We start from the raw sequence: 141,946 nt of genomic DNA on the forward strand, positions 1-141,946 counted from the left end.
CAGTTTCTGATGTACCGGCATCAAATGTGCATGCAAAAAGCTTGCTAAGGCACATGATCAAAGCTGCATGTCACCGGCTGGTCACCGCCAGGGTGCTAGCAGAGCTGGCTTGCGTTGCAATTTCAAAGGCCGCCAAGAGGGCTGTGTGCACACCCCACACGACACACATGTGGGGCTTTATGGGATGGGGGACCGGGGGAACATTCGTTGTTCCCAAGACCAGGGAACCAGTACTTACAATTGCTGTCTCTCCTCCTCCGTGATGGGGGAAGGGGATTCCTCCAGTATCTGCTTCTGTTCTGCCTTCTCAGGAATTTATCACAAGACCACCCATCCGTCACCATCCCCAACAGCACACACCTGGAACGACTGCCGAATGCTGGCTTTGGATTCACTGATGCAGACGAGAATCTAGGGGTGGGTAGGTTGCTTGGGAGCCTCCGGTAGTTCTCCACGAGATGATTTGTAGTAGATGGACAAGGTGTTCTGACTTTCAGTGGCAAGAATTAGAGCTCCTCTGCATGCAATTTGGGTGACGAAATGAAGACAGTGTGGTGGGGCGAAACAAGGGGTTGGATCCCGTTTTATGCTGGATAAACTGTGCTGACGGAAGCAGTCTTCCCTGCCCCCCTCCTTTCCTGTCCCTCCACCTGATTGCAGGGGATCCCCTTCGCCCCACACACACCACAGCTCACCCCATTCAACATCTCCTGACTCTCTGTGTAGCATTTTCAAGGGGCTGGAAGGGGCTGCTGTGGGAAGGAGGGGGTGCAGTTGATTCAATGCAAATCTGGATCCAAACCAAGATATTTTTCATCACAATGAAATTTTGTTTGAAACTATTTCCAACTAAGGGCTACTTATCCCTGTTGTGCAATATTGTACCTGGTTCCAGAAGGACAATTATAGAAGAACCTTGGCCGATCATATTGCTTTGTTTGCAAATTCTGACCTTGGTTTATTATTTTTAAAAGACAAGGATGGGGAGAATTGATCTGAAAACACACTACATACCTTCTCTTAATTCCTGAGAACTGGAAGCAGCGGAACGGGTGAAACCAGCTCCTGTCTGCTGCCTACCTTGTGGCCCAGCGAGATCAAAACATGCTGGACACGCAAAAGGAAGCACATATTTGCACAATACGGAATTAACACGTGGAATTCATGTCCACTGTGGAACTCACGGCGACCATTTATAAAACGCTGCATTGAAGCAAATTCACTCAGGGATTAGCCACGGCAGCTGAATACATCCCCCTTATACAGAGGCAGTATATCAGGAGAGGACGGCCTCCAGTCCTTGGAGGTGCCTGATACGGCCCGCGAAGGGCTGGGCATACCGATCAGAGATAACCAAGGGAATCTCCTTTGCTCCAGTTGCCTTTCCAAGGAGGAATTTCCATGCTATCTCCAGCCAGAGATAACATGGGTATTCCATGGACTCTGGCAGGGTTTCGGGTTCCCCAGTTGGCATCATCAATCCATCTCCCCGGCCAAAACAGTTTGCCTGCCACTGCAGCATACCTTTCATTTCCAGTTGTAAGGGGGCAACCAAGACAGGCTGGCCAGCCCCTTTGCACCCTGGTTGTGCTTCCTAGAGGCATCTGGGTGACCCGCAAGACGATGGACTTGAGTCTGATGATCCAGCTGAGCAGTTCCTTAGCTCCTAAACAGCATGGAAAACTGGGTTTCCTGCTACTGTCCCCTTAACCTCACCATCACAGTGACGCAGATGTACTGGGCTCCTTACCACCCCCATGACCCCCACCCAAAAACACATGGGCGCGCACACAAGCACAGAGCCAGCCCAGCGGCAGCAGGGGAAAGACCTCTATGTTCCGACCGTGCTCCTCTTAGCACCGATTAAGAGCTTCGGTGATTGAGCAGTATAGAAATGAAATAAATAAAATGGTGGGAGGCCTCAGGACCTCTACCTGGGAAGGCTCAGGGAAGTTTGAAAGGGTGCCAGGGAGGGGGAGGAGGTGAGATGGGAGACCATGTCCATCAGCTGCGCCAAGCTCTTTGGAGCAGGAGAAGGCTGCAAGTCACATTTTGACACCCAGGAGCGCAAACGAGGCCTCAGCCACATTTTGTACAGATGCGACACGGATGGCCACAAAACCACAGAAGCAAACTAGTCTTGGGAACAAAATGTCCACGAGTGCTGGTGTTGCAGTGAGCGCCTCCTGTTCTCCACTTGCTGCCCATGGAGGCAGTTGTAAAGGGCGGCAGGGTGGGGGATAGAATCCTAGAGTTGGAGGGTACTTTGAAGGCCATCTAGTCCACCCCCTGCTGGATGCAGGGAATCCAGAGTGAGAGCATTCACAAATGATGGCATTCCAGCCTCTGCTTGAAGACCTCCAGTGAACAGCAGTCTCCCCACCCCACCCGGCAGTTGTCAAGACATGGCCAAACTGCTCTTACTGTTAAGACTTCACCGAATGTTCAGCTGAACTCCACTCTCCTGTAACTGAAGTCCATGAGATCTAGTCCTGCCTTCTGTGTGATGGCAGCCCTTCAGGTTAAAGCGCTATCTTGTCCCCACTCCATCTTCTCTTCACCAAGCTAAACATTCCCAGCTTCTTCAACCTCATGGGACTTGTTTTCCATACTCCTGACCATCTTTGTCGCTCTCCTAATCTGAACCTTTTCCAATCTGTCTACAATCACAGAATAGTAGGGTTGAAAGGGGCCTACAAAATCATCGAGTCCAACCCCCTGCTCAGTGCAGCCTTCCGCAACCTGGTGCCCTTCAGAATGTTATGATTGTCAGTTCCCATCAGCCCCGGTCAGCATGGCCACTGACCAGGAATCCTTGCAGTTGTGGTGCAGAACATCTGGGTGGTGAATGCTGCTCTATGCCCTCCATAAAGTGTGGCGTCCAGAACTTCAAGAGAAGCGAAGAAGTAACACACCCGTTATAAACACAAATGAGTAAGTGTCTCAGTCAACCCCTGAGTGTTTTGTGCGCTCTTGTAATGGTGTGCAAAAGGGAGGAGTGGGGACCAAAATTTTAATTTGTCCAAAGCAGGGGTGCAGAAACTCTGGCTCGGCAGACCAAATTCAGCCCACCCCATTTTGCTCAACCACTGATGGTTGGGTGGTTCCTGGGGTTTGTGCAGCTTTTCCCCATCTTAAGCGGCTGGGATGCCTCTCCTAAGGCTGGGGTACTGGCAGGAAGGGCTATTTTAGCTTCACCCCATTGCCTTTGGCCCCAGCCCTTTTGCCTTTGGCCCGACCCACCAGGGGCACGTGGCCCCCCGAAGCGCCTCCAAAACGGAATTCAGCCCTCAAGCTGAAAGAGGGTCCGCACCCCTGGCCCAGAGCAACAGAACACCCCCAAAGACATCTTGGGCTGGCCCCATACACACAGAGACACAGACGCTTCTGCAAGAAAGGCACAGAGGCAAACCGCATGATTGGTCTGTTTTTACTGTCAGGGTTTAGAGAGCTTGCAGGTCAGTTCAATCGGCTACATTCTTGGGGTCGGATGGCCGGCGCTCTACGGGAGGCAGCACTTGGGAAAAGAGAGGAACAGACTCTCCGTATTACTTACATAAATATGCATAGATTATTAAAAACACCTACAGTACGTCAGGGTGGAAATGGAGGGGGGGGGGAGTAGGGTTGAGTGTACTTGAACAGCCTGGATCCCAGGAAACCAAGAGGGTCCCACTGAAGAGAAATTCATGTGCAATACTTCAGTATCGCCCTCCCCGCTGCCCTTTCCAAACGCACAGCTTGTTCAAAGCAGAATCCCCTAAAATAGGCGTTTTAAGAAACACCGTCAGCTTGCATAGCAGGAGTCAGTCACACCATACCGCCTCCCCCCACCCTCCCACTGCCCCAATATGTGAACACTCCCCCCCACCATCTATCACAATTCTCAGGACTCCAAGGATCTCCAGCGTCCGCCCAGATGGGGTTTTGTTGCTAGGCCTTCTTGTCCAAACATCCCCAAAGGAGGCCGAGGTGTAGGTCAGAGAGGTTCAGAGATCAAAAGTGCTACGGAGTTCTTCGGAAGGCCAATGAAAATGAAAGTGATCAGACTCAACACAAAGTATTGCAACGGGAGGCCGAGGGCGTGAATATCCACCCCGAAGGCTTAGAGGCCTCCCTGTGGGTCTCCAGTGCTCGAGGACTTCTCCTGAAAGCATTTCACAAAAAAGGAACTGCCACCAAAGCAGCCTTCCCCAACCCGGTGCCCTCCAAATGTGTTGGACTGCAATTCCCATCATCCCCGGGTGCTGGCTGGAAATGATGGAAGCTATGGCCCAGCACGTCTGGCGGGCACTGGGTTGCAGGAGGAGACTGCACTCAAGCCATGCCACCCTCCAGCCTCAGCTAAAGAATAAAATAAAAACGAAGTTCAGCCTTCAAAAAACCACAGGCTTCCCACAAAACACCCACACCCAAAACAAATCCTTTCGAAACAGCAGCAAATCTCAGGGTCACAAAGGGAATATTTGTCCCCAGGCAGCAGCAGGGAGTAGGCAGTGGCGCAACAGATGGAAGCAGCTGCAGCTGGCGGGGGGGAGGGGACGGGCGATGTCCCCCAGCGCCACCTAGGCCCAAGTGCCCTCGTCGGCCGCCCCCATCTCCACCGGGCCCCGGGGAGGCTCCCCGAAGGAGGAGAAGACGCTGTGCAGGGCCGCCCAGGGCCTGTGCTCCGAGGGGCGCTTGGACGGGCTGTCTTTGGGCGAGGCGCCCCCTGCTGGGGACTTGCTGGCCCCCGCGTAGCTGAGGGGAGTGGGGATCTTCGAGGGGCCTTTGTCTGGCTGGGAGTCGGTGCGGGGCTTGATCTTGGGGCGCAGCTTGAGCTTGTAGATGGAAGGCACGCGGTCGGGTTTCTTCAGGGATGACTTTGGCCGGAGAACGACCCCCTCGGGGGCTTCCAGGGAGCTGTCAGGGGGCTCTGTGAGGGGTTCCCCAGCCACCGTGCAGGGCAAAGACTCCGGGTGCCCGTCGGAGGCCAACAGTTCCACGGTGGCCCACGGACTGTCCACCAGGGGCTCGGGAATCTCAAGGCCCTCCTGGACCTCTTGCAGGTCGTTCAGGCCCGCGTAGTAGTTGCTTTCGTCCGAAGAGCTGGACAGGGCCGGTTTCCGCCAGCGCACGGCCCGCTCGAGGGGTCCAGGCGAGTCCCAGAGGTCAGAGGTGTCGGTGGCACCATTGGGGAAGTCGGCCTGGGCAGAGGGGCCCGCCTCGGAGGCCCAGAGCCTCTGGGAGGCGGCATTCCTCCTGGGCTCGTCCTTGGGCTCTGGCTGGAGGCCGTACTTGCTGAAGAAGTTGAGGGAGGAGGAGGAGGAGCTGGAGGAGCAGTAGGCGGAGTCGGCGGCCCCTTGGTCAGGGGTGGTCTGCAGCAGCCGAGGGCCCTCGCAGACCCGGCCCGAGGGCTCCGCCGGCTCCTGTTCTCCATCCTCCTCCATGCCCATCATCTGGGAGTTCGCCAGGAACTCCTCCTCCAGCCGCCGGAACAGCTGCTGCTCCTGGCTCGGGTCCAGGCACAGTGGGGTCCGGAAGGTGTGGGCCAGCTCCTCCAGCTCCTGCCCCAGACTCTCCGAGGACTGCCAGCTCTCCCTGGGCCGGGGCTGCCAGACAGGCCCGCGCGGGGGCGTCGAACTCGGTGGCCGTGGCTTCTGAGAGCCCAGAGCGAGCGGAGGCATCCGGGCCGAGGGATCGGCCACTTTCGGGGTGGGAAGTGACTCCCTGCGGCGGCTGAGTGCTGGGCTCCTGGAGCCCGCTGCGGTGAAGTGGCCCCTGGCGGGGCTCTTGGTCCTGGGGGTGGCTCTTCCGGAGCACCCCGCGTTCTCCTTGGGCCTCTCGGCTCGTGTCCACGAGTGCTGCCCATCCTTCCCTCGGCTGATAAGGAGCACAGGCTCTCCGGCGGGTCTCCCCTGGCTGCGGGCCCGGGGGCGGGGGCTCTGGGCGACAGGCTTGCTGCGCCCATTTGGCATCCGGGGACGTCCCCGCTCCTCCGCCTCGGTCCGCCAGGCCCCCGGGGACGGCCTCGGCAGGCCCCCCCGGTCCCGTGACTGGCTGCGGCTGGCCGGCTGCCTCTTTGGACTGGCGTGGGCCTGCAGGCCGGCCCCTTCGGAGATCCGTCTCCCGGGCTCCTTCCTGAGCGCCAGGCCACTGCCTTCGTCATTCCGCCTTCTTCCCAGGGTGCCACTGTGCACAGACGATGCGGAGGAGTCGCTGTCTCCAGAAAGACGCCGGGCTCTCGGGGACCTGGAGCAGGAGAGAGGCAGAGCACAGATCGATATCGATTGCTTTTGTCAGGCCGCTCTGCATTTATGCAGCGTTTTTCCAAAGTGCCAGAAATGTGTATCACATACATATATTCTCTCAAGGCATATGGAACAACCCCCCTGTAGGGCAGTCCAGTAATATCATCTCCATATTGCAAGCTGGGGGAAGGGAGGTCTGAGAGAGTGCAGCCCCACACTCAGATTCTAGCTTGAGGAAGATTTGCACTCGGGACATCCTGGCTCACAACTCACCGCCACAATACAACACCCGTTCCCTCCTGCCCCTTTTGTGGCCGTTTGTTTTCATCTCCGTGTTAGGACAATGGCCAATCTTGTCCCTTTCGGTAGGGACTTCCCCTAAACCTCAGCTTTTAGGGACAATCCTATAATTGCGGCAATTCTTTTTCCAATAGCTAAACCATAGGTGGGCAACCGCATGCCAAAGATCGCATGTGGCCCTTCAAGGCCTTGAGTGCAGTCTGCCACAGGTGCCCAAATCCCCAAATTCCCCCCCCCCCGGTCCTCTGCTCAGCAATTCCACCAGCCCTGCTAAACAATGACTTTATTTTCCCCCCTCTTCCCTCCTCATCCCCTTTTCCTTGTGTGTCGTGTCTTTTCAGGTTGCAAGTCTGTGGGCAGGCACTGTCTTGTTTTACTGGCTGCACGTAAAACAATCCAGGAGCTTTTTGGGAGGAGGAGAGTGATAAAAATATTATGAAGAAAGAAAGAATAGATCTGCACACATGTACTTTGTTGCTGAACTACACCCGGAAACTGGCAAGACTGAAAATGCCCATGTGCCAAGATTATGAAGTCACAGGTCTGCTGCCTGAGAAAATCCCACCCCATTTGTGTTTAAAGAAAAATCCCCCACTATTTGAGGTGTACCAGCATTTTTTTTCTCCCTTGGGAGAAAAGACTTGAGAGTCACCTTGAGAAATGAACTCAAGAAGTCGCCTTAGTGGTAAGAATTAGGCAGAACTGGCTCCTGTAGAGGGCAGCACTGTCTATTTCGGAGGCAGGGTATGGATTTAAAACAAAGCTGCATTTCCCACCTGCACCGGTCGAAACACCCAGGGGAAGCACCACAGAAGAATAGTTAGAATAGTTGCAAAAACTATTTAGAATAGTTGCAAAAACTAAAAAATAGTTTAGAATAGTTAGAATAGTTGCAAAAACTAAAAAATAGTTGCAAAAACTAAACTGCAACAGAATAGTTGCAAAAATAGTGCAACTATTTTTAAAAGGCGTGGTGGGTTTCCTTTTATGCAAGTTAAGTTCCCATCCTTATGACAGCAAAGCAAGGGAGCATTTATGGCAGGGACCCCATGAAGGGTGTGTTTTTGCCTAGACTGGCAATTGCCCCCCTGTCCTCGTCATACCGTCCTCTTTTTCTCCTCCCTGCACTTTCGTTTCCAAACTGGAAACTCAACATTGTCTGTTCTGAGCGGAAGCAACTCCCTAGGGCCTCAGGGGGAGAAAGGTTTTTCACAGTCTTGAGATCCTTTTAACCAAAGGTACTGAGAACTGAGACCTTCTGCATGCAAAGCAGGCAAAGCTGGTGTTCTAACCGCCTGTCAGTGCTGACAGGAATCTTATGCAGCCACCCCATTGGCTTTTGAGATTTCAAGAAGCATAGTCCACATGGTATCTTCACCGTCATAAGGGCTAGAAACTTGCTTTTGTAGATGAAGGAGAGGAAAGAAAGAAATGCTGAAATTCTCAGGGAGCTGGATTTGGTAACATCTGCACCTAGCATAATGTTCACTGCTCCCATGGAATCATGGCATAACACACATAGATGCTTTTAAGATGTTAAGGGCCATGCAGGCTGTTAATCTGGTACTAAAAAGGGTTAACAAAGAGTAAAGATGGCTGATTTAATCTGGGAGAGGCCTACAAGAAGAGCCCCTAGAACGACCCCAGACTCGTAACCAGCTTTATGTTCCAGACTCTTGACCCCTGGGCGAGAAGATGGCGAAGCTTGATTCTATACTAAATGATGTTATTTCACTAACTGAGACTCTAACCAAGATTTTGCAGGACTGTCTTTGAAGAAGGGGGAAAAATGCAGCTGTCTTTACAAGCGGCTTCACAGAGCTTGCTCAAGGCCACGACGTGCTGGAAGGGTGTCCAAGTGAGATGAACAGCAGAGCTGAGCATGCTCAGATGCCTACTGAGAGGAGGAAAAGCACGGTTTTGACTTCTCATGGTGTACACCTGCTGAGAAGAGAATGTCCCAGCTCGATGCGAGTTGGGCGGGGAAGTGTAGCCCTGAGCACGAGCGACAACTAGGAGGAGGCGTTTGGGCGGATATGACCAAAAATGGCCAAGGATGACCGGGAGTTCAAAGAAGATGTATCACAGAGAAAGGTGTCAATCAAGATAGCATGCCCAGATGGTAGACTTTGGGTCATATGTTGGGACATTTCAAAGTAGCCCATTCGTAATGGTGCCAGACACGTTCCCCAGACACATGAAATTATGGGAAATAGATGGGACACCTTGTTTCTGATTGGTGAGCAAATGCTCTACCCACGTGCACCACGTTTCCTATTGGAGGCTGATTGTCTCATTGCTCTTAGGTCCCACCTTTGACCAGAGCAGGGGTATAAAAGCCCAGGGAATGGGAGCTCCGGGGGGGTGCTTTTGTTTCTGCTCCTGCTCTTCCCTCTTTCTGCCATGCCACCAGGCCCACGGATTTAGGTAACTATGGACCTCTTTAGACTCTTAGACTTTGGGACTTGGAGTGATTTCTGGGTTTGGGACTTGGAGTGATTTCTGGGTTTGGGACTTGGAGTGATTTCTGGGTTAGAATCATAGAATAGTAGGGTTGGAAGGGGCCTACAAGGCCATCGAGTCCAACCCCCTGCTCAATGCAGGAATCCAAGTCAGAGCATCCCTGACAGATGGCTGTCCAGCCTCGTCTTGAACGCCTCCAGTGTGGGAGAGCCCACCACCGCCCTAGGTAATTGGTTCCATTGTCATATTGCTCTTACAGTCAGGAAGTTTCTCCTGATGTTCAGCCGGAATCTGGCTTCCTGTCACTTGAGCCCATTATTCCGTGTCCTGCACTCTGGGATGATCGAGAAGAGATCCTGGCCTTTTTCTCTGTGACAACCTTTCAAGGACTTGAAGAGTGCTATCATATCTCCCCTCAGTCTTCTCTTCTCAAGGCTAAACATGCCCAGTTCTTTCAGTCTCTCTTCATAGGGCTTTGTTTCCAGTCCCCTGATCATCTTTGTTGCCCGCCTCTGAACTCTCTCCAGTTTGTCTGCATCCTTCTTAAAGTGCAGTGCCCAGAACTGGACACAGTACTCCAGATGAGGCCTAACCAGTGCTGAGTAGAGGGGAACTAGTACTTCCCGGGATTTGGAAGCTATGCTTCTATTAATGCAGCCCAAAATAGCATTTGCCTTTTCTGCAGCCACATCACATTGTTGGCTCATATTCAGCTTGTGATAGACAACAATTCCAAGATCTTTCTCGCTTGTAGTGTTGTTGAGCCACGTATCCCCCATCTTGTAACTGTGCCTTTGGTTTCTTTTTCCTAGGTGCAGAACTTGGCATTTATCCGTATTAAATGTCATTCTGTTGTTTTCTGCTGGTTTGGGACTTGGAGGTTATAGTTTGAGGAGGGGATTTGGAATCCCATCTTCAGAGGTGACATCTGGAATTATTCCCAAGTCTTGAGTTTTCTGTTCACTCCAACTCCTTTCTCTATTCTTCCCATGCCTAGAGGAACTTAGTAATCCTTCAGCATAAGTGTTGTATTCAAGTAAGAAGCAGGAGGTGGCCACGGGAGGGTTAACACAGAGGTTGAATTTTTTCGTTTAGCTTGGAAGCGCAAGTAGGAAAGAGGAGCCATCACAATGTTAGATGCTCAAGCCGTTATCTTATTGGTCAAGTTCATAGCACCTGCTTTGGCAATCACAATTCTTTTGATTTATCTTTTGCTTATGTTGCATTCTCTTTCCTTGTAACTGGAGAGACAGTTTCTAATGCTCATATAACCACCATGCCATTTTCGTTGTTTTGTATTTTCCCCTGACTTTTCTGCAATAAAGCCATAAACATGGTTTCAAGTTACAATCTCGTCGGTAGTGATGTTCTGTGGTGATGTTTACCTGCTGGGACTAGCTTGGTTACCCACTGGGGTGCTTTGGACCCATTTGGTGCAGGTTAAACAGGACCGATTTCACACAGGCAATACCGTGAATAGTCTCAGATTTAGTTCCAACAGTTAATCCAAGGGGAGCCAAGCCAAACATGGTGCTTTGTTTAAAGCTCTATGAAAAGGGTGAGAGGACGTGAAGGGACTTTGTGATTAAAGACAGTCAACATGTCTGTAGCTAGGGAAGGGCCTGAGATTCTCCAGAAGCTGGATTTGGTAACATTTGCACCCAGCACAAAGTTCCTTGCTCCCATGGAGTCACGGCATGACACACAAAGACACATGCACACACAGACACACCCACGCCAATGTAACTAGGCAGCTAGATAAACGTTGCGTACACAGTGTGCAACTACAATGGAAAACAGGAAGCAGGAAGGCTGAAACCACCCCAAAGGCAGAAACTGATAATGCAGCCTAAAATATATATGGCCAATTGAAGTGGATCCATGCATTACACCAAAAATGGGCCTTGTTCCAGCTCTGACCGACAGCCAAGCCATTTCCTGCCTTGGATGTCCTCCTGAGCTCAGGTTAACAAGCAGGCTGCTTCCCTCGTGGTCTCCTCGTCCTCCTCCGTGCGTTTCTCCCCCATCAACGTTTCTCCCCTCAGCACAGAGAAGCTGGAGACCCCCAAACGGAGCACAGTGCAGGGATCCTAGGGCAACCTCTGGTGCTCCAGAGGTTGCTGGACCGCAACTCCCATCAGCCCAAGCCAGCACCCCTAATAGCGAGGGATGATGGAAGCGGCAGTCGAACAATATCTGGAGGACCACAAGCGCCCACCCTGCCACAGCGACGGAGAGGGGGAAAACTACGGTACAGCCCTCTCGGAAGTGTACCACTTCAGGATGCCGGGAGAGGGGATCCCATCTTGGACCGCTGCCCTGTGCCACCGGAGGGGTTCAGGTCCCGGGGGCAGAGCGCCGGCTTTGCCTACAAGCGGCCCCAGGCTCACGCCCTGTCATCGCCCGTGACAGGGCTGGGAACAGACCCGAAGAGCTGCTGCCAACCGGAGTGAATTGTACTGCGATGGAATCGGCCAATGGCCCGGCTCCGTATTAAGCTGGCCCCACATGCGGCTTTTAGGGGAGGAGCCATGGCTCAGAGGCGGCACTCGTGCGTCGCATGCAGGAGGCCCTGGGTTCAATCCCCGGCATTCCCAGTCAAAACGCTCTTGGGTCAGTGGAGGCCGGTGGCTCCGATGTCTGAGGGGCGGAGAATCTGCTCCGGGTTTCAGTTGGAACCAGGCAGAACTCTAAAGGAGCTTTCCAATGTGTTCCTCCTCCTCTCCATTTTATCCTCACAACAACCCTGTGAGGTAGGTTACGCTGAGTCGGCAACTGCCAAAAAGTCACCCAGTGAGCTTCCTAGTCGAGTGGGGGCTAGAACCCAGCTCTCCTGAGTCCCAGTCCAACACTCTCACCACTACACCACACTGGCTCTCTTGTTGCAGTGGCTGGATCTGGGTGACTGATGCCCCTCCCTCTCTGCGATGTTTTCCTAGTGCAAGTGTGCAGTCGGTCACCATAAGAACAGGGCACCCGCCCCCCGCGGCTTCCGTTCTGGTGGGTGAGTCAGTTTTAGCTAATCCGATGGGGTGGGGGGGGTGCTTTTGTTTCTATCATCCCAGAGGGCCCCCAACACGGAGAGGGGAAAGATTTCTCACCCCTCCCCATGTCTCACAAGCTGCTATTAAGTCAACTCTCGGTTTTCATCTATTCTGGCCGCAGGTTTCAGCACCTGGCACCCTGATCATCCCAGCCGTCATAAACAAAATTAAAGAAACCGTTGAAGCGCAAGACACTGAAAATTAAGGCCGAAACCTTTAATCCATCAGATCGATGGAATGAAAAAACTTGTCTGATCTACTAAAAGCAGGCTTTGCTAAACAAACAGAGGGCATTTCTGGAGATGTTTTTTCCTTGTTGTTTTTAATGCAAGTGCTTAATTGCTGAGGCCAAGCACCATCTTAATTTTATTTATTATTAACATTTATATACTGCCTTGTTTGCTAAAAAAAAATAAAAAAATAGGGTGGCGTAGCGATGAGAGTGCCGGACTGGGACCCAGGAGACCCAAGGTCAAGTCCCCGCGCAGCCATGAAGCTCACTGGGTGACTTTGGGCCAGTGGCTGACCCTTAGCCTAGCCTACCTCACAAGGCTGTTGTGAGGATAAAATGGAGAGGAGGTGAGGTGGATCATATAAGCCACCTTGGATTCCTTGCAAGAGGAAAAAAGGCAGTATATAAATGTAAAAATAAATAAATAAATAAGACATCCACCTTTTAAAAGGCCTACACTTCCCATCCTATGGGAAGGATGGCTTCTTCTAATCATAGAGTTCCCTGATAGATAAGTGTGTTCCACGTCTTTAAGGTGCTGTAGGGCTTCCTGTTTTGTTCTATAGGTACTCCCTGCCAAAAGGCCCTTTTCTGTAGCCATGCCAAGGGAGGCTCAATTGTTGCTTCCCTTAATGTCATTTCCAGGCCAGGCAAAAACCCTTTCCAGGCTTTTAAATCTAGTCGTTTTTATCTCAGCTGCTCTCTTTAGATTTGCTGCTTTTAATATATTGTTAGTATGTTTTCGATGGATTTAACGGCAATTAATGTTTTTTTTTTTGTAAATCTCCCTAGGATTTGTCTGAAGGGTGAAGGGAGAAATCCTCACAATCTATAACATTAATAATAACAGAGGATGTCTGTCTGTCTGTCCATCCATCCCTCTGCATCATTGCTCCAAGACCGTGAAACCGAGACACCTGAAACTTGACATGCGTACTAAGGGGACTCTATGTGTGTGTACATCAGGGTTATTTTGCTTTTCAAACAAGTTAATTATTTTAAATTAATTTAAATGTGTCCATGTGGTTGAAGACTGCAGTAACATTTTCAGTCCCTAGGGGCAGACGTCCCTAAGCAGTGCATAGCTTTGCGGTCCATACGCTTTGAAGCCAGGGGAGATCAGTAAGCCAAGGGCCAGAGTCAGATGCCTGCCCCCTCCCTGCCTGCCATGGGGCAGCCCCCTTCCATGAAATGAGGTGCAAGACCCTTCCCTTATGGGGCTACAGGGGTGCACCTGGCAGGGGCTGTGCCCAGGAGTGGCAGCGGACATGGCTTTACTAAGACAGGGCAGGCAAAACGTGTCCAACCCTGACAGCTGATAGGTTTACTTGAAAGCTTTACAGTATCTAACGAAGGGCCATGTGAATCCAGGTTCCTTTGCTAGTACATAAATAAAAGTAAATATATTTATTGTTTCAGCTTTAGTGACAACCACCGGCCAGGGTCATCGACCAAAAAGCAAGCGGCAAACCCATCCTGGGACATTTTACCTGAGGGTGTTCAGCACGCGGGAATCGCAGGTGTCCCGGTGAGCCTGGCCTGTGGACCCCCTCGAGGGACTGGCGGCGCTCTGGCTGGTCGAACCAGGCCTCGCAGGGAGGCCATCATGCCTCACCACCGATGGGGTGCCAGACATTTGTCTCGGAGGGGTGGAGTCTCCCTTCATCGGGTGGCTGGGACGGTTCCCCTTAGCGTGACTCGAGTCCCCTCCAGCCGAGAGCCGCTTGTCCCCCACACGGAGGGGTTCAGAGAACTTGTGCAGGCTCAGAGCTTCCGCCCGGCGTTGGGTGCTGGGGCTGCCCGCTTGGGGGCTGCCCGGGTTGGCCATCTTCTGGGGGGAGAAACCAAGCCCCCGCGTCTGTGTCAGACGGTGGGCTGCAAAAGATAAAGAACAGCAAAACAAGTGAGCTGGCATAGGAAGGGGTGTGCGGGGAGACAAAGCAAACCAAACAAACCTGTGTTTCAACCTCAAGAAAGACAAATGGGTAAGCATCCACAAATCCAGCAGTCAGCTCGCCAAGGGCGAGTGCAGCCAGCCCTCTGGCGAGCAAGACGCCTGGCACCCCATGGATCGGCGTCATTTTCACTGCTGTTTTCGGGTGGATAAACAGCAGGAGTCCTACCTGAGCAGCAGGAGAGACCCCACCACCATTTCTTATCTTCTCCCTGCCCACCAGAAGACCCTGCATGCCAGAAGACACAGGGGAAGGGACTGAGGGCAATCACAGATAACAGCCAGCCAATAAGCCATGTCAACATCTGCAGACCTTTGTTAATAGGCAACGGCTTCTTTCCAACTGAACCTCCAAAGTCAGGCCTGAAAACAGACACTCCTGGTCTTTGGCAGCAAGCAAGGATCTCTTCCCGGGCCTTATGCACACCAACGTGGTTCTCTGTTTTGTGAAGGTCAGAAATGACCTACTGCAGGAGTGTTGCTCGATGCAGGAGTGTGCTAAGAGAACTGGAGTCCAGGGACATAGGATGCAAAACTGATGCGTATGCTAATTTAAATCTTTATATGAAAATTTAGAAATAGTTACTAGGATTTCTTTAAATTTCACAAGAGGCACTGCCAGCCCATTTGGATGATTCTCATCCAAATAATCTCAAATAAAATACATTCTTCCATTCATTTGCACCCTGGCTCAGATCATTCCAAACCAATGGGAAAAGCTGTTTTCTAAGCCTAATTACCATGCAGGGGAAGATTGGGGGGGGGGGGGATATTACAGCAAGTAGGAAAAGTTAACCCTTCCCTCTCCACCTGAAAACTCCTTTGAAAATTGCCCACTGCAAGGCAGTTAAGCTGAGAAAAATCCTTCCATTAGCACCAATCCCCACTCAGGGCCCCGTGGAATAGATTCAGGGCCCTGAGAAATAGATTTGGGGCAGGGCCCCATAGGCCCAGTAGATTCATCCTTATGGACTAGTAACTTTTTGCAAAGTTATTTGCCAGCCTGTCCTACCCCATCTCAATCTGGTGGGACAGACTGGGAGTCACTAATGCCCTCAGGAGGCTTACAGATGCTTTGGATGGGATGGCATTGCACAGTGAACAAGAAGCACAACCGTCTCATGTGTATTGTTCCTCCGTCTTGTCTTGTACTATTGTCTTGTACCCACATCACAGGTTTTGCACCGATGCTGTCTGGGAGATAGAAAATCTATTCCTATATCAGGAACCTGTTCCATCTCCTAGGCACAAAAGATGGCTATGGTGTCTCAGTTTATTTCTTGTCTTGCCTTGTTCAGAAAGCCCTTTGGGTTGCAAAAATTGGTGTTGTCATGTGTGGGCAATGCCAAACAGCAGACAATGGAAACGATGCTCTGACTTGGATTCCTGCATTGAGCAGGGGGTTGGACTCGATGGCCTTGTAGGCCCCTTCCAACCCTACTATTCCATGATTCTATGAAACGGCAACTCTGGCCACATGGAAGTCATATTGGTGCAAAGAATGAACATCATGTGGAAGGAGACCATGACTCCCACAAGCCACAAGGGGGTGCTGTTGTAATGCGACAAATCCCCCCCCAGGCCAGGATTTTGTTTCAGTTGCCATCGGAACATGCCCCGTTCACAAGCCCAAAAGTTCACACATTCCAAACTTGAGATCGCATTCAAAAAATGCATATCAATCCATGCACAGTTTCTGCTCAAAAGGTGCACTTTTCCTGTTCGGATGAGCCAAAAAACAGATTGCAAATGGGAACAGGACCAAGCCGAACCAAGCTTCAAAGTGAAGTTTGGAGACTTTTGGTGAGCTCGAACATCCCTGGTTCTCCCATCCTCATTCAGAAATCCCTGAAGCTTGAAAGCTGGCACTGTTACATACTTAATAGTTCAGGCTAACGTGGCGTCATGCTCCCCGCTTTCCTAAACGATTGGCAGTCTCCAAGTCAGTTGCAACAGGGTCAGTTTCCCTGGGAAGATACAGTTCTGAAGACATGCAGTATCCATGCTGAGCAGGCCGGGGACGGAGGTGTAGAGAGCAGGAAAGCACTCAGACAGTGCTGCCCTGTAAAGACGTGGCAGTTCCCCAAAAGCAGACAATATGCCCCTGGAGCTTCCCAAAGTTTCTTCTTGTCACCCAATCACATACACACACACACAAATCAATTTTCTATCTCTTTTCCCAACAATGTTCCAGCTCCCAAACTGGAACAGTGTTTGCTGTAACAACACATGCACATAGGACTGCACTCTGGTTTCAGGCCCCATTCTGGCTGGCAGGTGCGTCCAGCAGCTAGCAGCCACCAGCCATCAAAAGCCATTGAGCAAGGACCTCTTAACCACTGGTGCCCATTAAAGAACCATTTTAAGCTATTAGCCAAATGAAAGATGAAACCACATGGCATCTTCACAGTTGACAGCTGGAAAAGTAGGAACATTTGCAGAGGCCTAGATTTACCCACAAAGCCTCTCACAGCCGAAACACAGGAGATCTGTGAAAACAAGGGCAGCGAGCTTCTTCTCCGATGAGCAGAGATCGTTGTGCATTCAGGCTGCCTCCAAAATCCTCTAGTGGCGTGGTGCTAGACCCCATGGAAACATGGGTGATTCACTCCACTTGCTCTCAACTCCACACCGAGGCAGCAACCCGCTCAACACCCACTGCCCCAGCACGACATCCCAGGCCCACGTACTCACAGAAAGAGGTACATCGGCACGGATCGTGCTTGTCCAGGTAGTGTTCCAGTGTGTCCCAGCCACCGCCTACGCGTACCATCACGTGGCTCCTCAACACCTGCGTGGGCAGAGAAGCAAGCTCAGCATCAGGCCGGCAGATTTTGCCTCCGGGATACGGTGGGTTTTCACACGGAAAAGGCAGTGCAGAGCATGCTGGGTGGAAAGCAGGGGGACATGGCAGCTCCGGTTCTCATATTTGACCTGTGCCAGGGAGATCTGGGTTCAGATCCCTGCTCAGCCATGAAGCTCCCTGAGCAATTTTGGACCAGTCGCTGCCTCTCGGCGCCACCCAGGGCTCTCCATACTGGGTGATCCTGCAGAAGTGCAAGAAAACTGCAGGATATTGTACTGACCAGGTTCACACGTAACAACCAACCATGGGTTGATTGGTTCCTTGGTTGTGTGCTGTGAAGTCTAAACCCAGCACTGGGTTGTTGAGGGTTAAACAACCCAGAGTTTTAGCCCATGGTTTATTGTTGGGTTAAAACTCTGGGTTGCTTCTCCCTCAACAACCCAGAGTGCCAGGTTCAGACATCACAGCAAACAACCCAGGATCGGGTTCTTTGCTAAACCAGATGCAAAGCAAAAGCAGTGAGGCAGCAGGGGGCAGCTCACTCGCAGCCCCACCCCACCCCATGGTTTGATATATGTAAGTGGCATGAAGGCATGAAGTCCTAGCCAAGCCTACCTTGCAAGATCGTAGTGAGGGTAAAATGGGATAACCCTATCTATGCTACTCAGAATTCCATGGAACAAAGGCAGGACGCAAAATGTAACTAGCAATTGAATGAGACAACTGCCTCAGGAGACAAATTTGGGGCAAAATTAAAGGACAGCAGATTGTCTGTTATTTAGGGCGCAGCCCTGTGCATGTTTAGACAGAAAAAAGTCCTGCAGCTCCCAACATGCCCCAGCTGGGAGTTGTAGGAGTTTTTCCTGTCTAAATATGCATAGGATTGCACCCACACTGTATAACTTTTATTTTTACCCTGGGGGTTTTCCAGACGGTTTGCGAAAACATTTGGGGGCAGCCTTGCAGCCTCATTTAAAACAGTGGAGTCAGGGGCCCTGGGCTAGGGTGAAGACAGAAAATGTGACTTTTCATGACTTGGTGGCGGATGCTCCTCTATTATCGTGATCTTACATAACGCCAAAAAAGAGGCAATGCATCGCCCCGAGAGAGGACAAAAGAGCACACAGCACTGCATAAATTGTACATCTGCTCATTCAGGTGTAGATGCAAATTTAGAAATAATGACCATCGTGTAAATTGAAATATAGAGTGAGGGGAGACTTGATCGAGGCGTACAAGATTATGCATGGTGTGGAGAATGTGGAGAGGGAGACATTTTTTCTCCCTCCCTCTCTCTCATAATACTAGGACCCAATGGGCTAGGACCCAGATAAAAGGAAGGGTTTCTTCACACCGCGCAGAGCTGAACTATGGAATTTGCTACCTTGAGGTGTAGTGATGGCCAGTGTAACATGTACCTGTTCTATTAATGTATGTGTTTACATTGTTAAATGTGACCCAGGTAAGACAGGGTTGATATAGAGCGCTGGGGAGTGAGTGAAGGGTGGGAGGGCTGGTGGGTGTGTGGGAGGATGTTGAGGTTATAAAGGGGGTGAACTGACAGTTGGAAGTCAGACAGGGCCTTAGGGATTGAGGACGCGACATCTAGCAAGCGAGGTTTAGGGAACAGGATTTAGAAGGGGTAGAGAAGGTTGGTAGGTTAGGACCAAGCATAGATTGATTAATAATAGTATATATAACTCCTTTTGTGTTTAAATATGTTTTTATTTGTTTTATTGTAACTACAAAATCAAAAAATGTTGGCTTATTGGCTAACGTTAGAAAAACGTGTTTGCTTGTTACTTATCCTGTATTGGATAGAGGGAACGCCTACTGGGTGTCTCTTTAACCCAGAGAATAAAAGGGGCTGACGCTGTGTGAGTCAGGGAGGACAACTGACCCAGTGGAGGCAAGGGTCTTCTCGGTTTCATCAGGCGGAAGCTGGAGAAGGTAGCACCCAGGGCAGGAGTGTCACACCCACCACTTTGGATGGCTTTAAAGGGAGGTGGACAAATGCCTGGAGGAGAAGGCTGTCAGTGGCTACTAGCCCTGACGGCTATATGCTCCCTCCAGGCTCAGAGGCGGTATGCCTAGGTACACCAGTTGCTGGGGAACATGGGTGGGAGGTTCTGTATCTTTAAAGCAGACATGGACTGGACTGCCCTTCCAACACAGGACTGTTCTCTATGAAGCAGGACACATTGCCAAGCTCTCCTCTCCTCTACCCTTCTCATCTCTGCTATGCAACACTGATCTTAAAAAGAAAACATCAAAAAGGGGCCATGGAGAGAACTGTAGTAAGTGATAAAATGCGCAACTGAGGAAATCCAAACCATGGGGCTGTCCATGTGGCACTGTTTAAAGAGTTGATGAAAAACAAAACAAAACAGAACTGTGCGTGATTCCCAGCCAGCAAAACAGCAGCTTTAAAAGATCATCCAGTGACTCTATCGATCCAAAGCAGCCTCACCCAATCTGGCGCCCTCCAGATGTGTTGGACTGCAACATCCAGCCGAGGGCTTATGGGAGTTGTAGTCCAACACATTTGGAGGGCGCCAGGTTGGGGGAGGCTGAGTGAAAACCAAGGTGAAGACCTTCACAAGAGAGGCAGATGATACCTGGGCCACCCAGTAGTAGAACACATGCTCTGGAGAAGGTCGCTGGTTCAATCCCAGGCACCTCCAGATAGGACCAGGAACATCTCCTGCCTGAGACCCTGGAAAGCCTCTGCCAGTCATATAGAGACAATCCTCAGCTAGTGGGGCTGGTGGTCTAGTGTGGCAGAGGGCAGCTTCCTAGGTTCCTAGCCTGCCTCCTTTACCCAACCCAGTGGCGGTGATGTGGGGCAGATTTTTTCCCCCCACTACTACGTTTTTTTGCAGAAGATTTTCCATTTCTAAAAATGCATCGTTCCATAAACGTAGCCTTCAATCTCATGCACACTTACCTAGGTGGAAGCCCCACTGGACACAGTGTGATTTACTTGTGAGTAAACATGCACGGGATTGCTTGGTTATATAAGTAGTAACATAATGAATGGTCACGAGTCCAGTCAAATTGGGCAGCAGTTTCAAAGCTGCACTTAACCATCTTCAAATTGCTAGCCCTACAAAACATTTATCTTGTCCAGGTCTTTGGGCATGCTAAAATTAGCACGTCAACAGTTTCCCATTGCCTTTGTTGTTGTTTTCGTAAAATTTAAGCACTGTAAGGGAAATACATGCTGTTGTGTTTTCATGTCTTAAGATATTTAGACAAATTTCAATAAAAATAATTCCCGCCCCCCCAAAGGCTTTGAATTTGTTTGAAAATAACGCTCAAGCCACATTAAGGCTGCAATCCTACACATGAGCTTAATAGCACTTACTTCAGAGTAAACTTGAATGGAACTGTGCTCTAGCGTGCTTACTGATTTCCCCCCTAATCAAATATTTCAGCTCAACTACTTTGGACTATTGGAAAAACACTTGAGATATTCACACAGCATGCACACTCAACGTTTTCCACAGAGGTGAGTGTCTTAGGGTGCAATCCTATGCATGTTTAGACAGAAAAAAGTCTTACACCTCCCAGCATTCCCCAGCCAGCGCTGGCTGGGGTATGCTGGGAGGTGTAGGACGTTTTTCTGTCTAAACATGCATAGGATTGCGCCCTTAGTCTGTTGCAGCAAAAAATTAAAACAAAAGCAGTCATGAGGCACCTTAAAGACTAACCAATATATTACAGCCATGGAAGCATATGTTATAATGAATTCATCCGTCTTTAAGGTCTTTTATGCTATAATGAATTCATTCGTCTTTAAGGTGCCACAGGCCTCTTTACAATGAACATGATGCACTGTGGTTTTGGTTTTTTTTTAAGTTTTGCTCACTAAATATAAGTCAAATAAATACACTAAATGAGATCCGAATTGATTTAGGGCAGTCTTCCCCAACCTGGTGCCCTCAAGATGTGTTGGACTACAGCTCCCATCATTCCCAGCCAGCAGGACTGTTGGGGATGATGGAAGTGGTAGTCCAACACATCTTGAAGGCGCTGGTTTAAGGAAGGCTGATCTAGGGAATCAGAAAAATGTTCCAGATCAAAAATGTTCCAGACAGCCCACATAACTGCCCAGGGCATCTACTGTCTCCTAGATGAGAAGATAATGCTTTGCTCTAGAAAAGGCAGAGGGCCCGATCCTCAAAAGACGGGCAGTGCAGAGTTGCATTGGGGGAGAAGGAAGGGAAGAGGTTCCATGGATCTGTGGGGCTGTGATGCAGCCCATTTCTGAATCTGATCTCATGGAATCAGGAGGGAAAGAGGCGGAAAGGAGGGGATGTATTTGTAGAAGATCTTACTCGAACAAAGATCAGCGCGTTGGAGTCTCCCACTTTATATTTACCCTCTGAGACTTTGACCATGGGGAACTGGGAGGGGCAGGTGCAGTGGCCCAAGATCTCCCTTACCTGCAGGGGGGGGGAGGAGAGGGGAGAATGGGGGGGGGGAGAGAGAGAGAGAGAGAGAAAACACACAAAGGTTATTGTTTAGCAGCAAATTCACAGAAAATAGCCCCGCATGCCTGCGCCTTCCCATCCCATGCAATGAATCCACATCCGTTCTTTAGGAGAAACCTGTGCGAGCCGTGGCAAAATGTTGCAGTGTACCCCCCTACCTCACCCACAACCCAAGAGGACTGCTCCTGTTCAGAGCTCCGGTCAGCCTGGAACAGAAACCTTGTAGTGCTGTTCAGGCCTCTTGGGAGGGGAAGGCCATCTTTTGCTCTTGCCCTCCCCACTGAGGCCTTCTCCTGCTATAATAGCACCAGGGAGCTCAGGTTTGGGGTTAACCATGCTGTGGGGTGGAGAGTGGGAAAGGGAAAAGGTGTCCTTTTCCCTTTCTGTCTTCTTGAAACATCCTGGATCGTGAAAGGAGGGGAGTTTTTTTAACCTCACGGCACACATCCCCCCCCCCCAAATTCCCCCCCTGTAGTGAGCTGGTTAATGAATAAAAAGGTGGACTTCACAGAGTTCTTAGATGCTGGTAGCAGACCTGTGTAATTTAGCTTAACCAGGAGTTTTATGCTTAAGTAAGCAGGCCTTTCACACCAGGCTTTAAGTGGTATTATGTATGTCTGGTTGCCTCACCCTTTTCTCATAAAGAGTGGTGTCTTATCTCTCCCATGAGCTGGGAGGCTTCCAATCCACCTGTCCCCCTCTCTGGAAAGGCAATTAGTATCCCGGGCCGGGATGCTTTGAGCACCTAAGGGGGAAAGACCCCCACGCCCGCCGCCGCCTTCTCCTAAGTGTGTGTGAATCTAGCCTGTCAGCTATTGAACTCAGAGAGAGAAAGCTGTATAAGCTTGTGCTCAGAACAGACCAATTTGGTCTCACTCCAAGGGGCAAAGCACGCAGTCAGCTTGCAGACTTCTTCTGGTCCTGGGGGACAGCCTTGGTCTATCTCGGAGACTCAGATAGACATATCACCTTGTGGCAAAGGTCTGCTTTGTCCACTGAGGGGAGGTGTAAACTTACTTTTTCTTTCTTTCTTTCTTTCTCTTTCTTTCTTTCTTTCTCTCTCTCTTTCTCTCTCTCTCTTTCTTTCTTTCTTTCTTTCTTTCTTTCTTTCTTTCTTTCTTTCTTTCTTTCCTGCATCCATTTTCTAGCGATAAACTGCCATCTTTTGGCAGAAGTGGCTTGTTTCATCTTGATAATCAAGTGATGGCTGGGATCTGACAGAATCAGAACCCCAGATCAATACATTGCCCTTCAGGATACCGAAGTGGGCCAGTGCCCCCAGCCTCCGGCTTCTTCCCCCGCCCCCAGCATTCTGTATGTCCTGGAAAGTCACAGGTCCTTGCCACGTCACTTTGTCTGTTGTTGTTTTAATTCTTTTAGGGCACAGTCCTGTGCACGTTTAGACAGAGAAAAGGCCTAACCTGGGACTTTTCTCTGTCTAAACGTGCATAGGATTGTGCCCTTAATTGGTAAATTCCCATATTATGCAAACCTAGAGACAGGGCCGGCGTTAAGGGTAGGCATGGTCGGGCCCCTGCTTAGGGCCTGCACCTCAGCAGGGGTCCCCTGACAAGAGCCCCCCGGAGTTGCTCCTCCTCTTCCCCAATGCGACCTGCTTGTCCCCCGCCTCTCGCTCTGGCCCAGACAACCGCGGTGGAGAGGAGGAGGAGCAGGAGATGCCGTGGCTTCCTTGCTCCCTGGCAGCCAAGCAAGCAAGTGGGGGCAATGATGAGGAAGAGGAGGAGGAGGAGCTGGTGACAATGGCGGTGAGAAGGCAGACTCACTGAGGGAGGGGGCCCATGGAGGGGGCCTTGCTCAAGGGCCTTCCAAAACCTGGAGCTGGGATTCCCCCGAGTCTGTAGAAAACCTGGAGCTGGGATTCCCCCGAGTCTGTAGAAAACCTGGAGCTGGGATTCCCCAGAGTCTGTAGAAAAGGTGAAGCTGGGATTCCCCAGAGTCTGTAGAAAACCTGGAGCTGGGATTCCCCAGAGTCTGTAGAAAACCTGGAGCTGGGATTCCCCAGAGTCTGTAGAAAAGGTGGAGCTGGGATTCCCCAGAGTCTGTAGAAAACCTGGAGCTGGGATTCCCCAGAGTCTGTAGAAAACCTGGAGCTGGGATTCCCCAGAGTCTGTAGAAAACCTGGAGCTGGGATCCCCCCGAGTCTTTAGAAAACCTGGAGCTGGGATTCCCCAGAGTCTATAGAAAACCTGGAGCTGGGATTCCCCAGAGTCTGTAGGAAACGTGGAGCTGGGATCCCCCCCAAGTCTGTAGAAATTGCGACCTTATTTTGGGGTGGCCCCATTTTGCAGATAGGTGCTCAACCAGCTGAGAATGCTATTAGAGGGAACAAGTTGGATTTGAAGCAAAATGCTGTGGTGCTGTTGTCCTGGGTTCCAGACAGGCAGCGATGCTCTGTTCTAGGCTACTATAAGGTGTCAAGGCCAGAACTGGGGCATTCCACTGTCGGGAATCCCCCTGGTTTTCCATTTCTCTTTTCCAATGAACGCTCAACATTTAGTGGCTACTGAGCATGCTGGCTTGGGGCTGCTGGGAGTTCTGGAGGGTTCAACACATCTGGAGGGTTCCAGGTTGGGGAAGGCTGCATTAGAGCACTTGTTCATGAACGCTAAGCCAGGATCCTGAAACGCTCTGGCGCAGCGTTTGTGCAGATGTGGCCTCTTGTCTCTCTTGGCCTAACCTACCTCGAAGGGTTATCGTGAAGATAAAATGCAAGGGGTGGTGCTGGAGAGCAATGGACGGCTCCTGAAAGGAAACGTGGGTTCAATATGTCATGAGTAAACTCGGCGGCTGACCGTCAATCGAGGGTCAGCAGGCCGCAAACTGAAACGTGGGGGGTGTCTCCACGTCTCACCCTGGCGACCCGTTCAGAACAAGGAAGTGTCCCATCTTCCTCAGCTGCACCTGGAGGAGGGGCTGCTTCAGGCCAAAAGCCACTTCCCGCTCCAGTGTTTTGTGAGCTCTGGGGTCAGGGCAGAAAGCCACGGCCACAAGCCGCTGGAAAAACAGCAGACACAACAGCCGGACAGACACGGTTGTTTTGCTGACACTCAGCTCTTTTCATTGCCTCTCCACACCCCAGGGAGAAGCTGGCTTTGCTTTTCAGCCTGGCGTGTGTGGGAGGTGGCGGCCACCTCCCCTCACCCCAATGCACCCCACTCCACACCTCTGGAATAAGTGGCCATTGGGGGTCCGCCAGGCTCCATCGCTGCAGGCTTGCACGACGGCCTTGAAAACGTACTGTTGTATTTTGGCCCTCCCCTTGATACGTTTGCTGTTGCTGCTGCTTTTATCCCTGTTTTTATTATATTTTATTATTTTATGCCGCTTTGGCACGGCTTCTGTCCTGAAAGGCAGCCAAGAAATGGTGATGCTGCTCATGCTGTCCCTCCACAGCCCCGGTGCTCCAGGAATCGAGCTCACAAGACCTTTGAACAGCGGTGTAAAATGCACTTAAACAAAAACACCAGGCCAAATCAAACCAGCATGAGGAAGACCAAATCTTACAAGCTGTATAAAATTATGCCGATGTGTTCCATCTCCCCTCCCCTCTTTTTCTGGCATTCTTTTTGCTGCAGTCTTTACTATTTTCCATACAGCGAACCATTAGAAATCTCGGGTGATCCAATTGCATGGAGCCCTTACATGCAAGCAGCTTGCGTAGGGGTTCCTTTACAGATGGCTGCACTCAAAATACAGATGTTGCATGGTGGGGCCAGCCCAGGATGCAAGTCCGGGGGAGGGGGGAGCCCCCTTCCTTCTTTACCAAGGGAGAGCCCTACATGCGAGTAACATGTGAACAGGGCTGAATTTAGCTTCCAAACAAGTGGGCTCAGTTTTCTCCGGCTCTCCATAATGTCACATCCTCATTCACAAAACCATGTTGTGGGTTTTCCTTCAGTCGGTTCCTGCAGGATGCTTGCAACAGTTCCTGCTTTTCTGTAGACCCAAGGTCCAAATCCTCCCAGAAGCTTTATGGGACAGACAAATGGATCGCATGGAGGGAGCAGTGGTTGGTTCAAGCAGCAGGCAAGAAAAAATCCTGGGTGGTCCGAGCGGGGTGTGTGTGTGTGATCTCTGAGGAGCTCAGTAGTCACAGTTCAGGAGTGGAGGGCATGCTTTCCAGGCAGAAGGTCCCGGGTTCAAATCCTGCTACCTCTAGTTTTAAAAGAATCAAGTAGCAGAAAGACTCCACTACCAGACAGAGTAGGCCAGGGGTCCCCAACCCATGGGCACATTTGGAAAGTTGAGAAACTACTGTGGGCACCACTACAAAATGGCTCCCATGGAGGGTGTGGCTGGTCAAAAGAGAAAACGTGACGCTAGATGCTGGGAGGGAGGGGGAAATAACACAGCAAAGGGGTAGGGGGAGAAAAAGAGCAAGTCTAGAAGCTAGGAGGGGGATGAACAGTGAGGTAAAGAGGTGGGGGAGAGAAATAGCGAGGCTAGAAGCTGGGAGTTAAGAGGAACAGCACGATAAAGAGGTGAGTGGGAGAGAAAGAGCAAGGCCAGGGGCTAGGAAGGGGGTGAAAAAAGAAGGCCAAGGACGGGGAAGGGAGAGAAATAGCAAGGAAAGGGATTTTGTGGAGAGAAATGGCAAGGCAACGTATAATTGCAAGAGAGTTGTATTTTCATGTATAGGTATTCGTCGCTATGGATATATACAAATCCATGCACGTATATTAAAAAAAGAGAAACTTTTTTAAAAGCTTTGCAGGTGCCCATGGGTGCACCATTGGAGGGCCCTGCAAGTTTTGGGGACCCCCGGAGTAGGCACTACAGAGCTTGCTGGGCCGATGATCTGTCTCCTTCCCTTTCTCGACGGATTTTTCCGGATGAGAGAATCTCTCTCTGGAAACACGGCTGAGGTCTCTTTATCCGAAGCAACATTCAGTATCACAAACAAGCTAGCACCCCATGAAACAAACGCTCCGTGCGCTCCACGCTCCTCTAATATTAATGCCAAGGGCCTTACTCCACGGCAGAACATATCCTCCGTGTGCGGAAGGTCCCAGGTTCGATCCACAGCATCTCCAGGGGAAGACCCAGATGGGCTGTGGCCGGTTCGTGCAGGCCAGGGATGGGGAAGTGCTTTCAGCCCCAGGGCCAAATTCCATTCTGGAGAAGCTTGCACATGGGGGGGGGGAGTAGTGGGAGAGGTGAAAAGCAAAAGAGGCAGGGCCCAAAATGCAAAAAAAACACCCTCCAGTACATTATAGCTCAAAGCTCTGACTGCCAGGAGCTAAGCCTTAGGAGAGGCATTTCAACCTCTTAGAAGGGGGGTAGGGGCAGGGAAAACTGCACAAAAGCTAGAAACCAACCCAGCAATTGGTTTGGGAAAGAGGGGTGAGGGTCGGGGGTGTGGCCATCTGGGAACGGCTGGATTTGGCCCCCAGGCTTGAGGTTCGCCACCACTGGTGTACATAATACTGAGCTAGATGGACCGAAGTCTGCCTTTGCTTAACGTAGCTCCCCATCTTGATACTGATGACTGCTTTCCTTCCAGTCTGCCAGTGCTTGCAGTTAGAACCATCTTCCCAGATCAAAACTGTCCCCCATCCTAGCCACGTACACACACAACGCTGTTTTCCCACTCAAGAGGTTAAAGATACCTGGGGGGTGTCTCCATGAGTGATTTACTCCAAGCTGGCTGCAGTTGGAGGGTGTAGGGATACACAACGTCGTGGCCATCCAGCAGCCACCCCAGAGCTTATCAGGGAAAAAACGGATTTCCTGAGACTGCTTAAAGGCCGATTCTTTTCCTCAAGTCGGGTTCTCCCCGGTATAGTTGCTGTGTGCCTCAACCCCTGCATTGTCCTGGGGTATGCTGGCCCTGCCCAGGGGTGTGCCTTTCACCCTGACCCCAGTCAAGGCGTGTTTCCCGTGTGTTTGCCATCCCTGCGCAAACAAATTAGTGTCTACTCAGAAGTAACTCCCATTGTGCTGAATGAGGCTTGCCCTCTGACTGCCCACATCAGTACTTACAGAGACCCCCCCTCAATTGAAATGGCACAGTTTAAAGCCCAGTTCCCTAAGTGCGGTTAAGCACGATCTTGAGGCTCCAGTTCTCCGTTGTTTGGTTTATTGCCTTAGGAAGTAACTACTTCAAGCCTTCGTTATAGAGATCCTGCAGGTTAAAATGGGGGCTGGTTTCTGTCTTTGTGTTTACTGCTCTCCTTCCCACAACAAACCCATTAGGGTCTCCTCAGAAGTAACTCCTATTGTGCTCAATGAGGGTTGTCCCCTGAATGCCCACATCAGAATGAACAGATATCCCCCCTCAGTTGAAATGACACAGTTTAAAGCCCAATTCCCTGAATGCTGTAAAGCGCGATCTCGAGGCTCCGATTCTCCATGGTTTGTTTTGTTGCCTTAGGAAGTAACTAATTCACAGCTTTGATAGAGATCCTGCACAGCATCGGGTTAGAAAGGGGGCTGGTTTCCCTCCCTGTCTTCCCCCACCCCTCTTTCCCAGCACAAACATATGTATGTCTACTCAGAGGTAACTCCCACTGTGTCAGTTCAGGGGAAAAGAGAAAGGGAGGGGGAGCCTCTCTTATTGGTTGAGCAGCCCCTGCCAATCAGATGACATTCACTCCAACACCCACCACCACCCAGAAGTATGTTCTGTGAAGTAACTTTTACTGGTGCAGAGCACTCGCTCATGGAGCCCTGCATGGACAAAAGCATAGCAAAGCTGATTCCTTTTTAAAAATCCTGTGCTCCTCCATCCGCTTCTTCTTCCATTGCTATGGAAACACCCCCCTGGTCCTGTGTGTGTAGAAAACTAGCAACATGGCCAGAAGAAGAGATATTTAGGAGGAATATACAAACAATGACAGGGCTGAGCTAGGACTGGGGTCCCAGCAGCCTCTGTCAATCGCAGATGCAATGTCTGTCTGCAGAAATTTATAGTAAACATCACCTTCATCCTGAAAAGGATTTCTGGGTGGCATGCATGAAAATCAGATCCCAAACAAAAAATACAATAGAATTGAGAAGCATAACATCTATCACCAAACAGTAAAAAAAAAATCATGTAAAATTCCTGGCAAATCAAAAGGTTTTAACCTGGCGTTGAAAAGAGTACAAGGCTGGTGTCAGGCAAACCTGCTGCGGGAGGGTGTTCCAAAGTTAGGGCGCCACCACAGAGTAGGCCCTCTCCTTTGCAGATGATATATGTACTTCAATTGTAGATGGAATTTGGAGAATGGCATGCAGGTTGATATGGAGGAGGGCCCTCAAATTGGCATTGGCCTCCAGGAAGGCCAATTCAGGGTGGGTGGGTTGGTATCCTCCACAAGCTGAGTGACACTACTTTAGGATGGGGGTGGGCAGAAGTTAGATCTCCAGATGTTTTGGACTTCAACTCCCAGAAGCCTCTGCCAGCATGACCAATAGTCAGGAATGTTGGGAGTTGAAGTCCAGAACACCTGGAGACCTGCTCTCTGCCCACCCCTGCTGTAGGAGAATGGGGTAAACTTCCTATCCTAGATGGGAAAACATTGCTAAGAGCCTCTGCTTCAGGCAGCGAGAACTTCTGCTTCATGGATCAGGTCCATTACTATAGCAGTCTTGAAGCTCCAGAATGAATTACCAAGTCATTCCTTCTTCCTGGCTTTTCATACAGGCCCTTTTTATTTTGGAAGGTGTTACAACTGCTGATCCCAAGGCTGTCATGAAACTGTTCCTGGTATTTCATCCCTTTATTCTTTTGTGGGTTTTGCCAATTCCGGGGTTGAACTGTATTTGTTGGTAGTTTTGTTTTCTGAGCCACCTTGAGTCTCGGAAAGGCGAGGTTGTTTATAAGAGAGAGAAGTAATTTCCCCAACGGTAGGAAAAAGGATGGCTTTGTATTTTCCCTTGATGAAGCAAAATCAATCTGTGGAATTTTACAGCTCTGGTTCTAATAGCACTTGAACTGAGAAGCAAAAAAGGAAGAGGAGAAAGTGGAATTTTCCTGTTCAAACGAAGAAGGGAAAATGACCGCAACTTTCCACATTTGGTTGAGCTTGGGAAAGCAAGGAACTGGACCTCTGACACAACAGCTGTTAGGAAAGCTTTCTCTAAAAGCAGGGATGTTCCAGGGCCCTGTTTCCACGGCAACGGAAGGCGAAGGGAGGAGTGGCTCACCCGCATTTTTGTGGGAGCCGCTTTTGGTCTGGGCAGGGCTCCACAAGGGTGTACACTGCACCATTCGAAGTGGCTTCACATAACACACTTCCGGGTTGGGGGTGGAGTGAACATCATCTGAGTGGCAGGGGCTGCTCAACCAATAAGAGAGGCTTCTCCCCCTTCTCCAAGGCTCCATAAGGAAGGTGCGAAGTCCTTAATTCCCCTTTTGTGCACTTGTAAGGCAAGCCTCCCAATGAGCCCCAAGCCTCATTGAACACAATGGGTGTTACTTCTGAGTAGACACACATACGCTTGTGCTGGGAAAGTGCGGGTGGGGGGAGAACACAGGGATGGGAAACCAGCCTCCTTTCTAACCAAACCAATACTGCACAGGATCTCTGTAACGAAGCTGTGAATTAGTTACTTCCTAAGGCAATGAGGCAAACAACGGAGAATCGGAGCCTCAAGATGGCGCTTAACCGCACTTAGGTAATTGGGCTTTAAACTGTGCCATTTCCGAGGGGACACTAATGGGTTTGTTGTGGGAAAGAGAGCAGTAAACACAAAGACGGAAACCAGCCCCCATTTTAACCCACAGGATCTCTATAACGAAGGCTCGAAGTAGTTACTTCCTAAGGCAATGAAACAAACAACGGAGAATCGGAGCCTCAAGATCGCGCTTAACCGCACTTAAGGAACTGGGCTTTAAACTGTGCCATTTCAATTGAGGGGGGTCCTGTAAGTACTGATGTGGTCATTCAAGGGACAAGCCTCATTGAGCACAATGGGAGTTACCTCTGAGGAGACGCTAATGGGTTTGTTGTGGGAAGGAGAGCAGTAAACACAAAGATGGAAACCAGCCCCCATTTTAACCCACAGGATCTCTATTCAGGGGAGAAGCCTCATTGACCAGAATGGGAGTTACTTCTGAGTAGACACTAATAGCTTTGTGCAGGGATGGCAAACACACAGGAAACACCCCTTGACTGGGGTCAGGGTGAAAGGCACACCCCTGGGCAGGGCCACCATACCCGAGGTCAATGGGGGGGTTGGGGAACACAGCAACTATGCCAGGGAGAACCCGATTTGAGGAAAAGAATCGGACTTGAAGCAGTCTGAGGAAATCCAGTTTTTCCCTGATAAGCTCCGGGGCGGCTGCTGGATGGCCACAACGTCATATATCCCTAACAACCTCCACACACGGCCGGCTCAGAGTAAATCGCTTGTGAAAACAGACCCCCTGGACACTGAGGCCTGAGGGGGTGGAGGGAAGAAATCAAACAGATTCAGCTGGCCCACAATCCACCAGAATGACCTTCTGACAGGAACGAGACCGGGGCACGAGGAGCGCTGTGCTCCTTTCGAGGAGAATATCCTGGCACAGCGCTCCTCGGGAGTTGGATTTGCTCCCACTCCAGCTGCTCACCTTGCACCACCTCTGCTACTTGGCTGTCCTCAGCCTGGTGCCTTCCAGATGTGTTGGACCACAACTCCCAGAATTCCCGGCTAGCAGGGCCATTGGTGGCTAGGAATCAGGGGCACTGCTGGGCACTTGAAAGATTTGGGTCCCCAGGCCCCCGGGATGCAAATCTGTGTAAAACTTGCATAGGCTAATTCCTATCTCTGTATGCAAATTTAGAAATAGTTACTCAGAGTTCTTTAAATTTCACAGGAAGGCAACACCAGTCCCTTAATTCCTCATGCAAAGCATCTCAAATAAAATAAATTCTTCCATTCATTTGCACCCTAACCCAGATCATCCCAAACCAATGTGAAAAGTTGTTTTCTAAGCTCAACTGTCTTGCAGGGGAAGATTTTGGCAAGGGTTAAGATGTTGCAGCATGTAGGAGTGGGTGCGAAATCCATTCAGCGTTGCAGGCCACGTGAAAAACATGTCAGGAGCTGAAGGGTCACAGGTCATTTGCAAATTTGCATGTGTTTAACCTGTTAACATGACCCTGAAGCATTTGCAAGACTGTGGGAAGAACATCATGGAAAGGGGGAGACACACGTGGCCTCACATTTCGGGCAAAAAGGGAACAGCTCCGGGGAGCCCTGATTCGTCCTTCCCTGCCAAAAAGAACACATCTGAGAATCTCTGAAACTAAGAACAGGTGCCTGAGTGTTGCTTTTTTCCTCCTCCCTCCCAATCCCTTTTCCTTCTGTGTTGTGTCTTTTACATTGTAAGACTGAGGGCAGGGACTGCCTCATTCTTAATCTTTGTAAGCCATTCTGGGAGTCTTTTTAGGCTGAAGAGCCGGGTAGAAATGCTGTAAATAAAACATATATAAATATGCTGCACTATTTATTATATTTATTCATTATATTTATATCCCACCTTTCCTCCACAGTTTTTATGCCAACAACCCTGTGAGGTAGGGTGGGTGAAGATCACCTAGTGAACTTCATGGTCGAGCAGGGATTTGAACCTGGGTCTCACCAGTCTAATCCGACACTTCCCCAATGTGGTGCCCTCCAGATGTTTTGAACTTCTACTCCCATCAGCCCCTGCCAGCTTGGCCAATCATCAGGAATTCTGGGAGTTGTAGTCCAAAACACCAGGAAGGCACAAGGTTGGGGAACACTATACCACCCTGGCTCTCCAACCACGTTCCTGGTAAGGAATTGCTGTCCTTGTATATGATGAGCCTGCATCAGGTCTTGAATATGCCTGGTACACAGACCTCAGAGTCACAGGCAGAACACTTCCATACCTTGCATTTTTTTAAAAAAGAAAACACTTGAAATGGTGTGCAAAGGGCCCCCCAACCTTCACCCCTATTTATTATTTTTATTTATTTACTGTACTTTTAAACCGCCCAATAACTAAAGTTCCTGGAGCGGTGCACAATACATTAAGAACATAAAAATGCAAACATTAAAACAAAGAATAAGGACAGTGCAAAATGAAACCGAGATAAATGCACAGCAAAGAACAAAACCATTCCAACATATAACACCAAATTAAAACCGGCTGGGGAATAAAGAATTAAAACAGTACTTGTGGCCTTCCTACAACTCCCATAATCGCTAGCCAGCATAGCCAACAGTGAGGGATCATGGGAGTTGGAGTTCAAAACATCTGGAGGGCCTCAAGTTGCCACCCCTTGTACTAAAAGCACTAAAAAAAATTGTTTAAATGCCTGGGGAAATAAAATAAAAAAAATTCCTGGGAGAGAAGTAGGCCCCAGGCGAGCCTCTCTGCAGAGGACATTCCATTAAACACAGTGCCACCACTGAAAAAGCCCTCCCTCTTGTAGCCACAGGCCTTGCCTCATTTGGTGGGGACACCTGGCAAAGGGCCACAGATAATGATCTTAATGTCCCTGTAGGTAAATATGGGAGGACGTGAGAAAAGCTGAGATGGCTGCAACTGGCATAAATTATGCAAACTAAGCAAATTCTTGCTTATTATGTTTCCAAATGCTTTCAAATACATGCATAAATACATTTTGCATTATTTATTTTCCTTCTGCTAATTGCGGGGAGAGGCAATAGTCTAGGCAGGGCAGTGGCGCGCATTCAGGGAGCGCATCCACTCCCTGAAAGAACTTTATCTCAGCAAATCCCGCCATCATCTTGCCTTCTGGGTTATCATGAGGGATACATTTTCAGACTCCATTTTTGCAATCTGGAGGGCTAGAAAATGAAGCTTGAAATGCTCAGAAAGCAGATTCCAAGCTTGTGGAATGTGATGGGGGCATCTCCTTGATCAATTAGTCTGGGCTTCTTTTTACTTACTTTAAAAAGTTAACAATGAAATAATGAGGACTAGAATATTAATCTCTCCCTCTCTCTCTCAATCTCTCTCTTTCACTCTTTTTACAAGAAGGATTCTCAGGACACAACCCCACAGTCTGCCCAGAAGTGTCGAGGAGGGTACATGAAACCCAGATGCTGCCTATCACTCATTCCTGATACAGTGGTTTACAAAACACTGAACAGTTTCGAAGTCTCAGCATAAAGATGCCAACAGTGGAAATTGCACCAAAAGGCTCCAGGGATAAACACCCCACTTTCCGCCAAATTAATTATCCTCCCCAGGTGCATATTTTTGAAAAATTAGTTAACATCCAATTAGTTATTACTTAAGACTCTTGACTGACATATTGTTGGCAAAGAGTGTGGATGCTCAAGAGAGGTGTGTCTGTTTTTCTCCTCCACCAGGTTTTATTTAGGGCGCAATCCTATGCACGTTTAGCCAGGAAAAAGTCCTACAAATCCCAGCATTCCCCAGCTAGCCATGGAATGTTGGGAGTTGTAGGACTTTTTTCCTGGCTAAACATGCATAGGATTGCACCCATATTTTATTTCATTTCTATCCTGCCTTTTCTCCAAGGAGCTGGTTCTACTCCATTTTAGCCTCACAACAAACCTGTGAGGTAGGTCAGGGTAAGAAAGAGAGGCTGACTCAAAGTCACTCACTGAGGTTTTGCCGAGTACAGATTTGAACCCAGGTCTGGAATCCACACCTGTAGTGTAGGAACAGAAGCAGGAATGGTGGTTATTCCAAATTAATTAATCTGGAATGTAGGGGTTAAAAACAGCAGGACCTTTGAAAGAGCTCTCTAAAGCAAGGAGAGACTTTGGTTGTTCTCTTGCCATACAGCAGCCTTCCAGATGTGTTGGACTACAACTCCCATAATCGCACAGCCAGCTATGTCGTTGGGGCTTGCCCATTCATAAAATGACTTGCCATGGTGGTCATGCCCAGTCACAAAACACTCATTTCCCACAAGTCAAACTGGTGAGACTAAAAGAAAAGTAACTTTCCCAAGAACCTCCTGACAAGGCAGAGGTGGGGGCTGTGCTCCAAAACACAAAACCACGCTTTAGGACCCAAATACATATAGCGCTGGAGGGTTCACTTTGCAGGATTACAAAATCTCAGTTACAAAAGAATAATAATTTTAAAATCTTAAGAAATAAAATTAAAATCAGGAGAGGCAGGGAGCCGGGAGGGCACCAAGAGAGGTGCCCATGGGCAGCACACTGGAGACCCCAAATGCGGACCACATTTGGGGTCTCTGACATCCTGCCCATCTCTAACAGAAGCATCACTCACATCTTTAACTGAAGCAAAAGATGGCATGGAGATGCCACGGGCCTGAGATGACGTGAAACACAAAAGAAAACAAACCTTACATGCCAAGCAGAGGTCTCTTGCACCTAATCTGCAGCTTTAGCCGGTTCTCGGCCCAAATGGCTCCTTGCACAATGCAAGGAAGGGCAGCCAAGGGGAGGGGAGGGCAGAAAATGGGCAAGTTGTATTGATTCCAGCTCATCCATTTCCAAAAACTGCCCTTGGTGGATTAGCGTAGCAACGACCCCTGTTCCCAAGGAGAATGGCTTCACAAGAGTTCACAGGAAAGGGGCTAGGCTAGAACATTTCCCTGCAACACGCTAGTTTTCTACATGCAGGGGGGTTGGGTGGTTTTGTAATACCGGGGAGCATTTAAACACACAGCCTCCTGCCAGCATTCTGAAGTGGTATGGCCACATCAGGGCTTGCTTTCAATGTGCAGCTCCACGGTGGTTCAGACCACACACAGGGGACTCTTATCATCTCCCTTTCAAGTGGGGTGGTTGGGACATATCAGAACATGCTCCCTGCAAAGGGAATTTTCATTACTTTCTCTCTGGTGGAGAAAATTCCAGGATTTTCATGGGCAGGTGGGGTGTCAAGCAAAAGCCACCACGTGTGATGGAAGAGAACAACGCAGTCCCTGCAAAAAGAATGAGCCTCCGCAGAAACAAAATATAAATCAGCCCATTATCACCACCAACAAATGTATGAACCAGAGCAAAGCATATGCCACAATTATGTGGGCAGAACCACCTCCACCCCAGAGAATCTGGTACTGGGTGGAGAAATTCGCTTCCTGAAAAATATCGGCTCACCGTCTTCTGTTGTTGTTTTTAAAGAACAACAATCAAGTTTCTAGCCCTTATGGCTGCAAATATATACTTCAAAGTGCTGTGGACAATGCCTGCTGAAACCTCAGAAGCCAGGCATGCGACGGAATAAAATTCCTAGTGCTTCTGTAACTCCTTTCCCCTCCCTAAGATGAATGAAACCAGAATCTATTATGCAAAACAGTACACATTCTAGAATAAGCTATGCAAATGAGAACCTTCACATAAGCTCCCTTAAAAGTGCATGCTTTAAAAATGTAGAATTTCCCTTTTCTTGGTGCACGCTCACATTCCAAGGATTTTAAATGTTTTGTTCTAGCACAGAGCGCACGTCACCCGTGTTCCGACATCTCTACCTCCGCTGCAGAACTGCTGACAGGCAGATGACCTGCCTACGGGCCACGTTGCAAGTTTTGTGGCGGGGCGAGGCTTTCGCCTGGGCATCCTACATCCAAAGTCCGCCGCACAGCATTGGCTCTGAACTGTCGCATTTGCTGGGCACGGTTTCCCACCTGGCTGCCTGCCAAGCCAACGTTTTCTTCCAGAATTTCTGAACGTGCACATAGACGGGGCTGCTAAGTGCCGTTTTCCCTTTCGAGCAGATGAGGACAAGTTACTATTACTGCAGTGTCCATTACGAAATGTTTCTGAGATGAGCAGATGCTGACAACCCGGGGGGTGGGCGGCGGGGGGGGGGGGAAAGCTTCCTCTTTATAAAGCATCATTGACTGAACAAACTTTTCGGCCCAGAGGAATTGAACATCCAAAATCCCTCGTCATGCTCGCTCTAATCCGCCACGGGGCTGAGAGATCTGCTTCTCCAGGTTGGTTTGGGATGTGGTGAGGCCGATAACACGCACTCTTTTCACGTGCGCTCCACCCAGCACTGCAATTGCTCTGCGGCCAGCTCAGCGCGCAGCGCGAGAGGCTTGCACATGTGGCACAGCTGGCCAGGCGCAGGCCTCCGGAGCACATGTGGGCCGGCATTGCCATGGAGACCAGACCTCAACAGCTGTTGGCTTCACGCCAGGGCCTAAAGGTGGAGGCGGGAGAATGGGTATTTTTAGCCACTTGTAAACGACCATTTCTAGTATCAAACAGGGTGCTGACATCTTCCATATGGGGCAAAGGGGAAGCCATCAAGCTGGTAACACTTAACAGAGAGCAGATCTCCAACCACCCAGGCCAGCTCGTGCAACCCAAATCCTCCCAGCCAAAATAGTTTCCAGATCAACCAGCAAAAAGGTGCTGGATGGGGCTTGGATTACACTCAGGGCTGCTGTGCATTGCAGGCTGCAGTTCCACACAAAGGGCAGAACCCAGTTTCCTAAGAAGCTCTGCCTTCCTTTTAGAAGGCAAGGTTCTAGTCCTTATGGCAGAACCTCTTTCAGCCCAGGGGCCAAATTCTATTTTGGAGAAGCGCCCGGGGGCTGCGTTCCAGTGGTGGGCAGGGCTGAAGGCAAACGTAGCAGGGCCAGAAACGTCAGCAAATTTTAGCTTAAATCTCTTACTGGCTTAGGAGAGGCATTTCAACCTTTTAGAATGGGGTGAAACTGAAACAAAAGCTGGAAAACCACCAGACGATCTGTGGTTGGGGGAGGGGGCATGGCCAGGGAGGCCCAGAGGGCTGGATTTGGCCCATGGGCCTCAGGTTCTGCGCCCCTGCCTTATGGCAAAGAAGGTACCCCTGCTGAAACCTTAGAAACCAGAGAGGTGGCCGAGTAGGGTTTTTAATGGCTGGGGATGGGACTTCAACGCCTCCCCATGGGCAGAAAACGCAGAATTACACACAAAACAGTAAAAACTGGGGTGATTTTGCAAAATAAGGGGGAAATTAGTCAAGGCTTGACTCTTGCTTGCGTAATTCATACAGGTCGTCTTTTCTTAGTGCAGAGCCCGGATTGCCTGGATGCAAAATCTGAGCGTGCTTTCTTCCTTTAAAGCACAGACTATACCGATTGCAGCTGTTTTGGTTGTCCTGACACACCCTGCACGGACACCGGTATCTCTGTTCCTAACTAACCATGCCCTGGCGTAACATAATCAGCTGCCTCTGCGACCCAGACACGCTCACCCCCCCAGCCCAGCCTTGCACCGACGCCTCCCCCACTCGGCTTTCCTCGCCACCCAGGCAGCTGCCAACATGTGTCTATATTCGGGAAGCCTTGCTGAAACTTGTCAGAAGTGGAGCAAAGCTGACCTCATCCCAGACTATGCAGGAAGCCATTCAAAACCCTGCTCCCCCTAGGATACAACTTGTCTCTCTCTCACATACACACATATAGGTAATTACTCATATTTACACATATGGGTAGTCTTCGTCATGGTATCATGGCCTATTTTAGAACTCCATTTCTTATTTTGCTGCTTGGAAGGAGAGTTGGATGTTTATGTTTCATATCTCTTGGCTGGCATAAATAAGGTGGAAACAGCACAAACAGCCAAACGTTTTGCAGTGACTATTAAGATGAGATCACAATTAATTAACAGCTGATAGTAACGACTATGGAGAGATCAATAGTATAGGCACTGTTTATCGTGTAAAGTTGGTTGCTGATCTTGTTATGTATGCATTAACTTTTAATTCATCCCTTTATGATTAGTAGTATTATATATTCTGTTCTATTTTTATATGTCTTAATTTATCCTTGTTTTACTATTTTGCTCTGCTATTATGTACTAATATGTGATCTATAGACAAAATAAATAATTTTGGTTTGGTTTGACTATTTACTCATATTGCCTATGCCAGCCACCTTTAAAAAGCCAGCAGCTTGGAATCGAACGTATTTGGGGAAGATGCCGTTTGTAAAGGAATCACACAAAAATTCTTGGAGAATGCATCGAAGGACAGCCATTAGCCAAGATTGTAAAATGAAACCTCTGCTTACAGTGGCTGGTTGTTTGCTGTACTTTTAAACCGCCCAATAACCCAAATTCTCTGAGTGGTGTAAATTCCATTACAAATATAAAATACAAACAACAAAACAATAAATAAAGACAGCACATAGAATCATAAAACCAAGATAAAAGCACAAGCAAGGACTAAAATCCCGCCAGCATGTGAAACCAAAGTAAAACCAGCAGCAATAATCGTGCTAAAAGCAGTTTTTTACAATGGACTATAATAAAAAGGTCTTCACTAGGTGCCCAAAAGGCCATAACATAAGCGCTGCGTTTGGTGTAGTGGTTAGAGTGCTGGACTGGGACTTGGGAGTTCCAGGTTCTAGTTCCCAGTCAGCTATGAAGCTGTGTGACGTTGGGCAGTCACTGCCTCTCCATCTAACCTACCTCACAGGGTTGTTGTGAGGATAAACTAGAGAGGAGGAAAGCCATGTAGGCCACCTTGCAAGAGGAAAAAAGGCAGGATATAAATGTAGTAGTAGTAGTAGCAGTAGTAGTAGTACTAGTAGTAGTAATAATAATAATACCGCCGCCACCACCACAGACAGGGTGCTACCGCTGAAAAGGCCCTCCCCTTACCACATTTGGTAAGAGACCTGGACGAAGTCCTCAGATGTCACCTCAGCTTCCAGGCAGATAAATACTGGAGGAGACACCCGAGTATCAGTTGCCACAGAAAAAGAACCGTGGAAACCCTTCCTAGACTTGTGGGCTTCCCCAAGGCAACTGGCTGGCTGCTCTAGGAAACAGGACTAACTGGGCCCTTTGATCTGATCTAGCAAAACTCTTGTTATGTTCTTACAAGTCAACAGCCTAAGACAGCGGAGAAAAATCAAAACTGTAAAGGAGATCACAGAACGTGGGTGGTTTTCGCTTGGAGTGTTTGTTCTGACTGAGGGGGGAAGAATTGGATGTGGCCAGTATTTATTTGTTTGTTTGTTTTCTAAAAAGAAAGTGGGACCAATTCATCCATCACCCTGATTGTCAATCTTTTTCTTTTCTTTTCCTGGAGTGAGCATCCTGCTGTGCCTTAGCAACTGCAGAGCACGCATCGAGGGTGTCACAATTAACATTCCAGATTGGCCAGTCTGGAGTAAAACGTATGATCTTCTGCGTACATCGGGCGGGGGGGGGGGAGTTCTTTCTGGTCAGGACTGCCAGCCAGAAGCTGGGTGGGACAGGGCAATGCAACTAGTCTTTTCCCCCGAATACTTCCACCATGAACCTGAGTAAGACACAGCCAGTCAGACCCACCCTGGAGCCCTCCAGATACACTGGACTACAGCTCTAGGTAATGCTGCTGGGGCTGATGGGAGATGGAATCCAAAGCACTTCGAGGGTACCAGGCTGGGAAAGGTGGGCTCAAAGTGTTGGACTAGGACTGGGGAAACTCAGGTTCAAACCACCTACTCAGCCATGACGCTCACTGGGTGATCATCGTTCAGTCCCCCTCTCTCGGCCTAACCTACCCTGCAGGGTTGTTGTGGGTATAGAATGGGAGGGGGGGTCATATGTGCTGCATTGAGCTCCCTTAGAGGAAAGGCCAGATAAACATGTAAGACGTAACACAAATAACTAGGAGATGCCGAGAACAAATATTGTGTGTGCGGGGTGAGAAGGATTATGTGTGGGTGCACTGAGCAGCCTTCCCCAACCTGGGGCCCTCCAGATGTGCTGGACTACAACTCCCATAATCCCCAGCCATTAACCCTGCTGGGGGAATTATGGGACTTGTAGTCCAACATATCTGGAGGGTGCCAGGTTGAGGAAGGCCAGAGCAGAGAGCGAATACTCAGAAAGCAATCATTCACGTCAAGAGATTTTTTTTCATCTGTAACATATTGGGGGAAGGTGTTTCGGACAGGCTGCTCCATTTCCAGAGCGGCTTCTTGCCCAGGGTTGTCTGAAAGAGAAACGGAAGCCAGGAAGAGTCTGTCCATCCACAGCTTCGCCTCCTCCTCGACTCGGACGATGCCCATAAAAGCCGAGGGCCGGGCGTGCAGCCTGGCCGTTACGAAGCGGAGAAAAATGCTCCCAGGGACCTCCACGCAGAGATGGGTGGGCGGGACAGCAAGGCCCTTGAATCAACCCACCGACACATACGCAGGCCCTGTCCCTCTCCGAGCGGAGAATGGAGTCAGGGAGGGAGGGAAGAGCATGCCAAAAACAGGGCACCTCCTTCAGCACTCCCCAGAAGAATCTCCAATTTGGGGAACAGAAACGGGTGGGGGGGAGGACCCCCAAACAGCCTTCTTCCCACTCCCAGGGGGAATGCCAGTGAAGATGCTTTGCATCGAATGAACCTTGCTCCTGACTCCTAAACCACGAGTGCAAAGAGGAATGATTTGGGGGTTTAAAAGGGCATGGCTTCAGAATGGCGATTTCAAGGATTGGGGCCCTCATTTCAGGTACTCAAAACTCGGCGGTCCCAAAAAAAGGGGGAGGGGGGGAGAAGCACCCTGCTGGACCAGGCAGCTGGCAGAAGCCAAGCCCCTCAGGAGCAGCTGAAGACACTCCAGTGCAGAAAATCCAGAGGGGGGGAACCATTGGGCCCAACACAGGGCCCAATCTGCCATGATGCAAGCCTCACCGAAATGAACAGGAGCTGCACGAGAACATGGCAGTGGGTCACTATGGGCCAAACCCATCCCATCTGAGGTCCCAGTCTGGCCATGCCTCATTCCCCAGACCGCCCATCATGTCTTGGTTTCCAGGCTTTTGTGCGGTTTCCCCCCATTCTAGAAGTCCGAAATGCCTCCCCTGAGGCTCAGCTACTGGGAGGAAGAGCTTGAAGCTAAAATAGGTTGGTATTTGGGGTGGGGGGGTTGGGCCCCACCCCGTTCACCTACAGCCCTGCCCCCCACAGGAATGCAGCCCCCCGAGACCTCCCCCAAACATGAACTCGGCTCTCGGGCTGAAAGAGCTTCAACACACCCTGAGCTGTGGATCAGAGCTCTTTGCTTCCTCTGCCCCCTGGACAGACGCCCTCACTTTGCTACACGGCACCCGAGTCAATGCATCCTGCGAAATCCACACCGTTTATTTATTTACTTACAATATTTATATACCGCTCCGTATCTAGAACAGATTTCGGAGCGCTGAACACCAAAAATACAGTTGCCTTCTTGGGGAGCAGGGGAAGGAACTGATCCTGAGATAGTCCTAGCAGCGTGATGCCCATGAGCACCAATGCGCCCCCGACACCCTTTTTGGTACTCAGCAACACCCCCTACCTGTCCCGCTTAAAAAAAAAAATTACACTTTTTCTTACGGGCAGCTGGGATTGCTGTGAAATGGGTTTCTGCTAGTGCTGAAAACTGTGGGTTCAAAGGAGTTGTTTAGTGTGTCGGGGCTCAGCCCCCGCCCCGCCTTGTCCTCAGGCTTTGGGGAAGGCTGCTTGTCCTTTGTCACTAGCCCCACCTCCCACGGCAGCCATTTTGTGCTGGTGCCCGGGAGAGTTCCTCAAACTGCCGAATGTGCCCAGGAACAAAAAGGGCTGCCTTCCCCTGGGCTAGCGAAAAGGGAATTCCGTTTACATTTCCAAACCTGGAGCTTGGGCCCATTCCACTGGGGGCCACGGTGGATCAGGCTTCGCCCTCAGCAGGCCCAAAGCCATCCGTACTGGACTGTATCATCTACGTTCCCACTCAGGGCCCGGGAGGGAGCGTCTGAGACCCAGTCATTGCCCCCCCCACCATGGCGCTCTGTGCCAACTCTGCCTTGGCACCCAACAGTGCGGCCATTGAGAGTCAGCAGCTGCAAGCTGCCCTCCCCGGCACACAACGAAGAGCTCAGCCTCCCTGCCAGCAAGGGACTTAACCGGGAATCAGGGCAGGGAAGGAGTTCTAAATATAAAGCGCTTTTAGATTTCAGAGTCAGGAGAGGTCAGGTTCTCTCCATCCCTAACCTCTGCCCCCCATCCTAAAAGGCTCTTGCTAAAGATCGCTCAGTAATCCAAATGCAATTGGGGACCAGCAGGTAACGGGGGGGGGGGGGCTTAGAAGCACACATGAGAATGCGGGGGGGGGGGAACCTGACAGCCCTCAGGACCATCATCTGGGCACCACACTTTAAGAAGGATGCACACTGGAGAGGGTTCAGAGGAGGGTAATGAAGATGATCGGCGGACTGGAAACAAAGCTCTGTGAGGAGAGACTGAAAGAACTGGGCATGTTTAGCCTTGAGAAGAGAAGACTGAGGGGAGATAGGATAGCGCTCTGCAAGTACTTGAAGGGCTGTCACAGAGAGGAAGGCCAGGATCTCTTCTCCATCATCCCAGGGTGCAGGAGACGGAATCATGGGCTCGAGTGACAGGAAGCCAGATTCCGGCTGAACAAAACTTCCTGCCTGTTAGAGCAATACGACAATGGAACCCATGGCCTAGGGCGGTGGTGGGCTCTCCCACACTGGAGGCATTCAAGACGAGGCTGGACAGCCACCTGTCAGGGATGATGGCCTTGTAGGCCCCTCCCAAGCCTACTATTCTATGATCTACTTATTGTTCTACATATCTCAGTAGCAGGCAGACAAAGTCAGAAAAGGCAGCTTCAGACTTGCTCTGGGGAGCATTCAGAAATTGCACCACTCTCTTTTGTCATGCCATCACACCCTAAATCAGGGGTGCACAACTTGTGACCCCCCATAAGCGAGCTGAATTCCACCCCCCACCTCCTGGGCACCTGTATTCTCCCCTCCTCCCCCAGAGATCCTGATACACATGCTGGCAGGGAGGAAAGAGAAATCTGCATCAGGCTTGATGGGATGTGTGTGAACTGGAGAGCAGCCCTGGTGACTAAAGGGCTAATCAAACGGAGAGCCTCTGAGCATGTGCAGACCGCTTCTCCCCCCAGAGTTACTGCAGCCAAGATTGAGGGTTTCTATGCAAGCCTGAACCAACAACAAGCATGAGAGAATTCAGCCCCATGCCATTTTTATTATTATTATTATTATTATTACTATTATGCGTACTGATATCCTGTCCTTCATCTAAGAAGCCCAGGGTTATCCCTTTTTATCCTCACAATGACCCTGCAAGGTAGGTTTGGCTGAGAAATAATCCCAAAGCCATCTGGTGAGCTTCATGCAAACTTGAACTTTTACTATTTATTTATGCATTCTGCCTTTCCTCCAAGGAGCTCAGGATGGTTCATGGCTCTCGCATCACCTTTTTAACCTCATAACAACTCTGGGAGATAGGTTGAGCGGAGGACAGCGACTGGCCCAAAGTCACTAACCATTCGTGGCTGAATGGGGTTTTCAACCTAGGCCAACACTCTGACCACTACACCATACTGTCTCTTAGTCTACTACTGCAACATTCTTGCTCATTCTAAAAGTTCCCAGTTGGATTGGTGAGGAGAAGAGATGGTCCCGGACACAGCTCACGTGCACATATAATTTGCTTTAGTCTTCTTTCATTCCCTATTCCAAGGGCCCAGAGTAAATTATAAATGCATCCTCTGGGTTCAGAGAAGCTGCCTGATCCAGCCATTGGGTATGCCTGTGTGCCGATGGTACTCAATAAAGTCTCCTTGTAAGCAAACCTGGATCTGGCTTGTTACTTCCATGGCACCTCCAAACCTTAGCAGCCACGGCCAGGGCATTACAACGTGTAACCAAGCCCAAATACTTGTCACTTAAACCAGCCTTCCCCAACCTGGTGCATTCCAGATGGTGGGACTACAACTCCCAGCATCCCCTGTGGATGCTGGGAGTTGTAGTCCCAGGCATCTGGAGGGCACCAGCCTGGGGAAGGCAGACTTAAAACAATAGCAGATTTTCCACCCCTGTGTACTGCGGCCTCTCCTTCCTTTGACATTCGCCCCCACACTGTATTTTTTATTGTAAGCTCCTCAGGGCAGGGACCTGTCCAACTGTACTCTGAAACTGAGAGCACTATATCAGCCTTGCCCAACCTGGCACCCTCCAGATGTGCTGGACTACAACTCCAGGCATCCCTAGCTGGGGATGATAGACATTCTCATCCAGCACCTTGGGGGGCCACCTGGTTGGGGAAAGCTCCACTCTGTAAATAAATAACAATTCTAATAAACAGCAAAAGGGAACTCGGGGCAAACCACAGCCTTGGGGAGCGGGAAAGGGGGGCCTAAAACCCAACCCAAAACAAAACAAACCTGGCAATGCAAGGGGACAGCGAGGGCAAAGCTAGACGAGAGCGGCCACTTGGCTGGCGGTCTCGATTGTGGCAGACGTCTTTTGTGAAGGACTTGCTGGAGAGAACAGAGGCCCCAGTGAGCTCTGAAGTGGAGGAGGCCAATGTTCCCTTGCGTTCTCTCCCCTCTCTTCACACCCACTGTGAGACACGCTGGCAGCAGGAGCCTTTGCCTCCCTAAGGCCAGAGGAAAGCAGCAGCAACAACAAGCATCCTCCAAGGTTAAGTGGAAGCTGCTCACTGGGGCCGGCCCTTCTGTTAGGCAGGGACAAGCAATCGCCTCAGGCGGCAGATGCAGGGGGCAGCAGCCGCAGCCCCCTGGCTGTTCTCATGAACTCTCTGCCTGTCCCAGTCTGTGGGAGGACAGAGCGGTTTATGAGAGTCAACCTGTCTTGGACCCCCCAAATGTAGCCTGCGATGGAGGTCACCATCCCGCTGCCAGCGCTGAAGTAAGATTCAGTTGCCAGCTCAGTCAGCTTCTGTATGTGGACTGGGCAAAAGGCGCCATCTTGCCTTTTGCCTCAGGCAGCCAAGTTTCTTGGACCAGCCCTGCTGCTCACACACCCATATCTAACCCCAAGTCCCTGTAGACACTTTAAGGGTGCAGTCCTAGGCATGCTTAGACAGGGAAAAGTCCTACAACTCCCAGCATCATTTGCCTGGACTGCGGAAAGCTGGGATCCTGACCCAAGCCACTGGTCTCTCTAGCTCAGGACGATTGGTTCTTACTGGCACGGGTCTCCAGGCTTTCAGGCAGAGGACTGACCCAGCCACAGCTGGAGATGCCAGAGATGAAACCTTCTGGATGCAAATCAGGTGCTCTGCCATCGCACTGCAGTCCTTCCTCCCAAAGGAAGAGGGGAACCCAGTTGGGTCTTCCCGGCAAGAGACAGCCAGGGGTTTTTGAGAGAGTTGAAAATGGGTTCAACGAGACTTACGGTGCAATCCTATGCATGTTTAGACAGAAAATGTTGGGAATTGAAGGACTTTTTCTGTCTAAACATGCATAGGATTGTACGCTAAACAGCATTTTCTCCGTTGTACCCTAACACTGCATTTTCTGCATTGTACCTTAAACTGCATTTAGGGTACAAACTGCATTTTACCCTAAACTTCGTGTATCCTAAACTGCAAAGGCTTCTTTCTGTCTAAACATACATAGGATTGTACCCTAAATAGCATTTTCATGCATAGGATCGTACCCTAAACTGCATTTTCATGCATAGGATCATACCCTACACTGCATTTAAACTTTTTTTCTGTCTAAACATGAATAGGATTGTACCCTAAACTTAATTTGTGTCCTAAACTTTTTCCTGTCTAAACATGCATAGGATTGCACCCTAAACTGCAACTTTCCTTCAAAAAAGTTGAAGGACTTTTTTCAGTTTAAACATGCATAGGATTGTACCCTAAAAACTTCATTTTCTGCATGGTACCCTAAACTTCATGTATCCTAAATTGCAAAGACTTCTTTCTGTCTAAACATGCATAGGATTGTACCCTAAACTGCATTTAAACTTTTTCCTGTCTCAACACGCACAGGATTGCTCCCTAAACTGCTTTTCTGGAACCCCGCTGCCAGCCTCTTCTTCCCAACTTCCACAGGGTAACCGACAGGACTTTTAAGCCCTTTACCTGTTCCGGTTAGGAAACCGAGTAAAACCAGTGGTGGTCCATCTGTCTCAGGACTTTCTACAACGGCTAGCAGCCGTTTGTCAGGGGGCTTTCCTTAGCCTACCTGGAGTTAATAGGGATTGAACTGAAAACCTTCTGCATGAAAAGCCTCTGTGTACCACTGAGTCACTGCTCCTTCCCATAGGGCCTGGTGAAGGTTTAGGGCAGGGGTGCCTGGGGACTCAATCCAGCCATCATAACAGAGTGGAGGCCTTAGCCATGACAGCTGAATGGCGCCTCTACATCCAGAGGCAACAGACCTCTGAATTCCAGTTGTTGGGGGGGGCAAACAGCACTGAAGGGCGCTGTTGTCCTCATGTCCTGCTGTGGGCTTCCAAAAAGCATCTGAATGGCCACAGTTGGAAACTGGATGCTGGCTTGATGGACTTTGGCTCTGATCCACCAGGGCTCTTCTTATGTTCACAGGACACTTAACAATCCCTTTGAGTGTCTCTCGTGTTTTTTGGTGCGACATGCGAACAGCGTTAAAGCGATGCTACATTGGCCAGGGTGTACATGTAGCGGCCGCTCTCCAGTGTCTGTTACAAAACTGCCCTATGCCAGGGGTGTTCAACCTCTTTCACCCTGAGGGCTGAATTCCATTCCGGAGAAGGTCTCGCGGGCTGCATTCCACTGGTGGGCGGGGCCGAAGGGAAAAGGGGCAGGGCGAAAAAACTACCAGCCTCGCATTGCCAGTAACTAAACCTTAGGAAAAATGTTTCAACTTTTTAAAAGGGGGGGGACTGCAAAAGTGGGAAACCCGCAAACCATCAGTGTAAGAGAGCATGGCCATCTGGGAGGGCTGGACTGTCCCAGGTGGGCGGGAGTGGGACCCCTGCCCTATGCCTTTGCCAGATCCTGGAGCCCTCCTTCTCCAGTCCAGAAAAAGCACAGCCACCCGCAGCCCATTCCAACTTCCAAGCTCTTTTGCAGGCAGAGTTAATCCAGAGCTACTCCAGACTTGTAAGCATGGCTGGCTTCTCCCTGGATCTCCATTGAAAAGCATCCAAAAAGCCACAGAAATGCCAGCTGCCCAACCCACCTGGTATTACGGTCAAGATCGAAGCTTCCCACCGCAGCTGTGTTCCAAAGCACGACCTGGCTCCTGGCAGTAACAGCTTAAACAGAGGGCTGTAATTCCACCCCAACTGCAAGAGACTGACCTCAGGAGGAGAGCGCCAAGAAAAGGAACAGAGGAAATGGATACAAAAAATCCCATTGAACTTTTGAGATCAATGGAAACCGCAAAACGGAAAAAAAAAACCAGCCTTCCCCCTCCGTACAGGTTTTCACCGCACGGATCAAAGGCAAACTCTTGTTTTTCACTTCCGCGATGGCTTCATGCTTCTTACAGTGTTTCGTTTGCACCCAGACTGGGTGGTGGAAAGCAACAATGTACGGCTGAGTTGTTGGAGAAGATGGTGCTTTGTTTGAACCCAGCTTCTTGGAGGAGAGAGACGGATGATTGGCAAGCAACGTCAAATTTCATGCAGGGCTTCACGCAAACTCTGAGGACTAACCGGCATGGCGAATTATCTGTACACACTGTGCATGACACCCTGGAACACATCCTAGAATCCCCCCACACTGCATGGGGGTTCCTCTGTAGACAAGGTGATGGGAAAAGAGCCCTCTGAATTTGAAAGTGATTACAGGGCTTTCAACTACTGACCCAGCAGGAGGCATCTGAACTTTCTTTCTTTCTTTCTTTCTTTCTTTCTTTCTTTCTTTCTTTCTTTCTTTCTTTCATCAAAAGAGAGGTTTTTAGCCCTTAGGGCCTTGAAGACAAGCACTGCCCTCCCCACCTGAAAACCCAGTAAAACTGTCAAAGCCAAAAGACCACCTCTGAAAAATTTCTAATGTCCAGTCAGAAGACAAAGGCCCAGTTTGCACCTGACAACAACCCAGGGTTTTAAAAAACCCTGGGTTGTTCTGAGCGAGCCAGGGTGCTAGTTCACCCAGCTCGATCACCCCTGCTGCCAGGGGGAGCGCCTAAACAAACATGATAAACATGTTTATCATGTTGTCTGAATCTGGAACTCTGGCTTGTCTGTGAGTTCCAATTATTGATTGATTGATTGATTGATTGATTGATTGCCTGCCTTTTCCCCAATACTGGGACACAGGGCAGCTTTACAACATTGAAACTTGTACAATTAAAACCTATAAATAGAAGTATAAATAGAAGTATACACAAGTTAAAAATATAATTAAAACACCAATGTACTAAATATCAAACCGTTTAAAGACAGCAAGAAATATAGTATCCATCTGTCCTATTCTCACAGGTCCAGACTAGATATCCCCAAAGGCCTGCCAGAACAAGGAAGTTTTTACATGCCTGAGAAAACAAATCAAGGAGGGTGCCACTCTTGCCCCCTGAAAAGGGAGTTCCAGAGCCTTGGGGCAGCCACCGAGAAGGCCCTCTCCCGTGTTCCCACCAGAGTTCCAACTTGTCAGGGGAGAGACAAGCCAGAGTTGCAGATTCGGGCATCACAGTAAACAACCCAGAGATGAAGTGTCCCTGGGTTGTTTGGCCACACCTGCTGGCAGAAGGAGCCAAGTGAGAGCTATTGAGCTGCTGTGACTAGCACACTGGTGCGGTGACTAGCTCCTGAGGACGACTACACTACCACCCTGGTTGGTCACTGCATACAAACTGAGCCGAACAGCAAAAGCAGAATAAGTTGCTCAAACGAAGGAAACACACGAACATTTGCTTTGTCTGAATTTGTTTTCTTGGCACAGAAATGTTCACATATTCATATATGAGAGAAATGTTTGCACACAGGGAGAGAGAGCACCTTAAGCCATGTAAAACACAAAGTGGAGAGGAACCCATCAAATTTTCCAGTATACAAAGAGTGCTGATAGCACCTAGCAAACTCCAAGCTGTCTGCACCTGGAACGAAATAATTATTTATGTGTCACACCTGCGAGGACTTATTATCAGAGCTTGGTGACCCAGACAGGAGAAGGGAGGGCAGTGGTTCTGTCATGGTCCAAGCAGGGATCTAAGCAGCCCGCAAGCCTCTCTGCCTGAACTGAGCAGCAACCAACGGGCCAGGTGAGTCAGACATTATATCATAGAATTATAGAGTTGGAAGTAATAGAGGCTGAGGGCTCCGATATCAGTGGGACAGTGGTCCACTCTGGTTTTCAGTCATAACTCTAAAGGAGCTCCTTTAGAGTTATGACTGAAACCCGGACCACTGGCTGGAAGGGATCTTGGAGATCATCTAGTCCAACCCTCTGCTCTGTGCAGGCTCCGCACTGCAGGGTGTAGCTACAGCATTCCTGAGAGATGGCCATCCTGCCTCTGCTTGAATATAACTCCAGATAGAACCTTATTGGTTCCTCAGGTCACCTGATTCTCTCCTGCCAATTCAAAGGGCGGGGGGCAACCTTTCCTGCTGCAGGCTTGTTGTGATTTCCCCATAAAAACAAATTCATGTTTACCGTGTCGTCAACTGTAATTTCATTGCCACCGCTGCAAGAAGGATCAGTCAAAGCATAAATGTTTCCAGCATTCACAGTGCAGTTACACAGTGCTGGTTAGAAATCAGTATGAGAGTTTGCTAGAGCTATTTTTAACAGTAGCAGCTCTGCACGTAACTCATCCTGACTCCTCGTGTAATACCGAGACAGACCTTGAGTTGGTTATTCCACCTGGAGCAGGATGTAAGTTATAACGCAGGAGTGGAGAACCTCAGGCCTGGGGGCCAAATCTGGCGCTCCAGGCTTCCCCAGCTGGCACCGCCCCCTTTCCCTCAACCATTGATCATGTGGTGGTTTCCCAGATTTTGTGCAGCTTTTCCCCCATTCTAAAAGGTTGAAATGCCTCTACAAAGGCTGAGTTCCTGGCAGTAAAAGCTTTAAGCTACAATATGGCTGGTATTTTATTTTAGCCCCACCCCTTTTGCCTTTGGCCCCTCCCACTACTGGAATGCAGCCCCCGAGACCTTCTCGGCCCTCTGGCTGAAAAAGGTTCCCCATTCCTCTAGTAACAGATACTAGAGGACCTGCCCTCTAGACACAGTTGTAGGCAACCTGGTGCTCTCCTGAAGTTTTGGACAACTCCCATAATCCTCAACCACTGGCCGTGCTGGCTGGGGCTAATGGGAGCAGTAGTCCAAAATATCTGGAAGACACCAGGTGGCCTGCTGCTTCTGTAGCCCAAGAGATGGTATAAACTGGTATCTCAACATTATGAGCTTTCCTCAATGGAAACCTTGCAATCGTATTCCTGCAAAATGAGTTTATAGATCAGCGAATTGCAGCAGGAGGCAATCTTAACATCTTTAGGGATGCCATGTTATTTAGGACAAAGGTGTCTTGGAACAAAACCCGCATGTGCGTATAATGCCGGTTTCATGTCAGTTATGCAGTGATTATCTAAGTCCAGCTTTCCCCAACCTGGTGCCCGCCAGATGTGTTGGACTACAACTCCCATGATGGGAGTTGCAGCCCAACACATCTGGCGGGCACCAGGTTGGGGAAAGCTGGATGATGCTGATGATGGTTACTATTACTGTTATTATTATAATTATTTATTACATTTCTATACCGCCCCATAGCTGAAGCTCTCTGGGCGGTTTACAGACGTTACTGGCAAAGACAGCTTGTTGGGCTGCAAGCATTCGTATACATGTGCGAACTTGTCCATTTGCGGATCTGCGACCCGACAAAGAATCCACGGAGGGGGCGGCTTGCCTGCCCTCGGATCCGCTTTGCACAGGGGGCGTGTCACGCCTTGCGGCAGGCAGACTTTGCTGCAAGTTTCCACTTGAGAAGCCCTAGACGCCAGCCGGCCACAACTAAGAATAAAGCCAGCCGTTCATCCCAAGGCGCTCATTTCGGATGGCCAGGAGGGGAGTGGGAGGGGAAGCGGGAGGACAGAGAGCAAGCGAGAGTGAAAGGCTTCCACTGACTCATACGCTGCCGTGAAATTATAGCCTCGGCAATAACCCATCAGGCCTGTTCTGAGACTTGGGCACAGGAAGAAAGGCCAGGACAGGACCACAAGCCGGGCCGGCCCAAAACACCCTGTGCCTCAACTGGCTGCACACACAATCCCAAGATGCTTTGCAGTGGTGCAGAGGATGATGGGTGGAGCTTTTCCAGGGCACACGCTGCTTCTCTGATGTCCCTAAATGGCTGCTGCCCCAAGCCCTTGGATCCAGGGAGGCGTGACGGTTAGAGTCTTGGACTGGGGAGACCCGGGTTCGAGTCCCCACTCTGCCAGGAAGCTCACTGGGTGACGTTGGGCCAGTCACTGATTTGCAGCCTGGTCAACCTCACAGTGGGCTAATCTGGTGGCAGTCCAAGCAGGTCGGGATTAGTCGCCATTTTAATTGCCAACAATGCCCCGGGGCAACACTAAGTCAGGGGCATCGCGGGAAATGTGAAAGGCAGCTGGAGCCGGCCGCCCAGCACTACTGAGCACGACAGGCAGGAAGTTCTGCTTAAAGAGAGACCCAGCTCAGGCACCGGCGGTGCAGAGGCCCTAGCAACCAGGGTGCTGGAGCCAGCCTTGCAGGGGTGCAGAACCTCTTTTGGACCAAGGGCCAAATTCCATTTTGGAGAAGCTGTCACAGGGTACGTTCCAGTGGTGGGCGAGGCCAAAGGCAAACAAGGTGGGCCAAAATACTAAAAAGTCCAGCACATTAAAGCACTTTTTACCAGTAACTAAGCCTTAGAAGAAGCATTTCAACCAAATGGACCCATGTACTGTGGCAGAGTCGTCACAAAAGAAAGGGCTCCCGGAAAGCAGACAGTCGGAAACGTCCTCCTCAACACCCAAACGAAGTCCCTGTCCCACATATTGGCCTCGACTGATTAAACCAGACTTCCCCAACCTGGCACCCTCCAGACATCATCCCCTGCCAGCATGCCCATTGGGCGCCAGGTTGGGGAAAGCACACCATGCCATCCAGACCAAGGAAAGAGCAGAACCTCACAAGGGTCCACAGACAAAATTTCCTGACGCTCTTGCTCAAATGCTCTGATGTGAGACGTTTCGCTTGGTCAAAGAGCATTGCGCTGACAGAACATCCTGTGTACTCCGAGCACATCCTCCCTCAAGACACGTAATAATATTTATCCACGTCAGGAATAACCTGGGGGCAGAATGAATGCCACTATTCTTCTCAGGTGCATGCCAATCCCAAAACCAACTGTTTGCTGGGCGTTTTTCTGCTTACTTGTTTTGAGAGATGGTTTATTAAAGGCCCACACGTCAATATTGGGGTGGGGTGGGGTGGGGGAAAAGCAGCCTAACCTTTAAGTCACATAACAGTTTTGTGCCTCAAAGCTGCATCGTCCCTAAACATCCAAGGCCGACCAAATAGGCTAAAGCCACTAAACCTGCAAACAAAAATAAAGACGTTGCTAATAAAGCATCCAAAAATTGTACAAGCCCCTTTGTGCTTTTTCTGCCAGCTCCATAGCTCAGCGCAAAAGGCAGTGAGCATGCTGGAGAGCTCAGGAGAAAGTGGGGGCCTTGCCTCCCTCCCATAGGTACCTGCCCAGATCCTTAGGTCATCTTCGGAGACCCCCTTCCGAGTGCCCCTGCCAAACGAAGGTAGGCAGGTGGCTACAAGACAGAGAGCCTTCTCAGTGGTGGCGCCTCACTAATGAAATGCCCTCTCCAAGGAGGCTCCCTAACACACACAGGGTTATCTTTTCGGCACCAGAAAAATAAATTTCTCTTCTCCCAGGCATTTTAGATGATGATGATGAGGTTGAGGCCTTTTAAATCCTTATTGCAGGGGTGCCAAACCCCTTTCAGTCTGAGGCCCAAATTCTACTTCAGAGAAGCTCTTGGGGGCCACATTCCTGTGGCAGTGGGCCAAACAACCAGCTTCAAATTCTTACTGCCAACAACTATGCCTTTGGAGAGGAGGCATTTCAACCTTTTATAATGGGGGAAAACTACACAAAAGCCTAGAAGCCACTTAGCAATTGGCAGTCGGGAGGGAGAGGGGGCGTGGCCATTTGGGGAACCCCAGGGGGCCAGATTTCACCCCAGAGCCGGAGATTCAACACCCCTGCTTTATTGTATCATTTATTCTTGTTCTTCTTAACCTGTTTTTTTTTACCTGTTTTATTATGAGAGCTGCCCTGAGGACCTTTTCATATGCCGTATTCATTCTTGCTGGGAATGATGGGACTTGCAGTCCAACACACCTGGAGGGCACCAGGTTGGAGAAGGCTGATCTAAGGCAACAAGAGGCACATGGCAGCATGCAGGATGCATGGAATTCTCACTTTAAAGGTTGTTGGAGCCCAATGGCGGGTCTGAAGCTCCAGTGTCAGTGAGGCAGTGAATCCACTCCGGGTTTCAGTCTGAACCAGTCAGAACTGGTTTGGAAGCACCTTGGATAGCTCCCTTAGAGTTCTGGCTGGTTCAGACTGAAACCCGTAGCGGAGTCACCGTCCCACTGACTTCGGAGCCACCAGCCTCCACTGCTCTGCTCTAAGATGCTGCTGAATTTCATTTATTATTTCAGAGAATCATGGAGTTGGAAGGGACCTCAATGATCATCTAGTCCAGCCCCAGTGCCAATGCAGGAAATCCACTGGGGGGCCATCCAACCTCTGCTCAAAAACCTCCAACGAAGGAGAATTCACCCACTCCAGAGGCTGCTGACTCTACAATGCAACAGCTTGCACAGTCGAGAAGTTCTTCCTCATATTGCATTGAAATCCCCTTTCTCATCATTTGAACCCACTGATTCATGTCCTACCCCCTGGAGCAACAGTGAACTAATTTGCTTCATCTTTTATGTGAAAGCCCTTCAATATTTGAAGTTGGCTATCATGTTGTCTCTTAATTGCTTCTTCTCCAGACTAAGCTTACCCAAACTCCTTCAACCTCTCCTCATAGGACTCACGGAGAGCCAGTGTGGTGTAGTGGCTAGAGTGTTGGAGTGGGACTCAGGAGATCTGGGTTCAAGTCCCCACTCGGCCACGAATCTCACGGGGTGCCTTTGGGGCAGTCACTGACTCTCAGTCTACGCTACCTCACAGGGTTGTTGTTGTGAGGATAAAATGGAGAGGAGGAGAATTATGCAAGGCACTTTGGCTCCTTGCAAGAGGGGAAAAGGCAGGATATAAATGTAATAATCATTTCTGGAAAAGGACTTGGTCACCCATGCCTCTCATCATCTTTGTCGTCCTCCGCTGCAAACGTTCCGGTTTATCAACTTGATTCATTATATTTATGCCAATCCTCCAAAGAACTAAGGGCAGCACCCACGGTTCTCTCTGATTTGATGCTCGCAACAACCCTGTGACGTAGGTTAGGCTGAGAGACAATGACTGGCCCAAGGTCGCCCAGCGAGCTTCACGGCTGAGCGAGGGGTTGAAGTCCTAGCCTGGCCCTGGAACCAGGACACCGCAGTGACGCACCCGCAGTGCCAGCTGCCTGGGTACGACATCTTTGCAGGAAACCCTGGAGATGTGATAAAGGAAGCTGAAGACAAGTCATGGGATGGAGGCCAAAAATACATGAGTAAATAGTGTGTGATTAGGGAAAAGACGCATACAGCAGAATGGCACTTTGCCTATTGCCAAATATTTAATCAAGCGACCTGAAACAATAGGAGGAAGAAGAGTTTCCCATGTCCACTAAAGCAGGGGAGGGGAACCTCTTTCAACTGGAGGGCCCAAGTCCACTTCAGAGATGCTCTCGGGGGCCGCATTCCTGTGGTGGGCGGTGTCAAGGGCTCCTTGGAGGCCTCTCTCAGTCTAAACCAGTAGCCAAGTCCAGACACAGACCAAGGGATTCTTTTCAAAGCTTTATTCTTCTTTTACAACTTAACAACTATACCGTTTGCAACTAGATCTGAGCAGCACAGTACCTATGCCCTAAGTTGGAACAGTTGGTCCCCGTTTGAAAGGGAATTACTGGCAGACCCCTGAACTTAAGGACTAGGGAGAGTCCCTCCCCTTTTCCCTGGGATCCTCTGGGCGCAGCCGTTGTTTGCGCGCCAACCGGGCACTACGCCTCCTTTCCGCGCCCTCCATCTGGCGCCGCTCTCTGCGCCGGCGTCGCACGTCCACCAAGTCTGCTTCCCGCGCTCTGTCACTCCCAGGACTGCTATCTAAGCTAGGAATGCTGGTGGGAGGAATCTCCGTCAGCTGTGGGCCCTGGGAAAGAGAAGCGCGCTCCCCTCCCAGGAGCGACTGCTCTTCCTCAGAATCAGAACTACTCTAGGATTCTATGGGCTCAGTGTCCACCCTGATAGGCGGGACCAAAGGCAAAGGGGGTGGAACAAATACCAGCATATCACAGCTTAGAGCTCTTACTGCCTGTCACTAAGCCTCAGGAGAGGTATCTCAACCTTTTAGAATGGGGAGTGGAGGTGGAGGGGGGAACCTCACAAAGGGAAGGGGCTGGACTGGGGCCAGATTTGTCCCCTGGTCTTGAAGTTCCCCACAACTGCACTAGGAGCAGTAGGGCTAATTTACGTAAGAGCCAGAGGGTGGGATGTCAGCTGGACAGTCTGTTTGATGCATTCCATCCCAGTGGCTTCAGACACTCATGACGGGCACAAACAGGCCATGCACTGGCATTTCCTGCTCCTGCATTTCCTGCTCCGGCATTTCCCGCCTGGGCCCACATGATGAACATTGGAAGCCCTCTCAGCTGTCAGTTCAGTGGACAGTGTCTTGCAGTCCCTCACAGGCAAACTGAGAACATCAACAGGACTGCATATATTGAGATTCTGCAGGAGCTCAGAGAAGATGCGGGATGCACCTCCAGCCCTAGATGAATTCAGCCTTGGAATTTAGCTTAATGAAAAATCTCCACTTTCAGTCTTTCTTTTTAAAGCAGGCTTCTAGCCCTCATGGCTGCAAAGGTATGCTTGAAAGCGTGTGGGCAACACTCAAAAAAAGTCAAAGGAGCCAGAAGCGTTGTTGTGTAAGATTTGCAGTGATCAGTGTTGAATACGATTTGCAGGGCTTCCGTGTTCTGTACAGCAGCAATTTGCCTTCCCCATGAATAAATTATACATAATAGAAGAGGTCATGCAAATTGACTTGAATTTGCATAATGTATCCAGGTCACAGAATTCTGTTTTCCTCGGCACAGAATTCAGAGTGAAGCCTATCCTGTAAAACACACAGACCTGAAAACCAGTGTAGCGCAGTGGTTTGAGTATTCGACTAGGAGCGGGGAGACCCAGGTTCAAATCCCTACTAGGCTATGAAACTCACTGGATAACCTTGGGCTGGTCACTCTCAGCCTGGCCTACTTCACAGGGTTGGTGTGAGGATAAAATGTAAACTTTGTATACCACATGGAACTACTTGGAGGAAGGGCAGGATACAAAACGGAATAAATAAAGGCATTCTTGCCTCAGGGAAGGACTTGGGCTGGGTACCCTTGCTGCTATGTTTCCTAAACTTCTGACACCTGAGGCACACTGTTGCTCCAAGTTAAAGTTGAGAGGCAGTGTTGTGTAGTGGGTAGAGTGCCAGACTGGACTCAGGAGATAGTGATTCTAGTCCCCACTCGGCCATGGAAGCTCACCGGGTGACTTTGGGCCAGTCACTGACTCTCAGCCTAACCTACCTCACAGGGCTGCTGGGAGGTTAAAATGGAAAGGAGGAAGGGGAACATGTCAGCTGTCTTAGATTCCTTGCAAGGGGGGAAAAGGCTGGATATGAATGTAAGAATGAATGAATGAATGAATGAATGAATGAAAAAGCGAATAAATAACCTTTTAAAGAAAAAAAAGTGAATAATGAAATGCCCAGAGAGCTTCGGCTACTGAGCCATAATGCAATTAAATAAATAAATAAAGCATGTTTAATTCTCCAAAAGATTTACCGTCAGAGTGCGTTAAGGTGAAAATACCCATCTTCAGAGCTGTATCTGCATGAGTAACATGCTCTGACCTGGCATGCTTTCCATGAGGAGCCATGCTCAGAACTGCAACAGCACACCTCTTCCTAGTCTGGATGATTCCACCACATCTCTGCACGGGGAAGCGACTGCATGGTCCAACCACGCCCAATCCAGAGACCGTTTGAATTGGCTAGTGCAACAAAGCGGCGAAGAGATCAAGGGATGAACCAAGAAGGCTCTGGTTTGACTTTCCCACCTACATCCTTAAGTAAGCCACTCTCACAGGGCTTTTCTTCATGAGGCGGTTAATCCGCTGCATCTACTTTCGGTTTCATCACATAATTGAGATCAAGCATGAAACAAGGAGCATTTCCTTTCCTCCTTTTCCACTACAAAACCTCTAGGTGGCACTGTGGAACAGTGGAATAGTGCATATACGCAAGAAGAAATCGCACTCTCTTTCGCAAATCAGAAATAATACTCCATTTTCCCTGCTCTAAAAAAACTCTCGGAAAGTGCTGCTTACAAACAGAAGGGAAACTGGAGGGTCACGACATCATCTAAAGAACCTGTAAACAACCGTGAGTAGGGAATGATGAGCGCACAACAAATGCCTCGTGGAGAAAAGCTCTCATTCAGATGAATTCAGTCCCTCGTTCTGCAATAGAGTCAGGATTACAGGGTCAGGATTACAAGAAGGTAATGTATGAGAAGGGATCTGAAGACTGTAAAGCACCATACAGATTCTAGGAACAAGGCTCCAAGAGAGCAGTGCCTGGAAGAATGTGCAAAAATATCCTAAAGGCTGCATTTTTCCCAGGGGCATCCCCTCTAAAAAAAAGTCATATGTTAAATATGCTGACCTGATTGCTAGCCAGCTCTCCGTAACCAGGACCAGGAGAGGAATTCTGCTCATCAAGGAGATGCAAGACATAACAGGGGGACCCGCTGGATGCAAGAGACTCACCAGCTCATCCAAGTTCTTGAGGTCGCACAAAGTTATCCTCTGTGATCGGCTCGGGTAAACAGGAGACTCCAATCCAAGCTCCTCGCTAGCCTGCTCCGTCTCCAACTCTCCACAGGCTATCTGGTCTCTCATCTCTTCCTCTATCTCCTCCTCCATCTGAATAAGCATGGGCGCCAGCATCCCAAACTTAGAGCCCTTCCTGGCTACCTCCAAGAGGCAAAGGACAAAGTTCTTCTCATTCTTCTTCAGCACCAGGTCGTTGGTTTCGAACATCAGGACATCTTGGATGCCCAGCTCCTGACGGCACCACTGGATGAAGTTGGAGATGTTGTCCCGGGCAATGAACGAGCCGGGAACCACATTTTTGGCCTGGAAGACCACCTCTTTCTGTGGAATCCTCATGCGAGCGGTGGCCTCTGGGTGCAACTGCTGGAACTCCAGCGCAATGCGGTTGACGTTGTTTGCATGCTGGCAGAGGTCATAACCGGTTTCCAGGACATCCATGAAATTCTCCACCTGGACGTCGAGATCATAGAGGGTGTTGAGCCATTCGGCCAGGTCCTCCTTCATGGCGTAGAGGTACTCCTCGCTGGAGCGGAATGGACGGATGCTCTTGGAAGCCGCCGACTGGATGTTACTCTGGTCGGCCATCTTGCATGTCCTCGCAGCGGGTCACTGTTGGGGGAGGAGATGGGGAGATACCGCGTATCAGAAAAACAACAGAGGGAAACACAAATCGATCCTTGATAGCATGGCCAGAGACTAAAATAACCCCACTTGAACAAGCGTGCCAGTTGTTGACATATTGTATTCAATATTTTGACGACGAAGTACTAGTCTGAGTATCATGGCTTTATTTTCTCAAAGGAAAGGCAAGATTTAGACATATTACAAATTTCGCAATGTCAGGATGTTAAAAAAAAAGTCCCAAAGCAGAGGTGGGCAACTTGTGGCCCTCCAGATGCTGCTGGACTGCAACTCCCATCAGCCCCAGACAGCATAGCCACAAGCTGCCCACCCCGTTTGGGGATTTTTTAAAAATACCCTAACATTGCAAGATTTGTAGAATATCTCAGTCTTGCCTTTCCTTTAAGAAAATAACGACATGATACTCAGGTTAGTACCTCCTTCTCAAAACATTGAATGCCAATTGCCCTTTGAATAAAACAAAACAAAAAACCTACATTCTTTAAGGAAAACAATGTTGTATCCTCATCCAGGAATTCACTGCCCTAAGATTGTTTCAATGGTTTTTTATAAAAAGAATTTAGACCAGCCTTCCCAACCTGTTGCCTTCCAGATGTGTTGGACTACAAGTTCCATCATTGCCAGCCGGGAACAACTCTCTGTAATTTCTCTCCTTCTTGTCACCAGGCAAGGACACTAGAATACAGAACTGGGGCTCTGCACCCAAATCTTGCAGCCCAGAGTGCTTCTGGTCAGAGTGTTGCCATTCCATTCTATTCCACCTCCCAAGTTTTCTATTTCCACCCCTCCAATCAGTCATCATTCTGTGCCCACTGTGCATGCTCACTGCGTCCACTGAGCATGGGATGTTTGGGGGGAGGGTTCCCTCTCTTTCAGGGTCTGGAGAGAGGGTAGGCACACTTATGCCCAATCCCAGATACTTTCTAATCTTTGTTTTCTCCACTGATGTCTATGGGCAGCTCTCTCTTTAATCCCTGGTAACATTTTACAATAGCTTCTCAATGCGAAACAAGCACTTACCTATCCAGACAATGACTTAGTTCATACTACCCTTTTTTAGATCTATGTGTCTCTTCCTCTATCCTCCTTTTCCAGCCATTCTGTTCCACATCCCACCCACTTGTCATTTTCCCACTCAGTCAGCCAACATTCTGTGCCGTTGAATCCTTGTGTGACTTGTGGCACGGGGTTCCCCACTAGTTTTTTCCCTACAGATTTTTGAGGTTTCTGCAAACCTCGGAGCTACTGAGTCTGCCAATATCTCTCTCTTGAGCATAGGTGATGCAGTTTTGGTGGCAGGTCCACAAGCACAGGAAGACTCAAATCAGAACTAGAGGGAATTATTGCCAATGAAGATTTGCTGTTTTTTTAAATACAGACACACTGGGCACTTTGCATTATCTGAAGAACCATCTTCTCCTATATATGCCTTGGTACTTTAAGGTTGTCCAAGGGCACCAGCTGAGCATGCTACCTCAAGGTGCCCATCTAAACTCCACTAACAAGGTTCAGGAGTTCTCTGCAGTGGCACCATCCTGCTCTCAAACTCCGTCTCAGGAAGATCCCATGGCCACTTTGCTCCCATTGTTTAGGAAATTGCGAAAGTCCAAGGCAAAGGGCATTTCTCCATAGTCAGGCATCAAGTTTCATTGATTTATTAATCTCTGCTCCTACATTTATCGGTTTTGATTGTTTAATTATTTCCTTGTTTATTTAAACTTTAAAGTTTAAATACGTTAAAAAGAGCATTCTGCCAAATGTTTTAATTATTTAATTTATTATTATAATAAAAAATATTATTATTATTCATAATCCACATCAAGCTATTTTACTGAGAAGCAATATGGAAATTTTAAATACATTTTGCAGGGCGGGTGTGGATTTTAATTGGTTTCCAGAGATTGAAGCTTGTTTCACTTCCCTTTTGGTTTTTCTCTCCTCCTCCTAAAGAAAATATGTCACCAATCTACAACAGATGCAGAAAAAAAACCCATCACAGCTGGTTGCTCCAGGATCACCACAGCTGAAACTCACTTTCTACCACTGGCTGATTTACACTTCCGGTGAGCAAAGCCAGAGGTTAGAGTTCAATGTGTCAACACTCCTAGCAAAATTGGGGCGCCCAGGTTCACTTGCTTTTCCATGTGGGGTGAGCAGTGAACCATAAACAAAAGGGGACTTGTTATCCCCTAGAGCAAGGGGGAGGGGGGACCAGTGACCCTCCAGATGCTGTTGAACTACAACTCCCATCATTCCTGGCCATTGGCCATGCCAGCTGTGACTGATGGGAGTTGGCATCCATCATCATCTGGAAGGCCACAGTTAGAATAAACATTTGCTGGGCAAACCAAGCAAACAGCATCAGAGCAGGTTGCCTTATCCTGAGCAAGACGGGTGCTCTATCAAGCTCAGGAATGTCTCTAGGCTTTCAGACAGGAGAACTTCCCAGGCCCACCTGGAGATGCTGGGGATCGAGCCTGGGGTCTTCTGATGTCAACCAAGTGCTCCGCCACTGAGCTACAGCTACCTGCCCTTATTTCCCACCCCTTCTTTTTGCCTGGGAGGGGCGCACCAGTGTGTATGTTGTGGGGGGACATGGCCAAGGATGGCAGCGAGAGAGACAGCCTTCTTGGTGGTGGCCCCCATTGTGGAATGCTCTTCCCACTGCGGTCCGCCTGGTGTCAACACTGTCATATTTTTGGCACCAGGTGGTGGAGGCTGGTGGCTCCAATGACAGTGGGGCCATGAATCCACTCCAGGTTTCAGTCAGAACGCTAGAGGAGCTAACCAAGGTGCAAGACATGCCTTCTTTTTGCCTGGGAGGGGCCCACCAGTGCAAAGCACCTTGGACAGCTCCTTTAGAGTTCTGACTGGCTCTGACTGAAACCCAGAGCGGATTCGCCACCCCACTAACACCATCCTCTACTGGCACCAAGTTAAGACTTTCCTCTACTCCTGGGCAATTCACGGCATATGATGGGGCCTTTAAAAATCTGCTGTTTTATCAGGTCCCAGTATTTACTGTTATCTCTTTCTAGTTGTTTTACAGCGTTTAAAATGTTTTTGTACGTTAAAGGTTTTTATATTAGGTTTGCATTATGTTGCATTTTGGGTTGTCATTTTTGTAAACTGCCCAGAGAGCTCTGGCTCTTGGCAATGTAGAAATGAAAGGAAAGGAAGGAGGAAAAGCCAGCTCAAATCCTGGGAATATTTCCAGCCCTCGATCATCAGTCACTTTTTAAAAGAGGCCAGATAAGATCTTAAGCCATCGGCCAATGGACTACGGGCATCTTGGTCCAAGCTGGAGGACTTCTTCGCGGGGCAGCAGCTCGGTCTGGACAAACAGGGGCAGATCGAGTTTCCACGGAGGCTCAGGGGAATTTTTCAGCAGGGGAACAGCCGCCAGACAACTCAGCCCAGGCCCTGCCGTGCTCTCTCTTCTTTTCAGGTGCCTAAACAAATTTCTTCTGGCTCCAGTCCCTGGGCCCAGAGGATGACTCATCGGTGCATTCAGGAGATGGCAGTTGCTGAGCTGCATTTCCCATTCAGAGCCTGTGAACTTTAGGGGGGGAAGGGGAGGCCGGGTAACCCCTTTGTGCCCGCCTCCTCTCTCTCATTGTTCACACCGGCCCCATGCTTGGAAAAGCCACAGCCCGGAATTTGGATCGCACATGGCCTGGCTTTCATTTGAGACACACCTCAGGGCTTTAGCCTCTGTATTGAACACCGGCTCAGGACTCAGCCCTGGGATATGGCATCGCAAAAGCGAGGGTATGTCTGAGCACAGGCAGAGTGCCCTTCAATTAACCACAGCTAGCTCCCAGACATCTGGGGTCAAGGGCACAGCTAGTGGGCAGGCTCAGGTTTAGCTTTTCTGAGTTCCACCCTGAACATTTTGCTTAATCCTCTGGTTAGAGACTCCCTGTGGCTAGAGACCTTCTTTATCGCTCCCCATGGGATATCTAGCCCCTAACCCAAACCTCTAATCAATGGTTTCCTCCACTAGTTGTACTTGGAATCAGACCTACTCCAAAAGGCTGTAACGGGAGGTTGCAATGGGCATCCAGACCCACTCCCCATGCAGTGGTTAGTATGCCAGATTCGGCACAGACACACGGGCTCAAATCACATCACAGCCTCGCTCACATCAGCCTCTCTCAGCCTAACCTACGTTGCTGCGAGGTTAAAATGGGGGAACCTCTTGAGCTCCTTGGAAGAAGGATAAACATAAATGAAACTGAGGACATCAGGCAGTCTTTCCCCAGCCTGGGGAAGATGGAAGTTGTAGTCCTACACATCTGGAGAGCACCTGGCTAGGGAAGGCAGTCTTAATGAAAGGCCTGCTGGATCAGACCACAGTCCGTCTGGCCCTGTCTCCTGTTTCCAACAGTGGCCAGCCAGATGGCCCTGGGAAGCAGTCCTTCCCTGCAGTTTCACCCAGAATCTGGCATGACGAGATAGACTTCTAATTCTAATTAATTATCCTGGCTTAGAGCTACCAATAGATCCACCCTCCAGTAATCTGTCCCAATTCCTTCCTCAAGCCACCCAGTTACTGGCCGCCCCACATCCTGCACCAGCTGTGTGTTAAAATCATTGCCTATCCATGAGCAAAGGTAATCTGCAAAGTCCAATGAATTACAAAATCACAAGCTGCAAAAGGTACTTTACAAAGCCCTACAGGGGATCCTGGCTCTGGAGATCCTGGCAATGATCTTATTGCAACCTATGAATGTGCAGGGATGTTTAGGGCCTGGATAAGACAGGAGAGGGCAAACCCACTGCTTTAAACCTGGGATGGCCCCAATCAAGCAAGGCGGCAGAGGTCTGATTTTCAGAGGAAAAGGGGGTGTGGGGGGGAGATGAACCCCCCCCCCCACTTACCTCCCACAATCACTTTTCTCCTGGCTGAGCTCCTTTCTGGGGAAGTAAGTCCTGGAGCTCAGTCGAAGAGAAAAGCACCTGGACAGACTCTGGGGAGGTAAACCTGGCGGGGAGGGGGGGAGGTTCGCACGTTCCACCAGCGTACCCGTTTGCTCTAGAAGCCGGATCCTGGTTCGACCTCCGCTCTACACAAAGGGGGAAGGCCCTGGTTGAAAGAAACAGCTCTCCAGCCACCATCACCACTGGTCTGGCTTCCCCCCAGGAGGGTGGGTGCACTCTCCCTGCAGCCAACGGAGAGGCACAATGACTCAGGATTAAGTTTTCAAACCTGTCATTCGAGCAGGAAAGATAATCCTACTCCGGAGGAAGCCCAGGCCAGAACTCAACAGCCCCTGATGAGGAATCAGATACACCTCTGGAAGGGGGGGGAAGGAAGCCAAAAACAAAAACAGTCGCTTACAGCTGATTCACACCCACAGTTTTATGATTCATTCCTCAAGCGGTGGCCGACCCGGGTGAATGAGCCACTACAGAGAAAGCCTGAACAAACACTCCCTTCTACCCAGGCACCCTGTCTTTCGGGGTTCACACATGCATGTTTAGCCCTTGATATCTAGGTGCTGTGGCTCTTGCAAGTTCTGTGGTTTGTTAGGGTCTGCTCGGTTTTATGGTTTTTGGCATATGCCGCTCTGATCTCCTTAGGGAGGAAGAGCAGGGCATAGACGGGCCTGAAATAAATATGTGACCGGCAAGGGCTTCAGCCAGTGAGTGGGATCCTCACAGCCACGGCGCCACGCCAGCCCGCCCCAACCTGGTGTCTCCAGATGTGCTGAACTGCAACGCCAAGACATCTCCAAAATGGCTACGCTGGCTGGGATGATGGGAATCGCAATCCAACACATCTGGAGGGCTCCAGGTTGGGGAACGTTGCACTACACAGAGAGAGAGAGAGAGAGAGAGGGAGAGCGAGCGCTTTTCAGAGGAGTCGGTCCGCACACGGGGCAGCTCCATCACCCCAGGGCTGCATACTGGGCAACTGACCGTTGAACGTGCGAACTGCGTCTGTCGAAAACACACAACGCTCACGGGGAGGTGAGGGGATATGACAATGTGGCCTGCGATGCCTCTGTTCATACACGCAAGTCATCGCTCCGGCCAGGCCCGGACATAACAGCCCGCGACCGTCAAAGGCTCGCCCGCGAACTCAGTTCACGCGTCCAGCAGTCGCCGAGCTTCCCCGCCCTCCCTGTCACAGACTCACCTGGCTCGCCGTGACGGGGTCTGGGCTCCCTTCTCCCCAGATCAGGGCGGGACGGCGCTGCGAGCCCCGGGGAGGAAGAGCCCAGCGTCCGCCATCCCACCTCCCGCCCCACGGCGACCCAGGCCCTCCGCTGGGCGGGAAGGGGGCGCGCCGCTCACCCGCCCGGCCCTCCGCGCGCCGGCCGCGCTTCACGCCTCTGCCGTCCTCCTTTCCCCCGTGCGCTGCTCTCTCCGGGAACGCTGCGCGTCCGCGTCGCTTGGGGGCCCACGAGTCCGCTGGATCCGGATTCTGGACGGGGATCCGAGGGCCGGGGGGGGAGCGGCCGGGCGAATCGGAGCGAGCGGGCGGTCGAGGCTTGGCGGGCCGGCCGGCCGGCTGATGGTGGGGCGCCGCACCGCGCCCAGGGCCCCGGCGCCTCTCCGGCCGGCCTCCGCCTGGAGCGACGCGGCGCCGCGCAGCGCCCGCGGCCAGCCCGGAGACTCCGCCCGCCGCCGCAGCCGAGCCTCCCAGCGCTTGGCGGGACCGCGGCGGCCCGACGAGAGGAGGAAGGGGTGGAGCCGCCGCCCGCCCGGGGCGCAGGGAGGCGAGGCGCCTCGGCGCCGCCGCTACGGCGCGCGGGCTGCGCCCGGCCAGGGGCCGCCGCCGCCGCCGCCGCCGGGGCCGAGCGCCCCCATCGCCGGCCGCCGCCGCCGCGCGGAGCCGGGCCGCCTCCCCGCTGCCGGCGGCGGCGCCTGCTCTCGCCCGGGCCAGGGGCGGGAGCCGCCCTCCTGCCCCTCGGGCCGCGGCTGCCGCCGTTCCCCGGGGAGGGAGCGCGAGCGAGAGGCGCGGGCCGAAGCTGGCCGGAGGCGGGCAAGGCTGCGCGGTGGGGCAAGGCTGCGCGGCGCTCTGCACGCGCTCAGGGGCGCTCTTTGCGTCTTGGCGAGCGAGCGCCTGCCTCGCTCCGGGGGGAAGCCCTGGCTCGCCTTGAGGAGAGCTCCTCTCAGTCGCTGGGAGGGAGGGAAGCATAAAGGTCATTTCCCCCCCCCCCCCGACTCTACAAGGAGATGTGGCGAGACTTCTGCAGCAATGCAGCGTCTCTGACCTTAAGAGGTCGCCCTAGACCCAGCCGTGTGGGGGGCTGGCCTGGCTCAGCAGGTAGCTAGGGGAAATCACTCTGTGCAGGCTCAGGGGCCCACGTTGTTACTTGCAGGGATGAAATGTTGGTTCAGACGACGCCTCTGTAGGCCTCTAAGTTGCCCTGGAAAAGTAAGTATCATTTTCCCAGAGTGTGTTTTAAATACTAAAATCACAATGGAAGGAGAGGGGCTGAGGGGAAGGCACTCTGCACATGCCCAAAGATGACATCATCGTCATTATTAGTATTATTAAAAGTGGGACCTGCAGTAAAATGTTGCACTGTAGAGTGCACCTGGTCACTTTTGCACTCAGCCAGCCATGCCCTCTTTTGCGGATACTCCATTACATTCCACCTCCCACCTGTTTTTTGGCCATCGCTCCCCAAATCGAACAGCATTCTATGCCCCCAGAGCACTCAGTCCTCCCTGAGCTGTTGGGCAGGAAGGATTTCCCCCTCTCGCTAGGGTTTTTCCCCTAAAGACTTTTTTGTACTTCTGCAAATCTTGGGGTTCAAGGCTGCTGCATAGGATTGCAGCTATGAAGCCTTGTAAGGTGGAAGGAACCCTGAAATTTGCTCGGGAAAAATGAAGATGACATCCCCAGCCAGCATTTGCATTCTGGAATAAGAGGTGCTGGGGCTCACACCTGCCAGAAATGTGGGTGCACTGCCCCATAGAAGCACTTCCTCCTCTTTTCCAAAAGAGCCTGTGTGGTAAGGTAGGTATTGTGTTGGACTTAGACCTAGAGAGATGTTGGTTCAAATCGCAGCTCAGCCACAGAAGCTATCAGGTGACTGGCCCAAGGTCACAATCGCCATCCTAACCTGCCTCACAGGGTTGTTGGGAACATGAAGGAGAAACATGTTGTTAGAGGATTCAGGGCATGATGCAATGCATTAAGACATCATGGGGTGCCAATTGTCATCAGCGATTAAAGTTCAGGATTCAGTCTACCCTTATTTACTGTTAAAGGCTATTTAACTGGTATGAGTTTATGTTTATAGGTCGCCTTTGTTAAGAGCACAACCCTTTGCATGTTTAGACAGGCAAAAGCCCTACAACACCCAGCATCCCTGGGAGCCAGCCATGCTGGCTGGGGCATACTGGGATTGTAGGACTTTTTTCTGTCTAAACATGCATAGGATCGCACCCTAATAAAAAGAGAATGGCCTTCTCTCTCTCCCATCAGCCAGGACAGCTAGACTGGTGGGGATGAGGGAGAGGGCCTTTTCTGTGGTGGCCCCCACTCTGTGGAACTCCCTCCCTAAGGAACTCCGTCATGCCCCCTCTTTAATGAGCTTCCGCCGTGCATTAAAAATGTGGTTGTTCAGGCAGGCATTTGGGGTGGGTTAGGGTATTTTAGAAAATGTTTTTATTGTAGAATTTTATTGTTTTAAACTGTTTTATTGTACGCTGTACATCGCCCAGAGTGGCTGGGTGACCAGCCAGATGGGCGATTAATAAATATCATAAATCATAATAAAATAATATTTGTATTTATGAGTGGATCTAATGTGGAAGTTAACTGACACATTGCTTTGGACTGATGGAATGAAAGAATAACCTGAACCCAGAACTTAAATAAAATTTGGAAAACTAGGGAATAAAAAGGAAGACACGGTGGGGTGCTGCAAAGGACTGAGGATCGCGTGTCTCGGTTCACACAGCGAGCTTTGGGCGGACAGCAACATGTCTTGAAGATCGGGCCCCGTTTGGTCCTCGGGGCATCCCAGCGCAGCACCCTGACACTGGAAATCGCCCTCGGAGACGGGGCCTGGAGCGGCGGTGCGGCCTGTGGGGCACTGGGCTGGCTGGCGTTTCTGTTCCTCTTTGCCCCTGGGAGCAGGGGGGCGGGGGAAGTTTGTGCTTCCCAATTGCTATGGAAACCCCCTGGTTTTCTCTTGCCCTCCGAGAAACACACCAATAGAGGAAAAAACAACAAGAGCAACGAGGGAGTGAGGGAAGAGAAACAGACATCCTTTTTTATTTTTTTGCATGGGATTTGGAAGTGGCCCAGAAAGGCTTAGAGAAGCACCGCACTTGGGTGTTTGAGGGGACAGCGTTCCTTTATTTCTCCACTGCTCTCTTTGAGGGCTGCCCTGCCTTCTCCCAAGAAGAGGCTGCAGCCCTTCAGCCTGGGAGCACCTGCCTTTCATGCAGGAAGCCCCTCGAAAACGGAGCTCGGCAAGACAAAAGTCGGGAAAACACCTCAGGCCCTGGCTGGAAATATGCGGCCCCTCTGAGTTCAGCTCTCATTCTGTAGAACAGTCTTCCCCAGCCTGGTGTTGGATCACAACGCCCATCACTGGAGATGATGGGTGTTGTAGTCTGGCGCATCTGGCGGTCACCAGGGTGGGAAGGCTTCCATAAAAACTGGGTGACCAATACAGGGGTAGCACTAAAGTGTGGGGAAGGTCTCCCCCTACAGAAGCGTGACAGTTCATTTCTTGATTTTGATTCAGATCTTGCTGTCCTGCCTTTCCATCTCAAAGCAACCCCACCCCACAACACAGCTAACAAATCTTAAATGGCAGTCCCAAACACCTGATAGTTATCGGGATTGGGGGGGAATGTAACTCGTTCCTTGCTGTATCGCCCTCTCCCAGCCTCTAGCCTTGCTCTTTCTCTACCCCTTTGCCTTCCTGTTTCCCCCTCCCAGCTTCTAGCTTTGTTCTTTCTCTCCCCACCACTTTACCTTGCTGTATCTCCCCCTCCCAGCCTCTAGCCTTGCTCTTTCTCTCCCCTCTACCCCTTGGCCTTCCTGTTTCCCCCTCCCTTCCAGCCTCTAGCTTTGTTCTTTCTCTCCCCATCTCTTTACCTTGCTGTATCTTGCCTTCCCAGCCTGTAGCCTTGCTCTTTCTCTCCCCTGTACCACTTTGCCTTGCTATTTCCCACTTGTTCCCAGCCTGTAGCCTCACTATTTCTCCCCCCACACCTCTTTAGCTCACTTTTGACTACCCAGGCCCCCACGGCAGCCATTATGTGACTAGCCATAATCCTCCATGGGAGCCATTTTGTGGTGGTGCCCACAGCAGTTTCTCAAATTCCCAAATGTGCCCATGGGTCCAAAAAGGTTGGAGAACCCTGGTATAGAGCAACATTTGCACCAACAGCAAAGAAAATTGGAGCAAACTGTTGGCATGTTGGAGGAACCTGAGGCCTACGTTCCATACTGTACAGTATACATATTCGTCTTTACTTTTATTCCTCAGCTATATGTATTTCTTGAAGTGATATTCCTTTTGCCATGGCCTTTCACTTTACAATAAATGTATGCTGATGATTCTCATCCATGGTAAAATAAATACTAAATAATTTAAGGAGCCTTAACATCTTTCACATCACATAGCCCTTTAATAATTCAGTACAACCTGTCATGCAAGATGCAAAGAAAGGTAAACCAATACCTTTCAGCAACTCCACATCTGTTGATGGAAAAGTGGGCAAGTTTTCAAGTTAACACCAGACTCTTCACCTTTCAGGGAGGAAAGTTACATTCTCAGCTGTCATAGCAATGCTGTTGACTAATGCCACCTTTCCCAAACTTTATGCTGGGGCAAGAAATTTTTTTATTTTAGTTTAGTTATAATATTTATGTACCGCTCTACATTTATACAGATTCCAGAACAGTGAACAATAAAAGATACAAAGATAAAAGAATAAAACTCCATGTTTTTAAAACATTACATTAATTTCATTTATTTAAAACATTTCTTGGCTGCCTTTCAGGCCAAGACCTGTTGTAAACCTCCATCCAAAGTAGTTTGTTCCTAACCCACAGTCCCTCCATCTTGTCTGGAATAAGTTTCAGCTTGTTCACCCTCAACCATCCCAAAACAGCCTCCGGACACTGGTTCAAGAGTTCCACCGCCTTCCTGGGATGTGCAGATGGAAACGAGAGGTAGAGCTGAGTATCGTCCGCATACTGATGACATTTAAAAATAGAATTCCAATAAAAACTGTGTCTGTTCAGCCAAGGAAGGAAGGCTTCATGAAATAAAGACGATTTCAGGAGGCACCAGAATTCTGGGGGGGAGGAACTGAGGGTAGATACTTTTTACTATAAGGGCGCAATCCTATGCATGTTTAGACAGAAAAAGTCCTACGACTCCCAGCATTCCCCAGCCAGCCATGCTGGCTGGGGAATGCTGGGAGTTGTAGGACTTTTATTCTGATTGCACCCTAAGACAACTATTTTTCAGGGGTTAAGCGGACCTTCTGTTTTAATTCAGAAAAAAAATACCCTTTGCTATCAATCCTTTGGGAAATAATCAGCTAATGCCTTTTTAGATCAGGAGCGGGCAAACGTCAAGCTTCCGAGATCTACTTTCTTTCAAGATCCCTCTGGTCCGCCCACAAGAGCCAGGTGCAAACTATTCGCCCCAGCAAGTGTTGTATTTTATAGTATTAATTGTTGTGAACTGCCCCAAAAGCCTTGGCTGTTGGGCAGTATATAAATGCAGTAAATAAATAATTGGACATACACAGAGAATGAAGTAATAGGGTGCCTCTGAGCATGTGCTTGGCTCAGGAATTTGTCATTGGTACCAGAACCAAGCTCACAAGTCCTTTCTCGCAGGAATCTACTCCTGTTTTTCCCCCCAAGCCTTCCTGATTTGAGCAGCCTAATTTAGGAGGAGAAAAGGGCTGTGTAGTTGTTGCTATTGTTAGACAAGTGGGGTCAGAAACTCTTGCTTATCTACTGCGAATCACCCAGAGATGTACCAGCACATCCTGGTCTGCCTTCTGCCCTTCCCTGCCCTAGATAACTTATCTGTCTGTAAGGAGGAAGCAACACAGCCCACTGCTCTATGCATTTTTTGTCCTACCCATTGATCGGAACTATGCTTTGGTTAGTGAAGTAAGGTTTGCTGATTCACAAGCAGTGACCCATAGCAAAAATGGCGCAACATATCCCCAGCCCCTAAGGGGAGAGGCTCCTGTTCAGGACTCCGGATAGCCTGACGCAGGAGTACAGCAGCAGCAGCTTCTTATTCTTCTTCTTCCTCCTCCTCCTCCTCCTCCTCCTCTCCCACCCTCCTGAAACCTCCCCCTGCTGTGTTATACAACGCCAAAGGGCTCAGGCTTTGCCCTGCTGTCAGTCCCAAATCAGGGCACTTTGGGCTTCTCTACATGAGGCTTTTATTGTGCGCTCGTGATTAGTCACAGAAGTTTGCGGGTCCTTCACACGATGTCATCAACCTTCAGGGCCTCTCCCATGCTTTATGACCTTTTTTCCAGCTTTTTTTTTAAGATTGGGGAAAGTGAGGCATTTTCTCTAGAAGCATGATGAAACACTTTAATGGCTGCATGCACTTCTGCAATTGTGCTGTACCACAGCACCATCTAGTAGCTGTATAGTGAAACACACAGAACTTGCAGAGAAAGAAAACCTCTGAAAAACAAACCATGTAAAGGAGCCAATCTTAATCCCACAAAGAATCTGGAAGCAGAAGCACCTCCCTGATCTTAGTCCCTTTTCCAGGATACTATAATCTGTTAGGGGCTGACAAGCCAGTTCTGTCTCCCCTGCCATTCTCTCCTGCCACATTTTTTTTTAAAGACACCCGTAATATTCCATGACTTAACTGTCTTCAACCTCTTATGGATCATGACTTTCGCCAATTTTTTCTGTTTTTTAAAAAAATTGTTTAATTTGCAAACTAATATACTTCTGCATAGCTAGGTAGTCCCCCAAGTATGGAGAAATGACTTGGGGGGGGGGGGAGTGGCCCTGTTTCACTTCCAAAATGATAGTCACTGGACCACTCAAGTTTAGTATTAGAAGGAATGATGTCGATAAGAGAGAGCAAGAGCAAATAATCTTGTTGATGCCCGTGCCCAAATAAAAGGCAGACCCCTTCATCCATTCCTCAATGCCCTTTCACAATCTAGGCCACTCCCTACTGCACAGTCCAGAAGCATTGTGACTTTGAACCTAACAGTGCAACACTGCACGTCACTTTCTTGGTTCGCTTTCCCTTTGCAGTCACTCACCCAGGGCATTTTATGGCAGATGTGCTTCTGGCTACTCCTGCTGTTTGGGCAACCATGCATACGCACACCAGAGAGTCGGGCAGTCAGGATCAGACACCCCAAAGTGCCAGATCAGACATGGGTTCTCTGTCATTCTAATTAAGTCTGGCTGGCTGTCTCAGAAGCTTAGCCATGAGCTCACCAACATGAGGGTGAGTTGAGGGGAAAAAATGGTTTGCCGGGATTGCGGGCAAGGACACAGGAAGCTGGAAGCCTGAGTCAAGCCACTGGTCTATCGGGCTTAGTATGATCTCTTCCTACTGGCAACAGTTCTCCAGGCCTTCAGGCAGAGGTCTTAGCTAGCCCCATCTGGAGATGAAAGGATGTGAAAGCTGGGACTTTCTGCATGCAAATCACATGCTCTAACACTGAGCTAAAGTCCTTTCTCCAGAGAGAAGGGGGGAACCAGGCTGTGACTTTATGGCAAGAGACAGTTGTTTCTGAGAGAGCTGAAAACGGTTTCAAAGGGTGCAATCCTATGCATGTTCAGACAGAAAAAAGTCCTTCAATTCCTAGCATTCCCCAGCCAGGTATGCTGGCTGGGGAATACTGGGATTTGTAGGGCTTTTTTTCTGTCTAAACATGCATAGGATTGCACCTTTAAGGTGCTTCCAGATGAAGCTTTTATCATGCAATTGCCCTGCTTCATTCACAGATTATTTCAGGGGTCCAGATGACAACAGCTTCTGCATGTAACCTTTCCGCGTTTCCCCACAACTTCTGACTTTTTTCTACCAGAAAATATGTTGAGAAGGAAAAGACAGCATAGCTGTCTTTTTACTGGTAGAGGTAGGAGACCTGCATCTAGAAGCACCAGTGGCGTAGCGGAGTATGTATAGATGTACATAGTGATGTAGCAGCACTTTTTTATTAGCAGGGGTACTGACCTCCTCTGCCACTGACGCCCCTTCAGAATTCCCTGTTCCCTCTGAGCATACCTGCCATTCTCAGTGGAAAAATAGTTTCCCAACAAAATATTGTCCCCTGTTGTAATGCAAAGTGGCTGGGGGTTCATCACACAAGGCTGAAATCCTGCAACCTTACTGGGGCTTTCTGTTTCTGGATTCTTTGCAGGATTAAGATTGGCTCTTTTACATGGGCAGACACCTGCTTTGAATCGAGGACTTTTTTTCTTGGCAAGTTCTACATGTTTCATTTTACAGCCACTAGATGGTGCTGTGATTATAGCACAATGCCGTCCTTATACACAGCCGATAGATCGGATTAACGTCCTTTATTGCGTTACCTCCAATCTTTTTAAACGTGGGATAAAGGTAATAAATCCCGGGACGGCAGAGGATGAGATGGCTAGATAGCATCACTGATGCAATGAATGTGGACTTGAGCACACTCCGGGAGAGAGCGCAGGACAGGAAGGCCTGGCGTGCTATGGTCCGTGGGGTCACGAAGAGTCGGACACGACTAAACGACTGAACAACAACAAAAGGTAATAAGCCGCAGGAGGGGCCCCGGAGGTTGACAATGTCGTGTATAGGACCCAAAAACCTCTGTGAGCAACTAATCTTGATCGCACCATATATGCCCTGTGTGGAGAAGCCCTTGATCTTGAATGGGCAATTAAGACCCTTTAGCTTCACAAAAGACCTGCTCCTGGATGAGACGAAAACTAGTTTGTTGCTATGGGTCAACACCACTGCCTGAATGTTTGGACTCTCAAGGGGACTGTCATGATTGGCGCCTGCACTTCAAAACTTACCACTGCACCCATAGTTTCCTTTGGTGTACACCAAAGGTCAGCACCCTATGGCCCCAGGGCTGCATGAAGCCCTTGCCCTAATTCTAGGCCCTTCTTGGACTAGTTCCAAAAGCCCTCTGCAAGCAATCAGTTTAAACATCTGGCAAGGTAATCTATCCCTCCCCCAGCAGCATACTTGGCAGTGAGGGAGAGTGGGAGACGGTGTCAGAATACGACAGAGAAAAGGAGATGTCAGAGACAGAGAGAAAGGGGGGGTCAGAAGGAGAGACCCCCTTCGGCCCCACCCACTACCAGCTTGCAGCCTCTGACAGGTTACCCTGAAGCAATGCAGCCTTCCTCAGGAAAAAATTTCCCCACCCCTGGCAAATGCCCACCTTTCTTTTGTCTGATCAAACAGGTTTCACAGGATTTTGCAAGGATAGCCAAACCTACAGGACCTATTTCCCCAAGGCAAAAGTGGGCTGGGTTGCACTATACCCCAAGAGCAGTCAGTGATCCCTCTTTCAAACAGCCTTCCGCCCTCTGAAAACACTGCCCTCCGTCTGCAGCCTGAGACAAGGTGTGATCTCACCCTGCCCGCCTGCCCGTTGCACAGTGAAGCTGGCTAGGATTTGTCAGCAGCTGAGTCACGATCTCATTGTTAAGCTTGAAAGTTTAAAGCAAAAACAAACAAACAAAATCAGCTGAACAGAGGCGGAGGAATATGACGTTTGAGAGAGGCCCTGATAATAGGAAGAAAGAGTCAGCTCTAGCATTTCTGCAAAGTCCTCAGACGGCCTTCCTATTAGTCAAGGGGGAGGCTGAGCTTCCAAGCCAGCAGGATGCGAGTTGGGATCCCAGACCATAATCAGGGCTGTGTGAATATCACACCCCCACAGCAGCCACATCATCCACTTTCCTCAGAATCTCAGCTTTGTCGTTGTTGTTACGTTAAAATTATTTTAAAAAAATTAAAGTTTATTATTATTTATGCATTTATTGCATTTATATCCTGCCTTTTTTCCTCTTGCAAGGAACCTGAGGCAGCATACATAATCCTCCTCCTCTCCATTTTATCCTCACAACAACAACAACCCTGTGAGGTGGGTTGGGCTGAGATTCTGTGATGGGCCCAAAGTCACCCAGTGCGCTTCCATGGCTGAGTGGGGACTAGAACCCGCATCTCCCATCTCCCAGTCCAACACTCTCGCCACTACACCACGCTGGCTCTCATTGATATTGCTAGCATTGAAATTGCACATTCTAATAAGCAATGATTTTGTTGTAGTGTTTACAACAGCCCTAAAAGGTAGGTTGCTATTATTTAACCAATACTGCAGATGGGGTGGGGGATCAGGGTGAGCATATAACTTTGCTCTCTGTAGAACTGAGAAAGGCGCCCTTTCCCCCTCTGCTGTGCTGTGTAACTCACAAGACTGCCTATTTTCAAATCTTCAAACAGTGGGCCAGTAAAAGATACCAGAGACCTGCAGCCCAAGATTTGGCTGGTTATTTCAGATTCATATAGTTTAGTTTAGTTATTTATTTCTGTACTGCCCAATAGCCAACGCTCTCTGGAGCTGATAATGGAAGACTCAGATACGGGGGGGGGGGGGGATCACATGTAAAGGGAGTCAGTGGTGATCCTGCATTTAAAATGGAAGCAGAAAGTCCATTTTAAATGCAGGATTTTAGGCCGGTGTGGAAATGCCCAAATTCATGGAGGAGAAGGCTATCAGTGGCTTCTAGTCCTGTGCCTTTGTGCACCAGTTGCTGGAGAACATGGGCGGGAGGGTGACGTTGCACTCATGTCCTGCTTATGGGTTTCCCGTGGGCAGCTGGTTGGCCACTGTGCAAACAAAATGCTGAACAAAATGGACCCTTGGTCTGATCCAGCATGACTCTTATTTAAATTTCCCACCATGCCGTCATGGTAACGTCACTTCAAGGCACTGTGGAAACTTTAAATAGCTGCCCCAGTGAGGGGGCAATATTACATTTTCCCACAGTGCCTGGAAGTGATCCTATGCCAAGGGCATTGTGGGCTATTAAAATGACCACAACTGGTGGCCATCACCACATCTTGTAGAAGCGAATTCCACAGATCAGCTCTGCGCTGGTCTGAAAAAGCCCTTCCTTTTATCTGCCCTGAATCTCCCACCAATCAGCTTCATGGGATGACCCCATTTGGGGTTGTAGGCTAGTTCTACACGAGTGGTTTTTTATCAGTATTGAAATGCACTGATAACTGCTGGGGCACGGGTACACATTCCATATAACACTTACCTAGTGTTATTTCCCGCTATTTATTCCATATTATCCAAAATACTGCAACAGATGTCACTGTGTGCGCAACAAGGTACAAATGCACAGGACGGATATAGCGTTCGCGTGATGGGATCGTTATCAATATGATACGAGGTATAGATCTGGCCCTAGTATTATGAGAGACGGAGAGGAATGTCTCCCTATCCACTTTTTCCACCCCAGGCCTGCTTTTGTACACCTCTGTCATGTCTCCCCTTACTCACTTTTTTTTTTAAAGCTAAACAGCCCCAGATATCGGAACCTTTCCACTTAGGGAAGTTGCTCCAGGCCCTTGATCACGTTACGGCGCAATCCTATGCATGTTTAGACAGAGAAAAGGCCAGAACTCCCAGCAGGCTGGCTGGGGAATGCTGGGAGTTGTAGGCCTTTTCTCTGTCTAAACATGCATAGGATTGCACCCTCAGTTGCCCTTTTCAGCACTTTTACCACCTCTACAATATCCGTTTTGAGACACAGTGACCAGAATTCTACACAGTATTCCAAGCGTGGTCACACCATAGATTTGTATTATACGTCTCTGGCTTGCCTCACTCTGCCTCTCCAGGATATAAGCAGCTCAGCCAACGGCAGCAAGGAACTCTCTCCCTGCTCTGCCCTGTTCCATGCTTCCATGACACTGGGGCAGCTAAGGTTCAACGCCACCACAAACTCCTTTCATGCATATTGGATAAGGTGTACAGATCGCCTTATCCAATATTGGGCTTGACTATATCCTTGCACTTCTAATCACAACAAATGAAGCTAGGATTAGCCGGAATAAAAACTCACTGCCTAGAAATCAGAACTGAAAGCTGAAGCCACCAACAGACCCGCAGTTTCTTCGGTAAGGTGGCCTCTTCCACTGTATTGTCAGAAAGGATAAAATAATGACTTGCTCTCTGTCGAGAGCTACAAATCCCTTAGATGGAAGTTGTCATCAGAAGGTCAAGACATAGAACTTTGCCTCAGGACAAAACAGGTCCTGATGCTCTTTTAAATATTAATTTCTCAAGAATTGCCGTGGAGGCTGGGTTACAGGAGCTTACTTTTAATTGCATGTAGCAGCAAAATGGCATGGCAAGGCAGTAAGAATTCACTCAGCTGACAATGCACGTTCAGGTTTGCTCTTTGGAATGCTGGAAATTTTCAGCTTTCATTTGGTCAAAGGAGCACCATTCTAGTCCTCATTGCTGCAGAGCAAAGGTTGACACAAATGGCCTTCAAGAAGGAGCCTGGCATGAACACCAGTATTCCATGTGCATCACAGGACGCCCCCACACCCAACCCTCCCACCTTTACTAAGTTGGTCTTGTCCTTTCTTGACTCACTCCACCCCCACCTCCAGCACCCGCCTTCTGGTGGCTTTGGCTGTTTCATAGCTGGGTTCAAATTCCTGCTCAGTTTTGAAGGCCCTGGATAAGCTCTCATTTATAAAAGAGGGACTGAAAGGTTGTTTCTGAGGGCAATCAGAAAAAAAAGCCTGTAGAACATGTTGCTTCTGATACGTTTCACTTGCATATTTTTAAAATCCCAGACACTACCAGGACTCCATTACTAAGGAATTTAGTGGTGCTTTGCCACTAATTAGTATATCATAGTACAAATCCAACTATTCCTCCAAGGAGCTCACACATGGTGTATGCGTGTGGGCGCACAGTCACTTTGTATCCTCACGACAGCCCAGTGAGGTAGGTGAGGCTGGCTCAAGGTCATTCAGTAAGCTCTGTGGCCAAGGGGAGATTTGAACCCAGCTCTCCCCAGTCTAAGTCCAACACTAGCCACTGTGATACACCAGCTTAGCACTGATTTACCTAGTTTAATTGTTTTACGGCTATGAGAATCATTAAGAACTTCATCAGAACATACGCAGAGCTGTACTGAATCAGGTCAAGGCCCCGTCTAGTCCAGCATTCTGTTCACAAGGTGGCCAACCAGCTGCTTGCATCATCAGAGATGCACACCAGCAAGACCCATTTGGGATGGACAGGCAGCAGCAGCTAAGCGGGTTAGGAGCAGGGTCAGGAGGCCTGGAAACAAAGCCCTATGAAGAGAGACTGTAAGAACTGGGCATGAGAAGACTTGAGAAGAGAAGGCTGAGGGGAGATAGGATAGCGCTCTTCAAGTCCTTGAAAGGCTGTCACAGAGAGGAAGGCCAGGATCTCTTCTTGATCATCTCGGAGTGCAGGACACAGAATGATGGGCTCCAGTGACAGGAAGTCAGATTCCGGCTGAACGTCAGGAGAAACTTCCTGACTGTGAGAGCAATACGACAATGGAACCCCCGACCCAGGGAGGTGGTGGGCTCTCCCACCCTGGAGGCCTTCAAGACGAGGCTGGACAGCCACCTGTCAGGGATGCTTTGACTGGGATTCCTGCACTGAGCAGGGGGTTGGACTCGATGGCCTTGTAGACCCCTTCCAACCCTACTATTCTATGATTCTATGAGGCTGCAAGGATTGAAGTTTAGCCCCCCGCAGGGCTAAGGGCCTTGGCAGAGGCCCAGCAATGCCAACCCCTGATGCCACCCCACTGCAGGCTCCGATGTCAGTGGGGCGGTGGATCCGCTCCAGGTTTCAGCCAGAACCAGTCAGAACTCTAACTGGTTGGAGCACCTTGGACAGCTCCTTGAGAGTTCTGACCAAAACCCGGAGCGGATTCACCGCTCCACTGACATTGGAGCCTCCAGCCTCCACCAGCTAGCCCTGAACAGCACCGAAATCCACAGCGCCAAGCAGCTGCCCTGGGCCCTTTCATTCCCCCATTCCTTCTGATGCAGCATCTGGCAAGAGCTTCAGTTTCTGCCAAGAAAGCCCTCCCCCTACCCACCCCCTCCCTTTGCTGCGACACATCTGGCCTTTAACACTTGGCCTATTATTTTTCAAAGGGAAGGAAGATCCAGCAGGAGGGAGCTCTTAGGAAATGCTGCCACCTGCTGTTGACATATCAGGCACAGATGGGACTGCAAACCCTTTTTCTTCCTTTCTCATCATCCTAGAACCCAGCGGGGTCATCCCATGAAGCTGAATGATGGGAGATTCAGGACAGGCAAAAGGATTTCTTCACACAGTGCATTATTAAACTATGGAATTCACTGCCGCAGGATGTGGTGACAGTCACCAGCTTTGAGGGCTTGAAAAGAAACACAGATTCATGGGGGATTAGGCTATCAGTAGCCACTATGTGTACATATACCTGGAAACTTTGGATAATATTTTATGCATCTGATGAAGTGTGAGTCCATGTGAGCTTTCAGCAGAGGTGGGGAACTCCCTCCTGCCCCCCATCATCTACTGGGAAAAACCACCACCATTTTGTGACGAAAGGACAGAGCACAACTCTTCAGTTATGAACCAGCAACAATGAGGCCTTTTGTTACCCAGCTTTCTCTCAAACAGGAGCAATGGCTGGAAATGCTACCCAGAGACATCATGCTAAGCTTTTACATTCAGGACATGGAGGTGGGAGGCACAACTGAATCATAAACACAAATTTTGTAGCACATTTGTGCTCAAGGCACTTTATATCACAATTCTTTAAGCAGGCCTGTTAAGTATTATGTTTATATTCAACCTTTCCTCCGAGGCCCTCAAGGCAGCGTTTGTGGTCTCTCTTCACACCCACTAATTTTATCTTCCCAATCCTCTAGGCAGAGAGTGAGTATGGCCCCAAGCAGTGAGAACTTCATGGCTCAATGGGGATTTGAACATGGGTCTCTGTAGTCCTAGTCTGACACGTTGACCCTGTATCGATTTGTAGATTGGAGTTATTATCCAGAACATTAGGAATCCAAAAGCTGTGAAAACTATAACACGACAGAAAAGGTATCTTCAATTTCCAATGCATTTCATAGAGCCTGTCTGCACATAACGGCAGCAAATTGTGGGTTAATTAACGCACCATTTGCTTTGGTGTGCCTTGTGTGTGTCCCTGCCATGTTGAATAGCCAATCTCTGATCGGCTTGATCAGAGGTTATTTCATGACATGTGAACCCAGACTGTATGGGTTAATCATGGGTTAAACATCCCTAAGAATTGTAGGTTAAGTGTGGGTCGTTTAACCCATGACTGACCCATAGAGGCCAGGTTCTCATGTCACAAAATAGCCTCTGATCAGGCCGATTGGAAGTTGCATGTTCAAAATGGTGGCAGACTGCAACCACCAGCAAATTGTGGCTACTGTTACATGCAAGCTGGGTAATATTCTCTCTCTCAGGGAAAAAAAACCTGCCTTACAAATAAGGCAGGCAGATCCACCTGCCTTACTTATTTTGGAAGCAGGTTTTCCCTAAATACACCTTTTCAGCCTATGACGTTGATACTATTGCAGTGTTCTTTTTGTTGTTGTTCAGTCGTTCAGTCGTGTCCGACTCTTCGTGACCCCATGGATCATAGCACGCCAGGCCTTCCTGTCCTGCGCTCTCTCCCGCGTGCTCAAGTTCATATTCATTGCACTGGTGATGCTATCTAGCCATCTCATCCTCTGCCGTCCCCTTCTCCTTTTGCCTTCAGTCTTTCCCAGCATCAGGGTCTTTTCCAGGGAGTTTTCTCTTCGCATTAGGTGGCCAAAATATTGGAGCTTCAGCTTCAGTATCTGTCCTTCCAATGAGCACTCAGGGTTGATTTCCTTTAGGATGGACTGATTTGACCTCCTTGCAGTCCAGGGCACTCGTAAGAGTCTTCTCCAGCACCACAGTTCGAAAGCATCAATTCTTCGGCGCTCAGCCTTCCTTATAGTCCAGCTCTCACAGCCATACGTTACTACTGGGAAAACCATAGCTTTGATTAGACGGACCTTTGTCAGCAAGGTGATGTCTCTGCTTCTTACTATGCTGTCTAGGTTTGCCATAGCTTTCCTCCCAAGGAGCAAGCGTCTTTTAATGTCATGGCTACAGTCACCGTCTGCGGTGATCTTGGAGCCCAAGAAAGTAAAATCTGTCACTGCTTCCATTTCTTCCCCTTCTATATGCCAGGAAGTGATAGGGCCAGATGCCATGATCTTAGTTTTTTTAATGTTGAGTTTCAAACCAGCTTTTGCACTCTCCTCTTTCACCCTCCACAAGAGGCTCTTGAGATCCTCTTCGCTTTCTGCCATTAGGGTGGTATCGTCTGCATATCGGAGGTTGTTGATAATTCTCCCGGCAATCTTAATTCCGACTGGCTGGGCCCAACATTCAAACCCAGATCACCCTTACTGCATGAGAGGACTTCATTTCAACTGACGAAGAGGTTAAGCCAAAAGCTTAACGTGAGCTTCTGAGTGGTGTGCCAGACATGAAGGGGTAGCCAGGAATAGCCAGAATCATTTGAGGAACTAGGAAACCTCCCAGCCATGCAGGGCAGTAGAGCTGGAAGAGCAAATGTCATGGGAATTCATCTGGGACCTGGGTAGCTCACAGTGGTATAGTGGTAAATTTTGAAGTGTAAGCACTCATCATGACAATCCCCGTAAGGACCAAGGAGTCTCCAAAAAAGTAGGCAGCTGTGTTGTTCCATATCAACAAGTTCTAGCCATTTTCAGTAGCAGGAGCAGGTCTGTTGTAAAGCTAATGGGTCTGATTTGCCCATTCCAGACCAAGCCACTCCGAAATACTTTGCGTTACAGCAGGGATAGCTCACAGTTCCCAGTAAACTGCCGCTACTGGGAAAACCTATTCCCCCATTCGCAATGAGAACTGCAACTTATGTTCAGCGAGAACAGGGAGACCTGTGGTGGGTGAGGGGCAGCGGATGATACAATCACCGCTGGTAATCAAAGTCCCTGTGCCTTGACCCTTGTGCACCCTTCGCAGCAGCACTGTCTCATGGAACGCCTCCTCCCATAGAAACCTACTTGATTTCAGTCATCCATATAGTTCTAGTTCCCACGTTCCCCTCCACCACAGGTGCAGAGGGTGGTAACGCCAGGCAGGGCCTTCTCAGCAGAGTGGTCAAGGTTATGAAACCCACTCCCTAAAGAGCTTCAACCTACCCCTTTTATTCATTTTTAGATGGCTTCAGAGGGCGTTCTGGATCCATTGAACTAATATGTTTAGCTTTTGTTGGATTTTTTTTGTTTGATGTTTTGCTTGATATTTTAATGGTTGTAAGCTGCTTTGCAGGCTGTCATTGATTAAAATGTATTTTAAGTATTTAACAGAATTAGAGCACCAAGATTTAGGCATGTGCATTATGTTGACACCACAGAGAGCTTTGACGTTTGCTCTGGATAGTTCTGTACGCAACTACAAAATGTTTTGTAAGAAGCCACCCTCATTCCTTCAGCTCCAGGAACAAAACATTTCATAATTAACAGTACCCAATCTAGCACACAGCACAGATAAGCACTTAAAGCAATGAGTTTCCATTGCTTCTTTTGATGCAGAACAGTTTGTACTCAATTTAGATGAAACCAAAACTGCATCTATTCAGTTTACTGCAGACACATGCAGCATTCTTCATTTTCTAGGCCATTAAAGTGCTTGGCAAACCTGCATTGGGGTCCCAGTGCAGCAAGAGCACTTAACTGTTTTGCAAGCAATAGTCTTGGGCACCTGGAGGTAGGATTTCCCAGCCGCAATACCACTGTGTTGCATCCGATCAGCTCTCAAGAAACACGAGTACCAAACCTGATTAAATCATCTGAAGCTGAAGGGGAAAGGTATCCCCCTCCCTTCTTACAGCCCTCGATGAATTCTTAGACACACCGGAACACTGGCCAAAGTCAGGAGTCGTCTCTCAGAGAAATAGAAGTCCTTAAAGTCCACAGCTGAAAGCGTATTGATGCAGAACTTCAAACTTAATAAAGCTGCGCTTCCAATGACAAGCTGCCACCTAGTGGATGCCCCGGCCAAAACTAAAGCCCAAGTCCTCAGTCAGCATCAGCAAAAAAAAATTTAGTACAGGAAGAGTTGAAAGCAAACCGGATGGAAATATGTGGTCCTGCAAAAGCAGCCTTTACTGGCTCTTTGAGGTTGACTGCCTTCTAACCGATATTTTGAATTTCACAGCTGCTACTGATCCATTACCCTGGCTTATGGTTGTAATAGCCTAGTCCAGTAGTACAGAACTAGGTTGCCTACAGTTCTTTTGTCCCCTTTAGCATCAACTCAACTACAGCGTGTTTTTCAAGTATGTCCTTCCCCCTCTCCTTAGGCTGTGGACGGGATTGACTTTGTCATGTCTTTTTGCCCGAAGGGAGAAATTGCCATGAGCACCCAGCCCCATTCTCCCTCTGTGCTCCTCGAAGGCAGGAGAACTGCCTCCTATCACCAGAGGCACAGGTTCACATTTTCTCGTTTGGAGAGTACACCGAGGCCAGCCAGCCTTGCATATCTATCTTCCACCACTCTCTGACAGGGAGAAAAACCACAACCAGAGATCACCTGAAGATTACTATCCATAGGTAACCAGGCTTTTAAAAGGCCGATATAATCAACGTGAGGCAGCAGAGATCTGGCTCAAACCCTTACTCAACTGTGGATCTATTGGGTGTGCATGGATAAAGCCTCCATTAGAAGGAACAGGAGGAAAGGGTTGTAGAATCCTATTGTGAACAGAATTCCAAATTCATATACACCACAGCAGGTGTGAGAACTGAATACCAGTTACAAAACAGGAGAGCTGTTTAACAAGGGGGAGTGCGACAGGAGTTCTCAAGACAACGGCAGATAATTTGGGGATGTCATTGACCGATTCACTGAACTCTGGGCAATATCCTAATGAAGGCCTCTAGACAGCACAAGCCAACAGTTGAACCTATCTGCTGTGTAGAAACGTTGCACAGAGGTACTATGCGTTAGAATGGTGGGATCAGGTAAAACCACGTTTATTGCCCTCCAGCAAAACCATCTTTGGCAGCTTATTTCTGAAGGACCTTACAATTCTCCAGCTTGACTCTGACATAACTGCGGCAGGCATGGTTCAAACCAGTGCAAACCAAGATGAATACCTGGCTCTTAAATGAAAGTTTCATCACCGACAAGCCCAGTAGTGTGCTTTTATTTACAACTAGGAGACAGTATAGATGAATGGCAAAATTTTGAAACAGTTCCAGTCCCTGAATGCAAGAAACCAAACAGCTTCTGCAAGACATTCAGCAATTCATCTTGCAGGAGCAGACTACATTTCACAGCCCGGCTACTCCTCCATTTATGGTGCCCCCAGGGGCTTTGCAAAGCACAGAGTTACACAAAGCTGAGTGGTAAACCCCAATGACCTTCATGCACCATGGGATCCTTGAAGGTGCTCGCACTCCTACTGGAGCTGCTGCTGCGAAGACATGCTAAGAAGTGTTGCATTTATAAACATTTGGAAGTTTATTTAAAAAACATCACAACCATTAACATCGTTACAGTTAAGTTTCCTTCCTCCTGGTCTTCCACACAGATTTACTGAGCATGCTCACAACAACGGTTTCTTATGGGTTTTTAGTTTAACAACCATTTTTTTAAAGGAAAAAAGAAAAAAGAATAACTCAGCACACTACCATTTAACTTCGTTTTAATGTTTCTCCACAAATGGTGAAAAATACTAAGTACAGACAAGGAATCATCATAATGTTGTGGTCAACATTATAAATATGGAATTATAAATTTAAAACATTTTCTGGTTTAAAAAATAAATCTGGTAGTAAATGCAGTCCTGCAGGGGGAGGGGGTCGTCTGCCACTAGTAGGGCCGGTCTCTGCGATCCTGACGATGTTCTCCCCTGGAAAGGGAAAGCATGAGATCAGGTGGGGATCACAAAGGCCCCCCAAATTGGGCAAAGGCTTTCCATCCCAGAAAAGACATGATTAAATAAGAGCTAATCACCACCAACACCCTCCTCATTTTCTAGCTTCTAGTCTAGGGTCTTTCCCTCGCTTCTGATCCGACTCTCCACCCTCCCGGTTCAAGGCTGTATAATGCTTTAACTGCCCCTGCTATACTGTCCCCAGCCATACTTGTCCATTTTTCCTGGTCCTCCACGTCTTCCGCCTCTGCCTCCCATTTGCTCCATAAGAGGTCCAGGGGGTCCCCCGGGTCCTCCTCGCCGGCCTCCTCCAAAGCCACCTCGATCCATGCCCCGGCCTCCTCTGAATCCGCCTCTGTCTCCACCACGGCCACCCCGGAACATCCCTCCAGGTCCGCCACGATCCATGAGACCTCCACGGCCTCCTCTCATGCCACCAGGGCCGCCCCTGCCACGATCGCCACCTAATGCAGAAAAAAAGCACCACTCGTTCGAGCAAAGGGTCACCAAACAGTGGCGGCAGGCTGTTGAAGACCTGTCTCAGAAGTGCAGACAGCAGGACTCGGTTACAGCAAACAGTTCCAGCCAAATAGGAGCCAAGAAAAATGACGTGCGTGTTGGTATTCTACCACCTTAGGAGTCCTGCACTTCAGAAATAGGGCACCTGCTCCCTTTGACACATGACCGAGAAGCAATGGCAATGGACAAAGCTGCAAGCAAAATATCAAACACCCAACTATTCTCATCAAGTCCACACAAGGGAAATGCAACATTTTAACCTAGTTTCCCATAATCCCTTATGGTTCTCAATTGTTCCTACTGGAAGCAACTGCAGGAAGAGTGGCTTCATGAAAGCAATAATTCCCTTGCTAGGGTAGCCCTGGGACCTCCACGGTCTCATTCATGTGAATAGTAAAGGAATAGTGAGCTTTTCCTAGTACAGCTTGGCCTTACAGTAAGATATGTTTGTGAAAGTGAAGTAACTGATCATGGGCTGTGTACAGGTTAGCTGAGAAATCAGCTTTGAAGTCGCAAGTCTAAGGCTCCAAAACAAAGCTTAGCAAGTAGCCCACCCTTAATCAAGCCCGAGCATGAAGTGCAAAGACGTGTGCCAGCAGCTTTGGGGCAGGCAGGCTGGCTTGAAGCTGGTGGAGAGACATGAGAAGGCAGGCCATGACTGCAAGGCAAGGGGGCCAATTTGCTTAACTCTGCCCAAAGGCAAAGTCACAGGCACCTTCATCACCACAGTGAGCAGCATAAAGATGGTATGCAACAGCAGCAGCTCTTTATCAGGCGTGGGCAACTTGCAGCCCTTCTGATGTTGGTAGACTGCAAATCCCATCAGCCCTAGCAAGCATAACATTATGGGAGTTCCTGTCCAACACCATCTGCAGGGCCACAAGTTGTCCACCTTCCTCTAGATAATATTTCAAGCAACCATCTTTACCTTTTCATGTAGCTCAGGCAGATCCAATTTGTTCTCAAGGTCAGTACATAAAGGTCAATGTGTCTGCAGAGACCAAAGTGGGAGTATGAGGCACCCACAGAGGGGGCACCCACAGAGGGGGCACCCACAGAGGGGGTACCTATCAGACTGCACCATTTGCTGCCAGGTAATGATTGCCTCAAAGGATCTTGCAGAGTTGCAACACACATCTCTTGAAACCATCTCTACCATTTCGAGTAGCACATCCCTTGAAATTATCAGCACATAGCCAGCACCCTCCCCTCCCTTGCTGTTTCATCCTGTGACCTTGAAACATGATCTCATTCCATGTAGTGAATAAAATCAAAAGCTTCCTCATGGCTGCACTGACTCCTTAATTCCTAGATTCTCAAGCTAAGGGGTGGGCAGACCCTCCAGGAAGGCAGGGTAGTGCTATCACTATGCTTTTCTGATTACTTTAATGCAAACTGTGATGATTTAGGTTCTTATTGTATACCTTTTGTGTTTCAAAATGTTCTCATGAACCATTTTGAGTGTAAGGGGAAAAGAGAAATACAAGTGATTTAAATAAACAAGCCACCACCACCCAAATTCAATGTTCAACACCTGCCATGCAACCTTGTGGCCTTCCAAGGCTAGACCTAGTGGGTGAAAGAGAAACAGGAGCCAGATAATAGAGTGTATGACAGGATCCCTTCTACTCTACCCACAGATCTTCACATGCAGCTTGCATACACATAGCTACGCACCATGAACGCCATGGGTTCCCCCAGACTGCTGCTGTGATATATGGGAGAGGGACATGACTGTGTTATTGACCCCAATAACACTAGCAAAGCTGGTTCTAGAAGGCAACATTGGGAAGTTGCCTGATGCTGCCATCTTTATGCCAGATGGAGCACACTCACTTTCTGTGGGCTCTGGCCAGGCCAAAAGCCACACACTGCTTCTGATATTGCCAGGATCCACCTGAGATAAGGCACATGTGCCCAGAGGAACCTGGGACACCTCCATTTTGGGCACATGGCTTCCCCACCATTAGCCATACTCTCCCACAGACAGTATGAGTGCATCCTCGCCCAAGGTCCCACAAAACCTGAAACTGACCCTAGTAGCAGCCTATCCCCCAAATATGGCATTACCCCTCCTCTAGGTAATGCAAGATAACGTGTTTATGCCTAGTGCCTCCAATTACCAACAGTGGTCATATTATCGTGCATCGCATGGACAGCTCCCCATTTACTCTTCCGGAACTGTATACACAAACGAAGGAAAAATATACCACCTGTACAATTCCCTTACCACTATTTGTCCCGTATATGAGCCCTCTAAGTGGCAGCGGTTTTCCAAGCAAGAATCCAGGACCTTGTGAACATCACATAAGCAGAGATCAGTGTCAAATATACCGACTCCCACCCCAGCTCGCTGACAATAGGAACATACCTGGAGGTGGGAAGGGTGGGGGGAGGAAGCCTTCCGGTTTAGGAGCCTTGCACTGGTTGCATTCTGTTCTCCAGGCAAAATTCTGGTTTCCACATCCCCTAGAAAGAAGCAGCATTCAGTGAAGATGCCAAGAACACGCCCTGGCTGGATATACAACACCAGCACAAAGGCAAAAAAAGAGGGAGACAAAGCCAGCCATGATTTCATTCTCAGCACTGGTGGGAAAAACCAAGTGTGGGGCCAGGGGCAAGTTAACCTAGACTGTGTTCCAACTTACAGCAGGGGTGAGCAACTCATGGGCCTCCAGATGGTTTGGCCTAAACTCCCATGACCCCTCACAACAGCCTATGTTGGCTAAGGCTGATGGGGGTTGTAGGCCAAATGATTTGGAGGGCTACAATTTACCCACCCCTGACCTACAGCGTGGGAACTTCAAGAATACTTTCCCTCAAGTAGCTAGGGAAGGACAGCCTGAGGAAACATAGCTGCCTTGCGCTTTCTACAACAAAAGTGACCTAGCCAAGCAGACAGGACAGGCAGAAACATATGCATGTAAGTCAAAAAACCCAACAATATTCTGCATGGGGTGGCAGATGGGCTGAAAGACCACATGATGGACCTGAGAAAGTGGTACTCAACAAAAGAATTCGGAAAATCTGTACAGATCCTATTTCTACCCACAGCATAAAGGGTTTAAGTTATTCTAAACGAATGGCCCAAGTCTATCCTGGGGTACTACAGGATACAGCAGTACTGCAGAAGCACACCAGAGCTGCCTGGCAAGAGCTATGTGGCCACTAGGGCACACAAGGACAAGGGGTAATGAAGCGCAATTACTTACGGGTTGGGGCACTGCCAATCTCCTGCTCTGTGCTGGACATTTCCTCCACCAGAAGGGTTTCCTCTAGATCCCCGTGGTCCTCTTGGGGCAAAGCCACCGCCCCGGTCACCACCTCGGCCTCCCATACGACCCATTGGACCACCAGGACCACCTGGCCCCCCGGGACCTCCAGGGCCTGAAAGAAGAACCCTCCTTAGTCCGTGAACACACAACAGAGGCTCTGGGCACAAAGCATGCTTGCTACCGTATCATGTTTTCAGGTGAAGGAGTGTCCTGCACCCTAAAGGTTACCTCCACGGAGAGGAGGAGGCATGCCACGCGGCTCACGTGGGGGCATCCCACCCCGCATGCTGTTCAGTGGCAGCTTCTTCCGAGCGAGAGAAACTTTGAGTTTGCTGCCCTGGAATTCTTTACCTGAAACACATGAAGCAAAAGGTTCTCTGTGATCAAAACCTTCACTACCGTAGATGAGGAGTTAAGTGGTATTTGCAGCTGTACAGGTAAACCTGTGTCACACTGCTCAGATACAAGTAAGGCTCCTCAGGCCTTTGGTGGGAAGCAATCAACTTCAAAGCTTGCATACCTAAAGCTACGGTAAACAGAGAGGAGCATGGGACACTGAATTCCATTAGTTCATTCAGCCACTGCTCTAGCTTCTGACTTCTCAGACTTTGTCCACACGCTTTTCTAAGCTTCTCTTGCAACTGTAAAGAATCACACACACACCCCAACCAAAGTTGAATCCTGTACCCACCATGCTGCACTCCTGCCGAAATCATGGCACATACCCCTAGGTATACATCCCCTATAACTCACTGTGCTGTGAAAGCAACACTATATTTGGCTTAACTAAGTATATATTAAGTGGAAACGTTGCATCCCGAGTCCTTAAGTAGGCACGTTGGCATGATATTTTAATTCAGTTACCATCAAGCCATTCTACAGCTGCTTTGGCAGTTGGTGGGTCGTCATAGCACACAGTAGCATCTCCTTTTGGCTTTCCTGTGTCCTTGTCAAGGTAGATTGTTATCATGGGTTGTCCAGTTCTTTTATTCATCTAGGGAGTGATAAAAATACACATTCACAGCACTGATAGGACTAAATTCCAAGCTGAGGCAACCCCCCGCAAAAAGTTCCATTCAGTAAGATGTTTCAACAAAGGGATTAGGAAGTGATACATGGTAGTAATCAACACTGAATTCCATGAAAATTTCACTGTGCTTTACTACAATGGAGGTCATGGCCACTTTTACCTTCAAAATTCCTGAACAGAAGGTAATTCTGGGACAATGAGAGACACATGGGGAAAGTAGTACACCAAAATACAAATAGCACCTCCATTTTTTCAGCCAATTCTATCAAGCCACAAGAGAGGCTGCACAGTAACAGTTCTCAGATCATGTTATCGCCCACCTTGACAACGCCACACTGTTTGAAGAAGTCCGTCAGCTCCTCCAGGGTCACGTTGTCAGTCAACCCCTGCACATACACTGAACTGTTATCAGCATCATCATCTAGGTCTATAGGTGGGCCTGTAGAGACAAGTAATGTATCACCACAACTACTTAGGTCATCACAGCAATGCCCTTATGGCTACTGGATGCAAACATCCCCCCCCCCAATATGTCTACTTCCTACTTTTCCCAAGGGTACCTCTATGGAAGAGATCCCAGCCAATCACTACAGCTGGGATGTTCACAGCAGGGCTTCTTTGATCAACATTTGCCAGAGGACCCAAGTGAGGAGAGACGTCAGAGGGAATCATAAGTACTGGCTGGCTACCAACTCCTATGGACCCTGGCCTCAAAGAATGCCTTTCATTTTAACTTCATCCAGCGTAAGAATACAGACTCAGTGAAACACAGAAAATCAGGGCTAGCTCCAGGTTTGTGCAAGCCCTCAGAAAAGGAGGCAGCCTTAACTAAGATGGCAGAACTAGTAACAAGCTGATCGACCAGTCCTGGGCTCTGAAACATGTCGGACATGGTCAACCTCCAGCCTTGCAAACAGTGGTGCCTTTTCATTTCACAAGGAAACAGGTGAGCAGACTGGAGAGATGGCTGCAATCCTTTGAGGAGAGCTACTGGTATGGGAGTCCCTTCCAATTATTTTAGTAATTATTTAAAGTTACCTAAATCAAGATCTGGCCCTTCATCCATGTGTCCTGCCGTCCAGGAAAAAAAATCACAGAAGGCATTGTTAGTGCACGCCTTGCAAGCTACACTGACACACACACAACTACCTATTTACAACCGCCATTTGATGGCATGTGTTAAAACTCAAATTGACCGCACTGCAAAAAACTTGCAATGCACACCCTTTATGCATCTGCTGCTGAGATCAGCTTGCTATTTTAGCAGCCTTCTAAACCATCACCTGATATTACACTTGGTTAAAGGGGCTTTCTTGGGCCAATCAGTGCTCGTTTACCAATGTTACTTATTTTAAAAAAAATCCAAAGCCTCTTAACAGTGATTCCTTCCCCAAATTAAAGTAGTAGTTTCTCTCAATACTTCATCACCCTTCGTTTTACCCTTTGTTCTGTAACCATAGGTTAAAACCTTATAGACCCCTAGGCATTGCCGGCAGTACCCATTAAAAGTCTTGTTGCATATGGCATTTTAACCACTTATGAAACTAACAAATATGTTTTTTTATTTTCTGGCTGCATTTTTTTAAACACTATCCCATTGTAATGCTCAAAAACTTACCACCAGGCTTATTGAAGCCACCTCGCTCTCCAGCGCTGCTGGGGGGATAAACGAAGAAATGAAGGCCTTTCCCTTTAAAAAGCCAGTACCGCTCGGAGCCTCTGGGGCTCACTGGGAAGAAGGGCACTGGCTAAACATATCCAAACAATGCATCTGTCTGTCTGTCTTTCTCTCATCTCGTCACTAGGCCTTTCTTCAGGGCAGCTTGTTCAAATCTCCTTTACACACACGTAACCTTTGCTTGCCAGGGTTGGGACACCCCACTTTGGCAGTTGGACCCTTGCATTACTAATGGTATTAACAATGCAATACTTGGCCATGAGAAATAAAATGGTACTTCCCCATTTTTAATTTTTATTTTACACACACACACACACACACACACACACACACACAGATAGTCCACTGGTCAACTCCCTCCTCATTTTGCATACATAAAGTTGCACCCTCAGCCTCTTGTGAGTGGGAGAGCAAGCCAAGCTCCTGGATCGAAAACCTTTAACATTAACAGTTCAAAGAAAAAAAGGAAAAAAGACAGCAAACCCTAGAACACAGTTCAGATGACAGTCACTAAAACCATACATTCAGGTCACTACTGGATTTAACAGTCTCTGTGGAAGGAGAGCTTACACAATATACCGGGGTTAAAAGGTCTAAGGGTGCAGCTTTGTGGACACAATACAAGGACTCAACATAAAAATCAATGTCTAAGTTTTTAAATACGGCATGAAGCCACAAACTATAAGTAAATTGGAGGCAAAAGTGTGCCCAATTAATAAAATGCCACTAAAAAGGAGTTTTTTTGAAGGGTGAAAGAATTATTTATAAGAAAGGAGGGAGAGGAACAACTAAGTGTTACCAAGTATTGCACCTTTAACCCATAAAAGATTTAATATATACAATTCCAAGCTGTTGCATGCAGCTTTGCTTCCTTTTTCCAAAGTATATATACCATATATGTAATGTTTCCCTTTTTAAACAGATGTTTACACTTTAATGTTACACAATTCTAAAGTTATTACACCTCCCCTCTAGTTTCATTACCAAACATGAAGTACTATATGCAGTTACCAAAGTTACAGAAGGTTTCCATTTATACAATGAACACATTTGGTTAAAAATATTCTATGTATATTTTTTCCTCTCCATATGGACACCGTGTCTAGTCCCACTTTTCATTATGCTGCCGGCTGAGTACTGAGTACGGGTACTTTTTAAGTATTGAAGTGTATACAAGGCTCTCACTTTGTAACCTGTAGCATATAAATGCGACAAAGCATGTTAAAAAGTTTCCATGTTTAACAGCCAGTGAAAATATAAAAATATTGAGGCAATGAAAAAGGGCATGTTAAGAACATTGGGCTCCTTACCTGCAGAGACACTGAAATGCATCACCACACCATGATGAGAGGGCAGAGTTCTCTCATCCGTGACCCCTTGGTGGCCAATCTACGGCTTCACAAAGCCATCTTTGGGATGCAGTTTTTCTACTGCCTATAGCAAAGTTAACCCCCCGCCCCGAGCAATGTTCAGTCTAAACAGCAGGAGTTCACTCTACAGAAGGAGCTTTTGATTATGGGTGTGAAACTGGAGAGAGATGAGTGCCCTACATTGAAAAGGGCTAGAGGTAGGTTTGGGTTGCTTTTTGTTTTGTTTTTAAGAAAAAAGATGTGGTGATAGCCATTTCAAGTGTCTACGTCTACTTTAAACACATCTAGGATCACCTTACAGATGAAATCTTTATATAGAACTATGGAGCCCTTTTCCATTCAAGCCAATTTGAAAGGGTTACTCTTCAATGTTAAAGGCTTGGTCGTTAACAGGAATTGAAGTAATAAAAGCAGTTGGACTTCAATAAAGATTTCAAACCATCTGGATTCATTTTTGTTTAACTATGCAGAGTGGCTCTTTTGTTTGTCAAAATTGTTAGGTGCAACAGGTCTGGAAGGAACTGTCCGCATTAACAGTCAGAGAGCAATGACTTTTTCTACCCTCCCCTTAATCCATTTTTTATCCAAATTAACACTCTGCATAGCTTGATATACATGGATGGAACACACACAACAGCACCCTTCATTATCAAGTCTCTCAGTCGACCACCATCTCTTCACCTTAAATAAACCAGTAATGGGAAACAAAGACTGACTAACCAGGCTTACCAAACCAGATTCTGCCATCAGTTAAAATGGCCAAACTGATTTAAGACACCTGAAAGCTCCAGTGGGGAGCTGCATTCAGACTTGGGGGAGAGGGGTTAAGTACAGTGCTGGGTATCTCTTCAAATTCTAAACCAACCTGCACACACGCAGTGGCTACACTAGAGCTTTGGGCTTCAAAGAGCAGTCTGACACCACCCATTCAGCTTTGACACTAGCTCAAAGAGCTACTGCCAATAGCAAACACAGCTAGGGCAAGAAAATGCTTTACAAAAGCAGCAGACACCATTGTACGTACCTGCAATATCAAACACCAGCATGGAGGAAGGAATGCCATGTGAACCTCCAGAAGGGGTGTGTGTGTGTTCAACCCAAAGGTTATTAAACCCACAGAGGATTTCCCCTCTGTTAATTGTGGAAGGGAGCTGAAAGTTTCACAATTTTACACCCAGAACCCCCTCACCTCCCAACCCCAATCAACTGCAGGCAAAATACATCCTGCCCCTAGTCCCTCTAACACGATACTTCCATGGTTTAATTAGTAGTATATATACTCGCTGTTAAGATAATCTCCATGGAAAAGTAATTTGCATTGACATCTTTCAGCCCTTCTTGCCATTGTACACCCTATGGGGTAAAATCAAATTAGATGAGAGGAAGAAAAGGTTTGCTCTTACCCCATTCCGCCGCGGCCTCCTCCTCCCCGCCCACCTCTGCTCACGCCTCCACGGTCAAATCCCCCTCTTCCCCTGCCCCGGTTATCAGGGCCGCTCAAGCTCCGGCTTTCTCCTGGGCCTGAAAAGCCTCCAGAGTCCTGGCCATACACACCCATGCTGCTGGGATGGTCTTGACGGAATGAACCTATGGAGTAGTCAGCACCACAGTATTAGGGAAGGTGCAAGCAGCTTTTAAAAGCATCCATTTTCTTCCAGACTCTATGCTTGTCTTGGGACTCTAGAGTGTTAATATACAGTAGCTCTCAATAATGGACAATAGTGGTAATTATGACAGTCACTAGATATGCAAAACATCCACTCAAAAATAGCCTGGAATTGCTTCAGCTGCCTTTTTTGGTACTCTGCTACGCCCCATTGCAATCCCTATTGATTCAACTAGTGTCATCCTGCTACTACTATGATGAAGTTCAAGCAAGAGCACACAAGGACACCTTTCCTGGCTGCTCCACAACAGTAGATTCTCCATTCCTTTAGAGATTCTGCCAAGACCCAACCTTTCAGCAGAAATGCAGCCTTATGATCTATTTATTATTTATAAAGTACCTAAAAATTAAGTGCTATACAAAAAGGAGGATTCTGCAGGCTCACATCTAATTTGTCAACACAACACAAGTTACATGACCTGAAGGAGAACAGTAAATAAAACAAGTATTAAGCATCAGCTAGCTGAAAGAGAATCAATTAGAAACATACCAAAGCTTGTTATACTTGAAAGCTCCCCCCGCCCCCACTTAAGCAAAATACCTTGATTGAAAGGCTCAGCTAAACTCTGGGTCAAGAGACATAGTTGGACTCTTCGTTAAAACCAGAGGTTGGAAAAACTCACTTGGTTGCCCATAGCTGCTGCTCTGCTGACTGTACTGGCTTGGGGATTGGCTGTAGGATCCAGTTGGAGGAGGGTAGCTAGTAGGGGGCTGCTGCCCATAGCTGCTTTGCTGCCCATAGCCACTCTGTTGTCCATAGCTGCTCTGCTGACCATAGCTACTCTGCTGAGAGTAAGTGCTCTGATCGTAACTACTTGGTTGAGAAGAGGAATAACTGAAAAGACATTTCAAAAGATGGGGAAATAGCTCTTAGAAGAACAGTTAATTTCCACCTAAACAATCACAACAGCCAAAACAGAAACATTTCTAAGTTGCCCGTACACAGAATGATCAAGGAAAACAAGTGAATTACTACTAAAGGTGATACCATATTGGCCTCCATAGATTGACAGATAATCAAACCTCTGGTTTTGCCTTGGAGTACTTTCATATTAGAAAGATGTGTACTATTAGTGTTTTGACATCAGTTTTGCAACAATGTGAGAAATCCAAACACTACTGGTCTTTTCGGTGATCAATGTAGCTGCCTATATTTCTTGATGTCCGTATCTGCCAGATATGGATTTTTCCCCATACCAAATCAACACCATTCAGAAATTTAATTCTTTACAAACTTGTTTCTTTTGATCTTAAAAAGCCTTGGGGAAGGAGAATATGGTTTGATACAATTCAACAGTATGATCCCTGGTGTACTTTAATTCTCAGAATTAGGCAGTCTTGGAGTAATTTGCTACAGTAAAGGACAATGTAAAGGATTAAATGCGAGGGCAGGGGTAAAGAGAAGCACTTCTCTCTGCTTCTACAAATCAAGTTGTACTGCATATTGTAATGCCACTAAGACTGGAAAGGAATTTCCTGAAGGTCTGCCCATTATCTTCAATCTAAACCAAGAATCGTAACTGTTGGGCCTCCGTAAAACAAACCTTCCTCTAAAGCATTATCCAGTCCGAAAATAAACATTCGCTTATAACATTTTCCATCCAGGACACAGACAGAACAAATATTTAGGGGCAAACTGAGAATTCAGGAGACTCACCTAGTGGGAGGATAGGATGGAGGTGCAGTAACTGGCTGCATAGGGTAACTTCCAGGGACTTGATAACTGTAGTTACTCTGTCCATATCCTAGACTGGGTTGACTGTAGCCTGTTGTACTCGACTGAGGCTGACTAGTCTCTGCAGGCTTGGTGCCATCCTGGGGTCTACAAATTAAATCCAGCAATAAAGATTAATCTTAAACAGAGCTGCTGTCAGCTTTTCATGTGAGGCATTGGCAATCTCACAAACAGCCTCTAGAAGGAACACTTACCTGTAGATGGAAATTGTATCTGAGAAGAATTCAATGCATTTTGCTTCCACGATTAGCCTCACATCTTACGTTAAGACTGGTGTTTTGCTAAAAAGGTAAGCCCACTGACTGCCAGACAAGCCACAAAATGCAGCACCCTACCTCATTCCGTTTAAATATCTTGCAAATCAAAACACTGCTAGCAAGATACACTGTAATGTAACATCTAGTGCAAAGTCTCTCAAACACTGGGATTTACTAGTGCGCTTTGCGTTATGTTATTGTTTTACGGTGCTTCAATTTCAAACAGAACTTTTTTTGTAGCCAGTGTTATACTGGAGTTAGATATAATGCATTTCCTCTGTGTGACAAGCACCAATACTATGTTGTTGCTCTTTTTAGAAAAAATAAAAATGAAATTGACATTTATTGCATTTATATCCCGCCTTTTTTCCTCTTCCAAAGAACCCAAGGACGAGGACTTCGCACACTCCTTCTCCTGGTCAATGGTCTCCTTGGAAGGAAGTGTATTACCAGTTGTTTTCCGGGCCAAATCCAAGGTGTTGGTTTTGACCTTTAAAACCCTATATGGTTCCGGCCCAGCCTATCTTAAGGCGCGCCTCCAGCAGCACCAGACAGGCCGCTTAACAAGATCAGCCTCAGATGGCCTTCTCTCTGTCCCATCAGCCAGGACAGCTAGACTGGTGGGGACAAGGGAGAGGGCCTTTTCTGTAGTGGCCCCCATTCTGTGGAACTCCCTCCCTGGGGAACTCCGTCATGCCCCCTCTTTAATGAGCTTCCGTCGTGCATTAAAAACATGGCTGTTCAGGCAGGCATTTGGGGTGGGTTAGGGTATTTTAGAAAATGTTTTTATGGTAGAATTTTATTGTTTTATTGTATGTTGTACATCGCCCAGAGTGGCTGGGTGACCAGCCAGATGGGCGATTAATAAATTAAATAAAATAAATAAATAAATAAATAAATATTGACATGTGTGCAGTCAATACGAACCGGACATTTTCTGAGGCAACACTGCCTTCATTCTGTACCAGTGATCAAACCAAATTACATTTATAAGATCCAGACCTAAAGAACATAATTATTTCCCCAGAGCTTCATGTGTGTCGTGATCCATTCATAAGTTACTAGAAGAAGGGGGTGGGTAGAAAAGAGAGAATCAGGAAGTGGTTAGGTGTAAGCGTCCCTAAATGGAAAGTATTTGTAAACCAATGAAGTAGAAGAACCCAGGTAAGAGAATGGTCTTCTCAGATACATACCCAAAAGCCCTTCTCAGACAAAAAAGCACTTGAATGGGTTTTTTAAAAATTCACCAGCTTTAGTTTGTATGTTACCTTGCAGGCGCAGTTGTTGCTGGCTGTTGCCCATAGGTGGGATAGGCAGGCTGGGTGCCGTAAGCAGATGGGGCAGCATAAGAAGCCTGTGTGGTGGTAACTGTAGCTGTCGTTGTATCATAAGCAGCAGTGCCATATCCTTGGACAGGCTGGCTGTAAGCCTGGGGGGCAGCTGGGGCAGTGTAGCCTGAAACAAAAGAAAACTTAGTGAGAAGCTTAGACACGTGTGCTTCTTATCACTTCTGACTAAGGAAGCCTGAAAATAAAAGGATTTATATGCCAGGGGGGCGGCGCTATTGCCCCACCCTCACTAGAAATACCAACCTAAAATCAATTTGAGGCATCAACTCAAACTTACTCTCAAGAAATATCACACACACCTAAATTGCAAAATATAGTTACAAAGTCTAAAGGACAATGTTTTCAAGTACTAAGGGCCTTTTTGGTGGCCACTCCCAGGCTCTGGAACTCCCTCCCAAGGGGAAGCTAGGTTCGCTCCCTGTTTGTCCTTCCACCACCAGGCAAAGACCACTTTAGTTGAAGAAGGCCTTTGGCTTGTAAGGGAATTGGTTGGGTGCTGTTTTTAACTTTTAAAATTATTTTTCTGTAATTGTTATGTTTTTATTGTATTTTAATGTATTGTTTTCTTATTTTAATTGTGCCTGTAAGACGCCTTGAGTGCCATTTTTTAGTAGAAATGTGGAGTACAAATGAAACAAATAAATAAGACAATCCTGATAAAAGCCCTTGCACTTCAGAGGAGAATAAGCCACTGTCTGTGTATGAAGATTACAGCCCTAGCAGGCCTCAATCATGGCAGAAAACAAAGGAGTTCCCAAGATGCCATAGCCTTGTCCTCCTGCTGCTACAGACAGCTACTTTTTGTTAGCTATTGCTCACCATTGCCTTCATACTAACTGGGGAATGGCATACTGACTGGATTCTCACTAGCCTCATTTCAAACGTATATCAGCAGATGCTTTATGCCCTTGGAGGGAGCAATCCTATGCGGATAGACAGCCACCTCCTAACTCAGAGGTGACCGCCTATCCAATGCAAGGCAGAGTGCAGAGGGAATAGTCTCACCCACGCCCCAGCTGCCTTGCATTAGCAGCTAGATGGCAGACTTCGGCTGTCTAGCCATGGGACATCGAAGTGCGGGGTGGGGAGGCTGGACGACACACAGGAAGTGTTGTGCCGGCACTTACAAACTCCCCACTCCACCCCCTTTCTCCCTGTTCAGCACTGCTCTTCTAAGCATGGGGACGATCCGCACCAATCCAAGGTGGCAGGGGAGGGGGGGGGGTTCTCCGGGAAGCGACCTCCGGGCGCTGGCTCCAAGGTCGGTTCCCGGAAACTGACCAATTCTATGGCCGTCTAGCTGCTATCTAGCAGCCATAGGATTGCGCCCTAAGTGTCCTCAATGGAAAATAGTTTGGCATCTTCTAATTCTCAGATTCTACTATGAAACTTGAAGCAGAGCCCTCTTACAAATTATGCAAAATGACATGCTAGAATTCTGGTTTTATCACTTCAGATCGCAGGGTGTGTGTGTGTGTGTGTGTGTGTGTGTGTGTCTGACTTCTTTAATCCCTTCAGGGTAAAACAAAACCACCCTTCATGTAACAAACTACCAAATCAGAGAGAAGGTCTAGCACAGCCCCATCCCTGATAAGCTGGCTTATATGCAGTTTTTTTTTTATGGGGGAGCATGTGAAAACAGGACTACTTTACATACATCCCTGCAGTCACTGTGGCCTGAAACCAAAGCAAAAGAGTGTGATGTGACCCCTGATGAGATGGTACTGCTGCCACATACACAGGGTTCTCAGACAACACCAAAGAATATCACAAGGCCCCAGTCTCCTTCCTCTCTACTTCTTTGAAACAACGGTAGTATGTGAACACCACACATATCAAGGAACTGGTGCAGTACGTTACTGAAAAGCCAGCACTGAGTTCACTGTACTTAAAACGTACTGTCTCAAACTGTTAAATCAGCCTTCCCCAATGTTGTGACCTTAAGATCACTACAACTTCCATCATCCCCAGGTAGTATGCATCTGGAGGGCACAAGATTGGGGAAGGCTGTATTAAGCAGTCTTCAAAAGCTCCAAGGCTATAAAGCTCATGTTGAAGAGAGCCAGAATGCAAAACTGATGAACTACTGAATTCTGGATAAGGATTGTATATGAATTCCACCTTGAAGCTCATTCCGACTAGTACCTGTTTCAGCTTGTGAGCGGTTTTTTAAGCATGAAAATGTGTGCATATTTGTATGTATATTTTTCAAACGCATACATTTTTCTCCTACTGATTTAAACATGTTTGTATGCATTTTTCAAAAGTCCATGTATTTTCATGCACTTCCCCCATGAAAGTAAAAGAAACCATGGCAATGCTGTTGCATCTGTCCCATGACCTAGAATATTTTCTTCTATGGATTTTCAATATGGTCCTTGAAAATTTCATTGCCAAAAGTACTTATTCAAGATATTCCATTTAGTTATGAGGTTGCTGCCTTTTCATTCATGCTGCCCAGTTCATGCTGTTGCTACAACTCTCTACTGTTTGCCTATCTGGAGCTCACTCCTCGTGGCTCTGAGGAAGAGAGCATGCGCACAGCCTAGAGATGTGATGGCTTGAGGAGAAAAGCTGAAAAATTTGGTGGTAGTGGCGGTTCGGAATTTTTCCTGTTTTGTTTTCAAGGACTTTTAAAAGGTTTTCCAATGGAAAAATTGGAAGTTTGGGGACCTGAAAGCTCATATAAAATATTCTCATTTAGAATGAGTGAAATGTTTTATAAGGCAAAGTTATATGAAGATTTTATATTAGACAATCTACAGTTTACAAAGAAATTATTCTCTATTGTTGCAGAGTTGTGTTTTCAATGTTATAAAGTTTTTGATACCCAGATGTTTAAAATGCTTAATATTTTGACCGTAAGACACATTCTGTGCAAATAATTCTTTTCTTTACGACAGTACTTGTAGTTTCTATTTTTGACTTTCCCCCCTACATCTCAGGTGGCAATAACTAAGATGCATTCACTTACATAGCATAAGATGCAACAGTTTGCTGCTCTTCATAAATACGGTGTATATTTACACTTTTGCTTGTACAAAACTAAGGTTGCAATCCTATATGCACTTATCTGGGCATATAGATATAGACCCACTAAACAGAGAGGGTCTCACATCTGAATAAATATGCATAGGATTCTTTAATGTAAGCCACCTTGGGAGGGTTTATATCCTAAAAGGCGGACTAAAAATATTTAAATAGTTTTTCACACACATTTTTTTGTTCTGTGAATTGCATCACAAGCGTACAGACTTCAACCACAGATTGTGTTCAGTTCTGGGCAAACTGGGTAAACTGTGGTAAAAAATGAACTGCAACTAATTTCTCATACGTTCCTACTGCAGAGAGGTAAGTTCCATTTAAAGTAGAGGTGCAGAACCTCTGGCCTGGGGACCAAATCCAGCCCTCCCAGATGGCCATGCTCCCTTCACACGGCCCCACCCCCTTTCTCCCAGCTACCAATCCTTTGATGGTTTCTCAGCTTTTGTGCATTTTCCTCCCATTCTAAAAGGTCGAAATGCCTCTCCCAAGGCTTAGTTCCTGGCAAGAGGAGGTTTCAGCTAAAATATGCTGGTATTTTTGGCCCCACCCCCTAGTCTTCAGCCCCACCTACCTCTGGAATGTGGCCCGCAAAAGCTTCTCCAAAATGGAATTTGCTCTCAGGCTGAAAGAGGTTCTACACCCCTGATGTAAACCATGAGAACTTCTATATTTTGGACTAGCTTCCTGAATTAATTGCACAAGAAGTTTAAATAGCTATGATGTAATTCTAGTCTCACCCACACACTCCAGCCTCTATATGCAGAGATCTTAGAAAACCTGAAAGATTTATAAGACTAGTCATGACTTGTATCATATAAGGACTGATACATTAACACGCAATGAAGGTACAGAGAAGTCTACTTTCAGGAATCTATAAAAATTTTGTTGGAAAAACAGATTTTGGGAAAAACTGAAATACACAAAAATTGCTCTTTCAAACCGCAACTTTATTTACTATTTTAGGGACATGAAATGTGCAACTTAGCACACGAAACAGTAGTACTGTTCTCAAAAATACTGTAGGTTCTTTGTTGTTGTTCAGTCGTTCAATCGTGTCCGACTCTTCGTGACCCCATGGACCATAGCACGCCAGGCCTTCCTGTCCTGCGCACTCTCCCGGAGCGTGCTCAAGTTCATATTCATTGCATCGGTGATGCTATCTAGCCATCTCATCCTCTGCCGTCCCCTTCTCCTTTCGCCTTCAGTCTTTCCCAGCATCAGAGTCTTTTCCAGAGAGTTTTCTCTTCGCATGAGGTGGCCAAAATATTGGAGCTTCAGCTTCAGTATCTGTCCTTCCAATGAGCACTCAGGGTTGATTTCCTTTAGGATGGACTGATTTGACCTCCTTGCAGTCCAGGGGACTCGTAAGAGTCTTCTCCAGCACCACAGTTCGAAAGCATCAATTCTTCGGCACTCAGCCTTCCTTATAGTCCAGCTCGCACAGCCATACATTATTACTGGGAAAACCATAGCTTTGATTAGACGGACCTTTGTCAGCAAGGTGATGTCTCTGCTTCTTACTATGCTGTCTAGGTTTGCCATTGCTTTCCTCCCAAGGAGCAAGCATCTTTTAATTTCATGGCCACAGTCACCGTCTGCGGTGATCTTGGAGCCCAAGAAAGTAAAATCTGTCACTGCTTCCATTTCTTCTCCTCCTATATGCCAGGAAGTGATAGGGCCAGATGCCATGATCTTCGTTTTTTTAATGTTGAGTTTCAAACCAGCTTTTGCACTCTCCTCTTTCACCCTCCACAAGAGGCTCTTGAGATCCTCTTTGCTTTCTGCCATTAGGGTGGTATCGTCTGCATATCGGAGGTTGTTGATAATTCTCCCGGCAATCTTAATTCCGACCTCTGATTCATTCAGCCCGGCATTTCTCATGATGTAATCTGCATATAAGTTAAATAAGCAGGGTGACAATATGCAGCCTTGTCGTACTCCTTTCCCACTTTTGAACCAATCGCAGCATTTCTCATGATGTACTCTGCATATAAGTTAAATAAGCAGGGTGACAATATGCAGCCTCGTCGTACTCCTTCCCCACTTATGAACCAATCGGTTGTTCCATGTCTGGTTCTTACTGTTGCTTCTTGATCCTCGTACAGGTTTCTCAGGAAACAGGTAAGGTGGTCTGGTACTCCCATCACTTTAAGGATTTGCCACAGTTTGTTGTGATCCACACAATCAATGTGTGTAGTCAATGAAGCAGAAATAGACGTTTTTCTGGAATTCTCTTGCTTTCTCCATGATGCAGTGAATGTTGGTGATTTGATCTCTAGTTCCTCTGCCTCTTCGAAACCCAGCTTGTACTTCCGGTAGTTCTCGGTTCACATACTGCTGAAGCCTAGCTTGTAGGATTTTGAGCATCACCTTGCTGGCATGTGAAATGAGCGCAATTGTGCGGTAGTTTGAACACTCTTTGGCGTTGCCCTTCTTTGGAATTGGAATGTAAACTGACCTTCTTTGGAATTGGAATGTAAACTGACCTTTTCCAGTCTTGCGGCCACTGTTGAGTGTTCCAAATTTGCTGGCATATTGAATGCAGCACTTTAACAGCATCATCTTTTAGGATTTTAAATAGCTCAGCTGGAACACTATCATCTCCACTAGCTTTGTTGTTAGTAATGCTTCCTAAGGCCCACTTGACTTCACTCTCGAGGATGTCCGGCTCAAGTTCAGTGACCGCACTATCATGGCTATCAGGGACATTCAGATCTTTCCTGTATAGTTCTTCTGTGTATTCTTTTCACCTCTTCTTAATCTCATCTGCTTCTGTGAGGTCCCTGCCTTCTTTGTCCTTTATCATGCCCGTCTTTGCACAAAACGTTCCCTTGAGATCTCCGATTTTCTTGAAGAGATCTCTAGTCTTTCCCATTCTGTTGTTTTCCTCGATTTCCTTGCATTGTTCATTTAAGAAGGCCTTCTTGTCTCTCCTTGCTATTCTCTGGAACTCTGCATTCAGTTGGATATATCTTCCCCTTTCTCCCTTGCTTTTCGCTTCCCTTCTTTCCTCAGCTACTTGTAAAGCCTCATCAGACAGCCACTTGGCTTTCTTGCATTTCTTTTTCTTTGGGATGGATTGAGTTGCTGCCTCCTGAACAATGTTACGGACCTCCGTCCATAGTTCCTCAGGCACTCTGTTTATCAGGTCTAATCCTTGAAATCTATTCCTCACCTCCACTGTATATTCATAAGGGATATGATTGAGGTCATACCTGAATGGTTTAGTGGTTTTCCCTACGTTCTTCAATTTAAGCCGAAATTTTGCAACAAGAAGCTCATGATCTCAGCCACAGTCAGCTCCAGGTCTTGTTTTGACTGACTGTATAGAGCTTCTCCATCTTTGGCTGCAAAGGACATAATCAATCTGATTTCGATATTGACCATCTGGTGATGTCCATGTGTAGAGTCGCCTCTTGTGCTGTTGGAAAAGAGTGTTTGCTATGATCAGCGTGTTCTCTTGGCAAAACTCTATTAGCTTTTGTCCTGCTTCATTTTGTACACCAAGGCCATGCTTGCCTGTTATCCCGGTGATTTCTTGACTTCCTACTTTAGCATTCCAATCCCCTATGATAAAGAGGACATCTTTTTTTGGTGTTAGTTCTAGAAGGTGTTGTAGGTCTTCATAGAACCCATCAACCTCAGCTTCTTCGGCATCAGTGATTGGGGCACGGACTTGAATTACTGTGATGTTGAATGGTTTGCCTTGGATTCGTACTGAGATCATTCTTTCGGTTTTGAGATTGTACCCCAGCACTGCTTTTCCCACCCTTTTGTTGACTATGAGTGCTACTCCATTTCTTCGAAGGGATTCTTGCCCACAGTAGTAGATATGATGGTCACCTGAATTAAATTCGCCCATGCCTGTCCATTTTAGTTCGCTGATTCCCAAAATGTCGATGTTCAATCTTGCCATCTCATGTTTGACCACCTCCAGCTTACCTTGATTCATTGATCTGACATTCCAGGTTCCTAAACAATATTGTTCTTTACAGCATCGGATTTTCTTTTCACCACCAGACACATCCACAGCTGAGTGTCCTTTCGGCTTTGGCCCAGCCGCTTCACTCTTTCTGGCGCTACTTGGAAATACCCTCTGCTCTTCCCCAGTAGCATATTGGACACCTTCCGACCTGAGGGGCTCACCTTCTGGCGTCATCTCTTTTAGCCTTGTGACATGTTCCATGGGGTTTTCTTGGCAAGAATACTGGAGTGGGTTGCCATTTCCTTCTCCAGTGGACCACATTTTGTCAGAACTCTCCGCCATGACCCGTCCATCTTGGGTGGCCCTGCACAGCATAGCTTATGGCTTCACTGAGTTACGCAAGCCCCTTCGCCACAACAAGGTAGTGATCCATGAAGGGGCAGGTTCTTTATTCAAATAATAATTACAAATACACCCAGTATTATAGATGTAGCCACAAGTGGCTGCACTTTAACCATATATTTTCCAACTGGGCATATCAAAGTTAGACTATCAACATTGTGTGGGGGGGGGAAATGAAGCTTAGAAATAGCCATTATGATCTCAAGAACCATGCTACTAGTGCCACAACCCCATGAGACTTTGGACTCATGTTTTCCTAAATGGTAGTCTCACATGCTTAAAAGTAAATCACCTTTGAAACTGAGGAGACTCGTTCAAAGGAAAGTGTTAAAAAAAATACCACTGGAAAAGCCTGCCCAATATGCAGACCTCAAAACCACCATGCAGATTCATTTCTAATCAAGAAGTTCAGGACATTAGCATCCCTGTAAGACAATTAAGGACTAGGAGCAAATTTGAATCGTAAGCTAATCTTTCTAACATTGGAGCATATCACTGTACACAGTGGCATATTAACTGTTGTCAGAACTCCCAATTTTTCAACACAAAGTTCAGTTTCCCACAAATTTCTTCATATTGGATCTCTGAACAAAGCTTTTTACAAATGTTTATATTTCCTCCCTGGGCCTTCAAATCTGTGTGTAAACAAAGGACTAGAGTAAAGCAAAGATTCTCCGGATCCTTCAGTTACCAACTTAATCATTAAAACCAGAAGTATACCACTGATTTGCAGCTTTAGAAAAAGTAAAAACATTCTTCCAAATGTGTATTTAATACAGCGGCATGAGCATTTAGCCTCTTCCTGCTAAACATGAGTGAGCTTAGAGATCCCTTCTATTTCAAGTATATTCCTCCTTACTGGCACAAATGCCATCCCACCAGGCTTTCCCGCACACACTTGCCTGGCAACCCCTGTGTCCTCTATCTCCCACTCCCCGCTCAAGCTAACGTGCACTGCAAGAAATAGTGCTGTGGGGTAACATTCTGTTCTCCTGGCTTCGATGCCTGGTCTTGCCTGGAAGTTGAAACTGCAGGAGTTCCATGCAGCAGGTCAGAAACCAGGTGCAGAATTGACATCATGTGCCACTAGCACTACACACTCCCCTGAATATTCTTAATGCAACAGGACCTCATCTTAAGAGACCTCATCCATTTCCAGAAAAACAGTAGTAGCAGAGATGAGGTTTTTATATTAATACTGACATCCCCAACATTGTGCCCAATGTGCCTGCGGACACTTCCCTCGATGCACGCCAGGCTCCCTGCTCTCCTGATTAATAAAAAATGTTTTAAAAGGAAAGCGCCAGCCTCCAGTATCATCTTCATATCCAAGAATGCTTTTGGGCCACACAGGAATTCCACAGGCATACTTAGAAAATAAGAATCGTGGGTGGCTGAAGCCCAGCACCTCCAGCCCAGAAAAAGGCAAGCTGGAGGTGGTAGGGGGCACCTTGAGGTAAGGAGGCTAGAGGGTGGGGGAATGTTTTGGGTGCATTTTATTGCTGTAATCCACCTTGGGAGGGCTTCTGCCCTGAAAGGCATCCAATAAATGTTTTAAATAATTAATTGCATGTTTTGGCTGTCCTGTATGTGAGAGATGGTTTGTTTATTGGTGTGGTGCTTTTTGCCTTGGTGTGTGTTTGCCTAGTGGTTTTTTGCCTGTTTTGCCTGGGCTTGTTGTGTTTTTTAGGGGTTTGGGTGTTTTGCCTGGATTTCTTTTGAGTATGGTATGCGAGTGTTGCCTGGTTTTTCTTTTTGGTGTGGCTGAGTGTCTTGGCTGAGCTGATAGCAGCTTACCTTCTGTGAAAGGGATATTTTTGTGCTTTGTGAGGGCGGATTTGTCAGACCCCACCTCTGCCCTGTACTCAGGTTTTGGGCAAGTTACTTGTCTCTGCATCTCATGACTTTGCCATCTGTGAAATGGGCACAAAAGCAGAAAACTGTGGGCTCAAAAGAGTTATTTTGGGTTTTGAAGGTCAGATTTCACTTCTGCTTTGTAGTTATGTACTTGGGGCAGTTACTTTCATTTTAGCCACATTTGCTTCTGGGAAATAGGTGTTTTGAGATGGGTCATGCCCACCAGAGCAGCCTTTATGTGAATGGAGAACCCCCATAGCAGCCATTCTGTGAGAACGCCCATGACACACACAGTCAAAACTTCAAATTTTGAGCCAAAAAGGTTGAAGACCCCTGCATTAACATCTAGGTATCTGTCACTCTTGTTAATATATCATACCAGTTAAATGTACAGCCCAAACTGGCTCACTGCTCTTCTCTAAAAACACTAATCTGCTACTGAGTATTAGTTTTAAGCACAAGGAGAAAAACCATGCTATTTAAAATTATAGTTGGGTTGGTTTTAGCAGAGTGTGTTTTTTCATGCACCCATTGCTGTACATCCTTCAGAGATAGTTTTTTTTTTGAGACACTGAAATAAAGCATTAGGATGAACAGAACTCCAGTTTTAACAGCACAAGCAAAATAATTTACAGAGCATTTACGACAACAGTGAAGTAGATGTCTGAAAGAGGAACCAATAACATGGAACATGCAGAGATGGTGGCGGCAACAGCTGAATGTGTCTATAATCATGCTGTTCACCCTTTAGGAAACTGGAAAGACAGCTGAGTTAGGTTAACTTGAATCATCTTGGTCTTTTGCTGTCATTTAATACACAAGTTTTATCCATACAACACAGTAGTTACAAAGAGTTCACGAATGTCACCCCTTTGTAGAGACATGAAGCATCTAAGTAACAGGACTAGCAAACACTGAATGGCCCTGTTCAGACCATATTATGAGTTTTGCTGCTAAAATAAGAACACCTAAAGGGTTAACACCATAAATGTAGACAAAATGAACAGCATTTCCCATGCAATATTGAGCAGGATATTCAAACCTGTACTGGTCCCTTCTACTGTGGAAAGCACAAGACAAGAAGTAGAGGGCATACCATCAGAACAGGCAAGCAGTCTGGTGAACTACTCATCCCCAAGCAATAGAAAGGTTTAGAGTCTCAGTACTAACACAAAAGGCAGAGTACTCCATCCCCCAGGAGCACTGGTACAAGCTTGCAAGCTGTATTCTTCAGTAACGTCTCAATCACCATGTGAACCAGTGCCCAAAGTGATTCTTAATAGTCAAGTGAAATTTCATTTATGGTATAAATTCCCACCCTCACATTTTGAAGCTTCCAAGGGGTAACAGAAGTTAAAGATAGCAGTGGGTGGGGAAACATGCACACTTACCAGTTGGAGGCTGCCCATAAGAACTTGCATATGCAGTTTGCCCATAAGTAGCAGTTGTCTGAGCCTGGGTATAGTTGACATCAGTGGGTTGTCCATAAGTTCCATAGCTTTGTTGCCCATAGGCCTGCTACAAAGAGGAAAAGGATGCATCTTAACTTTATATTCCACACAGAAGATTTTAAGAATCAGATTTTGATCAAAAAGTCTGTAATCATATATAACAGAAAAGAGACTAAGAAATCCCACTTCCTATTTCAAGCAACTTCCTGCTCAGGCAGAATAGGTCAACAAACCCATGAGAATACAAAACCCATGAGGTACCAGGGGAAGTGGAAACAGGTGTCTAGCAGGCTACCAAGAACTAACAAGTACTCTTGGCCATCCCACGAGTCCAATTCATTTTGTTTTGCCATTCAAGCTGTGTACTGACCAGTACCCAGGCAATGTGACACAGAAAAAGCTAGGTATTACATGCTAAACAATAACAAAAGTTAATGAAATAAAACACCAAGCAAGAGGTAACAAAATTAGAGATTGCTTTCAAACCATGTACCTCTCAATTCCCTCTACATAAAATGAGGATTATGCTCTGCTCCCCACTCTCAGTTTGCAGCATACAATCTGGCTCTTTAAAGTATCTCATTTCTGTGTTCAAACCTCTTCTGGCATGGTATCTAGCACATTGCAATTAGAGTCAGGGCTGGCAGTGACTGTAGCAACAGTGTGCTGGGTTTCCACAGCACTATGATGGCTACCCTTATATGTCTGCCTGCACCCATAGTGCTTTGCTGCAATTCCCAGGGGAAAAGCAATGTCTTCAGAGGCCTGTGTTGGGGATTTTGAAGCCAGAAAAAAAAGTGGGGGGAGAACCACCCGTTTTTATTGAGGAAAAGAGGAATTTGGAGAGAAATTGAAATATGCAGTATTTACGTTATCAAACCTGAATTCATTTTACTGCTTTAACATACAATGTATTCTTTATACTTAGTATATAAAATTGTACTATTTGACATATTTATGTAATTTAGAAAGCAACTGTATTTAAATATTTTTAGTCCGCCTTTTAGGATACAAACCCTCCCAAGGTGGCTTACATTAAAGAATCCTATGCATATTTATTCAGATGTGAGACCCTCTCTGTTTAGTGGGTCTATATCTATATGCCCAGATAAGTGCATATAGGATTGCAACCTTAGTTTTGTACAAGCAAAAGTGTAAATATACACCGTATTTATGAAGAGCAGCAAACTGCTGCATCTTATGCTATGTAAGTGAATGCATCTTAGTTATTGCCACCTGAGATGTAGGGGGGAAAGTCAAAAATAGAAACTACAAGTACTGTCGTAAAGAAAAGAATTATTTGCACAGAATGTGTCTTACGGTCAAAATATTAAGCATTTTAAACATCTGGGTATCAAAAACTTTATAACATTGAAAACACAACTCTGCAACAATAGAGAATAATTTCTTTGTAAACTGTAGATTGTCTAATATAAAATCTTCATATAACTTTGCCTTACAAAACATTTCACTCATCCTAAATGAGAATATTTTATATGAGCTTTCAGGTCCCCAAACTTCCAATTTTTCCATTGGAAAACCTTTTAAAAGTCCTTAAAACAAAACAGGAAAAATTCCCTGTTTTTTTTCCTGTTTCCAAAACAGGAAAAAAACCGCCACTACCACCAAATTTTTCAGCTTTTCTCCTCAAGCCATCACATCTCTAGGCTGTGCACATGCTCTCTTCCTCAGAGCCACGAGGAGTGAGCTCCAGACAGGCAAACAGTAGAGAGTTGTAGCAGCAGCATGAACTGGGCAGCAACATGAATGAAAAGGCAGTAACCGCATAACTAAATGGAATATCCTGAATAAGTACTTCTGGCAATGAAATTTTCAAGCACCGTATTAAAAATCCATAGAAGAAAATATTCTAGATCATGGGACAGATGCAACAGCGCTACCATGGTCATGGGGGAAGTGGTTTACCATTATATTTTACCTGGGTGGTCTGCGCATAACCTTGAGCCGGCTGAGCTGCATATGCAGTGTAGCTGTAAAAGAATACAAGAAATTTTAAAATTAAAAGGCAATGGCTAATGAAGCCAATTACAAGAATCACCTGAAGAGAGTGGAAACAAAATGCTTTAATGCAATCTAGTTTATTATTAAAACTCTGCAGTGGCCTTAAAACAGATAATACATTTTAAACTAAGTCTGCTTTGCAGAATACACTATCATATTCAGAGAAACTAACTTACCCCTGTTGGGCTGCTGCTTGGGTGTAGGTACTATAATCTGCAGGTGGTAAGAAGACAGAAAGTCAACCATAAGAGGTAAAAAAATAATTCAACACATCTAAATATAAGCTCAGAATCTAAGTTACATCTCCATTCTGTTATTCATGTTAAAAATTCCCCTGAGATGTAACAGCCTGTTCTCCCTTTCACCAATTAAAAGTAACACTACTGTAGACACAAACCACAAGGAGCTCTTATCTACTGTGTGTATCCTCTAAAGGAAGACTGAATTTTTTTGGGTTTTGTGAGGTTTGTTTTTGTGTATTAAAATCCAAGATTATGACAAGTTCTTCAGCTTTTTCAACTTCCCCCTTCCCATCCCAGAAACATCCATGCAAAGATGAAAAGCCAGAGATAAGTTTTGGTTTATCTAATTATGCCAATGTCACTTCATTTTCTCTACCCCAAGAAAAAGGCCAGGCATCATCTTATTTTTTAATAATTTTGCTGCAAATCCAGATATATAAAGAGATTCAATTTTAGTCATTTAAGTAGTGTTGACACTGAAATTTCTGTCTTGAGATTTTGTTTCCAACACCAGCAGCATTTTATGATATACAATGCTAAACAAGGAAGCAATTCAAATCATGCTTTCCTCTCTGGGTATTCCAACTGGAGTAGTAAATCAACACTTTGACCTTTTTAAAACATACACACACAAACTGTATTACTATAAAGTGGATTTTAGCATGGCCAGCAACAAGTTCAGAAGTTCATCTCTTACATTTTGACATTACTGCCTACTAAGGCAATTCAAATTGATGACTGCTTTTTCTCTATCTCAAACATTTAATCCTTGTCTTGTGATTCAAACAGCACATGTAGTCTGATTAAACATTGCTGACACAATTATTTTAAAAAGCACACCTTGCACAAGAACTTTAGCCGTATTATAACCTATAAACATTCAACCCTCTTGTAATTTGTTAAAATGGGACCAGAGAGGCCCAACAGATAAAAAAAGGACATAACTGAGGCAAGGAGGGAAAATTGCACATTCTCATTTGCTTGAGATCTGCTGTAAAATAAAGAAAAAACCTAAAAGCCATAACTCATCCCATAACTCATTTAGATTTCATCAGCTCAGCAATGCACAATGAGTTCTACTTCAAAAGCCACCATGTAGCTGTGACCTTTATAAAAATGAGGAAGTTCGTGGGCCTTCACTGACCTTCAGGCAGCAGCTAACATCTCCATCCTAGACTCTTCCAGAACATTAAAGCAATCACTACTTGCAGAAATTACGTAAAACCCTTCTACCAATAAACTGCCGAAGTAGATTGAGGCCTAATTCTCAATGTTACACAAGGGAACAGGACAGCAAACATTACTTAAGGGCGCCACATAGGGCATCCATAAATGCAAAGCACAAGTTCACTTATCCTGTGGATAAGGTTCTACAAAGAATATCTGTTTTGTACCTAAATAAAGAGCTTGGCTTTGAGTATGAATGAGAAAACATTTCAATCTGTTACTGGTACTGCTTAAATTTTCATCTGGCGCTCTTGTTTAATAAGTTAAAAGTATTTTGATACACATTCAATTTCAATGACAGTATGAAGTTAAGTAGCCATTCAATGAAATTGCGCTACTTAAATTGCTTTCTTTCTTAGAAAGCCATCTTCTTTATTAAAGAAATCCTTACATATTGAACCAGGGGGTTCTGTACACATAACCAATACTCTAATATACAACAAAGACTCTTTGCTGTTTTTGCTGCAACAGATGAAGCCAGCTACCCCTCTGGAAATTGTAATATACAAGTTTCACATAAAGGCTGTATTGTGCTTTACCCTTTCCATTTACCACTCTGAGATCTGGTTTATACAACTGCTACAATCAAGACTCAAATTTTACAATTACTACCCAGCTGACCTATGTAACAATCACATGCCGGAGGGTGCAGTTTCCATCTACCTTAGTCAAAAAGTGTGTGGTTTTCTAACATGCTAAATAGTAATAGATTTTATCAGGCAGGCTACAGGTCTGTCAGCTAGTTCACGTGTTTCTAATTATGTGCTAGTCCAGCCTTCTCCAAACCTGGTGCCCTCTAGATGTTTTGGACTACAACTTCCACCTTTCCTGACCATTGGCTATGCAGGCTGGAGCTGATGGGAACGGAAGACCAAAACATCCGGAAGGCACCAGGTTGGAAAAGGATGTAGTAGTCCAATGGCATGCTTGTTAGAACACACTATAACTATTTCTTATCTAATCTGAATCACAGACATAGTATAACCCCCAATGACCTCAACAGACAGGACTTAGCTTGGAGTAAACACGCTTAGGATCAGCCTGTAAATGTCCTATCTCTTACCAGATTATCCCACTTCAATAAAAATTGTCAGTTCCCCAATTCTGTCTGTCAGTTCCCCAATTTGGAGCCACAACCTGAATGGGACTAAGAAAATCCATCTAGAATATGCACACACACCATCAGTAGCACATACATTTTAAAAACAACAATCTCCTCTCACTACTCTATAAACGTGAGCAGTCATGTACAACCAAAAAAAACAATTAAATAATTGTTTAGATATAATTATTACATTACATGATCTTGAAACTGCAACATGTTTGATAAAGTTATGAACTCTGCGAAATGAGCCTCCAGAGAAACAAATATTTAGATAACTAAGTGTGCCGTGCTTCCAGCCCTCAGGAATGCAAGGGAAGTGGGACAAGGTTGGAGAAGCTAGCATTACATAGCCAAGAAACCACAGGGACGCAATATCCATAATGCCATTCTGAGATGCTTCTCCTCCTTTATATCATCTTCCAAAGTGTATGCCCTCTTTCCTTTCTGCCCTGGCCCACAAACCACCTATTTTAGAAATCTTTGCACTCTTCCATCAAGACTTCTCTTCTGTTCAGAGGAACCCACCTGACCTCCCCCAGCTCATATAGAACACTCTGGATACAAAAAATGACATACAAATTTAAGTAGCAGCAGATATAACAGAATTCATTAACAAGGCCTGCCTCTAAAGTCTGACACCTTCCAAGACTACCACTTACTTCCTTGACTATTCCCATATGATCTCACTGATATCTACAGAGAGGGCCATCTTGTCTGAATCTAGAATAGGCAAAAGAACTATTCAGCATATTTTATTTCAGCAGGAATTATAAGTGAAGGGAAGTTATTTAAAAACATTAATAGCACTAAAGCTTCTGTTATAACAAAAAACAACCCCAAACTCCAACTGGGGCAGGGAATTGTAGAGAGGGGTTGTGAGGGGAGTGTGTATGTCTGGGGGTGATAACTGAGACAAAACTTTCTTTTCTGTTTGGGGTGGCTACTGATGTAGTAAAAATGTCTCTCTATTGTCCTTTGAGTCATCTCTTTAAGTAAAAGAGAATACAACATACAGCAGATTAACATTGAAGCCAGCTTCTACTCCATTTTCCTTCCTCCCCTTTTTCCATGCGAATACACAGAACAAAACACCACATACACTTTCCCCCCACTTTGTGTGTGTTTTGTATTCTATGTTGTTCAATGTTGCTTTAAAATGATATTTATCTTTATTTTAAGAATCGTAAACTTCTTTTGAGGACCATCTGGCCAAAACTATATCCACATGAATGAATGTATATACAAGCGAACACAAATATGCACTATAATGTATATATTTTACAATTCTTCAAACTGTATAAAGACAGATGGCGTGATCAAGCCACTTAAGAGTCCCACTGATTTCAAAAGGGAAGAAGGATCGATGCATGTGCTTAATTCTCCCTACTGAATTCAACAAGCCACGTGGCTTGATCATACACATCTTCAATTGGAAGAAATAAAATTCACCAGCAGCATTCTGAGTGTGCACATGCATACTATATGCTGCCCTTTAAAATGCATAATTCTGACTAGATTGTGCCCGAAATGTATCTTTCAAATTAACGAAAGTCTGTATGGAAGCACGTATGTGCACCTTTGTATTAACTGAGCATATTCAATGTATATGTACTATTTCCAGAGGAGTGGCTGTGTTAGCCAAAAAAGAATCAAGTGGCACCTTAAAGACTAAAGAAAAATGCATCAGCTTTCGTGGATTAGGGTCCACTCCATCGCATATATATGTAGTAATTGCCTCGGGCACCAAAAATGATGAAAAGGCACGGTAAAAAAAAATTACGCATACTTGGTCTTTTTTTTTTTTAACTGAAAAGTGGTACAAGTTTATACATCCCTAGGTTGTTTCTTTAATTGCTGCTTAGGAGTTTTACTAGGATTGCTTGATTGCATTTTAGATGCTGAACTTGGATGGGTTATTTTGCTGGAGGCTATTCTAGAGAGAAAATGTAGAAGACTGGGGGTATAAATTAACTGTGATTAGCACTGATATCATACAGATAAGGCAAGATACAATAAAATCAAAATTGACCCACCACTACCACCACACTCCAAAAGGGATAGCAGTTAGCACTAATACCAGTATTACAGAAACACAGTAAGAAAAAGACTCCCCCATAAAAAAAATTAAAGACAAGCATAAGGAATACATCTAGTAATAGTTTGAAGACAAAATAAAGGAGGAAGGATTTCTAATTTAACTGAATTAAAGTAAAGCCAGATGCAAAGAAGACTCTTTTAACAACAGTTTCTAAACAAATTTAGGAGAAGAGGAAGAAATTAAGAAACCAAACTGTATTAAACTAAAGCCAGGGGCAAAAAATGTTTCTATACAAAATAAAAGGGAAGAATTTTTTAAAGAACTGTATTAAAATAACGCCGGGCCAAAAAGAATTCTTATAATAGCCGTTTCTGTACAAAATAAAAGGGAAGAATTTTTTAAAGAACTGCATTAAAATAAAGCCGGGGCAAAAAAAATCTTATAATAGCCGTTTCTGTACAAAATAAATGGGAAGAATTTTTTAAAGAACTGCATTAAAATAAAGCCGGGGCAAAAAAAATCTTATAATAGCCGTTTCTGTACAAAATAAAAGGGAAGAATTTTTTAAAGAACTGCATTAAAATAAAGCCGGGGGCGAAGATTCTTATACGAACGGTTTCTATCTACAATAAAGCGGAAGGGAGATTTGGGGGGTGGGGGTGGGGGTGGGGGGGGATGAATTTTAAAAAGCCGGGCCGAAAAGGGAATTCTTATGGCAACGCTTTCCATACAAAATGGAGAGGAAGGAAGGATTTTTTATTTATTTTAAATTTTTCGAAGAAACAAGAACGCCAGGCGCAAGGACAAATTTTTACAGCAACGGTTTCAAGATGAAAGGAGGGAAGAGGAATAACAGCGGAGGGAGGAGAAGCGCCGCAACCGCCCCCCTCCCCCCGCGCCGCCTTCCCCTCCTCCTAAGGAACTAGGCCCGGAGCCCTCCCGGGCCTCCTCCCCCCCCTCCGTGGCGACGGCGACGGCGACGCCCCGCCGCTCGCGCTTCTCGGCGCCCCTCCCCCACACCGGGGCCCTCAACGGCTGCCCGGCAACCCGCCCCTCCCCCGCCAGAGCGAGGAACTTTCCAGAAGGAGGAGCCGCCGCCGCCGCCGCCGCTTCTCTCCCGCGTCGCCTGCCGCCCTGCCTCGCCCGCCGGCTCGGACTCCCCTCAGGCGCGGCCGCCCCGCTCCCGCGCGCGGCCGCCCCCGCGCGGCCCGCCCCGCTCCCGACCAGGCCTCGCCCGGCTCGCCTCACCCGTGGACGCCATCTTCTTCCCCGCGCTCGCTGGCCGGCGCTGCCTCCTCCGCCTCTTTCTTCTTCTGCGCCTCCGCCTCTTCCTCCTCCCGCTCTAACGTCCTCCCGGCCCGTCTGCCGCCCGGCACTGCGCACGCGCGGGGCGTTCCCCGCGCCGCCTCCTCCCACCGCGCGGCGGGCGAGGGGAGCCGCCCGCGTCCTCGGCGCCGTCCTCGGCCGCCGGAGCCCCGGCGCCGCGCCTCTCCGGACGGAGGGAGGGCGGCGGCCGCCGGCGAGCCGGGGCAGGCGAGGAAGGGCGGCGGCGCGGGCTCCGCGAGGGGCGGGCGGCGGGCCTCTGTCGCGGCGGCACCCCCCCCGGAGGGCGGGATGGTTTCGCCCAGGAGCCCTTAGGGATCCTCGCACAAGAGACGGCAGGGCGAGAAGCGCGCGGCGGCTCGGCTCGGCTCGCCTCCCCTCCCCCCCCGGCTTAGCGTGCCCCGGATGTGCTGGTCGGCCGATTCATCTTGCTGGGAATGAGGGGGATGATCGCCCACTCCCATCATTCCCAGCAAGGTGAACCCGTCACTATATTGTTTTTAAAGGGGGGGGCTGTTATAGTTTCTAAAACCGTAAATTGAGGACCTTTGGGGGCAGCGAGGCAACGTGATTTAAAAAATTAACGCGTGCCAACATTTTGCTCCCCGGATGTGTTGCACTACATCTCCCATCATCCACAACTGGCGTGGCCAGTATCTCGGCCTGCCTTCTCGGCGGGACCCGTCTGTTACGGTTAGGCCCAGGTTTTCCTCGACTGAAGCGGTGCATACGGTTCTTCCCCCCACCCCGCCACCCATTTGATCTTCACAACACCCCTCCGAGGCAGGCCAGGCTCGGAGAGAACGAGCTTCAGGGCAGAATGGGGATTTTTGAGCCTGGGTCTCCCTAGCCCTTGTCAGGCACACTAACCAGCCTTCCCCCGCCTGGGGGCCTCCAGATGTGTTGGACTGCAATTCCCAACGGGCATGATGGCTGGGGATGATAGGGGTTGCAGTCCAGCACCTCTGGAAAGCGCCAGGCTGGGGAAGGCTGTGTTCACCGCTGCACCATCCATCCTGGTAATAAATGCGGGCATTTATTGAAAATGAATTGACTGCTTGATTAAAAGGCGGAACGTTCAGCTCAGCATTCTTCAGCTGGTGAACAGCCGTAAGAAAGAACAGAAAGGGAGACTCACGGTGGAATCCTATGCATGTTTGCTCAGTAAGTCCCACAGTGTGTGTAGGCTTGCAACCGCAATTATTAGGATTGCCACATGCCGGGGGGGGGAAAGCCCAATGTTTTTTTTAAAAAATCTCTGCGTCAGTTATCGCTATTGCTATGGTTGTTGCTATCTGCGCAGCCAGGACTGGGTCAAAGTAGTGGTGGGCCCTTGGGGGACAGCAGTCGCTCCCTTTTTGCTCCTGGACACGTAAAAAAGGGAGACAACAGTGTGCCCTTGGGAACAGAGAGAGCACCTTGCCGAATACAACATAATCATACGCAGCTGCAAAAAAACACACACCTGAGATTAGGGGAAGGAGCTTCCAGACAAACAGTGCAGTTCTATTTGTGTTTGCTCCGAAGTAAATCTCACAGTGTTCGATGGGATTTACTCCCGGGAAAGTGTGCACAGGACTACAACCAACTATTTATTTCCTTGTCTGTTGATTGACTGATTGATTTAAGGAATGTATATCCCACCCTTCAATAGATTCCCAGGTCAGACAAAGGCTGTTACTTCCTGGCAGTTGCTTGAATGCATTTATGAAATCTACACCTGTACACCATGTGTGCTCAGTGGTACGGTGAAGTAATTTCAGACCTTGGTCTTACGGAGCGGGGGCTGTTTAGGCGGCCACGTGTGTTGCTTCAGTTGTGAAACACCCAACAAATATGTCTCTTCTCCGCCCTTCAACTGCCATTCCACGCTTTACAGCTGCTTCTGTGTTCCTGGTATGCTAGAACAACAACAAAACTGTTTGCCAACCCTGATTTGAAAAGACATGCTCTGAGCATGGGCAGCTCTGCATTTTAAGCTCGCTTAAATCGTAACATCCTAGCTACAGGAATACAACGGAGGTGGTTTCTGCTACCCTGCTGCTCTCTGGGTGGGCACTAGACTTTATTTATTTATTATTTATTATTGCATTTATACCCCACCTTTCTTCCTCTTGCAAGGAACCCAAGGCGGCTTACATTATCCTCCCGCTCTCCATTTTATCCTCACAACAACAACCTTGTGAGGTGGGTTGGGCTGAGAGCCTGTGACTGGCCCAAAGTCACCCAGTAAGCTTCCATGGCCAAGTGGGGGCTAGAACCCGGATCTCCCGGCTCCCAGTCCAACACTCTCGCCACCACACCACACTTTAGTCCCAAGATCCAGCTTTACCTGTACCACACTATTTATTTTTATTACATTTATATCCCACCAAGGAACCCGAGGCAGCATACATGATCCTCCTCTTCGTTATGTCTTTATAACAACCCTGTGAGGTAGGTGAGGTGAGGGTCAGTGACTGGCCTGGTCACCCACCTCATGGCCCAAGTGGAGGCTCGAACCCAGATCTCCCCAAGTCCCAGTCCCACACTCTAACCACTACACCACGATGGTTCTCCTGACACTATGAATCCCTGGTGCCAGTATGGCATGGGAAACGGCAGCACACGTATGTACGCCCGTGGGGGAACATGGTAGTGGAAGGGAGCAACGGCGGGATCTTCGTCAGTCTCTGGGCCTCAGCAAATCCCGCATCCTACCCACAACTGACATCAGCCATGTGTCGCTGGCTCCAGGTTTGAGGCAATCCACGAGAGCCAGCGTGGTGTGGTGGCGAGACTGTTGGACTAGGAGCTGGGAGATCCGGGTTCTAGTCCCCACTCGGCCATGGAAGCTCACTGGGTGGCTTTGGGCCAGTCGCAGACTCTCAGCCCAACCTACCTCGCAGGGTTGTTGTTGTGAGGATAAAACGGAGAGGAGGAGGAGAATGTAAGCCGCCTTGGGTTCCTTGTGAGAGGAAGAAAGGCGGGGTATAAATGCAATAAAATAAATAAATAAACCTCTCCTACATCTTTGCCTGCCCACCCCGTCCAGCCATGGACTTACCTGGTGGCAGGGGTGGGCAGATGCTGACAACATTTAAAGTCCCCCACAGTCCTGGGGCACCCAGTGTTGCACAGCTCCATGGCTTTATGGGCAATTAAAATGCCCCCCAGCGAGGCGTTAAATGGCCATCATTTCAAATTGCCCACAACGCCCCAGGATAACACCACATTAAGAGCTCTGGGGAGCGGTGGGAAACTGTAAATGGTGGCTCAGGAGCCAGGGCAGGTATTCGTGCCGGTGGGCCCTGCAGGGGCCCTGGCAGCTCTCGGGCCGTGCTGGGTGCTGGCACTGGGCCGGCAGCTGCGTACGCGGTTCTCTGGGCCACAGGGCAGCAAACGAGCACTTTATAAAGGCCCTTTACAAGGGTCAAGCTCAGATTTTCCACCACGCTTGCGTGTGAAAGCCAGAGAATCGGCTTCTTTGCTGGAATGTTGCGACCAAAAATTCAGCAGCGCTTCCGCGTGGTGCTTGAAACCGTGCATGCTGCAGCCTCCCCCAACCTAGCGCTCTCAAGGTGTGTTGGACTACAGCCCCCATCATCCTGAGCCAGCACGGCCAATAATAAGGAGGGGAATATGCCCCTTTGAACTCACTGGGGCTTGCGTCTGAGTACACGTTCTAAGAAAAAGAAAAGTGAAAAAGAAACTGGATTGTCAAGCCACACTAGATTGGCGGGAGAAGAGAGATGACTGAACACCCCCCACTTCCCCCAAGGTACATCCAGCAGGCTCTTTGTCGCAACAGACCGGGGCCGAGTTCAAATCCTCTGCTCGCGTTTCTCCTCCGCCCCCCACCAAACATTGCCGCCTTCATCTCGAGTCCCTCTTTAGCCACACTCCCTTGCCGGCTTCCAGCATGTGCAAGCTGGAGGTGTAACTGGCCTGCACAGAAATGCAGGCACTACCAAAATGGCCGCATGCTGGCCCGGGCCGTGCCGGCGGGCTGGTGCAGCCGCAGCCTCCCTCACCAAGCAGCCCTTCTCGAGCTGGGTAGAATGAGGGGTGGGGTGGGAGGAGGGCCCCCCCAATCTCCTGCAAGCGAGATTGCAGGGGCCCCCCAATCTCCTGCAAGCGAGACTGCAGGGCCCCCCCCAATCTCCTGCAAGCGAGACTGCAGGGCCCCCCCAATCTCCTGCAAGCGAGACTGCAGGGCCCCCCCAATCTCCTGCAAGCGAGACTGCAGGGGCCCCCCCAATCTCCTTTAAGTGAGACTGCAGGGGCCCCCCCAATCTCCTGCAAGCGAGACTGCAGGCCCCCCCCAATCTCCTGCAAGCGAGACTGCAGGCCCCCCCCCCAATCTCCTGCAAGCGAGACTGCAGGGCCCCCCCCAATCTCCTGCAAGCGAGACTGCAGGGCCCCCCCCAATCTCCTGCAAGCGAGACTGCAGGGCCCCCCCCAATCTCCTGCAAGCGAGACTGCAGGGCCCCCCCCAATCTCCTGCAAGCGAGACTGCAGGGCCCCCCCCAATCTCCTGCAAGCGAGACTGCAGGGCCCCCCCCCAATCTCCTGCAAGCGAGACTGCAGGGCCCCCCCCCAATCTCCTGCAAGCGAGACTGCAGGGCCCCCCCCCAATCTCCTGCAAGCGAGACTGCAGGGGCCCCCCCCAATCTCCTGCAAGCGAGACTGCAGGGCCCCCCCCAATCTCCTGCAAGCGAGACTGCAGGGGCCCCCCAATCTCCTGCAAGCGAGATTGCAGAGGCCCCCCCAATCTCCTGCAAGCGAGATTGCAGAGGACCCCCCAATCTCCTGCAAGCAATCTCCCTGCGGGAGAGCACCGCAAGCCGTGTGGGGTGTCAGAATGAGGGCCTGGGAAGCAAAAGGGAGGGGAGGCCGGGAAATAAAGCCACGCGCCCCCCCTCCGCAGTTCTGAAGGGCCGAAAGGCCTCCCCCAAGACCGAGTCACCGGCAAGAAGAGCTTCACGCGGAAAGACGCAAGGGTGCTGTGGCCACTGTGACCCCACTGTGTTTGCCTCCCACAGCCCGGCTTTCGTTTCTGCCCTCAGGGGTGCTGCTGGGGCTCAAGAGCTGTCCGGAAAATGCACAAGAACCGGCTCAGGCCGAGGTCCCTTTGAAGGGGCATTTGGGGAAGCGCCCACGCAGGTACACTCCCTCATTGTTCGCTCCCGGCACCTCATCACTCGGAGGTATCCTGCTCCTGGACGTGGGGGCTCCATTTTGCCATCACGCCTGAATAATAATAATAATTATTTATTATTAAATTTATTAATCGCCCATCTGGCTGGTCACCCAGCCACTCTGGGCGATGTACAACATATAATAAAACAGGTTAAAGCAATAAAGTTCTACAATAAAAACACCTTCTAAAATACCCTAACCCACCCCAAATGCCTGCCTGAACAACCACGTTTTTAATGCACGGCGGAAGCTCGTTAAAGAGGGGGCATGACGGAGTTCCTCAGGGAGGGAGTTCCACAGAGTGGGGGCCACTACAGAAAAGGCCCTCTCCCTCGTCCCCACCAGTCTCGCTGTCCTGGCTGATGGGACAGAGAGAAGGCCATCCGAGGCTGATCTTGTTAAGCGGCCTGTCTGGTGCTGCTGGAGGCGCTCCTTGAGATAGGCTGGGCCGGAACCATATAGGGTTTTAAAGGTCAAAACCAACACCTTGAATTTGGCCTGGAAAACAACTGGTCACCAGTGCAACTCCTTCAGCACTGGAGTGGTGTGATCTTGCCTGCGGCTGCCTTTAATCAGGCGAGCCGCCGCATTCTGTACCTTGGGTCAGCTGAGCTTCCTCCACAATTTTCTCCCGCTTTGTTTCAATGCCACTTGAACTAGTTGTCTTTCCAATTTACGTGTCAAAACTTAGTCCGACCCTGCTGGCTGGGAGTGATGGGAGTTGTGGTCCAACACATCTGGAGGGCACCAGGTTGGGGAAAGCTGCCTTAACCCATCTTTTCCATGTCCCCTTGCTCTGTTTTAACTCTATTTTAGTTTTTGTTTGAATGTTGTATTATTTGCATTGCCCCCCCCATCACAATTTCTTTAAAAAGCAGCCGGAGTTATATCTTGTGGCAGGCAGGTCCACAAGTGAATTATGTGTCATGTGAAGAAGGACTTTGCACAATGCCATAGATCATCTTTCTTGGGTGAGCCTGCGTTCCAGCGTAGTAAGAGAGGGAGGACTTTTCCACTATTCCAGCCCGTGCAGTTCAGTCTTACAGAGCTAGGTGCACCGAAGCATACTCAAATCAGTGGGTCTCCTCCAGCATAGGATTGTGCTGAAAATGACTTAACGCAAATTAGTTACTCCATAGGCATCTTTTAGCTACACAAGGTAATTGTTGTAGGTGGCAATCAAGAGCGTGAGTTACTGTCTGTTTCCAGGCACAATTCAAAGTGCTGGTTATGCCCTATAAAGCCCTGCACAACTTTGGGAACAGGCTATCTGGAAGACCAAATTCTCTCATACGACCATGCCCGTGTTTTAAGAACTAACAGGGAGTTCCTTCGCTCAGTCCTGCTGCCATTGGAGGAACATTTGCGGGGGATGCGAGAGGGCCTTCTTGGGGGCCACTCCCAGGCTCTGGAACTCCCTGCCAAGGGAGGCGAGGTTGGCCCCCTCTCTGTCGTCATTCTGCTGGCAGGCAAAGACGCTTTCATTCAGGCAGGGCTTTGGCATGTAAGCTGGAAGGAGATCTATTGGGTTGAGTGCTGTTTATTACTGTTATTGTTGTGTTTTTAATTGTGCTTTTAATTGATTTTTTAAAGATGGTTTTAATTAAGTTTTTGTTTTAATTTTGGTTTTATTATCATTATCCACCTTGAGCGCCATTTTGTGGTGGAAAGAGTATAAATCAAATGAATAAAGAAATAATAATTATGTTTTCCCGTCCGCCCTGACATCACTGGGTGGCCTTAGATCTTAAGCTGTTGTGTCTCAGTTTCTGCCTCTATATGTAATATAGGTGATAAGAATATGTAACATGGGGGATAATAATTCTGGCCCACTCTACAGGGTTGTATTTATTTGTTTGTTTATTACACTTCTGTACTGCCCAATAGCCAAAGCTGTCTGGGCAGTTCACGACAATTAAAATGATAAAATACAGCACAATAAAAGGGAATATATATGTATACATTTAAAACTAGAGTATAAAACCAAAGTAAAAACCAGCAGCAGTGCAAAGATTCAAAAATACGATAGCAGTTTTAAAACAACAAAAACTAAAGCACTAAAATGCCTGGGAGAATAAGAAGGTCTTCACCTGGCACCAAAAAGACCACAACATAGGCACGAGGTGAACCTTTCTGGGGAGGCGTTCCATAACCAGGGTGCCGCTACTGAAAAGGTCCTTTCCTTAATAGCTCCCCCTGCCTCATTTGTCAGGGGCACCTAGAGGAGGGTCTCTGAAGATGATCTTAGGGTCTGGACGGGTATATATGAGTTGTTGCCAGGATTATCGATATTCACACAGACAGGCAAACAATCTGCAAATGGTGGCTGCAGACTGAAAGGAAAAGGCATCTTTTCAAAAAATTCTCTCCTCTCCCCTCGAGTTTGGCCCAGCGAGAGTGATGCCAGCCTGTCGCTGCCACTGCCGGGCTGAGGACACGTCCGTGTGTCCTGAGGCCCAGAGTCTGCATAGACAGCAGCTCCGCTGCGTCGCCTGAATAGCCTGCGATTCAAGCCTGAGAGAAGAGATGCGTTACCCCCATCAGTGACGATAACCCTGCTGACGTGTCCTCTCTCTTCGCAGGGCATGCTGCTCAGGAGGCTTCTGAGCAGGCTGCGGGGGTTGCGGCGCCCCCCCCTCGCTTCCTCCACCCTCATGCTGCTTCTCTGCCTGTCCTGGCTGGTGGGCGTTGGGGAGCGTTTGGCCTTTGCGCCGGGCCTGCTCACCAGCCCGTTCCAAGGTAGGTATCTGCCTCCTCCAGGTTGTCCTTTGCTGCCTGCAGCCCGCATCCATGGCAGAGGCACACCAAATCGAGGGAGAGGCATCCCTTCCCACCACTCACCCTGGCAGCATGGCTCTCCACTTGCACAGACTCCCACGCAGAGTGAAAGCCACCTTTCGGTAGCCCCTGGGGCCAGGACGGAGATCCTCTTTTAGCCCAGAGGCCAAGTTCAATTTTGGAGAAGCTCTCGGGGGTGGCATCCCGGCGGTGGGCAGGACTGAAAGCAAAGGGGAGGGGGGGCCAAAGTACAAAAAACACCAGCCGATTTGGGCTTCAAACTGACTGAGCCTTAGGAGGGGCATTTCAACCTTTTCTAATGGGGGGAAAACTGCAGAAAAGCCGGGAAGCCACCAAAAAGTTGGTGTTGGGGGAAAGGGGCATGGCTAGGGCAAGGGGTGTGGCCATCTGGGGAACCCTGGAGGGCCAGACTGGGATCCCAGGAGGGCCGAATTCAGCCCCTGAGCCTGAGGTTCCCCAACCCTGGTTTAGACCAGCTTTCTCCAACCTGGTGCCCTCCAGATGTTTTCGACTGCAACTCCGATCATTCCCAGCCAGCATGGCCATTAGCTGTGTTGTACTGCACCTCCCATTATCCCTGGGATGATGGAGTTGTAGTTCAACACATCTGGAGGGTGCCAGGTTGGGGGAGAGGCTGGTTTAGTTGTTTCTGCCACCTTCCAAAGCCTTCAACCTTTAGCGGAGGTGCCTGGGAACCCCTTCATTTCTTTGCAGTCGAAAGGGGGTGCATGTCGGTGTATACAAATGATGAAACGTTAAGGAAGAGGGGAATGGACGTGGAGAAGGTATAACACAGAGAGCGACAAGCCAGTGAACGTGTGTGTGTCTGTTTATTACAAATAGGGAATTCTCGCGTAATCTTATTAGTGGTTTTGTATATTTGGGGTGTCACCCCATACAGTTTTAGATGAAAAAAATTCCCCAGCCAGGGAATGCTGGGAGTTGTTAGCACGTTTTTCTGTCTAAACCTGCATAGGGTTGCTCCCTTAGTATTGTTGTATTTTATCTAAGCTGCTTTGATGGCCTCTGAGTGGCCAAAAAGTGTCATATAAATGCAATCATAACAATAAGAATAAGAAAAATATCCTGTGTGAAGAAGATGCTGGATCTTCTCTTGCAGCCTACCGCCTGGTGACCTACTGCCTGTGCCACGCGGATGCCGCCTTGCTCGTCTTCAACCTGCTCCTCTTCCCGCTGCTGGCATGGCGTCAGGAGCTGCAGCAGGGCACGCTCCGCTACCTCCACGCCTCGGTGATCAGCGCTGCCGCCTCGGCCCTGCTGTACCTGCTCCTGGCGGGGTGGTGGGGAGCTCCGCCTGGCGCTGCTGTGGGCGGCTACACCCCTGTACACCTGGCCTCGCTGGGCTGCCACCGGAGGCAGAGGGGGGGCTCGAGCTGGGTTTCGGCAGCTCTATCAGCTGGGCTGCTGCTTGGGCTCGGCCAGATCCTCTCCCCCCGTTCTCCTTTCCTCCTGCACTGGTGTGGGCTGCTGACAGGCCTGGCTTGTATCCTTTTCCAAAAGTTTGGGTGTCTAGGGCTCAGTGGTGGTGGCCTCGGATCCAGGTACACTCCTCCCCCCGCCTTAACTGACCCCTGCCAACCATAGGGAATTCTAACTTGAGGTGTGGTGAAAAGTTTGCCGACCGTTTCCTTGGTAAAGGAAAACCAAATGTGTTCAAAATCTGTAAGGGGGGGCGAGGCCCCACCTTGGCAACGTCCCTCTTGGGCCTTCACGTGCCACCGGGCTGCACAAGCGTGAGGGCTCTGCAGCAGCAGCCAAGAAGGCCTCGTGGCTGAGCGGTGCCGACCGCGTTGTGGAGAGGGAGTGCCCGCTCTCCGGGCCACCGCCTTGAGAAGGGAGGGGCCGCAGCTTGGGGCAGAGCCCCTGCTTGGCATGCAGAAGGCTGCAGGTCCGATCCCCAGCATCTCTGGGTAGGGCTGGAAAAACCCCTGCCTGAACCCCTGGCGAGCCACTGCCAGCCTGTGTCGACGATACTGGGAGAGATGGACCCAGGGTCTGACTCCGTATAAGGCAGGTGCCTCGGTTCCTATGAGAACAGAGTGGTCTCTGAGAATACATCAGTTGGCCCAAGCAACAGAGCTCTGACCCATAATTATTACTGCCCCGGACTGACCACCAGCTAGGTTTTACTTGGGCAAGAGGAATTCTCCTTGACACGTCAGACTGGGCTGGGATTTTCTCCCCACTGGAACTATCGGAGAGATGCCTAGAAAGGCTGCATGACAGGATCGTCGGTAGGACCCAGGCAAGGGGCTCTTTCCTGCCCTTCGTCATGCCCCCCGCAGCTGAGATCCTTCCAGCCACTGACCCAGCAGCCAAAAGGGCAAGGTAAATTTGGACCAATGCATGAACAAAGTAAGAGCTGGGGGGAGAGGCGAGAGAGCTGTGCGAAACGATGCATGGTGTGGAGGGCGTGGGCGGGGAGTCGTTTTTCTTCTTCTCTCATAATACTAAAAGCTGGGATCGTTCAGTGAAGCGGAATGGTGGGAGATCCAGGGCAGCTCAGAGGAAGGGGTTCTTTGCACCACGCAGAGCTAAAAATATGCAAGTCGCTGCCACAAGATGCAGGGATGGGCACGCGCTTGGGTGGCTTTAAAAGGGGCTTAAACAAATTCATGAAGGTCAAGGCCAGCCACAATACTTCCAGTGTTGGAGACAGCGTGCCTCTGGATAGGGGTGTGTGAGAAATTCATTCAAGTTCATTTTTGTTCAGGATTTACTCAGTTCGGACCTTCCGGACTGAACACGGACTCGGACGCAGCCTGCAGTGAAGGTCCATACATTTCCAAGCTTGCAATATGCTTTGTTGACCCCCCAAAATGGTTTGACAGCATGGATACATTGGAACAATGCATGAAAAAATGCGTACTTTTGAAAAATGCTCATAAATACACTTTGATCGATGAGAGAAGAATGTGTACATTTCAAAGATGTGCACAACTGATGCGTACACTTTGGGAAATACCCATGAAAATATGCATGGATTTTCATGCGAAAAGAAAAAAAACAAAGCTCACAATCTGATACAGACGCGAGTCAGAACGAGATTCGAGATGGAATTTGGAGAAGTTCCACAAGCTTGAGTTTTGCTGATCCACAAAACCCTACCTCTGAATGCCAGTCGCAGGGAACACAGGCGGGAGGGTGCTGCCGCACTCCTGTCCTGCTTATGGGCTTCCCGCTGGGGCATCGGTTTGGCCACTGTGAGAACAGAATTCTGGACTAGAGAGGTCTTTGGTCGAATTCAGCATGGCTCTTCCGATCGTCTTAAGATGCCATCCTGTGCATGTTTTGCACCCTTAGAGAGCAATCCTATGGCCCCTAAACAGCACCTGGGGGCCCATAAGATAGTTTGGATTCTTGGATCCGAGGTCAGAGTCAGTGCTTGGACCGAGGGGTCCAAGCTCCCTGCCCCCTCCTCCTCGCAGCTGGCGCAGAGAAAACCGCACCAGCTGCCTCTCCGAGATCGCAAAAGCAAACTCGGAGAGAAGGTGAAGGCGACGTTCCCGTGGGTCTAGGGAGACCTGCTTATGAGGAATACTCCAGCCTCCCCAGCCTCCTTCCCTCCCCAATGCCTCAACTGGACCTCTAGCTGAAATGCAGAGGGGGGGAGTGCGGAGGCGCAGGTTGCCTCTGCCCATCCTCCGGCTCTGCATTAGAAGGCCGTAGGCCTCTGAGTTCAGCAGCTTACAGCCGTCCCCATAGGACTACGGCCTTACATTCTTTTAAAGACCATGGGTCAACTTTTCCCCACCAGCATGTGGTTGGGTCCCTCCTCTTTTCTCCCCTTTCCCCAATTAGTATTTTGGGTTGAACACAGGAAGCGGCCTTCTGTGGCCTGAGATCACTGAGGAGCCCAGCACTGTCTGCTCCAGCTTTCCCCAACCTGGTGCCCTCCAGACATGTTGGGACTGCAGCTCCCATAATTCCTGGCCAGTGTGGCCAATGGCACGTTCTGGAAGGCCCCTGGTTGGGGCAGGCGGGGCGAGAGTGTTGGGCTACAACCGGGGGGATCCCGGCTCGAGCCCCGGCTCAGCCGTGGATCTCCCTGGCAGAACCTTGAGCTGGTTGCAATCTTTGCGCCTAACCTACCTTGCAGGGCTTGTTGTGAGAAAAAAAGAGGAGAGAGGAGCACGCACACTGCCCTCAGCTCCTTGTAGGACGGGCAGGATAAAAATGAAGTAATCAACCCTAAGTAACAGATGGAAGGGGGCTTCGTTTGTACATTCTAATAAGTTTCCAAAGTGACCTTGTATGTTTTGGAATGCCTTTTTTTAAAAAACACACACCATACATTACATTTTGGGTGTATCATCATCATTATTGTTTATTGTTATTATTGAGATTTGTAGCCCACCTTTCAGGGCACACTGCTCCCACAAGGAGGCTTACAATACTACAAAAACAAGAACATACAATTAAACGTGCGCACACATAGCCACACACAGAGTAGCAGCAGCTAATGATTTTTACGTATCAAGCGCAGACGAGAATCAATGAGTCTTCAGGGTCCTTTTAAAAGCCAGTAGCGTTGAAGCCATACATATCTCCCAGTGGTGGGCCCACACGTTTGGAACTTCCTGGGGCCACCGCTGAGAAAGCCCTGTCCCTTGTAGCCACCAGTCTAGTGGCTCTTGCCAGTGGGCCAGAGAACAGGATGCTGTTCTTAATGCTTGGGCAGGCTCAGACAGGTGTAGGCAGTCCTTCAGATAATGTGGCCCCAAATAATTTAGAGCTACACTTAAGGTCACAGGTTGCACAGCTCAATATGCCGTGTGTACATCAGCCTGACTTGACTCATTTCACCGTCTTAACTGCCGCTTCTCTCCTGGCTCCCAGGCCTCCTCCTCCTCCTCCAGAGCTCCACACCCAGGTCCTTTTCCCCAGCGATTTTCCCACCCCATCTCTACCTCCAACATCACCCTCTGCTTTCTACTGGACTGGTGAGAGCCCAGGGCTGGGACAGGAGTCCGGGCTGTTGCTTGCCTCTAGTTCCCTGCCTCCGTTCTCCGTCCGCCATGGGGCTTCAGATGTTCCTTTCTCAGCCCTGCAAGAATCCCTGACAGACAAAGAGCTGCTGCAAGCTGGAATCCAGGCCTCTCTGCAGGACATGGCGGAGGAAGGAGTGACGCTTTCCAAATCTTCAGTTTCTTCTCTCCGGTGAGAGCTAGGGAGAAATCTTGTCGGGCGGTCGGAGGACAGAGAGAGACTCCGTGGGGAGTAGCGGGAGATTTATACATGTATGTATGGTGGGGAGAGAGAGAAGGGTACATTTGCGCCCCATCTGATGACACCCACCTTCTGTCTGCCCCCCCCCCCATTTTCAGGCTTCAGCAGCTCCAGAAAATGGGCTTCCCGACCGAACGGGCAGTGGTGGCACTGGCAGCCACTGGCCACGTAGAGGGCGCAGTCTCTCTGCTGATTGGAGGCCACGTTGGGGATGAAACCGTGGTGACAGCGGAGAGCCAATTTGCCCATCCCAAGTGGCCTCTGTCAGGCCGCAACCAGTGAGTGAACAGAGGAAGGCAGCAAGCCCCTGGCTTTCTGAGGCTGCTCACGTGATCCGGGCAGAAAACCAGGTGCAGCTGGGAAGAAATGGTGGTTCTTCATGGCTTTGACTGGAGAAGAACGAAACAGGAAGGCGGATGAGTTGCAAAGTTGGACCCAGGGCTCCAGGTGCAGGGGAGGGTTTTGCCTGTGGCACCGCTGGCCTGGCCTCACAGAAGGGACAGAACAGGAAGCCGCCCAGGACAACAGACCTCCGTGGAGGTCCAGGCGGACTGGGGAATTCTCCAAGGGGTGTGCAGTTCCATCTTCCATGCTGCCCTAGAGACCGAGGGGACAACGGGGTCTGAGGTGTGGAGGCAACAGTGGCTCTGCCCCTCATCCTCAGCAGTATTTCCGATCGCAGCCCCTTTCCCTACGCTCTGTATGAGTGCATGGAGCAGGAATACACGTTTGCTCATATGCAGAGGGGGCGGAGTGTGCAAACCCTTGAGGATAAGATACAATTTTATGGTTTAACGTACACGCATATTCAACACGATGGGGACTAGGGTATCAAAATTAATGTTCGAGCAGGCCCTGTTCACCACTACCGATTGGTTCCCCTTGAACATCCTCTGCCGGTCCTCTCACATGAACAAATCCACCTGTGAATGACCTTTTATGGATACCCGTCTTATCCCATGATTTCCTGGAGCTCTACAGTCTAGACCAGCGGCCCCCAACCTTTTTGGCACTAGGGACCGGTTTTGTGGAAGACAATTTTTCCATGGACCGGGGGGGTCCATTTGTGTCCGTGTTCTTTGCAGTAATAGGCTACGTAAAGATTTACGTAACCTGTTACTTGAAGAACAGGGACACAAACAGCATATATACAAATAGTGGACGCCATTTGCGTCCCAGCAGTCGGAAGTCCGCCAGCAGCCGGAGCCGGCTGGCAGCTCCGCAAGACTTGCTGCGGAGCAGAGCTGGCCAGGGAGGATTCCAGGGGGGAGGGACGGATCACTTCCCCCCCACCCCTGCAGACCCCTGCGGACCCAAGGTAAGGGGGTTTCACACACCCCTATGCTCACCTCCTGCTGTACAGCCCAGGTCCTAACAGGCCACAGACCGGTAGCGGTCTGTGGCCCAGGGGTTGGGGACCCCTGGTCTAGACCGAGGCTTACTGACGTAGGAGCCCACAACCAACCGCCTGGAGGAAACCAGTGTGTTTTGTTGACTTCAAAAATGCTGGAGTCGTGCGAGAATCAGCCAGCGACCAGCTACTTTGAAATAAAGGACTTCAAGGCAGAAGTCGTTTGTGAATAAAGCCCCGGTAGGACAGTAGCAAAAGATCCCAGCTGGGCTCTGAGATGGGGCATTTGCTGGGCCCCGGATGATTGACAGTGTTATTTGCAAATTAAAATCTGCTCCGCACCCCCCAGGCCTGGCATCTTCTCTCAGAAAGCACAGAAGGTGTGAATTATGTGCAACTGCCCCTTGGACTGGGGTGAAGGACAGGGCGGTTCTCTGCTCCCAATTAATCTGGAATAAAAATCCAACTCTCTCCTCCCTTGTTAAAGCAGATGAACCTTACTACCACAGCCATGCATATGCAAAGACAGAATGGGAATTGAATCCATTTAATTCTCTCCCCCCACCCTTTATGAAATTGCTAGCAGGTTTACAGCCCTTGCATCTGTTTTGTAATGGCTGGGTACAAGTGGCCATGTGGACCATATCTCACACTGGTCAGCTGTAGCAATTGCAGGTTAGTTTGTCTCTGGACTCTCCCGTTGACCCTGAACTGCCCTCTCCTTGTACCCTGTGACCTCTTTATTCTTGCCATCTCCTTCACCCCTGATCTTTTTCTCTCCCCCAGCCCCCTTTTGGTGATATTGGCTGATCTGCTCTGATATTCTGGTGAGCCAAGGCAGGAACGTACACTGTGGTGTCCTGTGCCTGCTATTGGCTTGCCTGCTCTGACATCACGAAGGGCTGGATCCAAAGTGTAGGCTTGGGAATTTGAGTTCTAAAGTCCATGGGCAGGTATTCCTCATAGAGCATCCTCTGTCGGTCCTCATAGGATATCCCCATAGAACATGCTCCCCCTCACTGCGCATCACAGGGCTTCTGGGCAGTTTCAGAGCTTTTCAGTAGCAACAGCCCGATGCTTACCTCCAGTTGCATAGTTCTCAATGGGACAAGGCATGAAGTGTATATGTGGAAGGCTGCACAGCTCAGTGGTTGGAGCTTTTCTGTAGTCTTCATGGCTTCCTGCTTCTTTTGTGGTTTCCAGGCACGTTTTCCATCCCTCTGCCTTTCTATGGGCACTCACGCCTACCTTTCCTATCATCCCTCTTTCCCCCCAAAATCCAAATTCGGCAAAAGGGCAACTATTGAGCCTGGGATTTCTAAAACAACATAGACCAAGCCACAAAACCCCAGCCTCCGTTTCACCGGTTTGTGCTGTAATGCATTAAGGGCGCTCCTACGCAGCGTCAGCGTCTTGCATTCAGCTAATGCGTAAGGACGCCGTGGAAACAGATGTGCTGGCCAGGCCTCTCCCATGCTCATGCCCCCAGCAACCGAGCGCCCTGCACCCACCCACGAGGCTACCGGGGTGCAGGCCCCTCTCCCAGCCTGTGGGCTGGATTCCATTTCAGGGAAGCTTTTGGGGTGATGAGCAGGGCAGAAGGCCAAGGGAGCAAGGCGAAAAAGCCCGGCATGGTGTAGCTTGAAGCTCTTCCTGCCGGTCACTGAGCCTTAAGAGAGGAATTTCAACCCTTTAGAAGGGGGCGGGGGAAGCTGCACAAAAGCTGGAAAGCCGCCACATGATCAGCGGGTTGGGGGAAAGCAGGGCCATCTGGGGAATCCCAGAGGGCCAGAGTGGGACCCAGGGCCTGAGACTCTGCACCTCTGCATTAAGCACTGGTGAGAAAGGGTCCTTCCCTGCTCAACTGGGAACAGACCGGGGATCTCAGTACACAGTCTCATGTTTGGTGCAAGGTTTTGACGGCTTTGGAATGGGGCTTCTGTGGGATGCTGGTATTCTCTGTCACCCGAAACGTAACCAGTAGATCAGCTTTTCCCAACCTGGGGCCTCCCAGATGTGGTGGACTACAACTCCCATTGTCCCCAGCACACACAGCCATTGCAGTACAGGCATTGAAAAACTGGCAGCAAAGCATGTCAGCCTAGCTGAGGCTTAGAGATAGAACCAGGTTGTGTTCCCCTTCGATTAAAACAGAGACTTGTGGTCGGTGAAGCTTTATTGGAGCCGGTCACTGTTATCAGCAAAAATCCCAGAGTATATCGTACAAGGGCAGCCCACTTCCTCTCCGCTCCCTGGCTGATCTGCTTCAGCCACGCACGACAGTGCAGACCGACCAGTGGCCTCCCACGCATGCAGGGCCGCTGGGCCTCACTCAAATGGTGCCCCCCTCCTCCAGTCGCATGGTTTTTGACTTCTGTTGTTGCTGCGTTTGTAGCCCATAACTCGCACCCGTGATTTCACCCTATTACTTTAATTCTTTAAAAAAATGTCTCGGCTACCTTTCAGGGCAGAAGCCCTCCCAAAGTGGCTCACAGCAATAAAATACCCCATTGCATTAAAAGATACACTTTGCGCCCATGGATCCAATCACAGCCCTCACACACAGCCTTCGCCATACAGGCATGGATGTTGTACGTTTCCCCACGGAGTTAAAACGACCGCTGACTGTTAGCACAACCCTAGCCATGCACGGCAGTGTTCCCAGCTTTGCACGTGAAGGGGGCGGTTTGTTTCAGCCATCAAGGGGCTAGTTGGGTGGCTGGCCTGTGACTGAGGCTGGCCCCCCAAGCACTTGCCTAGTTCACCTGCCTCTGAATCTGGCCCTGTGCATATAGGGGATTCCCCTGCCGCCTTCCCGCATCTGACAAGTGGCACCGAATGCTGAGAATCTCGGCTTTAAAAAAAAAATCTCTGGTCCTCCTTTCGAAGGGCTACATCAAGAGAGCTGGTGCCCCCCAAAGGTGTGGAGAGGCGGCACTTTTGTCCCCTCCATTATCGATGCCTTGGCTTTCTCACACCCATGGATCAACCATGAGCACAGAGACCACGGAAGCACCGTTTCCGATAGGTGGTGGGTTTGGGACGCCAGCACAGCGTTCTTCGTGGCCTGTGCCGGTCTGTGTTGACCTGTGCCCCGGCAGCAGCCTAGCAGGCCTCAAGCATTTCAGTGGGCTCCCACAGGAGGGCCAGCGCAAATGAAGTGCTGGCCCTGGACCCTGTTGGGGGAGCCCTGTGTTCAAATCCCTTGGGCAAGTCCCTCCCTTTCCACCCCACCTATCTCACAGGGCTGTCGTGAAGATCATGCAGCATAGTACCATCTACGTTCGCAGCGCAAGCTCCAGGCTATGGATGGGCTTTGGGCAAGGCACCCTCAATGGGCCCCCTCCCTCGCTTTCTCACCACCACCGTCACCAGCTACTCCCGGTCCTCACACTTTCTCATCACTGCTACCGCTTCCTGTTGGACAGGCAGAAAGCCAGCCAGCGAGGAGTCAGTGCGCGGCATCTCCTGCTCTTCCTCACCACCACCACCACTGTCTGGGCAGCGTGAGTGGCGGGTGAACAAGCAGGTTGCCATGATGGAGCAACTCCTGGGGATGCTGGTCAGTGAGCCCTGCTGGGGCGTGGGTCCTGGCAGGTGCTTCGAGTTCCTGCCTCCCTCCTCAGCCCATCACGGGACGGACGCAAGCTTTTCTCTTTTTCTCTGCAAAACAAGTGCATACCCAACCCCTAAGTTAGAGCTATCTGGAACGGACCAGACTGAACATGGCATGGGGCAGAGTGCTTTGTAGTTCTTTGTGCTACCAGGGGGAAATGGGGGAAAGCGTCATTCTTTCTGCTGCTAGGAACAAAGGTAGCCGCTGTATATAGAGTCAGACCACCGATGCGCAGAGCTCAGCAATGTCTAACTTGTACCAACTGGAAGCCGCTCTCCAGGATTTCAGATCCGGGGGAGGGGGAGTCTTTCCCAGCTCTACCTAGAAGTTCTGAGAATTAAATCTGGGACTTTTTGCATGCAAAGCAAGTACTGCAAGACCTTAGAGGAAAAAATCCTTTTTGTTTCTTCTGAGCAATGCAGCACAAGTGAAGAAGCCGCTTTCTAGATTTTTTGTGTGTGGGGAGCATTAATGCTATAGTCGCACCAGATTAGCCCTATCCCTACCAAGGAGAGGGATGGAGTCAAGGTCACCTTGCTGTGAGCAGAGGGTGTGGTCATCTCTCCAACTTGTCTTTTTCAGAACTTCAGACAGGGTCAATGAGCACAACCGCAGTGGAGAGGGCGAGTGCACAGCCTAAAATGTCTTCTTTTTTTAAGCAGGGGAGAAGAAGAGAAGAGAAATTCTCAAAATGGTAGTTCAGTGCTGGGTAGGAGGAGCTAGCAATGCCTGTCAGCTTCTCCAGTCTCCCCGCAAATTAAAAACACACATGGGAGTTAGTGGGGGAATTCTCAGCCTCCTAAAATCAGAAAAATAGATTAAAAGCTGGGGTTGTGGGTGACAGAGCCAGTCCCACCACGGCCAGCAAGGTGAGGCAGGCTGGTTCAGATGGCAAAGTTTAGGGGAACAGATGAAAGCAGGAACTGATGTCTGAATGGTGCAGTGAAACTTTTTAAGGTGTTGGCCCCAGCACTGGAGGAGGAGCAAAGGGAGATGCCATGTGGTGCCTTGCTTCAGGCAGCAAAATACAAAAAGTCTCACGCCACACTGGGGGTGGCAAGAGTGTGTGTTACTGATAGTGATGTCTTTGGCACTGACCAATAGGTGCCTACAACGATGCTCGTGGCATTCCAGCAACAACGAAAGAGAAGGGATCCAGGAGTCATGGCTGAGAGCTGGATCAAATTGGCAATGCAGTGCACGGCAGCTGTGAAAAGGTCAGTTCTATGGTAGGGATCATTAGGAAAGGGTTCGAAAATAATACTGCCAGTATCATAATGGCTTTATGCAAATCTGTGGTGCATGACCACACTTGGAATACCGTGCACAGTTCTGGTTGCTACATCTCTGAAGGGGCATTGTAGAGCTGGGAAAGGAGTAGAACAGGGCAACTAAAATGAGCAGAGGAAAAGGTATATATACACCTGGCAACCCAGGATGACACTTCATGCAAAGTGATGAAGTGGGCTATCAAAGCTTAGGGCACATGAATGTAGCCTTTGAGGTGTCACAAGACTCTTTGCTGTTTTTGCTGCAACGGATTAACATGGAAAGATGCGAAGTCCAGGATCCAAGGTGCCATTCCTCTAAATATGGGTTGCACGATGGCTCTGATGTCCTGCTTGTGGGCTTGTCATAGGCATCTGGTTGGCCACAGTGGGAAACAGGATGCTGGACTACAGAGGCCTTTGGCCTGGTCCAGCAGAGCTCTTATGAAACACTACCGGGATATAGGGTGGGAAGTTGTCTTTTCCCAGCAAGGGAATATTGTGACAAGCGGCAGAGGACTCTCCACAATTCATGCTCGCTCCTGCGACTGTGCGTTTCCCCACTGCTGAAACAGTCATCTGGAATGGCTACGTTCCTCTCCCCCACACTGCTGCCCTGGCCCAGGCTATGAAGAAAGAGGAGCAATTCAGTAGGAAGAGGATCAATTCCCAAAGCACTGGGCAAGAGGATACAATATAGAGCCGCTGTTGTTTCAAGGGACGGCCACTGTCCCAAGCGGTCCCTCCGCCCCCTGCAAAAGCATCAGCAAGCTACAGGCCCCTGAAGGGAGTGGGAGGGACATATCCCTGTCAAATAGCACCATGGGATGAAGAGTGCCCCCTTCAGGACAATCAGGCAACCACAAAAGAAAAGCAGTGCCCCCCAGCCTGGTTGTGGCATCAGGTAAAGGCATGAACGGGCCAGACACGCAGACACAGACACAACAGCATCAGTTACAGACCCCTTGCGCAAAAGGAGCAAATAAATACAAAGCAGGGCTGTTAGCAAGCAAGCGCCCCCCTCCCCCTCCCCAGCACTTGAGTGACACACCTCTCCACCGCTTCTCCACGTGGACAGTCCAAAGCGGGAAGAGGGTTGGCTACCGCCCCAAGGGAAGCCTCTGCGCACGTCCCTCGTCACTTCCTCTTGTCCTCGCTCCTCTGGGAGAGGTGGTGGGAGATCATCCGGTAGGCCGCCAGGCTCTCGTCACGCTTGCCACGATCGTAGCTGGGTGTACTTGTGGAGACAGGGCCAAGGCCAGATCCAGGTTCTGGTTCTATCAACGGAGGAGGGAAAAGCAGTGTCAGACCCAGGCTCCCTTCTACCTGCCATAGAATTTCACAACCCAAGAAACGTGGTTTTCATTTGTGTGTGTGTTTAAATAAAAGGATTGAGTTTCTAGTCCTTATGGCTTCAGAGGTAAGCATGGACTTTGATAGGTGGGTTCTGGTGACATTTTAGAAGCTCAAGGAGGCCTGAACGAGTGAAGGATGCTGCTGAGGGATTCTGAAGAGCCCGTGCCTCCCCCTGTATTAGAAGTGACCTGACTCCAAATTCTATGACGTTCAACAGTAAGGTATGTAAGTTGCATTATTTATCCAGACTGCAATTCTGGATGGGAGCAGGGCAGCCCCTCCCCCAAACCTGGTGCCCTCCAGATGTGTTGGATGGGAGGTTGGATGGCCCCACACATCTGGGAGGCATCAGGTTGCAGAAGGCTGGGACAGTCTAATGATAGCTACTGGAGCAATAACAGCTCAACAGAACCTCCATGGATGGAGGCCGTCTATCTCCGAACGTCAGCCACTAGGAACGAGGAACCGGGGAATGGCCATTGTGTCCTGCTGGCTGCTGCTGGGATCAAAATGCTGGAGAGACGGGCCTGGGTCTTGCTCCTGCAAAGCAGCTTTTGTGCTCCTCTCTAGAACCAGGTGAGCCTCTCACTCCAATTCTCCCTGGAAGGCTCATCGATGCAGGGCCGGCATCGTGGGTAGACCTGGTCGGGCACCTGCCCAGGGCCCACACGCCTGCAGGGGCCCACTGACAAGAGCCCCCTGGACTTCCTCCTCTTCACTGCTGCACCCTGCTTGTTCACCTGCCTCTTGCTCTGGCCCAGACGATGGAGGTGGTGAGAAGGAGCAGGAGATGCCACGGCCCGCTTGCCCCCTGGCTCTCTGCCTGTCAAGCAAGCAAGTGGGAGCAAGGATGGGAAAGAGGAGGAGCTGCTGGTGACCATGGCGGTGAGAAGGGAAGCCACGGAGGGAGGGGGCCCCTTGAGGAGGTCTTGCCTAAGGACCCTCAAAAGGTGGGAGCCAGGAGTGCCATCGATGCATCCCCCTCTCTACCCACCCCCTATGATATCTTCTGGTGAACCCAACCATCTCCCAACGGACTCAAGCTACATTTCCGCTGTGCATGCAAGCCAGCTTGTGGGGGGTGCCCTTGAGCATGTGCAGACTTGCCTTGGAAAGGCAGATCCCTGTGGTGGTGGGGCTGAGGACAGCACGGGGGAGGCCAACCTCGCCCTATCCATCGGCCCACGGAGGAACAGGGCCAGGGAGCTTCTTTTGCCCTCCACTGCCGGAAAGAACACCTATAAGAGCTCTGAAACTAGGGATGGCGGAGAATTCTGCTGCGGACCCAAATGAGACGGGATTCAAAAGAATCCAGCCTCCGGGGCCCGCAGTGGACTGGATGACTTACCTCCACCTCCCCGCAGAATCCTCCGGAGCCAACTCCTCTCCGCGACAATTCCACGGAGCCGTACACCGACTCCATATCGCCAGCAATACGGAGCCGGTGTGCGGCTCTGCGGAATCGCCGCCAAGAGGAGCCGGCTCTGGAGGATTCTGGGGGGAGGAACGGATCGCCTCCCCCCCGGGTGGATTCCCAAAGGAACGAAAGGTAGGGAATCCGCCCATCCCTATTTGAAACTAAGAACTGGTGCCCAAGTTTCGCTCCCCCCCTCCATCCCTTTTCCTTTTGTGTTGTATCTTTTAGTTAGTAAGCCTAGGTCTTATTATTAATCTGTGCAAGCTGCTCTAAGGGCCTTTTTTGGCCGAAAAGCAGGATAAAATGGCTGTAAATAAAGAAAATAAAGCAGATTCCTTACAAATCTGCAGCCTTCATCAATGGAGGCTGGTGGCTCTGATGTCGGAGCAGTCCATCCGCTCCGGGTTTCAGTCAGAACTCTAAAGGCGCTCTCCGAGGTGTGGAGCAGCCCATGTTGTGAATTACCTTGGAGAGCTCCTTTAAAGTTCTGACTGGTTCTGACAAACCCAAAGCGGATCCACCGCCCCACTGACATCGGAGCCACGATGGAAGCGGAGTGCTTGCCTTTGCATTCATGCTGCAGGGCAGGGAAGCAGGCAAGTCCTTTCCCCTCTCCGGTTCTGAGGTCAGAGGATTTCCCCTCCCTCTTTAGGCTCGCCCCCCCCCCCCCAGGCCAGTCACGGGCCAGGAAAGGCCAAACCATGCTAGACTCTCCAAAGGGGATGCTGTCTCCAGAGGGGGGGCAGGGGATGCTAAGAACACACAGGAAACACTGGCCACTGTGGACTTGGCATGCAAAGTGTGGGGCGGGACGTGGGGCTGGAGGGGAGAGAAAGCCCATGGCCACAAGGGGGATCTTCTCGTCGTCAACACCAGCAAATGCATCATGCTGAGGAAGGATAGAGAGGAGGAGGAGGAGAGATGAAGCCTCATGTTTTGTTACCTGGCCAGATGATAGCTTCCAGCAAGGTGACCCTCCTAGCCAGGAGCTCCAGCTGGGCCTGCTGCTCTAGGAAGCTTTGTAAGCTAATGGCCTAGTGGAGATTGAGAAGAGCAGAGTGCAAATTCATTCACCCTCAATATGGGAACAGGAAAGAGGGGGGGAATCAGGGCTCCTGGGGGGGGAGGTTCTGGGGGGCTTGGAAGGTGAGAAACTGGACACAGTGGCCTCTGAGGGGGGTTTCTGACATCGCTCTCTGCTACCCTTCCACCGTCCATAAGAACAAGCAACCGCGGAAGAACCCCAGGGAATCTCTCAGCTCATGGCAAGATTCCCCACCCCCCGCCCCGCTTGAACAAAGATCATGCAAAGGCAAGCTAGAATCGCTCACCAAAGGGCAGCCCAAAGTTCTGGCAAACAAGCAGAAGCGGCACTAGGCTGTGATGATCTGAGACTTGTCATCCCACAAGGCATCAGTGTAGGTGAGCCCTTTCTCCCTCTGGGCACCCTCCAGATGTGTCGCACTACAACTCCCATGGCTGTCTGGGGCATGCTGGGAGTTGTAGTCCAACACATCTGGGGGGCGCCAGGTTGGGGAAAGCTAGTGTAGGCAGTGGAGGGTTGGCCATAATTAACTTATGGGATTTAATGCCTGGTTGTGGCGATGTCTGGTAACCCAAATGGCTTTCTGAAAGGACTAGGCAGATTCACAGATGACAGGTTTATCACAGTGAAATAAAGCCTCTGCGCTCAGGGGTAGAATACCAGATGTCGGGGGCAAGCCAGGAGGGAAGGCCCACCATTTCACGTCCTGCTTGGGAGTTTCTTCGCCCTTCCTGGAAAGAGAATGCTGGGCAGGTGTGTGTCTTATGTTTCTTATGCAGTTTCCAGCCTGGCTCAGTCCCATGAACCAAACAAACAACCCTTTTACAGTGTGTGAATGTGCGTGCGTGCATGCGTGAGATGTGTGCGCACACACTCATCAGACCTGATCCAGGGAACCAATCACTCAGGCACATCGTGATTTCCACAGCAGGCTGGCTCCGAAGGGTGGCACGGGGCAGCATTTCCCAGGGCTCCAAGACCAGCACTGCCCTGACAAGATCTCCCTGCCCTGGTTCTCACTTTGCATGGAGAACCCCACAACACAGATGGGCGGAAGGTAGACTGGGACCTACTGGTAGATCCCTGGGTAATTTGCAGTAGATCGGCAAGGGTTCCTGACAGCCAATTCTTCAATAGCAACAAGAAAATGATTCTCCCACGCCCTAAATTATACCACTGAAATGAAGAAAGCTGGGGGCGGGGGGGGCGACGAGGGACCAGGAGTGGATTTTTGTGTGGAAGGACTAAGAGCTCCATTCAGTTCTCAAAACATGCTCTGGAGCACAGAATCCTTGAATTGCAAGTGTACGTCTTTTGCACCAAGCTCTGGTCAGTGGATCTCGGGGGTTCTAGTAAAAAGCAAAGTAGATCCTGCAAGCCTGAAGTCTGTCCAGCCCTGGCCCGGAAAGCTGAAGGCCATGCACAGAACCAGAGCCTAAATTTGCACACCCATCTCTTCTCAAGTTAAGGGATACCTTTACCAAGAGCTCCCCCTCTCCCCCCAAAAAATCCTGGAGACAGCCCTGCTGCCCCCCTTTCTAGATCTTCACCTGTAGCATGCACTGCTAAAAGCTCCTTGGGAAAAGAAGGGGGTAAACATGGAATAATGTTTTGGACTACAGCCCCCACCATCCCCAATGGCGTTTGGAATTGCAGTCCAGGTCGGGAAAGGAATAAGGAAAAGAAGGTTGACATCACTGGGCATTTTAGGCAGACAAGAGCAGCCATCATAAAATGACGATGCTATTAAACTATTGGCTATATCAATCCAGGGTTGTTGTTATTAGCATTCCGACTGTAATCCTCTGCACACTTACCTGCGAGTAAACCCGACAGAACCTGATGGGACTTACTTCTGCATAAACGTACCTAAGGTTGCTGTGTTAAGAGCCTGAATTCTGTTTAAAAGAGTGCAAACCAAACACTGTTCCTTCCTGCTGCCACCAGAGGCCGGCCCAAAGCCACCAGGCCCCGCTCTCCCAGTCTAATGCTGCTGGGCATGTTCGGAGACCTGCATATGTGCAGAACTGGCAAATGAAGCCGTGCACCCCCTTTTTTGCCCACACTAGGCATCAGGTTTCACCCAAAAAACCACCACCCCGCAAATAAGGCTGAATTAGGGGGAAGACGAAGCCACCCGTATCTTGTGGCTTCTGATGCCAAGTCGAACCAAAAAAAGCGACCTTGTAGCTGAAAGGTGCCACTTTTGATCGCCTGACCATCAAAAAACAAAACTGGGAAATGCCGTGGGACATTTTGACAGGGTGGCATTTTCGATG

General features: G+C 48.8%; 4 protein-coding genes across 17 annotated transcripts in view; 1 reads left to right on the plus strand and 3 right to left on the minus strand.

Moving 5' to 3' along the window:
• Nucleotides 1-3,414: 3,414 nt before the first annotated feature.
• On the minus strand, nt 3,415-65,516 carry GAS2L1 (growth arrest specific 2 like 1). 2 transcript variants are annotated; one of them, XM_084820354.1, is made up of 6 exons: nt 65,006-65,516; nt 58,153-58,827; nt 21,370-21,477; nt 16,918-17,014; nt 13,760-14,144; nt 3,415-6,231 (listed from the first exon to the last, which is right to left on the minus strand). In XM_084820354.1, exons 2-6 carry the CDS (start codon nt 58,801-58,803, stop codon nt 4,566-4,568), a joined length of 2,907 nt encoding a protein of 968 aa, XP_084676480.1. In that variant the 5' UTR covers nt 58,804-58,827; nt 65,006-65,516; the 3' UTR covers nt 3,415-4,565. The 2 variants fall into 2 exon arrangements, with proteins under 2 accessions (XP_084676480.1, XP_084676479.1); XM_084820353.1 differs by having other exon boundaries at nt 65,164-65,478.
• Nucleotides 65,517-83,948: 18,432 nt separating this feature from the next.
• On the minus strand, nt 83,949-116,378 carry EWSR1 (EWS RNA binding protein 1). 6 transcript variants are annotated; one of them, XM_084819417.1, is made up of 18 exons: nt 116,310-116,378; nt 110,626-110,662; nt 110,367-110,418; nt 108,368-108,494; nt 97,667-97,853; nt 96,064-96,228; nt 95,030-95,241; nt 94,144-94,327; nt 91,311-91,345; nt 90,731-90,763; nt 90,013-90,131; nt 89,527-89,656; nt 88,891-89,013; nt 88,600-88,774; nt 87,759-87,856; nt 87,618-87,680; nt 85,080-85,332; nt 84,115-84,844 (listed from the first exon to the last, which is right to left on the minus strand). In XM_084819417.1, the coding sequence occupies exons 1-18, from the start codon at nt 116,320-116,322 to the stop codon at nt 84,805-84,807; spliced, it is 2,046 nt and encodes a 681-aa protein (XP_084675543.1). In that variant the 5' UTR covers nt 116,323-116,378; the 3' UTR covers nt 84,115-84,804. The 6 variants fall into 6 exon arrangements, with proteins under 6 accessions (XP_084675545.1, XP_084675543.1, XP_084675542.1 ...); XM_084819416.1 differs by having other exon boundaries at nt 91,311-91,348; XM_084819419.1 differs by lacking the exon at nt 87,618-87,680 and having other exon boundaries at nt 83,949-84,844.
• A 3,712-nt stretch (nt 116,379-120,090) lies between these two features.
• On the plus strand, nt 120,091-131,436 carry RHBDD3 (rhomboid domain containing 3). 6 transcript variants are annotated; one of them, XR_014785701.1, is made up of 8 exons: nt 120,330-120,419; nt 121,409-121,529; nt 124,148-124,304; nt 125,485-125,868; nt 126,548-126,713; nt 129,225-129,545; nt 129,713-130,982; nt 131,023-131,311. XR_014785701.1 is itself a non-coding variant. In XM_084819428.1 (7 exons), the coding sequence occupies exons 1-7, from the start codon at nt 120,116-120,118 to the stop codon at nt 129,894-129,896; spliced, it is 1,362 nt and encodes a 453-aa protein (XP_084675554.1). In that variant the 5' UTR covers nt 120,102-120,115; the 3' UTR covers nt 129,897-131,312. The 6 variants fall into 6 exon arrangements, 4 of the variants coding, with proteins under 4 accessions (XP_084675555.1, XP_084675554.1, XP_084675552.1 ...); XR_014785702.1 differs by lacking the exons at nt 120,330-120,419; nt 121,409-121,529 and adding an exon at nt 120,091-120,144; XM_084819428.1 differs by lacking the exon at nt 120,330-120,419 and adding an exon at nt 120,102-120,144 and having other exon boundaries at nt 129,713-131,312.
• Nucleotides 131,437-133,123: 1,687 nt separating this feature from the next.
• The window catches only part of EMID1 (EMI domain containing 1), a 115,199-nt gene continuing 106,376 nt past the window's right edge, over nt 133,124-141,946 (minus strand). For 2 of the 3 annotated variants that reach the window (XM_084819425.1, XM_084819423.1), the window contains 2 exons: nt 139,566-139,656; nt 133,124-137,126 (listed from right to left, as the gene is read on the minus strand). In XM_084819425.1, coding sequence (XP_084675551.1) covers nt 136,987-137,126; nt 139,566-139,656 — 231 coding nt within the window. In that variant the 3' untranslated portion in view covers nt 133,124-136,986. The remainder of the gene's footprint in view (nt 137,127-139,565; nt 139,657-141,946) is intronic. The other variant, XM_084819424.1, reaches the window with a different exon arrangement.

This window comes from Heloderma suspectum, chromosome 13, assembly GCF_057233095.1.
Source record: "Heloderma suspectum isolate Gila_16-S chromosome 13, 16-S_ref, whole genome shotgun sequence".
Classification (NCBI taxonomy): domain Eukaryota; kingdom Metazoa; phylum Chordata; class Lepidosauria; order Squamata; family Helodermatidae; genus Heloderma; species Heloderma suspectum.

Excerpts from the sequence above, each read along its gene's own strand:
- GAS2L1 (XM_084820354.1), bottom strand. The coding sequence starts at position 58,803 with ATGGCCGACCAGAGTAACATCCAGTCGGCGGCTTCCAAGAGCATCCGT. Across the intron at positions 21,478-58,152 it reads TCAAGAACTTGGATGAGCTG|GTAAGGGAGATCTTGGGCCA; the intron begins GTGAGTCTCTTG and ends CCCCCCCTGCAG. Across the intron at positions 14,145-16,917 it reads GTGCCGATGTACCTCTTTCT|CCCACCGTCTGACACAGACG; the intron begins GTGAGTACGTGG and ends TATCTTTTGCAG.
- EWSR1 (XM_084819416.1), bottom strand. Across the intron at positions 91,349-94,143 it reads GGAGGCCGCGGCGGAATGGG|CAGCGCTGGAGAGCGAGGTG; the intron begins GTAAGAGCAAAC and ends TTATCCCCCCAG. Across the intron at positions 89,014-89,526 it reads AGCTGTAGAATGGCTTGATG|GTAAAGAATTCCAGGGCAGC; the intron begins GTAACTGAATTA and ends CATGTGTTTCAG.
- RHBDD3 (XM_084819428.1), top strand. The coding sequence starts at position 120,116 with ATGACTGAACACCCCCCACTTCCCCCAAG. Across the intron at positions 120,145-121,408 it reads CACCCCCCACTTCCCCCAAG|CCCGGCTTTCGTTTCTGCCC; the intron begins GTACATCCAGCA and ends TGCCTCCCACAG. Across the intron at positions 125,869-126,547 it reads GCTGCTGACAGGCCTGGCTT|ACTGGGCTGGGATTTTCTCC; the intron begins GTATCCTTTTCC and ends TTGACACGTCAG.